Source organism: Mytilus edulis, chromosome 5, assembly GCF_963676685.1.
Source record: "Mytilus edulis chromosome 5, xbMytEdul2.2, whole genome shotgun sequence".
NCBI lineage: Eukaryota > Metazoa > Mollusca > Bivalvia > Mytilida > Mytilidae > Mytilus > Mytilus edulis.
This window is the reverse complement of record NC_092348.1, coordinates 50,694,965-50,836,389: the sequence shown is the minus strand read 5'-3', so window position 1 is coordinate 50,836,389 and position 141,425 is coordinate 50,694,965. Positions and strand designations below refer to the sequence as shown.

General features: G+C 32.3%; 3 protein-coding genes across 4 annotated transcripts in view; 1 reads left to right on the top strand and 2 right to left on the bottom strand.

Annotated features, from left to right (window-relative positions):
- Positions 1-383, bottom strand: part of LOC139525459 (RNA-binding protein 7-like) — a 21,773-nt gene extending 21,390 nt beyond the window's left edge. The window contains exon 1 of the mRNA XM_071320808.1: positions 227-383. Coding sequence (XP_071176909.1) covers positions 227-316 — 90 coding nt within the window. The 5' untranslated portion in view covers positions 317-383. The remainder of the gene's footprint in view (positions 1-226) is intronic.
- Positions 384-21,511: 21,128 nt separating this feature from the next.
- On the bottom strand, positions 21,512-87,869 carry LOC139525456 (tetratricopeptide repeat protein 12-like). The gene is made up of 17 exons (XM_071320805.1): positions 87,579-87,869; positions 75,130-75,276; positions 69,840-69,932; positions 65,217-65,365; positions 62,992-63,102; positions 60,526-60,658; positions 57,977-58,165; positions 57,427-57,496; positions 53,503-53,597; positions 52,898-53,078; positions 49,615-49,707; positions 44,476-44,536; positions 39,591-39,722; positions 36,967-37,248; positions 31,851-31,953; positions 22,793-23,015; positions 21,512-21,721 (listed from the first exon to the last, which is right to left on the bottom strand). Exons 1-17 carry the CDS (start codon positions 87,646-87,648, stop codon positions 21,646-21,648), a joined length of 2,208 nt encoding a protein of 735 aa, XP_071176906.1. The 5' UTR covers positions 87,649-87,869; the 3' UTR covers positions 21,512-21,645.
- Positions 87,870-87,941: 72 nt separating this feature from the next.
- LOC139525457 (intraflagellar transport protein 57 homolog) lies at positions 87,942-117,446 on the top strand. Of its 2 annotated transcripts, none has more exons than XM_071320806.1 (11): positions 87,942-88,211; positions 90,557-90,721; positions 91,365-91,473; positions 99,546-99,599; positions 104,446-104,564; positions 106,524-106,617; positions 107,746-107,823; positions 112,223-112,348; positions 113,095-113,361; positions 114,829-114,895; positions 117,214-117,446. In XM_071320806.1, the coding sequence occupies exons 2-11, from the start codon at positions 90,561-90,563 to the stop codon at positions 117,390-117,392; spliced, it is 1,254 nt and encodes a 417-aa protein (XP_071176907.1). In that variant the 5' UTR covers positions 87,942-88,211; positions 90,557-90,560; the 3' UTR covers positions 117,393-117,446. The 2 variants fall into 2 exon arrangements, with proteins under 2 accessions (XP_071176907.1, XP_071176908.1); XM_071320807.1 differs by having other exon boundaries at positions 87,973-88,141.
- The last annotated feature ends 23,979 nt before the right edge of the window (positions 117,447-141,425 follow it).

Here is a 141,425-nt window from a genome sequence, read left to right as displayed (position 1 = left end):
GTCTAATGTCTATCATAAACTTAGTCTTCTGTGCACGATTTTATCAAGGCGTCACAGAAAAAAAGCCTTGCCAGACGTCATAATTATTTGGACTAGTAAATAGCTAAAAGATTACATTTAAAGTCATTTTCACAATTTTGTAACACTGCTATATTTTGGGGCCAAAAACTGAAAAAGGGGCCTTACTGAATCTACTACTTTTTTTTAAAGCTAGAAATTATGATACCTGTAAAAACAATTCAAATAAGAGCTCTTCTGTAACGGTTTCGGGTAAATTTCCGACCCAAACTGTTCGATCAACTTCTCCGTCTGCCATTTTCCAAGTTCTGAGAAGAACGTGGGAAAGATACGAATGTCACTGGCGGTTTAAAATAGTAGTGTACGTAAGTTCCTCCGTTATTCGAGGCACCCCTTGAGAGCACGATGGAATCCGTGTGCACTTCCTATCAGACATATATTCACCATAAGCTGATACCGACACTAAAACCGAAACCATAAATAGAAGTGAGGTTAATGGTAAATGTTTATATAAATGTTTAATTAACTCAACCCTTCTTCTTCATTATATTCGTTTGAAATGTTTGAAATAAAAATGTTTGAAATTTGAATACAATATTTTGATAGACTAAATGATTATATTTATTCAACAATTTACATGATGATCCATCAAGAAAGCAAAGTTTAATTCAATTCGTATCAAAATACACTAATCATGAAGCAAATTTCGTCGAATGGAAAGAACTGTACATATAATAGTTCTACAGTAGGTGTGCTATATCCTTTCCGACTATATATTCAATTCAATTCAATTCAAAGTTTTATTGCCATATAAACTTTACAGTTTGTGACATATAACAACAACAAAAACAACTAAAGACAATAACTATAAAGTTACTCAATATATATACACAAATTCAGGTAAATATGAAAGGGTCCCCTGTCCTCAGTTCCATTAACTTTTTTTTTATAAAGGATCCTAGTTTATTCACTTGTGTTGGTGTTGATGGGTTAAGTATATATATCTTACAGGCATTTTCTAAATTTAGGCATTTTGTAAAATGCCTGAAAACTTTAGGCATTTTCTAAAATGCCTGTAAGATTCAGTCATTATACATAATGACTAAATTTTCTAGGCATTTTACAAAATGCCTGGAAAAATCGAAAGGCATTTTACAAAATGACTGAAATTATTTTATAGAATAAAATCTTAAGAAAAACAATTAAAAGCTTTGAACACCAGAGCTGTTTTATTTGTGATAATTACTGAATTAAAAAAGAAGATTTTAAATAATCAAGAATACATTTTACTGAATTATTACAATTAACACAAGCACAAAACAATTTTTTTTAATTTCCTAAATACCTTCATTTCAATTGCAAGCTGAAGTCTAAATTTTTGTCCTTTATCCAGGTCAATCCACTGTTGAAATAATCCATACGAATTATAACCAATTGTTTACATCTTACAAAATGCATGACATATTTGCAACTGAAAGCAAAAAAAAAACCAGCAAGACAGAACAATATGTATTTTTGCCATATTGACAAAATAATCATAAATTCACTGTTGGTATCTGAACTACAGAGTGAGTACGTACTTAACGTAGTTTCACTCAATAGAACATATCATAAGGCATAAAAAAAATCGATCTGGTTTTTGGAGAATAAATTAGTTCTACCAAACCTTTCTTTGTAAGATATTGTGTTTTTGTCAACTTTTGTCATATGCATTTAAATGATATCCTCCTTCTACAAATTGCCTGAAACTCAACAGGCAATTTGTGGAATTTTGCATCAAAATTTCAGTCATTTTACAAAATGACTAGGTATTTTTAGTCATTTTGTAAAATGCCTGTCAAGGTAAGGAATTTTCTAAATTGCCTGAAAATTCAGTCATTTTACAAACTGCCTAAATATAGAAAATGCTTGTAACATATATAACTTTGTCATTGTCAGTGAGATTACCAAATGAATTACTTTCTCTGTTAATGCAATTGAAATATGTTAATCTAATATTTGAATTATGAGAACAATTTATTAAGAAATGTTTCTCATCATCTAGTACTTTGCATTTTTTGCAAAGTCTCTCTTCGCGAGGAATTTTAAAATGCCTTCCTTTTTCAATTAATAATGAATGGTCACTGATTCTAAGTTTTGTAATTGATTTTCTAAATTCAAAGTTTGGGTTAGAGAGGTAAGGTTTGATCAATAGATTTGGCTCAAGTCCTTTATAAAAATTTAATTTACTTTTACCATCAATAGATTTCAACTTATCCATCAACAGGTTGTTGTAGTATGAGTTTTTTTGGGGTTTAATATAGCTTTTAATATTTTTTAATTGTTTTAAATTATCATAGGTTTTTAGTCTATCTATATTAATGTTAGATATAGAAAGAATATCTTAAAGCAAAAGGGAACCATGAATAGGAGCCACTAGAATCCAAAGTTTTAGTTAATTGAAAAGATTCATGTAATAAGGTATTCAAAGAGGTGAAAAGCCTTGCTAAATACATAATAGTTTGGGGTTTTATATGACATTCGATAGACAGTCTTCCCAATTCGTTCCTTGTACCAAAATTTGAGGCACTCTTGTTAGTGCCAAGGGTAAACTTGAAATAACCAAGATGCAAGTTTTCTATTGTTCAAAGTCTTGTCAATAAAATTAAATGGGTCCACAATTTTCCAGAAACCAAAGCTCTTTTTTTAGCTTTGAAATATGTTATATATGAGTCCAAATATGTTATTTCAGAATTATAAGTCAATATAGGTCTATATATATATGTCTAGCGGGACGGCTGCAGTGCAGGCGATTTGGTGTCACGATATCACAGTAGCATGGGTTCGAATCCCGGCGAGGGAAGAAACAAAAATTTGCGAAAGCAAATTTACAGATCTAACATTGTTGGGTTGATGTTTAGACGAGTTGTATATACATTATGTACACAGCCATGTATCACCATCATTGATGGCGATCCGATGGATACATCTGTTGTAGGGTTGTCACTGACTCAGACGTACTTATGAATATAATTATTTTCTGTGACTGTATCTTACATTCATTTGTAGGATCCTTTACTATAGATAATTTAGCTGATCTGTAACAATAACATCTTCATGCCTTATATATCATGTACTGCAGTACGCCGCTAGATTAAAACTGACGTGGAAAGGTAACACACGGCCAGCGAAAGCTCTTTTTTTGAGAGCCCAGGTGGTCGTGTGGTCTAGCGGGACGGCTGCAGTGCAGGCGATTTGGTGTCACGATATCACAGTAGCATGGGTTCGAATCCCGGCGAGGTAAGAACCAAAAATTTGCGAAAGCAAATTTACAGATCTAACATTGTTGGGTTGATGTTTAGACGAGTTGTATATACATTATGTACACGGCCATGTATCACCATCATTGATGGCGATCCGATGGATACATCTGTTGTAGGGTTGTCACTGACTCAGACGTACTTATGCATATAATTATTTTCTGTGACTGTATCTTACATTCATTTGTAGGATCCTTTACTATAGATAATTTAGCTGATCTGTAACAATAACATCTTCATGCCTTATATATCATGTACTGCAGTACGCCGCTAGATTAAAACTGACGTGGAAAGGTAACACACGGCCAGCGAAAGCTCTTTTTTTGAGAGCCCAGGTGGTCGTGTGGTCTAGCGGGACGGCTGCAGTGCAGGCGAATTGGTGTCACGATATCACAGTAGCATGGGTTCGAATCCCGGCGAGGGAAGAACCAAAAATTTGCGAAAGCAAATTTACAGATCTAACATTGTTGGGTTGATGTTTAGACGAGTTATATATATATATATATATATATATATAGGTGTCAGACCACCAATTAAAAATCCCTATCTGTTCAACCAAATTTTACAATTTTCACAGCTTTCTAAATAGGCACTGGCAGAGACATATAATTGTTGTATTATATGATCTGGCACTGGCTACGGTTACATGGAAATGTAACAATAATAAAATAGTTATTGTTACATTGGAGATTAATTTGCCGGAATGCAGGGTTGGGTAAGGAACCCATTAATTACGAGTCGGTAACAATGATAAGTGAGTCTAGTACGGTTACATTGCGTTGTTGTTATATTTATGCAAAATAAAACTTGAAAACTTTTATTTGAATTTTGCAATATTGCATACACTTTTTTAATTTTTTTCATTTACAATGTCAGTTTCTACAAATCCTGTATGTTGTTTATGGAAGAATGTTTTAGTCCGACGCATTTTGGTGAATCCACTCTAAGCAGTCATCACAAACGAGCGATGCAGCAATGTGTACGTCTGTATTGCATACTGTACAATTCCATTTTGCACTATCCCTTTTTGAAGTTAAAGAAACTTTCAATGTCTTACGGTCATGATTCATATGAAAAAATATGTTTACTCTTGCGATGTTTATATTATATTTTGAAGGCAATTCAGTGCCGATGTTAACATTTGCCGACATATTAAAACTGCATGATGGAATCAGTGCTTTCATTTACAGAGTCCAGATATTATGTGATCGTAATTTCTTTCTTATTGGCGAAAAAAATTAGCATCAAAGCTACATAAGGTTCAAGTTTAATAAATCTAGCGTACATTGAAGTGCATTAATATGTAACAATAACGCAATGTAACCGTAGACTCGTATATAATTGTTACATTTGTAATTAATCGGATCCTTACCCAACCCTGTATTCCGGCAATTAGTCTCCAATGTAACAATAATTTTATTATTATTGTTACATTTCCATGTAACCGTAGCCTTCTAAATATTTAACCTTCAGTTTAACTTCATAGAAACCAGGCATATACAGGGGCGGATCCAGCCATTTTAAAAAGGGAGGTCCTAACCCAGGACAACTTTGAAAAGGGGGGAAGGGTCCAACTACATGTTCCCATTCAAATGCATTGATCGTAAAAAAAAGGGGGGGTTCCAACCCCCGAACCCCCACCCACCCCCTGGATCCGCCACTGCATATATATTATGTATATATTCATGATATTATGAAACCGGTTTTTTCAAAAGTGATGATTTTCTAAGGGTTGTTAAATATTTCGTGGTGGTGTCTTGCCATAGCATTGTTTGGACTTGTTTGTTTGCTTTTGGCCTTGAATGTTTGTCCCTAATAATTATATTAACTATGTATTTGCATTCAGGTATCGCAGATCAAATTTAGTCGTTCATATTGTGTTAATTTACGTTTTTTGAACGAGTTAAGCCTTTCAATTGATGTTTTATCGTGTGTTTTTGTATGATGTGATGCTAAACTATTGTTTCAGAAAAGGGAGAAGGTTTGGTACCATTAAAACATTTGATCCCGCTGTAAATGTTTGCACCTATTCTAAGTCAGGAATCTGATGTACAGCAGTTGTCGTTTGTTTATTTCTCTTTTCTCGTTTTTTTCATATAGATTAGACCGTTGGTTTTCCCGTTTGAATGGTTTTACACTAGTAATTTTGGGGCCCTTTATAGCTTGTTGTTCGGTGTGACCCAAGGCTCTGTGTACAGTCATCAATTTGTAAGAGTCTTGTAAGATGAAAACAGAACGGAATTTTTCAATGTGTTCGCTTCAACCAATATTTTTTTAATTTCCCTTGACTTTTTCACGAATAAAAGGACACCAGTCTGTCGGTAATTGATTTATCTTTACAATGAAACAACTTTCACGTACCTTGAGAATACCCCTCAAACAGTATAGCACACTTGAGATGAGAATTATTGACCTTTTTCCAAACCATTGAATTTGTAGGTACTTAACTTCCGTTTAACTTAGAAAGTAAATATAACTGTGTTATACCATTGGTCACATTTTTCTGGTTTCTGGTAACTAGTATAAATAAACAGGTAACCAGATAAATTTGACCAATCAGATTGCACTGTTATATTTACTTCCTAAGGTAACCGGAAGTTAAGTACTTACAAATTCAATGGTCTGGAAAAAGGTCAATAATTCTCACTTCAAGTGTGTTATATTGTTTGAGGGGTATTCTCAAGGTACGTGAAAGTTGTTTCATTGTAAAGAAAAATCAATTACCGACAGACTGGTGCCCTTTAATCGTGAAAAAGTCCAGGGAAATTAACAAAAAATTGGTTGAAGCGCATACATTGAAAATTTCCGTTAGCTACCATGTGGTTTTTCGTACGGGTATGGATAGAAAATCCCATATTGACAGAAACAAGTTCCTGTGGAATTCATATAGAAATGTGTCTATACATGTGAACAGTTTCTAAGGTGAAGTGACAGTAATTCAAAGTGTAAGTCAAGGAGTTCAATTGTCAATCGTTTTATATAAAACATATAATAACGTCATACTGGAAGCACTAGAAAGACATTAAAATAGAAAACATAAAATGTTAAAAAAAAAAATGGCCCCAAATTAACATGTGCTGATGACATAGCGGTTTTGGCAGAAAACCATCACGAAGTGCAAGCATTATTGGATATTGTTGAAAACTGTACAAAACGATATCTAGTAACTATAAACCCAGATAAGTCAGATTTGGAACCAATCACTAAGTGTCAAAGTATTTTTCCGTTTACCTTGGAAAGATGAGATAACCCAAAAGAGTGAAACAAAACATCTAGGACTGGTACGAAATAGTAAAAAGAGACACTGAAGACCGACTTTAACTGCTAGAAAAACTGTATATGCTCTTCTTGGTCCTGGACTGCTTGCAAGGAAAGGAACCCAGTGTTCCAGCTAGGTTTTCAAAAGGGCAGGGTGCCAATCCTGAAAAAGGGCATTTAACGCGCGATATGATAATATGAAAAGGGCATATTTTAATAAAAGATGTTAATCAAACATTTGTGTTTATTCGTTGAATCACAGGTTATACAAGAACAACATCTTTAGCCCATATAGAACTCCATCTTTCTACTTTTAAGGCTGAAAAACTTGTCAAGCAGCTTGTCACACAAGTTTTTTTATCATTGCTTGGCACAGTTGAACTTTATATGCAGTATGTTTTGAAAGGAGATCTGTTTCATACTGTTTCTATGGTCTACCACATTTTACCAGTTTCACCTTTCTACCCCTGCTGTGCTTGATGGCAATACAGCACAAAACAGCTGTGCTCAGTAAATTCACAATTTTAGGATATAAAGCAACAGTGAAAAATAGTATCAAAAATAAAGAATACAGAAAAAGATGACCAAGGCACCCTACCAACACTGCTACTAAGACCCTCTTTAACTTTTCCCATAACTCAAAATAAATACCTAAACATATATATTCTTAAGCAAGAAGTATGGAGACACATTTTAGAATATGTAAATGGGTTACTCAATGCTAGGGAAAAAATCAGATTGAGTTATCTTTCTTTATTCGGGTGTGCTCCTTCTTTGGAGGATTATAAACAGTACGTAAATATGATGTAAATATGATCACAATATGGCGGCCGATTTTGTTATTTTCGTATCAAAAATGAAGGCAGTCAATGACAAATACGTCTGAATTTTCTGTTTATTTTACAGAAAACAAGTAAAAAAATGTCTTCAACAAGTTTATAATGGTTTTCCAACTTTCTGTCATTACGTTTCTTCCATGAAACTACGGTAAACATCGCAAATTGTGCCCAAGTTGTTGTATGCACATTTCTTCAAAGATAATTGCCGACTGACCGATTCTATTTGAACAATTAATGTTGATGATCATTAATGACCCATCCGATAAACGGATTACCTATAACAACAGATTATGACACCAGTTGTAACCATTGATTAGCTTGGGGTGGTAAACAAAGTCATAATCTTTTCCCCAGGTAAAATTTAGTAATTAGCGTATCATATCAATACGCAAATTAATATGCAATCGATCTTCAAAAAAGGCAGGGCGCCCTGGAAACTGTAAAAAGGGCACAAGGCGCCACTCGGAAAAGGGCGGGCGCAGCGCCCTCTGAAAACGGCCTAGCTGGAACACTGGAACCAATGTCTCCAAAAGTAGTCTATAAAATGTGGAAAACATATGTTTGGATTATAGCTCTTCATCTTTTATATAAGCTTTGGATTTCAAATATTTTGGTCACGAGCATCACTGAAGAGACATGTATTGTCGAAATGCGCATCTGGTGCAAGAAAATTGGTACCGTTAATTTTATTATATACCACGAGCATTATATGGAATAGAGGTGATCGGTGAATTTCACTGAGTCAGACATCCTTAAATTAGAGCGACTACAGTTGAAAGTATGAAGACAAATTCAAGGATTTCCGGATCGGACGGCAAACATCACCACTTACTCACTTCTAGGAGTGGAACCAGTTGAGGTAGTAGTAGACCGATTAGTACTAACCTTCTTAGGAAATCTTCTCCGCAACAAAGGAACTTTAGAATTAAAATTTTAGAAAGACAAGTAAGTATGGAAAAACACAATGGACATAGTTATATAATTAAAAACCAATTGTTCAGAGAACAATTGAAGGTCTTTCCACCAGTAAATATCTATTTTGATATTAAAATATTAAAAATCAGTCTAAAATGTCAATTCCTATGACTTTATGATGTATAGATATGAATTTTAAGCAAAGGTCATAATCTAGAACGTCAAATTTACATATGACCTTGACCTCAATTTCAAGGTCACAAACTGAGGATTTCAAATCAAAAGACCCTAGGTCTCTAATATGTATGGTAAATAAGTTATATCACTTTACGCATAATTTTAGATATGGTAGGGGCTAAAACTCCCGTTTATTGACTACGCACCCTTTCAACCAAAATTATTAAGTTACGACATGTCGCAACTAACAATTTAGTAAAAATAATTTGTCGATATCTTATAAGGTTAATGAAAATGAGTGAAAATAAGGATCTCAAATCAAAAGACCCTAGGTCTCTAATATGTATGGTAAATAAGTTATATCACTTAACGCATAATTTTAGATATGATAGGGCTAAAACTCCCATTTATTGTCTACGCACCCTTTCAACCAAAATTATTATGTTACAACATGTCGCAACTAACAATTTAGTAAACATAATTTGTCGATATCTTATAAGGTTAATGAAAATGAGTGAAAATAAGACAAATTCAAAAATTAGAATATGACCTTGACCTTTGACCTTGACCTAATTTTCTTTTTTTGGACCAAGGACCTCAAATCAAAAGATCCTAGGTCTCTATCACTCATGGTGTTCCAGTTTAAAATACATTTCAAAATTTCAAATACAAAAAGGGAAATAACTCTCATATGGAGCGTTCATATTGCTTCGGTCGAAATTGGACAAATCATGCGAAGGATATAACGAGCAATTTTATAAAATAAATTTGTCGTAATCTTTTACGGTTGCGAAGGAGTTGTGATCACAAGGAAAACAGTGTTTGGGGAGATAACTCCTACAAAGAAAAGTATTCGGTTACGCAGGGTAAATTTCAAAAGCGCATAAACTGTTCGATATCATATACCAAATATCTAAGCGCCATATTGCGAAACAAATGTTTATCGCAAGAACAAAATTTGGCGGAAGAAAAAAAAAAAATAATCAGAAGAAAAACAATAGGTCTTTCCACAGAAAAGTGGAAAGACCTAATTAAAGTTATTCAGAGATTAGAGAAATATGATATACCAGAAATTGAGACATTACTAGAGAATGAATTAGATACCCTAAAATGGAAAAATACTGAAAAACAGTTAAGAAACATATTACACACTCCTGGGATGATAAGTGGCAAGAAGAGAAACAACAGAAGTCAACCTTAACATTGCTGAATATTTAATCACATGCTATTGGAAAAGTACATCAAGAATGGAAATCTGTACCAAACTGTCACATTGAGGTGATAAAAGCTGAAGTAAAAGTCATATTGTTAACGGGAAAATATACAAGTTAATAAAGCTAAAGGACAAAGTACGATAAGGCAAGTTTTGGGCCCCCTATTTTCTGATTTTTTAAATTCTTTTTTTAAACGCTACCTAATATGTTACAATATTCCTTAATGCTTGAAGTTTGTTAGGATAAACTTCAAAATTACTTATTTTAGCAACTGGGTGAGGTGAGGAGGGTAAACTTTCTGTTATTATTCAAATATTGTCATTATTATTCACTTTTCAGTTGTTTTGTACAACAAAGTTTAGTTTTTAAGTGCCTGCGCCAACGTGACACAGGAATTTTCTATTCCAATGTCACAAGAACTGTTTTTGCTGTCTAAATCGACGTAATTTTCTCCGGGTCAAGTAGGTGGACCTACATGTATTAAATTTTAAGAAACAATGACCAAAAATCGTTATTTTTCTTTCTTTTTGGCGTTTTTGGTGCCCTTAACCACCCTAACCTCACTCATTTTCTGAAATTAATGGTTTTGAAGTTCAACCAAACACAATTCAAACCTAAGGGAACATTTTTACGTGAAAAGTAGTTTTCCAAAACAAAATTTGAAAAATGAGAAAATAGGGGGGCCAATAACGGGTCTTATCGTACCTTGTCCCTTAGCATGAATAACAAAGAAACAGCAAAATGTACAATGTGCTCAAATGATACAGAAGATTTAGAACATTTATTTTTATTAATATGTGGTAAATTAGAAGACGAAAGAAAATCACACTTAAACACTCTAAAGTGTTATATAGAAAACATCAAAAAAGGAACATTTGAAGATAAGAAAGACTACTATTGCAACTTATACTAGACTTTACTTCCAAAGTGTAAGAAGATTTGTTCACTTAAAATGAAACTATATTGACATTAAAAAAATATCAAGGACATTTTGATATGGACTCCATGTGAAGAGAACCTATCTCCTAAAAGATCAAACATAAGAAATAATGGACATTGTGTAATAGACTTAAAATATGCCAAATGATAACCAGTCACGAACAATGCTTTTAGTATACGCAAAAACCAGGGGTGGTGGGATAATTCACTGTACATGTCAAAGTGGGTTGTAAATGTCTATATATATAAATTTGGAAGTGCCCCTAAGAGAAGAGTAAATTACCAATAACAGTAACATCACGTCAAAAATCCTGTCCTGCCTTTTTTCAAATTTCATCCTAAACACTGCAAGTCCATATGAATAATTCGTTTTCTGATAAAATGTTTATAAATTTTGGTGTTCCACAGGGCTCAATACTTTGTCCCATTTTGTATGTTTTGTACATAAATGGTCTTCTATTACACATAAACAACTACCATACAGACTTTCGTTCTTATGTTGTACTGTTATACCACTGTCCCAGGTTAGTGGGAGGGTTGGGATCCCGCTAACATGTTTAACCCCGCCACACTATTTATGTATGTGCCTGTCCCATGTCAGGAGCCTGTAATTCAGTGATTGTCATTTGTTTATATGTTACATATTTGTTTTTCGTTCATTTTTTTTATATAAATAAGGCCGTTAGTTTTCTCGTTTGAATTGTTTTACATTGTCTTATCGGGGCCTTTTATAGCTGACTATGCGGTATGGGCTTTGCTCATTGTTGAAGGCCATACGGTGACCTATACATGCCAAGAAATCCTCGCTAAAAATTCCGGTCGACCCCCTACGGCAGTCATTAGTAGCTAAAGATTTGATTTCATTCAAAAAATTAATGTATGACCTTCATGTACGTGTCGCTTAGAACACGGCCATATACCAAATGGTCAAAATTAATCATCCATGTAATTTGCTCTATGGGGTGTTTGCAGAATTTCAACGGAGGCAATTTCTTGGCATGGGAGAAAGGAAGAAAGACCATTCACAATTTGTCTTATATTTGTTTTTCTCTTTTTTAATAAAATAAAAAAATAATAAACCTTTCGAATGTACAGTTCATAAGATAAAAAATATTCCCTGTGGAACACCTCCCCCCTTTTTTTGTGCTCTCTATGTTTAACCCTCGAATTAAGCTTTCCAATCTAATTAAAATTAAAACCTTGCTTTCTAACCAATCTATTCATGTACCGGACCGGCAACTTTCTTTATCTAATACGAAAATCTACAGTGCCGTTATACACATGCATGTTTGCTTGGAGTCCCTTCCCGAAAAGAAAGAAATAGCCGAACTCCAAGATACTATATTCCTGCATCACGTGATTTTTACCACGTTGGGCTTAGATTTGAATAAATACCGAATATGGAAAGTGAAACTACAATTCAAAACATAAAGTCCGAAGGCACAAATAAGAAAAAGGAAAGGATTTTTTTTTTTGGCAAAGGGTACCGGGGTAATTCTCTCGGTGTTCAAAATATACAAGAAATATTTGCCACTGCCCCTTTTCTGTTCTATGAATTTTGACCCTGAGTTTTCTATCTGTTACATGCCAAGAAATCCTCGCTAAAAATTCCGGTCGACCCCTTACGGCAGTCATTAGTAGCTGAAGATTTGATTTCATTCAAGAAATTAATGTATGACCTTCATGTACGTGTCGCTTAGAACACGGCCATATACCAAATGGTCAAAATTAATCATCCATGTAATTTGCTCTATGGGGTGTTTGCAGAATTTCAAAGGAGGCAATTTCTTGGCATGGTTGTTAATGTCTGTGTTATTTTGGACTTTTGTGGATAGTTGTCTCATTGGCAATCATACCACATCTTTTTTTATATTGTATATTTATAACACAACTATACATACATCAGGAAAGGATATTGCTGATATAATATGTAATTAAAAGTACAAGATGATCTCCAATGTGTTGAAAAATGGTGTCATGAAAATAACATGTTCATTAATTCGGATAAGACGAAATGTATATAGTTATAGGTACAATACAAAGGCTGCGTTTAAATCAAGCAGAACCAGTTATAACTATTATTTTGATGAAACAAGTAGATGGTATATTTTTGCCCATGTAAGAATATTTCTGTTACATGTACAAAAGAAATTGAACAATTATTTGCGTTTACCTACATGACTGTAGGCATGTTCTTGAATTAGCAAGAACAAAAATCACAAACTTCATACCAGATATTCTAAAGATCTCTAAGTCCGAGTTTGTGAATTTGCTTAAATAGTTTCAGGAGAACAATTTTGATAACTTTACAATGAAAATGACAAATGCCAAGTGATGGCAATACCTCACCAAAAATTGAAAGTAAACTCATCATATATACCAGGATTAAAATTTTATGTTTACGCCGGACGTGCGCTTCGTCTACAAAAGACTCATCAGTGACGCTCGAATAAAAAATGGTTAAAAAGGCCAAATAAAGTACGATTTTGATGAGCAATGAGGACCAAAATTTCCTAAAAGTTTTGCCAAATACAGCTAAGGTAATCTATTCCTGAGATAGAAAAGCCTTAGTATTTAAAAAATTCAAAATTGTGTTAACAGTTAATTTATAACTATGAACATAACAATGATAACTCAAGTCAACACATTAGTGCTGACTACTGGGCTGGTGATACCCTCGGGGAAATAAATCTCCACCAGCAGTGGCATCGACCCAGTGGTTGTAAATAAACTCATCATAGATACCAGGATTAAAATTTCATATTTACGCCAGGCGCGCATTTCGTCTACAAAAGACTCATCAAGGATGCTCGAATCAAAAATGGTTAAAGGGCAAAATAAAGTACGAAGTTGAAGAGCATTGAGGACCAAAATTTCCTGAAAGTTTTTCCAAATACAGCTAAGGTAATCTATTCCTGAGGTAGAAAAGCCTTAGTATTACAAAAATTCTAAATTTTGTTAATGTTAACAGTTAAATTATAATTATGAATATATCAATAATAACTCAAGTCAACACAGAAGTACTGACTACTGGGCTGGTAATATCCTCGGGGAAATAAATCTCCACCAGCAGTGGCATCGACCCAGTGGTTGTAAATAAACTCATCATAGATACCAGGATTAAAATTTCATATTTACCCCAGATGGCGTTTCGTCTACAAAAGACTCACCAGTGACGCTCGAATCAATCAAAGTGATGGATATCACTCATGGAAAGATTGGAAGAGTAGTTTGAATAATTTCATATAGGTGGACACAAAAGAACATCAATGAAGCAATATTTTTGACAATTGCATTAAATGTAGGTCTTTATAAGGAAAAGTGCTTTTCCAGTATAAAGATAAAATGAGCTCAATTTAACTCTTAATTTGCACAATTTTATTGAAACTGCAGTTTATATCTCAAGCAAATAATCTTCCCTGTTTTGAACATGTTTCAAAAAAAATAATTGCAAATTAAAAAAAAATCAACTAGTTAATTTTACCAACTACCCTTGTAAGACTTGATTAAAGACCGACAGATAAACTTGAAGCTAAGAAATTTAAAGTGTCAACAAAAATAATCTAAATATTATTAAGTTGTTTTGGGGCATTTCAAGTTGAAAAGAGGGACGAAAGATACCAAAGGGATAGTCAAACACGTAAATCTAAAACAAACTGACAACGCCATGGCTAAAAATGAAAAAAGACAAACAGAAAAACAATAGTAAACATGACACAACATAGAAAACTAAAGAATAAACAACACGAACCCCACCCAAAACTAGGGGTGATCTCATGTGCTCCGGAAGGGTAAGCACCCGTCGTGTTGCTTATGTGATTACAAATCCCGTAAATATTTAGTCTAATTCGGTAGGTCACATTCATGAAAGGGAAGGGGATTGTAGTTACGACGTAAGGAACATATCCGATATCATTTGTGAAACAGTTATTCCATAACGGTCAACCAACTCGTGATGGCGTCCGTAAAATTTACGAAGGGAAACATAGGTTATATGACATTAAAGATTAAAAGTTGGAGAGTGCCTTTTGATCTATTTATAAAGTTTTTTCAGCACAGGGCATGTCAATGTAAACAAATTAAAAAACTTCTTTTTTTTGAAATGTGGATTCTTCCTTGATTGCAAAAATATATATTCACTTCTTATAAATATTCAAATGCCTAAAATTGTGAATAGACATTTGACATAAAAAAATGTTTGATGGGAAATAAACTAAACAAAAAGGTTTGTTATTTCTAAAAAAAATTGTTTTACTAACTGTCTCAAGCCAATTACTGATTAAAAAAAATAAGTTAACCAACCTAAATTGTTGATTTATTACAGATGATTATTGGAAATTTATCATGTAAATTATAGGTCTTACTTGAATACCTTTTAAATATTCATAATTATATTTATATTCTTTTAAAGATCTTTTTAATCCTTAATTAATCATTTATCTTTCAGACATAATTTATAGAATCACTTTATGTAGTGTAGATCAAAAGTAATAAGCAATAGATAAATCATCCTTATATATCAAACATCTAATATACAAATTTGTGTATTCAATTTTGAGGTCAAATACTTGTGTATTAAGAATTAGATGTATATTTGAGGGTCTGTATAATTATGTAAGACTGAGGTTGATAAGTAATGTGGTCAATTTGATTGGCAGTTTAGAAGGTGGGGCATTGTAATTAAAGGTCCACCTTGTCTCTGATTGTTCTGTGATAATGACAGTTGTCAATCATACTAGTATTGTATCAATACTTAGTTACCTAATCAAAATGATTAAAAAAAAAGCCTGCACATCAACACACCTTAATGACATACATTCTTGAATGAACTGCTTTTGTAGCCAACCTGTCGTGTTGTTAGGGAGGCCAGTGCCTAAGGAAAGATTTAGAACAAGTTTTTCCAAATAGTTATCAAAGGTACCAGGATTATAATTTAGTATGCCAGACGCATAAGACTCATCAGTGACGCTCATATCAAAATATTTATAAAGCCAAACAATTACAAAGTTGAAGAGCATTGAGGATCCAAAATTCCAAAACGTTGTGCCAAATACGGCTAAGGTAATCTATGCCTGGGATAAGAAAATCCTTAGTTTTTCGAAAAAATCAAAGTTTTGTAAACAGGAAATTTATAAAAATGACCACATTATTGATAGTCATGTCAACACCGAAATGTTGACTACTGGGCTGGTGATACCCTCAGGGACGAAACGTCCACCAGCAGTGGCATCGACCAACAATTGTTAAAAAGGCCAAGTAAAGTACAAAGTTGAAGAGCATTGAGGTCCAACATTTCCTAAAAGTTTTTACAGCTAAGGTAATCTATTCCTGAGGTAGAAAAGCCTTAGTATTTCAAAAATTCAAAATTTTGTTAACAGTTAATTTATAATTATGAACATATCAATGATAACTCAAGTCAAAGTTTTCCAGTGAGTCTATCTTTTGTTTGATATTTTTTTTACAAATCCCCATAAAAAATGGTCACCAATTTCAGATTTTTATTTTATCAAACTCAAGTGTGGAGACTTCCAACAAAATTTGATAAGGACGAAAAATGAAGGCAACACAAAAGGGTTGACAGACTGACTGATACATAAGCTGACATCTCAAAAACAATAAATCCTCCTAGCTTTGATAAAATGGGGTTTGAATAAAGTAAAATAAAAAAAAAATACTGAACTCTGAGGAAAAATTCAATTAATCGGAAAGTCCATAATCACATGGCAAAATCAAATGACAAAACACATCAAACGAATGGACAACTGTCATATTCCAGACTTGGTTCAGTCATTTTCAAATGTAGAAAATGGTGGATTGAACCTGGTTTTATAGCGCTAAACCTCTCACTCTTACAACTGTCTCATCAAATTCCGTTATATTTACAACAACAGTGAGCAAAACAGACATAATAAATAAAATAGTCAAATTATTTTCTTATGGCAACTTCTTGGTCAAATCTATTTATTCATGCTAATTCTATTATCCAGTGTCTGGCTTCTTTTTTCCAATTGTAAAAAGTGGAGCAATTGAATGAGTTTTTGTTCTCCGAACAAAGATTTTATAACCTAAGAAGAATATATTTTAGCAGAATATTTCTGAACTTATAAAACAAACTTAACTAAATCCTTATTTGTAGTGCAATGGCAAAGGGAGTTTATCAGAGAAGCAAAATCTTGATGGGTTCAACTTAATTGAAATGGTGGGAACCTTGGTTGTAGTAATGCTTTATGTGTTCAAGGAGGTGACAACCATCCAAAGTATCCTACTCACTAATCTTAGAGTCATATGAAACGAGTGACTGGTAAAAAATAATGTTAATCTGATTCTTAAACCAATGCATGTATATATCATAAACTTGGTCCTCTGTGCACAATTTTATCATCTTGTACCCATCCAAAATGTATAATTGTCAAAAAAATATTTCACTCTGTCTGTTTTGATGTGAAAGTATGACAGCTAAATAATTGTTGTGTTTGGAAACCAAAGTTTGCTGATTGTCACCTTAGTAAAAATTAACAAAGAACCATGGAAATTGAGGTAATATATATGTGTATAACAAGTAGAATAAGAAAAGCTTATTTCAATGACAATGACATGTGTATTGTGATCACTGGATTTTAATGAGAAATGTCACGCTGAGAGTACTGCATACCGAAAACATGTCAAGGAAATAAAACCAGGTGCTCCGCAAGGCGCAGCTTTATACGACCGCAGAGGTCGAACCCTGAACAGTTGGGGCAAGTATGGACAAAACATTCAAGCGTGATACAGCTCTGAATTTGGATTGTGATCAAATTTTTGACATTACATGGGTTTTTTTTACACAAAACAAATGTCAAGATTTTACAAATCAATTAAAGATTTCTTCTTCAAACTTTTTAAATCTAAAATTAAATAGTTGACACAGCATAGGTTTCTGACACTGAATGAATGTGGTCTAATGAACTTAAAAGTTTTTTTTTGCCTTTGAGCAATTTACTATGCTGTTGAATATTAATCCTCTCAAAAAAATGTTTGAAGAAATTTTCTTTTTATTTATGAAATCTGAAATGAGAAAAATTTAACCCCCCCCCCCTTTTATTCACATCCCCGTTTCCCTTTTTCCAAAACTGATATCAATTCAAATTTCTAATGGAGTTTGCAACAATAACTACTCTTTTAAATACATCATAAAATATTAAAATGTAAAATAAAGTGCTTGTTATCACTGAATGGTAAAGATTGGTTGGTAGTAAAAGTGAATATACATTGTTTATTGTATAAAACAATGAAAAAAACTTCATAAGCAACATTTTATATTGGCAAATTTCCAATGAAGTTATTTACATAAATTTATTGGCAAATAAAAATAGAAAATGACATCATAGTCGTGTCTGGCAAATTTCCAACATATATTATCAACTACTATTCTATACAAAGAAAGATAACTCCAATTGAAAATTAATTGCTATTGCACAATATTGTGCAATTAGATATTTCTTGCTATTGTGCAATACTGTGCAATTGAAAATTTCTTGCTATTGTACAATACGTGATATGGAATTCTGATTTGGACCAACTTGAAAACTGGGCCCATAATCAAAAATCAAAGTACATATTTAGATAAAGCATATCAAATAAGCCCAAGAATTTAATTTTTGTTAAAATCAAACTTAGTTTAATTTTGGACCCTTTGGACCTTAATGTAGACCAATTTGAAAACTGGACCAAAATTTAAGAATCTACATACACAGTTAGATTTGGCATATCAAAAAACCCCTTTATTCAATTTTTGATGAAATCAAACAAAGTTTAATTTTGGACCCCCATTTGGACCAACTTGAAAACTGGGCCAATAATTAAAAATCTAAGTACATTTTTAAATTCAACATATCAAAGAACCCCAAGGATTCAATTTTTGTTAAAATCAAACTAAGTTTAATTTTGGACCCTTTGGACCTTAATGTAGACCAATTTGAAAACGGGACCAAAAATTAAGAATCTACATACATAGTTAGATTCGGCATATCAAAGAACCCCAATTATTCAATTTTTGATGAAATCACACAAAGTTCAATTTGGGACCCTTTGGGCCCCTTATTCCTAAACTGTTAGGAACAAAACTCCCAAAATCAAACCCAACCTTTCTTTTATGGTCATAAACCTTGTGTTTAAATTTCATAGATTTCTATTTACTTATACTAAAGTTATGGTGCAAAAACCAAAAATAATGCTTATTTGGGCTCCTTTTTGGCCCCTAGTTCATAAACTGTTGTGACTTCAACTCCAAAAATCAATCCCAACCTTCCTTTTGTGGTCATAAACCTTGTGTTAAAATTTCATTGATTTCTATTTACTTATACTAAAGTTATTGTGCGAAAACCAAGAATAATGCTTATTTGGGCCCTTTTTTGGCCCTTAATTCCTAAACTGTTGGAACCAAAATTCCCAAAATCAATCCCAACCTTCCTTTTGTGGTCATAAACCTTGTGTCAAAATTTCATAGATTTCTATTCACTTAAACTAAAGTTATAGTGCAACCAGGTGCTCCGCAGGGCGCAGCTTTATACGACCGCAGAGGTCGAACCCTGAACAGTTGGGGCAAGTATGGACAAAACATTCAAGCATGATACAGCTCTGAATTTGGATTGTGATCAAATTTTTGACATTACATGGGTTTTTTTTACACAAAACAAATGCCAAGATTTTACAAATCAATTAAAGATTTCTTCTTCAAACTTTTTAAATCTAAAATTAAATAGTTGACACAGCATAGGTTTCTGACACAGAATGAATGTGGTCTAATGAACTTAAAAGGTTTTTTTTGCCTTTGAGCAAATCACTATGCTGTTGAATATTAATCCTCTCAAAAAAATGTTTGAAGAAATTTTCTTTTTATTATGAAATCTGAAATGAGAAAAATTTAACCCCCCCCCTTTTTTTTCACATCCCCGTTTCCCTTTTTCAAAACTGATATCAATTCAAATTTCTAATGGAGTTTGCAACAATAACTACTCATTTAACATGTTTAAATACATCATAAAATATTAAGATGTAAAAAAACTGCTTGTTATCACTGAATGGTAAAGATTATTTAAATTTATCAGTTGGTAGTAAAAAGTGTATATACATTGTATATTGTATATAACAAAGATTTAAGTTGATTCTGGACAAAGAAAGATAACTCCAATTAAAAAAAATTCTTGCTATTGCACAAATAGGATATTTCTTGCTTACTATTCTGGACAAAGAAAGATAACTCTAATTAAAAAAAAATTTGCTATTTCACAATATTGTGCAATTAGATATTTCTTGCCATTGCACAATACTTCCCAATCTTTCTTTTGTGGTCATAAACCTTGTGTCAAAATTTCATAGATTTCTATTAACTTAAACTAAAGTTATGGTGCGAAAACCAAGAAAATGCTTATTTGGGCCCTTTTTGGCCCCTTATTCCTAAAATGTTGGGACCAAAACTCCCAAAATCAATACCAACCTTCCTTTTATGGTCATAAACCTTGTGTTAAAATTTCATAGATTTCTATTCACTTTTACTAAAGTTAGAGTGCGAAAACTAAAAGTATTCGGACGCCGGACGACGACGACGACGACGACGACGACGACGCAGACGCCAACGTGATAGCAATATACGACGAAAATTTTTTCAAAATTTGCGGTCGTATAAAAACCAAGAAAATGCTTATTTGGGCCCTTTTTGGCCCCTAATTCCTAAAATGTTGGGACCAAAACTCCAAAAATCAATCCCAACCTTCCTTTTGTGGTCATAAACCTTGTGTTAAAATTTCATTGATTTCTATTCACTTTTACTAAAGTTAGAGTGCGAAAACTAAAAGTAACAGCAGAAAACGCAGACGACGTCGACGACGCCAACGTGATAACAATATACGACCAAAAAATTAAAATTTTTGCGATCGTATAATAAGGAAGGTTCTTCTAAATTTGGACAAATTAAAAATCTTTATTGAGAGAAAAAAATATGTTCTCAAGTTTTATAATGTCTCGCCTACTTTTGCTTTTAGTGGCAGGCTCAATAAAAAAGGCGAAATTTAAAAAATAAAATTCCTCTGGATACTTTCTTCTGTTTGTACGAAGCTTCTGTCTTCGAAGAGCTCACATCAATAAATATAAACAATTCGCCAAAATTTTATGCACATAGGTTAAGTATTTTGAGTTAATGTCCCACATGTTGACAACGAACAGAAGGACAGACACACTGACAGTCAACAGTTTACCATAATACATCCTGTAAATGGGCGTATTAAAACTTTAACCACAGAGTGGACACCATCTGTCAACGCCACTAACTGAATGTAAGATCGCCATGTCTCTCATTGGTGACAAAAGTCTCAGGCTCGACAAAAACATATACAAATCAATTTTTTTTTTAATTTGAAGTTTCATATGACTACAAGTTTGTCTTTAACTTTTGCGCATTGGATTTTGATTGTACCTTTCCTATGTTTTTCTTTTTTGTTTGTTAATAGTACCTGTACAGTCAGACCCTCAGATAGGCAAGGTTTACATCCACTTCATTTACAATAGTTATCTAAGGTACCAGGATTATAATTTAGTACACCAGACGCGCGTTTCGTCTACATAAGACTCATCAGTGACGCTCATATCAAAATATTTATAAAGCCAAACAAGTTCAAAGTTGAAGAGCATTGAGGGTCCAATTTAGAGAATAACTGTCTCATTGGCAATCATACTATACTTCATTATTTTTATAAGGGTAAATAAATAAAGCCCAAGTCAAAACTATGCAATATGTTCACACTTTGGGTACTTACAAACTCTCTAAAAAATAAAAACGGTGAGTCTTGAATATGATAACAGACAAACCACAGGGAAGTTCTTAAAAACAAATTTATTTTCACAGAAATAATATTATAAAACCAATTTTTAAAAGAGAAATATCACTAATGTTAACAATTATATCTTATATACACTTTGAAGATAATGTAATACTTAAAACAAACAAATTTGCTATGATGTCTTGATGTAGTTCATACAACTGTGTAGTATTTCAATTCCATGCAATTCACGTAACTTTTCCAAATGCCTGAAATGAAAATACACTCTTATATAACAGTCAGGGGCATTACTTAAACAAGTAACATTTAAAATTACCTATACAAGTAATTTTGAAAACGAGGCTATTTTAACTATTACTTATATAAGTAACTTTCCTATATCTTATTTTTATAGGTGTCCAACTATACAGATTTTACTAGCTGTAACAAATTTTCGCAGTCATCTGGTTATTTTTCCCATGAAATATGAAATCTAATCTTTCTGAAACACTAATTGCCTTTCTGACACACTTATCTTTCATATCGACGCTTTTGGATCAAAGATTGGTCTCTTGGTACTATTTAAATATCATTTTCCTAAAAAATCTTGAAGGTACACAGATGTAAATAGATAGAAACTTGTGAATTAATTAAGACTTGAAGTTATTTATAATTTGTAACCAAAAACAATTACATATGTTCCTTAAATAAGTGTTATTACTAAATCTTTCAAAGATGTATTAAATAACTTATTCAAGTAATAAGTAACCCTTAATCTCTACACTCCTCTTAAATCTAATAAATTCTTCATTTTATGATATAAAATGCTTTAAAAATTCATAAAAACTACATTTAGTCCATGCTTCTATTGAAATTTAAAATAACTCTATTGAGTTATTTTATAATTTTTTAAAACAAAAATTACCTATATAAGTAACTTAAAAAAATTACTTGTTTAAGTAATGACTGTATAAGTTTATCTATATAAAAATAATGATTTATTTTTTTGTTCATATAAAAATGTCTAATTGATGTGATTTTTTTAAAAACTGATTTGCAGTTGGATCATGTCTCATTATTATCCATGGCTTTCTTAAATTTTCTTTTGTCAAACTAGTACATGATCATACATTTATTAAAATGTTCATGAAAAATGCATGCATTGCAACTTCGTAAACACATTGGACTTGATAAGATTAATTGTCGAAAGTTAATTGTTGATTTTTTAAATAGGATACAAAGCCTTAATTTTCGATGGATGTCTAAGGGTATCAGATAATCAGAGAGAAAAAATTCACATTGTAGGCAAACACAGAATACTACAGAATTTATGCACAAACCTGGTATCGCCCTGAGCAAGTTTTGCTATAAGTATAGCACAGTTCTTCTGTAATTGTGGGCGTTTTCCATCTCTGGCTAATACAAGAAGATCCTTCATAATATCTGTTTTTGTAAGAGCTGCACACACTTTTGGAATTTGTGTGCAGTGACCTAAACAAAGAGCTGCATTGCCAATTACACTTTCATCACAACTCTTAATGGATTTAACCAAAGTACCCAAACCTGAAAATGATTTAAACAAAAAAATAAAACAAAGTTATAGCAGATGAAATAGTCATTCATTTCTTCATCATGTTTGCCACAAAAACTTTGATGGGTCCTGTTATTGATGTTTCTTGGTTACCTTTATGATCAAAGTATTTTGTTGTTTGAATATTATGATAGAATTTGAAGGAAGATATTACAAGATGTATCTGCAATTTTTTTATTTTTCAAGCACATAAATGCAAATGCACTAGGATGAGCTGTTTTAGTGTACTAAAATATACCTTCTTTATCAATAAAAGTTACATTAGTAAATGGGGAGGTAACTAGACTAGAGGCTCATAAAAGCCTGTGTCACTCCCACATCAAACAAAGGAGACTTTCCAACATAATAGATGAGAATAGACTTCATGACAAAAATTTCTATTCTATTGATCTTGTATTACTGATCTTTTAGTCTGTTCAGTTTCTCTCCATCTTCTTTAGTTTTTGCTCAAAACAAAAAAGAAGATAACAAAAAATCCTCATTGAAGGATAGGGTAATCACTCTTATGAAGAGTGACAGTCTACTTACTTTATTGTCAAAATTTCACTTTTTAATAGATCTTGCCTTTGCTGATCATTTTTGTGATTTAAAGTGTCTATTTATCTATTAGGAGTTGTTGCCCATAAATTATAATTTATAATTTATGGGCAATAACTCCTAAAAGAATTGTCTAACAGTTTTGAGGTATATAGACAATTGGTAGAGCTCATTTTTGTAAAAAAATTTGCTCCTTTCAGATTTTCCCTATTTATAACCGTTCAAAAAATGATAGACAAATCTTGCATTTTACCCCTATGTTTTATTTTAAGCAATGTCTCCCAGGTTGGTTAGTAGATGTGGTCATTGAACACATTTTCTAAACTAGACACCCTAATGATGATTGTCACCAGTTTGGTTAAAATTGCTTCAGGCATTTCAGAGAGAAGATTTTTGTAAAAGATTACAAATAAACAGCTGCGCCATGAGCGCATGATACGCCCGACGTCTTGTGTGGAAGTTTTATGCAATAATCATAAACAGTTTCTGAGAAAGTTTTAAGCAATTACCATTTATTGCTTTTGAGACACGGCGGGACATGTGAACCCCCCCCCCCCCCCCCCCCCCCCACCCTATTTTTTTTTTCAAATATCACTAAAATAAAATTTTGAATCAAACTAAAAAGTATACAGATCTTTAGATTAATATAACAAAGAAGTGTGTACAGTTTCAAGCAATAATCTTAAATTGTTTTTGCGATACGGCGCGACATGTAAAAATAAACAGCTGCACCATGAGCGCATGATACGCCCGACGTCTTGTGTGGAAGTTTTATGCAATAATCATAAATAGTTTCTGGGAAAGTTTTAAGCAATTACCATTTATTGCTTTTGAGACATGGCGGGACATGTGAAACCCCCCCCCCCCACCCTATTTTTTTATTTCAAATATCACTAATATAAAATTTTGAATCAAACCAAAAAATATACAGATCTTTAGATTAATATAACAAAGAAGTGTGTACAGTTTCAAGCAATAATCTTAAATTGTTTTTGCGATACGGCGCGACATGTAAAAATAAACAGCTGCACCATGAGCGCATGATACGCCCGACGTCTTGTGTGGAAGTTTTATGCAATAATCATAAATAGTTTCTGGGAAAGTTTTAAGCAATTACCATTTATTGCTTTTGAGACACGGCGGGACATGTGAAACACCCCCCCACCCTATTTTATTTTTTCAAATATCACTAAAATAAAATTTTGAATCAAACTAAAAAGTATACAGATCTTTAGATTAATATAACAAAGAAGTGTGTACAGTTTCAAGCAATAATCTTAAATTGTTTTTGCGATACGGCGCGACATGTAAAAATAAACAGCTGCACCATGAGCGCATGATACGCCCGACGTCTTGTGTGGAAGTTTTATGCAATAATCATAAATAGTTTCTGGGAAAGTTTTAAGCAATTACCATTTATTGCTTTTGAGACACGGCGGGACATGTGAAACCCCCCCCCACCCTATTTTTTTTTTTCAAATATCACTAATATAAAATTTTGAATCAAACCAAAAAATATACAGATCTTTAGATTAATATAACAAAGAAGTGTGTACAGTTTCAAGCAATAATCTTAAATTGTTTTTGCGATACGGCGCGACATGTAAAAATAAACAGCTGCACCATGAGCGCATGATACGCCCGACGTCTTGTGTGGAAGTTTTATGCAATAATCATAAATAGTTTCTGGGAAAGTTTTAAGCAATTACCATTTATTGCTTTTGAGACACGGCGGGACATGTGAAACACCCCCCCACCCTATTTTATTTTTTCAAATATCACTAAAATAAAATTTTGAATCAAACTAAAAAGTATACAGATCTTTAGATTAATATAACAAAGATGTGTGTACAGTTTCAAGCAATAATCTTAAATTGTTTTTGCGATACGGCGCGACATGTAAAAATAAACAGCTGCACCATGAGCGCATGATACGCCCGACGTCTTGTGTGGAAGTTTTATGCAATAATCATAAATAGTTTCTGGGAAAGTTTTAAGCAATTACCATTTATTGCTTTTGAGACACGGCGGGACATGTGAAACCCCCCCCACCCTATTTTTTTTTTTCAAATATCACTAATATAAAATTTTGAATCAAACCAAAAAATATACAGATCTTTAGATTAATATAACAAAGAAGTGTGTACAGTTTCAAGCAATAATCTTAAATTGTTTTTGCGATACGGCGCGACATGTAAAAATAAACAGCTGCACCATGAGCGCATGATACGCCCGACGTCTTGTGTGGAAGTTTTATGCAATAATCATAAATAGTTTCTGAGAAAGTTTGAAGCAATTACCATTTATGGCTTTCAGACACGGCGGGACATGTGAAACCCCCCCCCCCCCCCCCCCCCCCCCACCCTGTTTTTTTTTTTACAAATGTCACTAAAATAAAATTTTGAATCAAACAAAAAAGTATACAGATCTTTAGATTAATATAACAAAGAAGTGTGTACAGTTTCAAGCAATAATCATAAATTGTTTTTGAGATACGGCGCGACATGTAAAAAAAAACCTCCCCTTTTTTACAAAATACTCAATAACTCAAAAATAAAATTTTGAGTCATCACCAAAAAGTATACAGATCTTTAGATTAATATAAAAAAGAAGTGTGTAAAGTTTTAAGCAATAATCATAAATCGTTTTTGAGATACGGCACGACATGTAAAAAAACCCTTCCCCCTTTTTTACAAAATACTCAATAACTCAAAAATGAAATTTTGAATCATCACCAAAAAGTATACAGATCTTTAGATTAATATAACAAAGAAGTGTGTAAAGTTTTAAGCCATAATCATGAATCGTTTTTGAGATACGGCGCGACATGTAAAAAACCCTCCCCCTTTTTTACAAAATACTCAATAACTCAAAAATGAAATTTTGAATCATCACCAAAAAGTATACAGATATTAAGATTAATATAACTTAGAAGTGTGTAAAGTTTTAAGCAATAATCAAGAATCGTTTTTGAGATATGGTGTGACATGTGAAAAAAACCACACCCCTGTTTTAGTTACAAAGTGCTGTAACTCAAAAAGTTTAAATCTTATTTTCACCAAAAAGTATACAGATCATTTGACCTCATAAAGAACAACTATATTAAGTTTCATGAAATTTAGATAAGTCGTTCTCAAGTTACGGTGCGACATGTTTTAGCCGGACAGACAGACGGACGGACGGACGGACAGACAGACGGACAGACAGACGGACACCGGACATTTGTATACCATAATACGTCCAGTCAAAATTTTGACGGGCGTATAAAAATTACAAAGAATTGTTAAAAATTTACTATAACATGTATAAAGGACATTAACTCCTTAAGGGAGACATTAAAATTGAAATATCTTTTTTTAACTCATCAGTGACCTATATTTTTTCTTATTTTTTCAAATAAACTGTTGTAAAATTTAATTGATTTCTGTATTTTAGTTCTTTTTATATTTCGATATTACCTTTTTTTCTCCTATTAGTTCAACAGTACTAGAGGCTCTTAAGAGCCTGTGCCGCTCACCTTGGTCTATGTGCATATCACACAAAAGACACAGATGGATTTATGACAAAATTGTGTTTTGGTGATGGTGATGTGTTTGTAGGTCTTACTTTTACTGAACGTTCTTGCTACTTACAATTTTCTCTATCTATATAGCCTTGGCCCTTTAGTTACAGAGGAAAATATTTTGTAAAAAATTTCAAAAATTTACCAAATTAATGAAAATTGTTAAAAATTGACTATAGACGGCAATAACTCCTTAAGAGGTCAACTGACCATTGTGGTCATGTTGACTTATTATTAGATCTTACTTTGCTGAACATTATTGCTATTTACAGTTTGTCTCTATCTATAATAGTATTCAAGATAATAACCAAAAACCAAAAATTTCTTTAAAAATTACCAATTGGGGGCTGCAACCCAACAACCAGTTGTCCAATTCATCTGAAAATTACAGGGCAGATAGATATTGACTTGATAATCAAATTAACCCCTGTCAGATTTGCTCTTAATGCTTTAGTTTCAGAGTTATAAGCCAAAATCTACATTTTACCCCTATGTTCTATTTTTAGCCATGGCGGCCATCTTGGTTGGTTGGCCGGGTCAATGGACACATTTTTTAAACTAGATACCCCAATGATGATTGTGGCCAAGTTTGGTTAAATTTGGCCCAGTAGTTTCAGAGGAGAATATTTTTGAAAAGTTAACGACAACGCCAGACGCCAAGTGATGAGAAAAGCTCACTTTGCCCTTTGGGCCAGGTGAGCAAAAAACAATAGCGAAATCCTATATTTAAAAAAAAAATTGTAAGGGTTTTGTGGAACCAAGTATCTTGCCTACCTTTGCTGTTAACTGTAGGCTGAACAAAAATGAGGAAAAAAATCAATTAAAATATTCCTATCCATACAATCTTTTGATTGTAAGAATCTTCTGTCCAAGTTTGATAAAAATCCATGAAATTTTATAAATCAAATAAATGTTTTAAAAACTTTAACTGTAGACTGTATGTAAAGTTAACTGGAAGAAAAATCATTTTATAAGTAAAATACAGATAAACAGGTACAAAATTTTAACAAAATTTCCTTCTAGATAATAGCTTTTTATCATAAACAAGCTTCTGTCACAGTTTGGTACAAATCCAGGATAGTATAAGAAAGTTATTAAAATTTAAAAAACTTTCACCTCAGAGTGAATGAATTGTTTCCTGGCAGAAAAACTAAGTCCATTTATATGTAAAATAGGGGAAAATTGGTTTTTTTTTACAAAATTTACTTCTGGATACTATCTAAGGATCATTAACAAGCTTCTGGCCACATTTGATACAAATCCAGAATAGTTCAAAAAGTTATTAAAATTTTAAAAACATTAACCACAGAGTGAATGTAATGTTTCCCCGCAGAAAAACTACGTCCATTTATAAGTAACCAGATGCTCCGCAGGGCACAGCTTTATACGACCGCAGAGGTTAAACCCTGAACGGTTTGGGCAAGTATGGAAACAACATTCAAGCTGGATTCAGCTCTAAATTTGGATTGTGATTAAATAGTTGACACAGCATAGGTTTCTAAAACTGAATGAATGTGGTCTAATGAACTTAAAATATTTTTTTTGCCTTTGAGCAATTCACTATGCTGTTGAATATTAATCCTCTCCAAAAAATGTTTGAAGAAATTTTCTTTTTATTTATGAAATCTGAAATGAGAAAAATTTAACCCCCCCCCCCCCATTTTTGTTCACATCCTCCTTTCCCTTTTTCCAAACTGATCTCAATTCAAATTTCTAATGGAGTTTGCAACAATAACTACTCATTTAAATACATCATAAAATATTAAAATGTAAAATAAAGTGCTTGTTATCACTGAATGGTAAAGATTGTTTTAATTTACCAGTTGGTAGTAAAAGTGAATATACATTGTATATTGTATAAAACAATGATTTAAGTTGATTCAATTACTATTCTGGACAAAGAAAGATAACTCCAATTGAAGATTTCTTGCTATTGCACAATATTGTGCAATTACATATTTCTTGCTATTGAGCAATACTGTGCAATTGAAAATATTTGCTATTGCACAATACTGTGCAATTGAAGATTTCTTGCTATTGCGCAATACTGTGCAATTGAAAATTTCTTGCTATTGCTGGATACCGTGCAATTGAAAATTTCTTGCTATTGCACAATACTTAATATAATAATTTTGGATCCTGATTTGAACCTACTTGAAAACTGGGCCCATAATCAAAAAAGCCCAAGAATTCAATTTTTATCAAACTCAAACTAAGTTTAATTTTGGACCCTTTGGTATTTAATGTAGACCAATTTGAAAATGGGACCTAAAATTAAGAATCTACATACACAGTTAGATTCGGCATATCAGAGAACCCCAATTATTCAATTTTTGGTGAAATCAAACAAAGTTCAATTTTGGACCCTTTGGGCCCCTAATTCCTAAACTGTTGGGACCAAAACTCCCAAAATCAAACCCAACCTTCCCTTTATGGTCATAAACCTTGTGTTTAAATTTCATAGACTTCTATTTACTTATACTAAAGTTATGGTGCGAAAACCAAGAATAATGCTTATTTGGGGCTTTTTTTGGCCCCTAATTCCTAAACTGTTGGAACCAAAACTCCCAAAATCAATCCCATCCTTCCTTTTGTGGTCATAAACCTTGTGTCAAAATTTCATAGTTTTCTATTTACTTAAACTAAAGTTAAAGTGCGAAAACCAAGAAAATGCTTATTTGGCCCCCCTAATTCCTAAAATGTTGGGACCAAAACTCCCAAAATCAATCCAAACCTTCCTTCTGTGGTCATAAACCTTGTGTTAAAATTTCATAGATTTCTTATTCACTTTTACTAAAGTTAGAGTGCGAAAACTAAAAGTATTCGGACGACGACGACCACGCCGACGACGACGCCAACGTGATACCAATATATGACTAAAAAATTTTCAATTTTTGCGGTTGTATAAAAAAATTACAAAATTTACTTCTGGATACTATCTCATGATCATAAACAAGCTTCTGGCCAAGTTTGATAGAAATCCAGTATAGTTTAAGAAAGTTATTAAATTTCCAAAAACTTTAACCACAGAGTGAATATTTGTGGACGCCGCCGTTGCCAACGACAGAATGTAGGATCGCTATATCTTGCTTTTTTGACTTAAGTCGAAGGCTCAACAAAATATTTATACCCACAAGCCCCATTAAGACAACTTCATATTTGTTTTTTAATAAGTTATATTCCCAATAGATTTCAGGAATCCATCTCTTAGGCCAGACACAGTTACTTCGTAGTGCACTTGTTTTAGACAATAAATTCAAAATTAAAAAAATCGCACCTGCTCTTTCTCAAAAAGAGTTTTACAGTTTAGTGTACTACCACGGAGACAAATAATATCAAAATTATAGAAACTTCTACCAACTCTAACTCAAAATATTGACAATTCTGTGTTAAGGAGGTGTAAAATTCAGTTTGACTGCTTCAGAAGTGATAAAATTTGACCTTTTTGAACTGGACCAAATCACTACTTAACATAAAGATTCAGCACCCAAATTTTTTTAACATGTTATTACATCCCCCTTCTTAATATTTCATGCATTTAATATCAAGAAATAAATTGGGAAAGTGTATTAAATAAAACATGCAAGTTATACACTGTTTACACTAGGGACTATATTCGTAGACAACGAAAACCAAAGGACGATAACTGTGTCCTTGGACCAATATCCAGAAGTAAATTTTGTAAAAATAAAATTACATTCACTCTGTGATTAAAGTTTTTAAAATTTTAATAGCTTTCTTAAACTATTCTGGGTTTGTACCAAATTTGGACAGAAGCTTGTTTATAATCATAAGATAGTAGCCAGAAAAAAAAATCCATTTATTTCCATATTTTACTTTTTTAAATGGACTTAGATTTTCTGCCAGGAAACAACTATATTTCACTCTGTGGTTAATTTTTTAAAGATTTTAATAACTTTCTTATACTATTTTTAATTTGTACCAAACTTAGACAGAAGCTTGTTTATGATCAAAAGGCAAAGCTAGTATCTAGAAGGAATATTCGATAATATTTTGTACCTGTGTATCTGTATTTTACTTATAAATGGACTTAGTTTTTCTTCCAGTTAACATTACATACAGTCTGCAGTTAAAAGTTTTTAAAACATTTGTTAGATTCATAAAATATCCTCCTGAATTTTTACCAAACTTGGACAGAAGCTTCTTACAATCAAAAGATAGTATCAAGAGAAATATTTTTATTGATTTGTTTCCTCATTTTTGTTGAGCCTTTGATTTACAGTTAAAGTAGGCGAGACACTGGGTTCCACAGAACCCTTAAGAACTTTTTAAAGTTTATAGATGCAAATACCACTTTTTATTAATTAATCAACTTCTTGCTCAGATAGAATCCAACTTCCTGAATAAATATATATTAATTAATTGTGATAAAATTAAGTCTAAATTTTGATCAATTAAGCCCCATTATAATTTTTTATGAGCAGTACAAATTTATATTACAATAATTGAAATCTAATTATACATCACTGCCAAGCATGTATATTTTATCTTAATTCTATATATCAAGCTCTAAATCAACTAGACTTTGGACAAGTAGAAAATATGTATACATAAACAGAAACTACCAAATATCTACTATTATTGCAACTAAAGATACAAGACAATTAAAATATTGTACAGGCATGGATGAAATGAGAAAATATCCTCCTGAAATCTATGTGGTCCATGTCATGTTGATAGATAATACCTTTATGATCAACTATAAATATTCTAGCCTGGTCATTTATTTGAGTACATCCTGCTAAACCCTTTAGTGCTGATTTCTTATTTTCTTCCAATTCTTCTTCATTCTAAAAACAAATTATAAGAATCTGCTGTATACTAGATGTAGAAATAGTATGGATTACACATTATTTACCAACAATGAGTGCAAATGTAAATTGAGATGTGAAATCATATTAGGTTTCATAAAGAGGATATTGCTTCATATCAACTGGAGTTATTTATAATTTCAATATAAATATTAAGCAAGACTCAGTGAGTCTATTATTACTATTTAAATTTATTAATGAGAGTAACAAGATCAAGCCATCTCCAATTATAATGAGTTGTTAAACCTATATTTCTCTTATGATCAACAGTCTCATTGTGTTAAAATGAATAAACTGTTATCACAGAAATATGTCTCGCCTTTTTGTAATTTTGATTATGCAAATGTTGAAATCAAAATAGCAATACTTTAACATCTTACACAAGTGCAAATATTCAAAGTCAATGATTACAGGGTTGGCAAAACCTGGGTTTTATGAGTATTGCCCAGCCCAGTGGGAAATACTGGGAAAACCTGGGTTTTACTGGGTAATACTGGGCAATACTGGGTAATATAAGATACTGGCCTGAATTTCAAAGAGGATTCAGTAATCAAACACAAATGCAATACATTTAAGATATATATATATATAAACCTATTTTTATTTATAAATAAGTTATTGTTTGAGAGTCTTATGATACACACATGTACAAAAGTACAAGTGTATACATCTGAGAAAGAATTATTCTAACAACTCTGATAAAAAATATTTTTTCAACTATATATAACTAGTATAAAGAATTTAAGGATTACATGTACATGTAATAAAAATTACTTTGAAATAATTTATATATGTACAAATGTACAAAACTAATTAATAATTATTCAGATTAGAACATAGATATGTTTATATAACAATAATCAGTGTTTTCATTTCTATAAGAGTATAAAAGCAAAATTCAGTAAAAATATAGTACTGCCTGACTGTAAGCTATGTAAGGACAATGATGAAACCCTTGAACATTTTCTCCTGGAATGTACTAGGCTAGGTGATGTACGACAAAAATGCATGGCGAAGCTAGTCAACAAGCTAAGAGAGATAGAAGGGGGTGGTACAATCGACGTCAGTAATGATGAAATACTGATGGAAATTATACTGGATTGTTCTAAGACAAATATACTGAATAATCAGCCAATGGACAAGCTACTGGATATAGAAAGGCAAACACAAGATCATTGCTACCAGTTACATATAAAGCGAACAAAACTTTTATGTGACATCAAGTAAAAGAAATGTATGAAGGCTCTAATTATTTTAGATTTTAACTTTTATAAATCTAAAGTATATATTTAAATACTGAAATAGCAAATAAGTCTTACTAAAATGTTCTAGATTTTAACTGTTCAAGTTTTCAAGTAATATAACACCGAAATCGTAAATATATGGTGTGTACTGTCTGCATGGGATGCCAAGCTAACTAGTACACTCTATAATATCTTCAAATCAAGAGCAATATCCAATATAGTCTGTACAGTCTGCATGGGATGCCAAGCTAACTTGTATCAGTCTATCAAGAAGTGCGTGATTTATACTTTTAATGATAGCCTTGGCAGGGCACTTATAGTTTTATTAAATAAGCTGTAAATAACATTTTTATCATAATATAGTGGTGAACGCTATTGCCGCAATAGTTCTGTGTACATTTCTTATCGTGATATTGTATTTGCAACTTGTGCTGTGTACATTTTTATTGTGATACAAGTGGTGAACATTAGCTGCATACATTTTTACCGTGATATCGTGCTGATTCTTATTACCGCAATTGTGATGTGTACATAATATTTTTAACTTATTATCGTCGTAATATTTTAAGACTTTTAAAATATTTCTTTTAGTCGTACATATTTTTAATGTAAATATAAAGATATCTGCAATCTCGGTGTGTAAATTAAATTGCTCATCCGATAAGTGGAGTGCTCCGATTAAACGGAGGTGAATACCTGTACAGAACAGAATAAGAGTTAATGACAAGACCCTGTAGGGTGTTTATTAAGCAATCATGATTGCATATATAGCAATTTAATTTACAATTCACATAAACACTGCAATAAAGTGTAAAGATTATTGAAACAATGCTTGGAAATTTACGAAGAAACCTAAAATGTGCAAATCTTGTATTTTGCCTACATAGAATTTATGTGGAGAAGAGAATGAAATTGAATTTTTAATCTTCTAGAAATGACTCTCAATGGTTATCTGTATAAAATGTATATATTTAGCTATAATACTATGAAACTACAACAAGTCTTTACTATTTTGTGTTGAAATAAGCTTAAAAAATCATATTGCCCAGTATTGCCCAGTATTCCCCGTTTCAGGGAGTATTGGCCAGCCCAGGAAAACTCAGGTTTTCCCGCCTAGTAAAACCGGGGCGGGTAATACTTTGCCAACCCTGTCAATGAACCATGACTGATTTACATGGCTAAACAATCTCCATGTAAATGAGATGTGCCAATGATAATACAACTGCATATCAAACACCATTGACTTATTATAAGTTGTTCCCAAACCTAAATACAAACGTTAACTTGTAAACTATGTAAAAATTTCAAAGTCAATGAACCATGAAGAGGGAGTGGGGCTGTGGGGCTATATAATCTCCATGGAAACGATACTTGAAAATGCCAATAAATTTGCATACCAAATATCATTGACTTAACATTAGCAGTTCATCTTAAACTGATCTAATCACAAACTAATAATAAAATAGGTTTCAAAGTCATTAGACTGTGACAGGGGCGAGACCAAATATTCTCCATGGAAATGAGATGTGTCATTGCTTATACAACTGAATACCAATTAACATTGGCCTTCCACTAATGGTTCCCCTTGAACTGATCTAATCACAAACTAATACATGGTAACTTAAAAAAAAATCAAAGTGACAAAGGGGGCAGAGCCAAATTATCTCCATGAAAATGAGATATGCCAATGCTTATACAACTGCATACCAAATAATTTTGATCGACCTACTACTTGTGGTTTCCCATAAACTGACCTATTCACAAACTAATACATGTAAAATAAGCAAAAGTTTTGAAGTCATTAGACCATGACTGAGGGGGCAGGGCCAAATAATCTCCATGGAAATGAGATGTGCCAATGCTTATACAACTGTATACCAAATATGATTGACCTACCACTTGTGTTGTGGTTCACCATAAACTAGACCTAATCACAAACTAATACATTGTTGACGCCGACGCGGGAAACAGCATACCTATGTCTTGCTTTTTGACTCAAAGGCGAGACAAAAAATCTGTACCAGTATGATGTCATATGTCACTATTAAATATTTCAACTTATAAAAATAAGCAACTGCAAAGGCACGGGATATATTTTATAGTATAAAGAGCAGTTTTAAAAGGATCTTGATCCAATACTAGAAAATTGAAGAAAGATAAAAAGTCATAAGAAAACAATTGTTGATTTTTGATTTCAGTTGATTTAATGATTTATATACGCCAGAAATATAAAAATCACCCTTGGCTGTTGGCCTCGGTGAATAACATATCCCTTTTTATAGATGTTGTATGATTTGGAGTACAGTAATTTGTGGAGGTAAGACAAAAGCACTATTCGTAAAGCAAAAAAGTTAGCATTTAAAATGAAATGTAGGTTTTCGATTTACTTTGGTATCAATACTATTTATTATACTTCACGTTGAAATGCCATATTTTGATTGGCTAATACGAGGGTGTTAATTTACTCTATCACATTGCTAAGAGAGGGTGACAATATTTTTGAATGTCACCCTCTCGTCCAGACCAATCAGAAATTGATAATTTAAAGGACAAAAGAAATTAAATACAATGCTTTTTTAAAAGTTCTACGTTTTGCCTCAGATTTTATTATTTGAATGTTAAAAAAATTAATAAAACATCTTGTTTTTTCTAATACCTGTTACGTTGTTATGTACGTGACGTCCTAGAAACTACTTTTAACATAAAAATAATCTGTAAAAGACAATAATGATAGGACATTCAGTATAATAAATTAAATAACACATAACTGAGAGGGTGATAGAGTAGATTGGTACCCCTCGAAAAAGCATTGTCAACAATGGCTTCACGATGGTTGACAATGTTTTCTCAGGGAAACAATCTGCTCTATCACCCTCACAGCTATCTGTTATTTATATATTGTTGGATTTCAATTTTCCTGGATTTCGTGGTTACCCTGGAACCATGAGTTCTAATGTACAATGAATTACAAATTTTCCACAAGATTTTATGAGACTTTTGCAAATCACGTTATCAAATATCCACGAAAAATAAATGAATCCACAGTATTTTAATCTAATTTAATCTAATTTAATTTTATAATGGAGAAGCTTAATTACTAATTTAGAGGATATGAACAATTTGTTAACCTGTGTTCAGGACAATACAGATCTCTACCAAAACATGTTTAACCTTATATTACAAAAAACCCAAGACATATTTAATGTATACTACTGAATATCAAAATTGACTCAAAGACATTTGACATACTATAAAGGTTGCACTTTGTAAATACAGCTGTTTCTCAAACGATGCCTCTTTTGGGGAGATCTTGAATATTCATAGAAAATTAATTTTGTTTACATACTGGTTCCCAGTTATGCTCTCTGTGTTCCATCTCACAGAGACATAACTTTGGAATGTTACCAGTAAATAAACATGTGCATATTGTTTACATTGAAATCTGTGGTAATCTTTCATTCGAGGTAGGGGTAGTTAAGAAAATTAGTGTTAGTTTAAACTCTGAGAAGTTCAGGGCATATAAACGTTGAAAATATGCCGCACAGCCCTATATTTTGACCTTTAAACAAAATTATAGTGCATATGAACTTTCCATCCTAGGATAAGATTTTTTTCAAAACTAGTAAAAGTGGTACAGTTTTAGCTGTAAAAGGAGTTCCTATGGGAAATTGCATTGTCAATACTTTACAGAAATGCAACCTAAAACCAAACAATACTCCAGAGCTCCAGAAGCCATAATGGAACTTACCTTTATACAATACAGCAAAAGTTCATGCCCTGCATTCTCACAGAACCAATCTACTGTTGGAATGGAATGTGGCAGAATATGGCCAAGAATAGTAAATGCTCTTTGAACTATCAGTTTATAATGCTTGAACTTTGAACATAATTCTAAACAATTTTTACAAATAGGCAAACTAAATTCCTTCATATTTTGAGATGGTTCATATGTTAGATTTGCTAACATTCCAAGACATGCTTCAACTAATTCAATGCTGACTGGTTCTTTCAATTTATCTTTATGGATAACCTGCAAATATTTTTCAAAGTCAATTATCATAAACTATAAACATAGAAATATGACTCAACTTACAATAACCATAAAATGTATGATAGCAATTTATATTTAACATAGTTAGTGTAATACCACAAAACGACTTATTATTTATGACCTTATGATTGATTTATTTATATGAAAATAAAATATTAGGATGACTCATTCAATCCACAAAACAAATGTGGAATGTGTGTCCATAGGACATGATGACCCTGCTTGCATAACGTTATAATGTTATAAAGGAACATAACTCAAGAACTGTAAAAGTTAAGCTACCAAATTTGTACTTGATCTGAGTTTTGTGGTTATAAGAATTATTTATACATGTCATAACATTTGGTTGAGGCAAACTAAAGTTAGAGAATGGAAACGAAAAATTCAGCAATTTTTCCATTTGTAAAGGGGCATAAGCCACCGCATTACACTAGAATGGTAAAAGGGACCCCACCATAATTCAAACTTGATCTGTGTTTTGTGGTAACAAGCATTGTGGATAAGTTTCATAACATTTGGTTGAGGCAAACTAAAGTTAAAGAACAGAAACCAATCTTGGGAAATACAGATGTACAGACAATTTAATAGCTGTTATTGGCTTTGATCTGTCAGTAACTGAGAGTAATCACAGATCTGTGCTTAAGTGTTTTTTTTGTTGTTGTGGGGATGTATAATTACCCTGCTATGTCCACTATGTGTTTTTGTTGGATGTGTTTCTGCTTTGTATCAATCTGATGAGTAAAACCTTCTTTTAACTGATTTTCAGTATGTTCTTATGTTGTACTATTACACCACTGTTCCAAGTTATGGGAGAGTTAATGCACCTACAAACTAGTTTAACCCTACCAGATTCTGTATGTAACTGTCCCAAGTCAGGAGTCTGTCATTCAGTGGTTGTCTTTTGTTGCTGTATATCATATTTGTTTTTTCTGTTTATTGTTTTGTACATAAATCAGGCTGTCAATTTTCTTGTTTGAATTGTTTTACAGTTGTCATTTCAGGGCCTTTTGTAGCTGATTATGGGGAAGGGGTTTTACTCATTGTTGAAGGCTGTACAGTGACTTATAATTGTCTTATTTCTTTGTCATTTGGTCTCTTGTAGAATTTTATCTCATTGGAAATCTTACCACATTTTCTTATTTTTATATTGCAGTAATTTTTGTCACACATACCACCAATAAGGCCATAAATTTGGAAACTAAGGTCAAAGTGAATTAACTCAAACTAACATTACTTCAAGAGACTCTAAAGATCTTCAACAATGCAACTTATTTTGTAAAAATTAAAAACTGTGCACACTGCATGGTTATTTTGACAATTTCAGCTAAGTCCACCTACTTGAAACCAAATTTCAGAAATCATTGTATTGTAGTTCCTGAGAAAAATGTGACAAAAATTTTGAACTTGGCTATCATGTGTAAAATGATACAAGTGTTCGGTAAACAGGAAGTTGTCAAGTGATAAATCTGAAAATGCATTTCATGGTATAACTGACCTTATAAACCCTAAAACCAAATTTCAGAAATGCTTGTAATGTTGTTCCTAAGAAAGATGCAATGCAAAAGATTAACAGGAGGGACAAACTGACGGATAGTTGAACAGACAGAGGTAAAGCAGTATAGCCCAACTTTTTTTAAAGAGGGGGTGGACCGACAGATAAAGGGACAGACAGAGGTAAAACAGTATACCCACTCTTTTTTAAAGCGGGGGTATTACAATTAATTGTAAATTAAACTCTGTTTGGTGAACCAACACCTGTGTGAATCATTTTGATAGAGTCCTTGAAGTGGATTAGTTGTAAAGTACAAAAGTAATGACCTAAAAACAAATTGGATAAGGTAGTACTTTCATAGGGGCAAAAAAGGGGGGTTAAATTGGAACACAATCAAAAGGTCTTTACAATATAGGGGCAAATTTGCAAGTAAACTGACAAAACAAAAGACAAACAAACAGAAATGTTACCCAAACTTTTTCACAGTTCATTTGTACATATGATTTCTACATTGGCAGGGAAGTATTGGAAACTATATATCAGTGCATGTAAATGAAGTGACAACATCATAGTACTTGTCTATAAGGTGATGCTGTAGGATATATTTGGAATATATTCCAATTTTTACAAAAAAGATTGTCTACATTTTAATTTATATCCCAAATCATTGGAAATAATATGTATATAGCAAAGTTTATATTGTGATATTCTAAAAAGAAATATTCCAACTTTGGGGTAAAAGAGAACTACTTTATAATTTGAAACTATTGCGTCACTTAACACTTTTAACTTAAGTGACTTTAGGTTTCTTGATTATTGCAATGCTTACCAATAAGTCTACATTAGCTTTCCACATGTCATTCCTGTTCAAGATCTTAAGACGAATATTAGGGTCATAGCATAGGTTCATCATTGTTGAAATGCAGGAAGGAAGAACATGTAAAACACTTGAATTATCTTTCTACAAAAAAAAGCACAAATGAAACATTAAAATATAGAAATAAATTTGTTCACTGAGCACAGCCTGATATGATCTCAGAGGTTGAACCTTGAACAGTTGGGGAAAATTTGGAAACAAAATAAAAAGGATAGAAATGCAACTTCACACAAAATATCATTAATCTATCATAAGTCTTCCTATCAAACTTTAATACTTAAGCAGAAAACTTAGATTGAAAATGGCAAAATAAACCAATTTGGTCTCTGGACCATGGCCTAAGAGGCAGGGCGTCAAAATTATCGTCAAACTAATATGTACTAATAGTAATGCAACTTCGTACAAAATAAAATAATGCTTAAGCAGTCAGCTTTACATTGAAAATGGCAAAATAAATTCAGTCACTGGACCAGGGCCTTAAAATTGTTGTCAAACTGATATGTACTGATAGTAATGCATCTTTATACAAAATATCAATGATCTATCACAAGTAGTTCTTAAGTAACTTAAACAGAAACCTCAACAATAACTGTTGCTGTCCCCGCAGCCGTCACCAGAAAAACAAACACTATGTCTCGCTTTCAACGACAGGTGAGAACCAGATGCTCCGCAGGGCGCAGCTTTATACGACAGCAGAGGTCGAACCCTGAACAGTTTGGGCAAGTATTGACACAACATTTAAGCTTGATACAGCTCTGAATTTGGATTGTGATTAAATAGTTAACACAGCATAGGTTTCTGACTCAGAATGAATGTGGTCTAAGAACATAAACTTAAAAACTTAAAAATTTTAAATTGGACATTTGGTTCGAGTACACAGTTATTTCGTAGTGCATTTCTTTTAGACAATAAATGAAAATTAAAACAAGAATGTGTCCAAAGTACACAAATGCCCCACTCGCACTATCCTTTTCCATGTTCCATGGACCGTGAAATTGGGTAATAATCTAATTTGGTATTAAAATTAGAAAATTTATACTATAGGGAACATATGTACTAAGTTTCAAGTTGATTGGACTTCAATTTTATCAAAAACTACCTTGACCAAAAACTTTAACCTGAAACTCCCACTTTCATTTTCTATGTTTAGTGGACTGTGAAATTGGGGTCAAAAGTCTAATTTGGCTTCAAAATTAAAAAGATTATGTCATAAGCAACATGTTTACTAAGTTTCAAGTTGATTGGACTTCAGCTTCACCAAAAACTACCTTGACCAAAAACTTTAACCTGAAACTCCCACTTTCATTTTCTATGTTCAGTGGACCGTGAAATTGGGGTCAAAAGTCTAATTTGGCGTTAAAATTAAAAAGATCATATCATAAGCAACAAGTCTACTAAGTTTCAAGTTGATTGGACTTCAGCTTCATCAAAAACTACCTTGACCAAAAACTTTAACCTGAACGGACGGACGCACGGACAGACGCACAGACAGACGCACAGACGAACGGAGCCACAGACCAGAAAACATAATGCCCCTCTACTATCGTAGGTAGGGCATAAAAATCCCACCTGCACTTTCTCAATAATATTTTTACAGTGTGTTGTACTACTTTTGGGACAAATTATATCAAAATCATAGAAAACTTCATCAGCTCTAACTCAAAATATGGACAATTTTAGGTTAAGGGGTTCTTGAAATCTTTTGACAGCTTCTGAAGTGCTAATTTTTTACCTTTTTCAGCTGGACCTAATCACTATTTTACATCAATATTTATGACCCAAATTTTTTTACAGTGTCATTTCTAAATCTAAATACATGGTTAGATACAGCATATCATAGAACCCCGAGAATTCAATTTTTGATGAAATCAAATAATGTTCAATTTTAGACCCTTTAGACCTCAATGTGGACCAATTTGATAACCGGGCCCAAATATTAAAAATCTAAATAAATGGTTAGATTCAGCATATTGAAGAACCCCAAATATCAAATTTTTGTTGAAATCAAACAAAGTTTAATTTTTTACCCTTTGGACCTTAATATAGACCAATTTAAAAACGGGACAATACTGTGCAATTGAAGATTTCTTGCTATTGCACAATACTGTGCAATTGAAGATTTCTTGCTATTGCGCAATACTGTGCAATTGAATTTATTTTTGCTTTTGCACAATACTGTGCAATTGAAGATTTCTTGCTATTGCGCAATACTGTGCAATTGAAAATTTCTTGCTATTGCACAATACTTAATATATTAATTTTGGACCAACTTGAAAACTGGGCCCATAATCAAAAATCTAAGTACATGTTTAGATACAGCATATCAAAGAACCCCAAGAATTCAATTTTTGTTAAAATCAAGCTAAGTTTAATTTTGGACCCTTTGGACCTTAATGTAGACCAATTTGAAAACAGGACCAAAAATTAAGAATCGGAATACACAGTTAGATTTGGCATATCAAAGAACCCCAATAATACATTTTTTGATGAAATCAAACAAAGTTTAATTTTGGACCCTTTTAGCCCATAATTCGTAAGAACCAAAACTCTCAAATTCAATCCAAAGCTTCATTTTGTGGTCATAAAACCTTGTGTTAAAATTTCATAGATTTCTGTTTACTTATACTAAAGTTATTGTGCGAAAACCGAAGAAAATGCTTATTTGGGCCCTTTTTGGCCCCTAATTCCTACACTGTTGGAACCAAAACACCAAAAACAATCCCAACTTTCCTTTTATGGTCATAAACCTTGTGTTTAAATTTCATAGATTTCTATTTACTTTTACTAAAGTTAGAGTGCGAAAACCAAACGACGCCGCCAACGTGATACCAATATACGACCTAAAATTTTAATTTTTGCGGTTGTATAAAAAATTGCATCATCCATAAAAGAGGGCGAAAGATACCAGAGGGACATTCAAACTCATATGTCTAAATAAATCGACAATGCCATGGCTAAAAAAGAAAAAGACAAACAGAATCAGATGCTCTGCAGGGCGCAGCTTTATACGACCGCAGAGGTTGAACCTTGAACAGTTGGGGCAAGTATGGACACAACATTTAAGCTGGATTCAGCTCTAAATTTGGATTGTGATTAAATAGTTGACACAGCATAGGTTTCTGACACAGAATGAATGTGGTCTAATGAACTTAAAATATTTTTTTTGCCTTTAAGCAATACACTATGCTGTTGAATATTAATCCTCTCAAAAAAATGTTTGAAGAAATTTTCTTTTTATTTATGAAATCTGAAATGAGAAAAATTTAATCCCCCCCCCCTTTTTTTTCACATCCCCCTTTCCCTTTTTCCAAAACTGATCTCAATTCAAATTTCTAATGGAGTTTGCAACAATAAATACTCATTTAAATACATCATAAAATATTAAAATGTAAAATAAAGTGCTTGTTATCACTGAATGGTAAAGATTGTTTTAATTTATCAGTTGGTAGTAAAAGTGAATATACATTGTATATTGTATAAAACAATGATTTAATTTGACTCAACTACTATTCTGGACAAAGAAAGATAACTCCAATTGAAAATTTCTTGCTATTGCACAATATTGTGCAATTAGATATTTTTTGCTATTGTGCAATACTATGCAATTGAAAATTTCTTGCTATTGCACAATACTGTGTAATTGAAGATTTCTTGCTATTGCTGAATACTGTGCAATTGAAAATTTCTTATTTTTGCACAATACTTAATATAATAATTTTGGATCCTGATTTGAATCAACTTGAAAACTGGGCCCATAATCAAACATCTAAGTACATGTTTAGATTCAGCATATCAAAGAACCCCAAGAATTCAATTTTTGTTAAAATCAAACTAAGTTTAATTTTGGACCCTTTGGACCTTAATCTAGACCAATTTGAAAACGGGACCAAAAATTAAGAATCTACATACACAGTTAGATTTGGCATATCAAAGAACCCCAATTATTCAATTTTTAATGAAATCAAACAAAGTTTAATTTTGGACCCTGATTTGGACCAACTTGAAAACTGGGCCAATAATCAAATATCTAAGTACATTTTTAGATTCAGCATATCAAAGAACCCCAAGGATTCAATTTTTGTTAAAATCAAACTAAGTTTAATTTTGGACCCTTTGGACCTTAATGTAGACCAATTTGAAAACGGGACCAAAAATTAAGAATCTACATACACAGTTCGATTTGGCATATCAAAGAACCACAATTATTCAATTTTTGATGAAATCAAACAAAGTTCAATGTTCGACCCTTTGGGCCCCTTATTCCTAAACTATTGGGACCAAAACTCCCAAAACCAAACCCAACCTTCCTTTAATGGTCATAAACCTTGTGTTCAAATTTCATTGATTTCTATATACTTATACTAAAGTTATTGTGCAAAAACCAAGAAATTGCTTATTTGGGCCCTTTTTGGCCCCTAATTCCTAAAATGTTGGGACCAATTCTCCCAAAATCAATCCCAACCTTCCTTTTGTGGTCATAAACCTTGTGTTAAAATTTCATAGATTTCTATTCACTTTTACTAAAGTTAGAGTGCGAAAACTAAAAGTATTCGGACGATGATGACGACGACGCCAACATGATACCAATATACGACCAAAAAATTTTCAATTTTTGCAGTCGTATGAAAACAATAGTACACAAAACACAACATAGAAAAGTAAAGACTAAGCAACACGTACCCCAACAAAAACTGAGTTTGATCTCAGCTGCTTCTGAAAGGTGAGCAGATCCTGCTCCACATATGACATCCACTGTGTTGCTCATGTTAGTTACACATATTTTATTTACTCTAAATTCTTTTCATTTATTCAAATAGAATATGCACACCTTACTTACCAGTAGATTTTCAAATGATGGTAAGATATCATCCATTTTGTCTCGAATCTGTTGCTTAAACCTACAAACAAAATACATTTCAAATCTGTCTGATATCAGTTATAGGGAATAAGAACTTGCTCAAATTCTTTAATATCTTACAATCAAAGATGTTCAGAAAGCACAATTTTGCTTCATGGGTAACTCATTTGTTGTTATATGTTATATTTTCTTGAAATCAAGAATTTACTTTACACAGTTCACAAAAAATTATAAAAAAAACTAATAATTCTCAAAGATCCATGAAGATAAATTCATGCCAAATTATGGTCAAATAAACCCTACCTGATGGACATGTTCACCATACAATCATTCTATGTACTCAACATAATTGACCTGCTTCCTATAGTATATGAGAAACTTATATAATAATGAAAACTTAAAAGCGGACCAAAAAAAAACATGAAAATAAGGCAAAGGTCAGGTGAACACAGTCAAACAGACTTGGAATTGAGGAAAAATTGTATTTTCATGATATTTGAACTTGTCAAAGTTTGCATATTTCAGCCCTTAAAGAAGATCTGTACTTTGCTGAACATTTAAATTCCCATTTATCCACTTAATCCAAGAAAATTGGTATCCCTTGAATAACAAACAGCTGTGACATGAGCGCATGATACACCTGTCCCTTTTTCAAAGAATAAAGTTCAATAACTTCTGAATGTCATTAAACTAAGGGAGGTCATCTTAATAGATATAAACCAGTCACCAAAGATTCTTGATAACTGTTCAAAATATTGTTTGACAACTGGAAATTCCCCCCTTTTTTATGAATAAAATCGCATAACTCAAAATTCTAAAATCTATAAAAATCCAAAGGAAGCTTACATCAAAAGATACATGTCTAAACAATTTACCAAAGTTTCATGAAAACTGCTGAAAGCATTTTTGAGTTATTGTCTGTATACCAGAAAATCCCCCTTTTTTTAATAAATAAAACCCTACAACTAGGAAATGTAAACTTTAAGATTTATAAAATTCGACAGAGAGCTCATGTCAATAGATATAAACAATTGAATAATAGTCATTTCGTACCCTGGCAAAAACCACTTCATTCCTTAACCATGAAAAAAAACAAAAAACCTCTGAAACTTTAAATCAAAAATTTATAAAAAATGAAAAGGAGCTCACATCAATAGATATAAACAATTCACTAAAGTTTCATGCAAATTGGTTCAAGTGATTTTGAGTTATTGTCCAACATGTTGACAACAATTGGATGGACAGACGGACAGACAACGGTATACCATAATACGTCCCATAAACAGGCTTATAATACTGAATCCACAGTAGTTGAACCAACCTATTACCTATTTATAAAAGTTACCTTAAATTATTTTTCAAAATATCTAATAATGAATAGTAAGTTTCCAACATTATTTATACAAAATAAATTTCTAAAATTAAAATATGATGCTACTATGAATTTTTCCTTCAATATCTACAGTGAAACCTGGGTAAACCAAACCCTGATAAAACTGAATTTCAGTTTAACCCAAACAATTTTCAAAGTCCCACAAAATTTACCTATCAATTAACGTTAATCTAACCTGAAAAAAAACCCTGTCAACACTGATTTCTGAACCCTTTTAAAGGCTCGTTAGTAAATATGTATCTAAAAATTACCTGTCAAAATCGATCGATAGCAATCAAAACAAAGAAGTATTTTTTATTATTTGCATGATTTAATTAAACAAACAAAGGGTATTTGAGGTTTAATGAACTTGTGAGTTGTTATTACAAACTAATAACAAGAGTGCACACGCTGAAATGTCTCGCCTTCTATACTAATCATTGATATTATGTTGATAGTCCTAAGTATAAAGCTAAGCTTTATTACAACTGTCACATAAACTTAACATTAACCAAGATAACTAAACAAAGACCAATGAACCTTGAAAAAGAGGTCTAGGTCAGATGAACCATGCCAGGCAGACAGGTACAGCTAACAATGCTTCTATACAACATATATAGTTGACACCTTACTTATAGTTTAAGAAAAATAGACCAAAACACAAAAACTTAACACTGTGCAATGAACCGTGAAAATGAGGTCACGGTTAAATAAAACCTGCTCGACTGACATAAAGATCATAAAATATTCCCATACACCAAATATAGTTGACCTATGGCATATAGCATTAGATAAAAAGACCAAATCTCAAAAACTTAACTTTGACCACTGAACCATGAAAATGAGGTCAAGGTCACATGACATCTGCCCGCTAGACATGTACACTTAACAATCATTCCATACAACAAATATAGTAGACCTATTGCATATGGTATGAGAAAAACAGACCAAAACACAAAAATTTAACTATAACCACTGAACCATGAAAATGAGGTCAAGGTCAGATGACACCTGCCAGTTGGACATGTACACCTTACAGTCCTTCAATACACCGAATATACTAGCCCTACTGCTTATAGTATCTGAGATATGGACTTGACCACCAAAACTTAACCTTGTTCACTGATCCATGAAATGAGGTCGAGGTCAATTGAAAACTGTCTGACAGACACGAGGACCTTGCAACGTACGCACATATCAAATATAGTTATCCTATTACTTATAATAAGAGAGAATTCAACATTACAAAAAAATTGAACTTTTTTTTCAAGTGGTCACTAAACCATGAAAATGAGGTCAAGGACATTGGACATGTGACTGACGGAAACTTCGTAACAAGAAGCATCTATATACAAAGTATGAAGCATCCAGGTCTTCCACCTTCTAAAATATAAAGCTTTTAAGAAGTGAGCTAACGCCGCCGCCGCTGGATCACTATCCCTATGTCGAGCTTTCTGCAACAAAAGTTGCAGGCTCGACAAAATTTTTTGTGTCTTTGTATTCAGTGATCAAATGATTTGTTTGTAAAGAAGCGTTAAACTAGTCAGCTGCCCTACCGCCCAACAGGACAAGAATGAAACTTTTCCTTAGATCAATTAAATGCTCCTTACTCAAATATTTACGGTCATAAATTCAAAACTGCCATTTAGTAGCTAACCTGTTTAATTATTTAACATTAGTTTTAAAGCGTTTCACTGGATTAAGAAGTCGTGCAACACAAGGTCAATGACTTTCGAATTATATTTACGGGATGCTGGATTCCCTTTAGAGGCCCTATATATTATTCAGATGCTCCTCCTCTGTTATCTATTTGTCAACGAGAATAAAATGGACCCCTGCGGTTGTTTCGCTCTTATCTTGTGGCAAAGTATGGATCAGCAGGTGACCAGTTTAGTCCGAGAACTCGTGTGTACAGGGTTGTTCAATATTGTAGCGGTTACGTAGTGTTATGTAGATTTTGACTATTGAACATGTAGCTATATACTATTTGTTACAAAGATATATGATAGCAGCTAAGTAGCTGCTACGATATTGAACTCAACCCAGATAATTGAAAATGACGATATCGATTCAACTACAGAATCGTCTTTTGACAGTGACTGAGAATCTGAATTGGTCACTGAATTAACGGATTAGAAAATAATTATAAAAAGCAAAATCGATCCACGGATCTAATTTTAGACATAGCATATGTTTCTGACACATGAATGTTGGTTGAAAAACATTAAGATTTGAAAATGGGGATATACCTTTTAATCTGAGATATGAAGCAGTTAATGCTCTATAAAATAAGAAACATTTACTATATTGGTCTCTGAATACTTAGTTTTGTTAATTTTGGAGCACCCCTTTATTTAGTTGAGACTTTATGAAATTTGAAACTTTTAGCATGCTTTCAGTCATTAGGGTCGTATGGGAGTCTAAATTAAAAATGATAGAATTTGTTCATACTTTGCCAAAACACAGTATATATCGATATATGTTCAAAAATATATTTAAAATGATAGGTCACACATTTCTTCAAGCTACAGGTTGTCACAAAATGACACATTTTGTATGGATTATACAGGAAAAATCAGCATTATAAGATTAGAAGCTAAACTAAATGATAGAAATGTGAAATAAAATATAAGAAGATAGATTTTAGAACATGTTTTGAAAGTATCAAAAGAAGAGATAGGGTCACTGTGCCATTTTTACGGCTAAAATACAAAATAGCAAAATTCCATGTGGATTCCTTCAGGAAATGCACTATATCAGAGTTACCTCCCCTTAAAATGACAATTTTTAAAAACATTAAAAATCAAGCAAAAATAATCTACTCTTGTAAAAAAAATAATACTTATAAGTTACAATCTGATAAAATCTTTCTTTAAAATGCAAATCCAATTAGTTATCTGCATTCCTGCAGCAAATTTTGCTAATATAATTGAAAATCTGGCCCTTAGATTCTCTGTTTTTTACAATCCAAGCTGGCGAAAGACAACCCTACCACCTTAATTATCTAATGTTTCCATTTGTAAATTGTCCAAGCATATGGAAAGTTCTAAATCAAAAAATTTAACCAGGTGCAGCTTTATACGACTGCAGAAGTCGAACCCTGAACAGTTGGGGCAAGTATGGACACAACATTCAAGCTTGATACCCAAGCTTGGCCCCTAACTCCTAGACTGTTTTCCCAATCACCCCTTAAAATAAATCCCAACCTTCTACTTATGGTATTAAACATTGTGGTACAATTTCAGAACAATTGAAATACTAATACATAACTTTTTGTCCTAAAACTAGATAAATGCTGTTTTTGGCCCCTTTGGGCCCCTTATTCCTAAACCTTTGGGACCATAACCCCCAAAATCAATCCCAAGCTTCCTTTTGTGGTTATAAACATTGTGTTAAAATTTTATGGATTTCTTTTTACTTATTGAAAAGTTATTATCCAGAAACAATCCGTCTTCGGACGACACTGCCGACGCCGACGACGACGATGACGATGTGATACCAATAAAGGACCAAAAAATTATTAATTTTTGCGGTCGTATAAAAACTTTTGCAATAATCAAACCAAATTAAATTCTGCTAATTCAGTAATTACAAAGTTAATTTATACATTTTACAACAAATGTTATATCACAATTTTACTCTTTTATAGTTTTGAAGAAGTTTTGGAGAAATTGTGAGTTAAAAGGTGCAAGTATTTTTCATCATAGAGTAAATATACATCAACTATCAATTCCTATAGGTCTTACCTCTTATCTAAAGCCAAGTTGTTTAAGATGTAACCAGCCATGACTGCCAAGCTAGCATTAGTTCGAACCAGGTCATATAATAATGTTAATAGCCTGTAATATATAACATTGCAAACGTATAACCATATGTGCAGTTTTTTGTTACTGGTTCACTCCTCATAAAGGTTAAATTTCTTCATTTTTATCATAAATGTTTCAGGACCTTGTATAGGGGGATATTTGAGTAATTTAACAGTAAAATGCCTAACATGAACATAGTGTAAATAAGACAAAGGACAAATATTTTCTGATTTATAAGAAAATGGTAATGCACAAATGTCTGGTTGCCTATTGACTATTTGTCTCCTGACCTTGGGTTGATATATATGTATTGTAATCATTTCAGTATAAAACTTTATCTTCATTTTGAAACCCTCAACAATGTATCATAATTTGAAAAGCCTTCGTTTAAATGGTTATGATATTGCACTGAAAGAACACAATGAACAATTTTTCATTTTTTTCAAAGACCACAACTTAGTAAAAAGTGAAAATCATCAATATCAAACTTGACCTCAATTTTGTTATCAGTATTAAAAATGTGAAAAGGATTGGTTGAAATTTTTTTAAGTTATTCAACATAAACAACATTAAATAAGTGCACTTTCAAATTTTCAAGGACCATCACTCAAGACTTTTTGGAGAAGACATTGCTAAGCTGAAAAACTTGTGTCTCATCTGTTTTCCTTTTTTAACCATAAAATATGTTTAAACTACAACTCCAGAACAGTACCAGTAAAAATAGTCAATATCAAACTTAACCTCCATTCTGTCATAATAATATCAACAAATTAAAATTTAAAACAAGAACATTACATAATAAACGGATGCCCAACCCCTACTATCATTTCCTAGGTTTAAAGGACCGTGAAATTGGGGTTGAAACTCTAAAATGGCATCATAATTAGAAAGATCACATTATAAGGGACATGTGCACGAAGTTTCAAAAAACTACCTTGACAAAAAAAACTTTAACCAAAACCTTTAAAACTTGATGTGGGAGAGTAAATCTAAAAACAATTGAATATAGGGGTTGACCTGATGAACATTTTCATCCCGGTCAAATTTGCTTTAAATGCTTTAGTTTCAGAGATATTTTTCTAAAAACTTCATTTTAACCCCTCCCTATGTTCTATTTTAAACTAAAAGTATTTTTGCAGTTGTATAAAAAATGAAAATTTCTTTAAAAATTACCAATTGGGGGGCAGAAACCCAACAACCAGTTGTCCAATTCATCAGAGCAGATAGATGTTGACTTGATAAACAAATTAACCCTGTCAGATTTGCTGTAAATGCTTTTGTTTCAGAGTTAAAAGCCAAATCTACATTTTACCCCTATGTTCTATTTTTAGCAATGGTGGCTATCTTGATTGGTTGGCTGGGTCACCGCACACATTTTTTGAACTGGAACCGTAATAATGATTGTGGATGAATTTGGTTAAATTTGACCCCATAGTTTCAGAGGAAAAATTGGTAAAAAATGACTATAAAGGGTAATAACTCCTTAAGGAGTCAACTGACTATATTGTGGTCATGTTGACTTATTATTTGATCTTAACTTGCTGAACATTATTGCTGTTTACAGTTTGTTTCTATTTATAGTAGTATTCAAGATAATAACCAATAAAGGGCTGTGCTTTAGCGCATGATACGCCCGTTGCTCTTTTAACTTGTCTTTTATGCTTTAAATGAATTTATATGATCAACTAGAAATATATATACAAATCAAAAGTGATGTTACATTAATATATTCACCAAAGTTTCATAAAATCCCCTTTTTTTAAGTATAAAAATTCATTACTTAAGAAAACGTAAAATCTAAAATTTATAAAAATGGAAAGGGAGCTTATGTCAATAGATATAAACAATTTATCAAAGTTGCATAAAATTTTGTGAAAGTGTTAGTTATTGTCCCAAAATTGGAAAATCCCCCCTTTTTTAAGCATAAAAATTCATAACACGGAAATGTAAAATCTGAAATTTATAAAAATTGAAAGGGAGCTTACATCAATAGATATAAACAATTCACCAAAGTTTCATGGACATTGGTGAAAGCCTTTTTGAGTTATTGTCCGAAGTGTTGAAAATCCCCCCTTGTTTATGAATAAAGCCCCATAAATCCAAAACTTAAAATCTGAAATTAAAATAAAACGAAAGGGAGCTTACGTCAATAGATATAAACAATTCACTTAAGTTTCATGGAAATTGGTGAAAGTGTTTTTGAGTTATTGTCCGAAGTGTGGACGACGGACGGATGGACGGACAACGGTATACCATAATATGTCCCGTCTAAAAGACGACGGGCGTATAAAAACCGAAGATTTCTTTAAAAATTACCAATTCAGGGGTAGCAACCCAACAACCCGTTGTCCGATTCATCTGAAAATTTCAGGGCAGAAAGATCTTGACCTGATAAACAATTTTACAGATGTGCCCTAAATGCTTTGGTTTCAGAGTTATAAGTCAAAATCTACATTTTACCCCTTTGTTCTATTTTTAGCCATGGTGGCCATCTTTGTCGGTTTTTAAACTAGATACCCCAATGATGATTGTGGCCAAGTTTTGTTAAATTTTGCCCAATAGTTTCAGAGGAGAAGATTTTTGTAAAAGCTAACGACGATGAGGGACAACGATGACAGACGAGGGACGCCAACTGATGAGAAAAGCTCACTTGGCCCTTTGGGCCAGGTGAGCTAAAAATGAATGTGGATGTGTCTCTAGACATCCTGCTTGAAAATAATACAAATTTAGTTATGTTTTAATTTGCTGATGACAAAATCGATATTTGTGCCAATGTAAACTATATTCAAAGATATAATTACAACATTGGTAAGATAACCTTTACTAAGAATTTTGTTTCAAAGTTTAATGAGTTAACATGGATCACACAATGTTTTCTGCTCTTTGAGTACAAAATTGCCGTAAAATTTAGGATGTGAAATACCGTTCTTCAGGTACAGCCAAATTTTCTTATCAAATCTTTGTATCTATGAAAAGAATTTAGTAAAATTTTAAAGTAATTTATGGTAACAAAATCCCTAACCTATTAGTTTATTAGTGATGCATAGATTACATTCGTTAAAATATATGACATCACTACACACGGGCATTACAAACGAGTTATATAGTTGAATTTGTTCATTCAACCTTTTTACGTCATGAGGGCTAACAAATTGGACCTTGTTATTTAGAACTATAGATATATAATCTGCGATTTTGATGTTGTGCAATAATTGTTACCTACCTTGTCATATTAAATGTGAGGATAACAGTCGACCTTCCAAGTTCTGTCAATGCAACTGTATTCAGGAAGTTAATACATGCTGTCTTCATAACTTTTCCATTACTTTTTATTTTTACTTCTAAAAATCTTAAAAATTTATTTGGAAATCCATTGGATGTTACAATCAACTGTTGGTTTGTCTCTGAAAAAACATATTGGTAAATATACATATAAAAATTTATACTATTAGTTATCTACCAAGTTCAGCCTCAACCCCTAAATTAGAAGATGTCTTTTTGGTACCTAAAATATATTTACAAAAATTCACATGAATCTTTTCCAAATGGAGTCTTGTCAAAATATTGGAATTTTATCTAAAGGGTAAAGTTTTTATCTACTGGGTTAAGTTTTTATCTAATGGGTAAAGTTTTTATACTAATAATCATTATGTTATGTTTTACTTATGATTATTGAATTTCTTGTATTATCTTTATGGAGTGTTTATATTATCAGCACATTAATCTGAATGAAAAAATATGACTACAATCAAAATATCGAAATTTACATTAGATAATTGTATGATTTTTAATGATTCTTTCTGATGTGACAACCTTGATTAAACCTACCACAGTCAATGCATGCTTTATTGAACATATCTATACCAGCTGTTAACATGTCCAATTCTTCCTGACATAAGCTCCTTGGAGATGCAGCAAAACACCTAAAAATAAGTTTATGTAACAATACCAGAGTGCACACATTGAAATGTCTCGCCTTCTGTACTAACCATTTATATTATTTTGATAGTCCTAAATATAAAGCTTTACTTCATCTATCACATAAACTTAGCTTGAACCAAGAAAATGAGATCAAGGTCAGATAAGCCCAACTTGAAATACATGTACAACTTACCATCATTCCATACACCAAATATGCTTTAAATATAGACATGTTGCACATCTAAGAAACAAACTTAACCACTTAATCAGGAAAACTTAAAATTGATCATTAAATCATGAAAATCAGGACAAGGTCAGATTGACCCTACCAGACAGATATGTACACCTTACAATCAATCCATACACCAAACATTAAAATGTGACAGACATTTTCAACTAGGCTTCTCATGTGTATAACTATTAAAATATTTCGGTAAAACAGGAGGTTTGTTGAGTGATGAATCTGAAAATGCATCACACAGTAAAGCTCACTCACATAAATCCTGAAACTAAATTTCAGAAATCCATGTAATGTAGTTTCTGTGAGAAAAAAAAAAGAAAAATGTGACAAAAAATTTCAAGTTGGATGTCATGTGTTAAACGATGTCAGAGTTTGGTAAACAGGAAGTTATTGTTGAGTGATGAATCGAAAAAACATAAAACATTTACACATGACATCCAAGTTGAAATTTTTTGTAACATTTTTCACATTAAAGTTTTTCTCAAGGATTTTTGAAATTTGATTTCAGGGTATATGTGAGTGAGCTTTACTCTGTGATGCAATGAAAAACATTCATGTGTATGGATGGACATACAGTGTTCTCCCCAGGCCGTTTTAGCGTCGCGGTACCGCGACGCTATAATTTTTCACCGTGACGCTATAATTATTCCCGCGACGCTATAATTATTTTGAAGATGCTATTTTACTTGCCCTCAATTTTGAACTTTCATCTATTATCGATTATGATCATAAAAATTATATCACCTTTAATTGTAATCCCTTTAAGTCGGACACTAAAGGCAATTAAGAGATTAAATAGCCAGGTGTTAATTGCCCTCAGGGTGATAACTGTTTGGATGCGAATATCCCAAGCTGACACTTGTGACATAACTAATACCACGTGTCTGCAATCACCAATTTCGACATGGAAAAATGCAATCACAAAACAATTCGAAATCTACGTTTTGTATTACGAAATTTCAAAGATTGAAACGATTTTTTTTTTCTAAAAGGTCGTTTATTTGTGTGCAACTCTCCAAAAAATATTTTCTTTCTCTTCCGGTAATACGAGAGGGAGAATTTTGGTTTTGAGCTAAAATAAGTTTTATACTTCTTTAAAAAGTAATCATAATTGGCTTAAGTTTATGTTTAATCCATTTAATGCATTAAAAGCGTCTTATTCATTCTCAATCTCTTGTCAAACAATGTTTATTCTCGGACTCATTTTCGTAATTTTTTCTACGGCCGCCATTGCACATTTTTGTGTTAACTACGGATCGGAACCGGACCAGATATGACAAAAATCCGCATTTTCACGATAATGACAACAGATGGACAGTAGACAGAAAAAATATATCAATAGAGAAAACTACGCATTAACAGACTATTTGTTAGATAACTTTGTTAAAAATACATATCATTTTGATGTAAAGATTAGAAACAATTGGGACTAATTCATTGAGTGCCATGAAACAATGAATTTCATAAACATGATAAAAAAAAGTTTTTAAATTGATTTTTTTTTGCTACTTTTGCTGCTTTATCTTTACTTAATATAATATAAAAATAGTTAATTTTGTGTACAAGATATTTAGTTTTGTATATATACAGGTTGCACTATAATGAACCATTCATTTATTTGACTTATTGTTGGGTAACTGAAACAACATATTTATTTTTATTTGGCACAAGAGGAAAACAATAATTCTGTAACTATAAATGAATAAAGAAAACATAAACTGAACACAACTGTTTTTGTGGTTATAATATAATTGTATTCTCAGTTATGAATTGAACAATATAAACTAAAATATAAAAAGGAAATAGAGCATTAACGCGACGCGACAAATGACATTAAAAAAAAATACAGTTAATTTTTTTTACGCAAAATGTGATGCTATCCAAAATTTCTGGGGAGAACACTGGACATACTAATGGATGGACTGACGGATGGATGGACGGACAGACAGACAGAGGTAAAACAGTATACCCATACTTTTTTTAAAGGAGGGTATAAAAAAATCTTCATACTTAAGTGAAAGTGTAATTTCCAGCCCATAGGCTCTTCTACAAATGTATATGGGTCAGTTCAAAAGTTAAGCTATTATTATCAGAAATCCACCTTACTGCACATCTCAATGTGATAAAATAAAAATGTGGAATGTGTCCACATGACACAGATGATGCCCCCGCTTGCATACATTGTAAGTGGACATAACTCAAGAACTGTAAAAGTGACATTTCCAAAAAGTTTCATAACATTTAAGTGACGCAAACTTAAGTAAGAGAAAGGAAACAAAATATTCATCATATTTTACATTAATGTAAAGGGGCATAACTCTAGAACGTTTAAAGTGACCCCGTAAAAACTGAAAAATGATCTGTGTTAATCACTGTGCATCAGTTTCATAAGATTTTGTTCAAGAAACTAAAGGAAGAGAACATAAATGATTATTTTTTTCTATTTCTAAAGTGGCAAAACTCTTGAACTGTAAAAGTGACGCCATAAAAATTCAAATATGATCTGTTGTAATTAGCAGTGTGTATAAGTTTCATAAGATTTGGTTCAGGCAAACTAAAGTAATAGTGATGCCACCAAAATTCAACCTTGAAATGTGTTATGTAGTCATTAGCATAGCTTATAAGTTTCAAAGAATTTGGTTGAAGTAAACAAACGTATAGAACAGAAACAAAATCTTCAATTTAATCATTCAGCAAGAAGCAAACTCTAGAATGGTAAAAGTGACCCCATCAAAAATGTAGCCTGATGTGTGTTTTGTGATAATTAGCATTGTGTATTAGTTACCAGTACAAAAGATTTGGGTGAGGCAAACTAAAGTTGGAGAACAGAAACGAAAAAGTCAGCAATTTTTCCATTTGTGAAGGGGGTAAAGGTCTAGAAAGGTAGAAGGAAAGCCACCAAAATTCAAACTTGACCTGTGTTTAGTGGTATTAAGCATTGTGTATAAGTTTCATATCATTAAGTTAAGGCAAACTAAAGGTAGAGAAAAGAAACCAATTTTGAGACCTATGGAGGTTACAAATGGACAAGGGTAAAACTTAATGCACCTCTGCTATGGTGAATCTGTAGAGCCTGTGATTTGATATTTGCTTCAAATGTACATGTACTAGGATAGAATAAGCTGATGTACATTTGTCCAAATCCATCAATAGGGTTACCTTAAATATTGTATCAGTTCATATAGCAGCAAATGCCTATTTTCATGGTTTTTGTGGGTACAGGTGAATCACAAATTTTAATTTTCAACGAAGTACAATTTTTAATCAGGTTGTATGCAGACTTTGGCAAAACCATGAAGTTACATATCTACTAAAAGGCAAATTTTCCACAATCCACGAAAATTTGGTACCAATGAAAATAAATGAATCTACAGTATCTTGATCTTTTTAGCAGATCGGCTAGCTATTTATTCAGTACTCAAAATCTACATAGCCCTATGTAGCTGCTACAATATTGAACACAACTCTGGTGAACAAGGATCATGATAAGATCAGAAGAAGTAGACTTGAGATGTTGACACGTTCATTAAACATGTCATGAATCTTGTTTTATCAATTTATAAAATCTCTTTTACAATTAAAAGACTTACTTTTGAAAATATGAGTGTTCTTCAATCAGACGCAAACCTCCTTTTGTTCTGAATAGTGTTCTTTCTTCATCTGTAATATTCAAGCAATAAAAATTGTTGTAGCCTATGATGTTAACTGACAAAAATATTTTATAATGGACATCAATACAATAAATTGGCTACCTTAAAGTGAATAACACCTGATAATAAAAAAAACTTTTTGTAATCCAATGATATTATCTAGATTTCTGACACATATTAAATGTGGTAAAAGATGTTAAGAGTTTGAAATGGGTTGAAGTATTTGTATTAATTTTCAATTGAAGATTTCTTTTTGCCATATACTATCAGTATTTTTTGCTTTTATATATAAATCAGAAAGAATCAATGTAAAAATGAAAATTTTTAAGTGTAAATCTTACTGAATTCATTGAAAAAAAAAAAATGAATTCATTTTTCTAATATTGACAGGAACAAAATCTCATGTAATAATTGAATGCCATAAAAAATCCTAAACTTTTCAGAGTCAGAAATTTAAATAAAAACAAAAGATAGAATCTGTAAAACTTACTATTATTTACAGCAGAGCCAAGAAGTTTGAAACCTCCTGCATAATAAATTGGTAGTTGATCTGGTTTTAAGACTTTCTCCAGTAGATAAGCAATACCACAGCAATTCTTGTCACCACTCTCAAATAACTCTTTAACCTTATTTTCTTCTTTTTCTTGTTCCTCAGCCCTGTCTACTTCTGACATATATTCTAAAACAGAAAATTATCCAGGAATAAACATCAACTGTTTTGTCCATGAGTGTCTTGAAAACATAAAAACTTTTTTCAAATGACAGTCAAAATTTCAAGCCTTTATCATGCTCAACAAAAAGAAACCTTAATATTTTTATTCTGTTTAATCTTTTTTTGTTCTAATATGCATATGAAGAAAGTGAAACGTTACTCTAAGCAAATAGTTATTATCATTCATTTTTTTATACATAAATAAGGTTGTTAGTTTTCTTGATTGAATTGTTTAACATTTGTCATTCAGGGCCTTTTATACTGACTATGCTGTTAGTTTAGTTTAACATATTTATTTATACAGTGAAACCTGTCCAAACTGAACACCCACGGGACTTTGCGTTTTGTTCGGTTTTCACAGGTGTTCGGATTGTAGAGGTAGACGGAAGTCGACACCAAAATAATTTTGGCAGGAATAATAGGTGACACAACAGCCAACAGTTTATATTTGTGTTGATTTAGATGTAAATGTAAAAATAAAAGAAGATAAAAGATAGACTTTTGCTACATTTTTGTTTATAAATCAAACGCCACTCCGTCAATCACGCTCGTCGTTGGGAGATGTCCGACGTGGAGCGATTTTTCTTTTTATAATTATTTTCTCATCCGTTAATTCACTGACCAATTCAGATTCACAGTCACTTTCATATAACGATTCCGTAGTTGAATGGGGAATGTCATTGTACACACGAGTTCTCGGACTAAAATGGTCACCCGCTGATTGATACTTCGGCACACGATAACAGTGAAACAACAGCAGGGGTCCAGTTTATTCTCGGACTTTATCGTTGCTAAATAGCTAACGGAAGTCTTCGGGAGCATTCGAATCAGATATATAGGGCCTCTATTAAATGGGAATCCAGCAATCGAAATCCATTGACCTTGTTGTGTTGCACGACTTCTTCATCCGGTGAAAGGCTTTAAAACTATTATTTAATTAAACAGTTTAGCTACAGAATGGCAGATTTGATTTTGTGGCCGTAATTATTTGAATAAGGTGCATTTAATTGATCTGAGGGAAAGTTCCTTTCTTGTCATTATCGGCATTGGGGGTAGCTGACCAGTTTAACGTTTCTTTACAAAAAATCACTTTATACATACACACAGACATGCTAATTAGTTTGTAATAACAACTCACAAGTTCATTAAACCTCAAATACCTTCGAAGATACTCTGCCATCCTGTGTTTGTTTAATTAAATCATGCAAATAACTAATTATATTTTATTGTTTTGATTGGTATTGATCGATTTTGACAGGTAATTTTTAAATACAAATTTACTAACGAGCCTTCAAAAAGCGTTCGGAATTTGGTGTTGACAGGGTTCGGTTTTTTCAGGTTAGATTAACGTTAATTGATAGGAAAATTTTGTGGGACTTTGAAAATTGTTCGGTTTAAACTGGAATTCGGTTTTATCAGGGTTCGGTTTATCCAGGTTTCACTGTAGTAGATTGGGAAACAAGTTTTGCAACTTATATTAATCCCTTTCCACTTTGCGGCTGCGAGTGCTGTCTTGTAGCGGCATTAGCCTGCTCTTTTTCGAAATCTACAAGGGTGTCTTTAATGTGCAAGAGATATTGCTCTCTCTAAACACATGTCAGCCATTTATCGTCCCTTTCCCACGGACTATCATCGTTTCCTCGAGACCATACTCAGTTCCTGAAATTTTCATCCCAGACGGGAATCGAACCAGGAACCTTTGTGTTAGTAGTTTGATGCACTAACCACTACACCACAGCTCACTGACTATGCTGTATGGGCTTTACTCATGGTTGAAGGCTGTACAATGACCTATGGTTGTTAATTTCCATGTCATTTGGGCTCTTGAGAAGAGTTATCTCATTGGCAATAAAACCATATCTTCTTTTTTTTTTGTATCAGACCATATATATACTATACAAGAATTTTAAAAACTTAACTAAAAATATTAAAGTGATCAGTGTCAGTTTTGGATGTTCCCAACCAATGTGTCCACATGGATCCTTATAGAAATTACTTCTAAAGAGACCAAAGTAATTATGATCCTTCCTCAAATTTCAACTAGAAGCTACGATAAAAGGAATACCATCTTTGACTTTATTTCAAATAATCATACAACATGTACAAAGTGAGATGTAAATGAAATAAATGGGGAATAACAATCAGCACATATATTTCATTTGTGCATTCATAAACTAATGTTTATTTAGTTAATTTAGATCATTTTTTATATTTGAATCTAAAGAGTAATTATTCTGTTACAAAAGTATAAAAAAATTATAAAAAATAATAAATATCAATTATCTATAATTTTATATATATGTATATATATATATATATATATATACCTTTGATTACACTTTCCATTTTTGGTTCAAGTTTTTGAGCCTCTTGGAAACAATCTCTTGCTTTATTATAATCTTTCAGTCCTAGGTGTGCTCTTCCCATGTGAATGTGAGCTTTAATGCAGTTTGGTGATAACTAAGACAAAAGCATATATATTAATAACAAGAATGTGTTCAAAGTACACAGATGCCCCACAAGCACTATCATTTTCTATGTTCAATGGAACGTGAAATAAGGTAAACAAGAATGTGTCCATAGTACATGGATGCCCCACTCGCACTATCATTTTCTATGTTCAGTGGACCGTGAAAATTGGGGTTAAACCTTTAATTTGGAATTAAAATTAGAAAAATCATATCATAGGGAACATGTGTACTAAGTTTCAAGTTGATGTAACTTTAACTTCTTCAAAAACTACCTTGACCAAAAACTTTAACCTGAAGCTAACGGATGCACAGACGGACGGACGAACGAACGAATGGAGGCACAGACCAGAAAACATAATGCCCCTCTACTATCGTAGGTGGGGCATAAAAATGTAATTTGGCATTAAGATTAAAAAGATCATGACATAGGGAACATGTGTACTAAGTTTCAAGTTGACTGGACTTCAATTTCATCAAAAACTACCTTGAACAAAAACTTTAACCTGAAAACATGAACTCCCACTTTCATTTTCTATGTTCAGTGGACAGTAAAAGTGGGTAAAAAGCCTGATTTGGCTTTAAAATTAGAAAGATCATATCAACATATCAACAAGTGTACTAAGTTTCAAGTTGATTGGACTTCAGCTTCATCAAAAACTACCTTGACCAAAAACTTTAACCTGAAATTCGAATTTTCATTTTCTATGTTCAGTGGACCGTGAAATTGAGGTCAAAAGTCTAATTTGGCTTTAAAATTAGAAAGATCATATCAAAAGCAACAAGTGTACTAAGTTTCAAGTTGATTGGACTTCATTTTCATCAAAAACTACCTTGACCAAAAACTTTAACCTGAAGCGGGACAGATGGACGGACGAACGAACGAACAGACGGACGAACGGACGCATAGACCAGAAAACATAATGCCCCTCTACTAGTCTATCGTAGGTGGGGCATAAAAATTAAAGCAATTGAAAAGTTTAGATTATAGATCACATTACATATATTCAGACTGGATCTATTATTCACAATTAAATTTGAACAGTGTACATGCATGTCTTAAAACAGAAATTTACATATGAGATTGATAATTTAGTCTTAGATGCATGATTTCTTTTATTAGTTGTTGGTGGCTTTGAACTAGTTGTCAGTACCTGTGAGAACTCTCAGATCTGTACTTAGTGTCTTTTTGTTGTTGGGATTTACTTGTACAAGTACCCAGCCACCTCCGATCATTGTTTTTGTTAGATGTATTTCTATTTGTATTCATTTGATGAGTTTAGCCTTTTTCCACTGATTTTTATAGTTCGTTTTTATGTTGTACTGTTTTACCACTGTCCCAGGTTAGGAGAGGGTAGGGATCTCGATAACATGTTTAACCACGCCACATTCTGTATGTTTGTGCCTGTCCAAGTCAGGAGCTTGTAATTCAGTGGTTGTCGTTTGTTGATGTGTTACAAAAAATAACATGCTTGTTTTTCATTCATTTTTTTGTACATAAAATTAGGCCCTTATTTTTCTTGTTTGAATTGTCTGACATTTGTCATTTCTGGGCCTTTTATAGCTGACTATGCTGAATGGGCTTTGCTCATTGTTGAAGGCTTTACAGTGACCTATAGTTGTTAATTTCTGTGTCGTATGGTTTCTTCTGGAGAGTTGGTTGAGGCAAACATAAGTTAAGAACAGAAATAAATTGTTAGTTCAGCAATTCTTGTAAAGGGCAAAACTCTAGAATAGTAAAAGTGATGCCAACAAAATTCAAATTTTATGTGTTTTGTGATAATAAGCATTGTGTATAAGTTTCATGTCATTTGGTTGAGGCAAACTAAAGTTGAAGAAAGGAAATGAATATTTCAGCAACTTTTCCATTTATAAAGGGGCATAAGTCTAGAACTGTTAAAGTGACGCCACCAAAATTCAATTTGATCTTTATTTTGTGGTAATAAACAAATTTGTATGAGTTTCATAACATTTGGTTGAGGCAAACTATAAAGTAAGAGAATGGAAAAGAACATTTCAGCATTTTTTTTTATTTGTAAAGGGACATAACTCAAGAACTGTCAAAGTGAAGTCACCAAAATTCATACTTGATCTGTGTTTTGAGACACAAGAAGAGAATCACTTCTGATATTTAACCAAATCACTTGAAAAAGCCTGAAACCATGTTGTTTTTATGTAAGAATTTTAAGAAAAACATTTTCTTTGTTAAATTTTTTTATATACATTACAAAGGTGAGCAGGTTTTTCTAAATGTGTTGATAATTACAAAAAAATATTTGCTAAATTAGTGAGATTGATTCTCACAAATCAGTATAAATTATTTACCCTTAAAGCCCAATCACAGTCTGTTAGTGCCTCTCTGTATTTCTCTATTTTAATCAATGTCTGAGCTCTGTTTGTGTATAACACTGTAATGTCTTTTATCTGGTCCAAAGCCTGAAATCATAGATATACAAACAATGTAACAGAAGTTCAAATAGCATGCATGCATCACTCACTTATAATCACTTGCATTTTATTACTACACAATGTTACGATTATCGGATTCTATAATTTAAATAAATTTAGACTACAGGTTGATTTAATAATTATCAAAATTCACAGTACTAAAATTTAAATATATGTGTCAAGAGAAATACTTAGAACCTCTCTTTCAAAGTATTCAAAGATATATACTAATGACCCTTGAATAAAATATTCTTTTGTAGATCTTATATTAAGAAAAATCTAAACCTATGTCACAGTAAGAAAAGTTGCAAACAGTATGTATAATCTATTAGCTGATTGAAATGTTTCCCTCATTCCATAAATAGACTGGGGAAAAAAAGATCAATTAAAACAAAGCTTAACTCAAATCCTCAGAGCTAGATAGCACAATAATTGTTCCTGGATGGTTATATTAAAGTTTCTGCACATACATACATGTATCGTATATAAAAATCAGGAGATTTGGTACATGTATGATTGCCTTTCAGACAACTATCTAAAATCTGACGGACAAGAATCTAATTAACTACAGGTCAATGTACTGATGAAATGAGATGAACCAATGGATGCACAGCTGCATCAAAATATTATTGACTTATTGTTAGTGATTCCCCTTAATTTGACCTCTAACCAACTTTACAAATTGCACATTAAGTCTCACCTCTCCTACTTTGTCGGGGTGAGACAAAAAAAATTAGACTTCTGAACTTGCAGCTGCCAAAGATGACACACAAATAACATAATACACTCACACAAAAAATGAATAGGACATGTATTCCAAATCTGACTACTACCCAAGAATTTATAATATAATTCCCTTTACCATATCATCAGAATTTTGCATTGGTGACTTATTTATTTTTCAAAGGTCAGATAGTAAAATCAAAATCACTCAATGACTGCTTAAGACATTTCTATCTATAAATCCAGAACAGTTCTTTCTATAGACAAGAGTGCACACACTGAAATGTCTCGCCTTCTATACTAATTATTGATATTATGTTGATAGTCCTAGGTATAAAGCTAAGTTTTATTACAACTGTTACATAAACTTAACATTAACCAAGATAACTAAACAAAGACCAATGAACATTGAAAATGAGGTCAAGGTCAGATGAAATGTGCCAGGCAGACATGTACAGCTAACAATGCTTCTATACAACATACATAGTTGACCCATTACTTATAGTTTAAGAAAAATAGACCAAAACACAAAAACATAACACTGTGCAATGAACTGTGAAAATGAGGTCACGGTCAAATAAAACCTGTGCGACTGACATAAAGATCATAAAATATTTCCATACACCAAATATAGTTGACATATGGCATATGGTATTAGATAAAAGCTCAAAACTCAAAAACTTAACTTTGACCACTGAACCATGAAAATGAGGTCAGAGTCACATGACATCTGCACGCTAGACATGTACACCTTACAATCATTCCATACAACAAATATAGTAGACCCATTGAATATAGTATGAGAAAAACAGACCAAAACACAAAAATTGAACTATAACCACTGAACCATGAAAATGAGGTCAAGGTCAGATGACACCTGCCAGTTGGACATGTACACCTTACAGTCCTTCCATACACCGAATATACTAGCCCTATTGCTTATAGTATCTGAGATATGGACTTGACCACCAAAACTTAACCTTGTTCACTGATCCATGAAATGAGGTCGAGGTCAAGTGAAAACTGTCTGACAGACATGAGGACCTTGCAAGGTACGCACATATCAAATATAGTTATCCTATTACTTATAATAAGAGAGAATTCAACATTACAAAAAATTTGAACTTTTTTTTCAAGTGGTCACTGAACCATGAAAATGAGGTCAAGGACATTGGACATGTGACTGACGGAAACTTTGTAACATGAAGCATCTATATACAAAGTATGAAGCATCCAGGTCTTCCACCTTCTAAAACATAATGCTTTTAAAAAGTGAGCTAACACCGGCGCCGCCGCATCACTATCCCTATGTCGAGCTTTCTGCAACAAAAGTTGCAGGTTCGACAAAAAATCAAAATGCTTCAGTAAAGAGTATAAACCTTTGAATAGCAAGTTAGAGCTAAGTGATAATTTTCTTGTCTAAAGTACTCATTCCCCTGCTCTTTCAAAATGTTGGCTTCTTTTTCTCTGATTTTCCTCTGTTCAGCTCTCTCCTTAGCATCTGCTTCTAATATTGCCATAAAAGCTTCTGAAATTAATAAGATTATCACACGATAAAACCTCAAATTCTGAAGATAAGCGTTATCAAAATGATGAAACATTCAGCTTTTTCTCAGTTACCACTTTTGTTAATAATGACATCGTAATAACAGAATTTAATCATAGGACGAAATATTTTAAAACAAATTACCCATACATAATTTTACAATGAGTTACCAAAGAAATTCTTGTTTTCAAATGAAATTAAAGACAAACAAGAATGTGTCCCCAGTCCACGGATGCCCCACTCGCACTATCATTTTCTATGTTCAGTGGACCATGAAAATGGGATCAGAACTCTAATTTGGCATTAAAATGAGAAATATCATATCATAAAGAACATGTATACTAAGTTTCAGGTTAATTGGACTTCAACTTCATCAAAAACTACCTCGACCAAAAACTTTAACCTGAAGCGGGACAGACAAACGAACAAACGGACGGACAAACGGACAGACAGACGAATAGACACACAGACCATAAAACATAATGTCCCTCTACTATTGAAGGTGGGGCATAAAAATTGTATAATATGTTAGATTTGCCTATATTTGATGTAAATGAGTGAAATTAACTGATTAATTATACATGTGCAATTATAGGTTTTATTTTTACTTAAGTTTGTAATCAAGATAAAATTGAGAATGGAAATGGGGATTGTGCCAAAGAGACAACAACCCGACCATAGAGCAGACAACAGTAGAAGGACATCAACAGGTCTTCAATGCAACTAGAAATTCCCGCATCCTGAGGCGACCTTTAGCTGGCCCCTAAACAAATATATACTAGTTCAGTGATAATGAACGCCATAATAAAATCCAAATTGTACACAAGAAACTAATAGTTAAAATAATACAAGACTAACAAAGGCCAGAGGCTCCTGACTTGGGACAGGCGCAAAAATGCAGCGGGGTCAAACATGTTCGTGAGATCTCCCCCCTCCCCCATACCCCCAGTCAATGCAGAAAGTAAACGCATAACAATACGCACATTAAAATTCAGTTCAAGAGAAGTCCGAGTCCGATGTCAGAAGATGTTACCAAAGAAAATAAACACAAGAGTGCACACGCTGAAATGTCTCGCCTTCTATACTAATCATTGATATTATGTTGATAGTCCTAAGTATAAAGCTTAGTTTTATGAATATCATATGAATATCAGGCACAATCCTCCCCGTGAGGGGTTAAGTATCATACCATTATAACACATATGATAAGAAGATAACCCGTGTCATGCCAACAACTGGTTTTTAAATAAATGTGTTTCGTTCCGATGCAAAGACCCTATAAGTGAATCAATATTAACACCAAAATATGCAATCTTTAATGACCTGACAACAGTATCGTAACTATATCCCTTCTTAAGAAGTCTATTTAAAGGTATTTCTCTGCAACCTATTTAAAGAAAAATACTATTCCACAGGAAATTTTTGAGCCAAATAACACAGATCCATCAACTTTTGTTTTCATGAAATCAGTTGGACCAGACAAATATTTTGAAGATTCGAACTAAAATCAGAAGTTTGACAGACAAAGGGACACAGCTTTCGCTTATCTTAGGAAGGCTTTAATATATCCAGATATATAAAGGTCAGAATCAATATTCTAGTCTTAGATCATAGTATCTGTTTTCAATTGTTGTATATAATTATAAAATAAATGGGGAATGTGTCCATGAGACATAGATGATGCCCGCATTTGCATATCAGATAAAGTTATAAACAGACATGAATGAAGATCAGTAAAAGTGACACTAACCAAATTTGTACTTGATCTGAGTTTTGTGGTAATAAGTATTGTGTATAAGTTTCAAAACATTTAGTTCAGGCAAACTAAAGAAAGAGAAGGAAAACTGAATTTTTCTATTTGTAAAGGGGCATTACTCTAGAACTGTAAAAGTGACACAACCAAAATTCAACTAGATCTGTATTTTGTTGTAATAAGCATTGTGTATAAGTTTCATAACATTTGGTCAAGGCTAATGTAAGTAAGAGAACAGAAACGAAAATTCAGCAATTTTTCCATTGTAAAGGGGCATAACTTTAGAACTGTTTAAGAGACACCACCAATATTCAAACTTGATCTGTATTTTGTGGTTACAATAAGCATTTGTGTAAGTTTCATGACATTTGATTTATAAGGGAAACTTAAAGTAAGAGAATGGAAACAAAAATTTCATTTGTAAAGGGACATAACACTAGAATGGAATACAGTCATGGTTAAAATTAATATTAATAAACAGTAACATTTAAAAATAAATTTACAGCTACACATCTCAAGACAATCATCATTTCTTTATACATAATTTTCAAGCAGTGTAAGGGAGGTAATCAAGTAATCAAACATATATAGAACAGTGTTCTTTAAATTTTAATTGGATTACCTCCCCTTCAAATTTTAAAATTTTTCTAAATTGTCCTTTAACCAGAAAAACCCTTGTTTTCCCCCTTTTTAATCCTAATTGCTTGATGATTTGAACCAAAACCAGCCCCCCCCCCCCTCCCCCAACTAACCATCCCTTTGTAGTATGGAAACTTGTGGTATAATTTCAGAGAGATTTATACACTTAAACACAAGTTATTGACTGAACACTAAAAAAAAAGCTTTTTCTTGGCCCCAAATTCCTACACATTTGGAACCATAACCCCCAAAATCAATCCAAACCTTCTACCTGTGGTTTTAAACATTGTGGTACAATTTCAGAGCTATTGAAATCCTTAAACACAAGTTGATATCCTGAAAGTAGAAAAATGCTTGTTTTGGGCCTCTTTTGGGTCCCTAATTCCAAAAAGGAAGGGACCATCATCCCAAAAATCAATCCCAACCTTCCTATAGATGTATAGAACCTCTTTTTGAATTTTTTTAGAGATCAATTCACTTAAACTAATGTTATTGTCTGGACACCTAATGTGTCTTTGGACGACAATGCAGAGGACGACACAGAAGACATCACACCATTATACGAATGCAAAATTTTTTTGGGCAGTCGTATTAAAAACCAGCAATTTTTCCACTGTAAAGGGGCATAACTCTAGAATGGTTTGATAGACAACACCAATATTACAATTTGATGTGCATTTAGTGGTAAAGGCATTTTGTATAAGTTTCATAACATTTGCAACTATAACTAATGCAAGAGAATTGAAAATTAAGGCAAAAATGGACACAATATTTGCACTTGATTCAGGTCTGAATTTGGATTGTTATTAAATATTTGACACATAATAGGTTTCTGACACATCATAATAGTAGTCAAAGAACAAAGATTAGTTATATGATTTAAATTTATATTCAATTATTTGCTTTTGTGCAATACACTATGCTGTTGCGAATTGACTCCCCCTAAAAAAATATATTTACCCTCTTTTTTTTTTAGTTTGGTGCAATACACTATGCTGTTGCTAATTCACCACCACCTCCCACCCACCCCTTTAAAATTTACCCCTCCCCCCTTTTTTTCTCAAAAAATAAAAATTTGAACAAATTTTCTTTTTATTTTCTGAAATTTCGAGGAGAAAACATTCTCCACTACCATCCCCCTTTTTTTCCACAATATATGGCAAAATGTTTGTGTAGTTGTATAAAAACTACCAGAACAAGAGGGATAACAAGAAGAGGCTCTCAAGAGCCTAAATCGCTCACCTGTAATTTTTTGCTTAAATCTTTCATCAATGATTATTTTTGCTTTTCAATATATATTAATGAATGGCTTAAAACTTCCATAGAAATGTTCTTCGTTTCTGTCATATTTTCTTCGAAATCAATGAAATGCATTTTACCCCCTATGTTCCATTTTAGCCATAGTAGCTATCTTTCTTGACATACAAGAAAATAAAATACAAAATTTATACTACCCTAGATACTCTGAAACTCGTTCAGCCCAAGTTTGGCAGAAATTAATTCAGCTGTTTCAAAGTTTGGTTGGAATTGGTTCTGCAGTTTGAGGAGAAGATGTTTGAAATAGTTTACACCAGACGGACGACGATGGACAACAATGGACGCCAAGTGATGGCAAAAGCTCACATTTCCTTTGGAATGGTGAGCTTAAAATAGATTATTATCTAAACAACGAAAAGAGTTCAATTCATAAGAGAAATTTTTTAATATATAGCATACAGAAAATTAGTTTATACAGAATAACAAACAAACCTACCACAAAATTATTCAAACAATTTACCTAACAATAGGGGGAAAATATCCAAAACGCATTTTTAATCTTTGAACTTTAAATATGATTGGATACATTGAATGACTCATTAGGATTTGTAATACATATTGTATGGCACAAAGTTGTGAACCACAGGGAAATTTTTGAATCATCAGGACAACCAAGTTCCAGACAACTAGAGTTAAATGTTTTTGTAAATTAAGCTTTCTTCTTGTCATCTTGATACTTGGCATCAAATGAAACAATAGGATAGACTTGTAAACCAAACAATAGTTGGCTGATATTTTAATACAAACCTTGGTTTACTGGCGGATCATTTCCATGGTTTTCTCCTGGAGTGATATCTGAGGATACATTTTCATTCTTGTTAATAACAGTCTTGTTGAAGCCTGAAAGTAAATATTTTGTTTGCTATAATGACAAGAGTAACAGCAAACTGAATGTCTGCAGAAGTCGAACCTGAACAGTTTAGCTAGTATGAACACTACATTAAAGCTTAAAACAGTAATTTGGATTGTAATTGAATTTTCGACACAGAATAACTGTAGTCAAAGAACTAAGAATTAGCTATAGGATTAGAATTTATATTCAATTTTTTTTACCCACCCCCTTTTTTATGGTTTGGTGAAATACACTATATATGGTGTTGGGAATGACACACCCTCCCCCCAAAAAACCAAATCCGCCCTTTTTTCCAAAATTATGTGATGAAATTTTCTTTTTAATTTCTGAAATCTCAAATTAGAAAAAATCCCCCCCCCCCTCACAATTTCTTTTACCCACCTCTCAATATATTTTTTCACACCCCCACCCCCTCTTTTTTCCAAAAATGAAATTCTTTCCCTCAAGATATGGTCATAATCTCATTTCAAATTTCAAATGGAGTTTGCAACCATAATTACCCATTTATATACATCTTAAAAGTCTTAAAATAGAAAATGACAAACATAATCATGGCTTAAAAAGTTAAAATAGATATTCCTAAATAACTTGCGTTTTTTTAAATAGTAACTTCTAAAAATAAATTGACAACCAATCACCTCAAGACAATACACATTTCTTCATACATAATTTAAAAGCAGTGTAAGGGGGGTAATCCAAACATATAATTTGTACTTTTTGTAAATTGTCCATTAAGGGCATCCGATACAGTTTCTCGATATAATGCCATTTTTATAATTTTGATAAATGTTGTAGGCCTTGGCGAGTTAAAAAATAAAACCCAAAATAAAACATAGGTCACCGTGCTTGTTTTCGAGAAAATTGAGGCTGAAAATTGGGGATTTGTGCTATTTTGTAAAGAAGTTAGGCATTGTTATAAAATTTTTGGATCAAATATTCTTCGTCGTAAATTATTAAGATCGGGTTCAATCTGAAGCTGTGATAAGTGACAATAAGGAAAAAAATAAATCCCAACACAAATGACTTTACAATTGTTCAAGCCTTGCTCGACATTACGGACCAGATGTTCAAAGTGTTAATTTTTTAAACCTAAAAATAAGGAAATAAACTGTTTCTGAAAATGTCATTTTTGTCATTTTTCTGCATAAACTGCATTTTGTCATGCTTTCTCTAAATCTCAAATAAAAAATATATGTCACCGTGCTGGATTTTATGATAAACACGATTTATTCTAAAAATTGCGTCCCCCCCTTTGTAACCTCAACGTTAGCGCTAAAGTGCACGACGTCGCTGGCAGACAATTTCAACGTTATATCTGCAAATTACCGGCGACATTTTTTAAATGTATAAATATTGCTTGTACAAAGAGCTACCTAGAAATTTGCAATATTGTTTTCGGAAATAAAATCATGTGAATCTTAAATACATCTCTTTGTTTGTGGTCTAAGTGAAAAACATAGATCTCAAGAAAAATATCAATACGGACTGTTGATAATCTTTACGGCTTTTAAAATTAAAGACTCGGCAATTTATAACTTGACATACAGGTACATGTACTGTACACACTTAAATTAATAAATACCAGGGGCGGATCCAGCCATTTTAAAAAGGGGGGTTCCTAACCCAGGACAAAGGTGGGGGGGGGGGGTTCCAATTACATGTCCCCATTCAAATGCATTGATCGTCAAAAAAAATAGGGGGTTCCAACCCCCGGAACCCCCCCTCTGGATCCGCGCCTGAATACCATATGTTGACCACTAAATGTTGATTTTGTTCTGTTTTGGTTGGTGGGCTGCTGTTTCTTTACAACACCCCATTAAAATCCCTTTATTCACGTTTTAATAACTTTCTACAATTTCACATTTATTCATAAAATTAAACTTTTGTTCGGGTCAATGATTACAATTGAATAAAATTGGGAGGCTCCCTAACAGTTTGAAAGTTCGCAGTTTTTAAAGCTGACTATGCAGTATGGGCTTTGCACATTGTTGAAGACCTATAGGCGTTAATTTCTGTGACATGTTTGTCTCTTGTGGAGAGTTTTCTCATTAGCAATTTTACCACATCTTCTTTTTTTTTTTATGTTTTCAGAAAACAAAAACAAAACCTTATAAAGGAGAACCTTCAATTTGCTAAAGGAGGCTTTTGTCAGATACAGACAGACAGGGAAACCATACCATAAATTTAATTTTTTTGATTTGGAAAAAACGATTGAATTTATAGCGAGAGGACTGGACATATTACCTATACCCCCCCCCCCCCCCCACACACACACACACTCACACACACACATACACACAGCTTTAGGTTTGTTTTTGTTCTTCTCCCAACTTTCCACACTATACCATCCCAAATTCCGATTAAAAAGCAAGTCAATTTTATAATATTGTACTATTATATACTTTCTCCTCAGTTTTTAAAGCTGTTTTTTTGATCGGTGGGGAGGGGAGAGGGTTGCAAGTTGCAAAAATCCAAATACTTCTCTCATTGCGTAATTTTGTTGGTAAATAACTATATGATATGTTTTCACCACAGCGAGACGCATTGCGGGGTACATAAAAGATCGCACGTTCATTCCTCTGTCTGTCATTCGGTCCTTCTGGTTAATTAGATTTTTCAAGTGTACAATTCTAGCCTAATTTCTATAAAACTGATATCGTATGGGCACGTTCGAAAATCAGTGCATATCAACTATTCCTTAATTAAAAGAATTATGCTATTTGGAAATATTAATTATATTGGAAATTGCATTGTATTTGCTGTCATTCCGTCATTTCTCTAATATGTTAAAAAAAAAGAACAATATAAACAGCTGCGCTACGAGCGCATGATACGGCCGTCGTCTTATGAAAAACACATAATACATGTTTTTAAAACAACATGGGGTTTGTACAGGTAGTCATGCTAAGTATATTCTGACTCATTCCTAATTCTTGCTCAAAAGGAAGTTTATATATCACAACATGTTTTCTATGATACGAAATTGAGGCTCAATGAAAACTCAAGAGCTCAAAAATTAATTAAAGAATCATCATGAAAAGAGTACAGATCTTAGGAATAATTTAACTAAACAAGTATGTGAAATGTTATGCGCTAATTAAAAACCGTTTCTGAGTTACGGTGCGACATGTGAAAAACCCCTCTTTTTTCATTAACTCAATAACTCTTAAATAAAATTTGAATCATCCTCAAAAAGTATACAGATCTTCAGATTAATATAACTAAGAAGTGTGTAAAGTTTTAAGCAATAATCATAAATAGTTTTTGAGATACAGCGCGAACTGTGAAAAAAACATACCCCCGTTTTAGTTTAAAGTTCTGTAATTCAAAAAGTTCACCAAAAAGTATACAGATATCGATTGTTTGACCATCATGAAAAAACAACCATGTTACGATCAAAGAAAAATAAGGATATCAAAGAACCTTAGTGAGCGCGATCACATACCCACGTACCCACTTTGTCACTGGAGAAATAAAATAACTGTAATAAACAAAATTGTATAAGAAAAAAAATTGAATCATAATTTCCTGTCAATATGCACATCTGCATAGTATGTCCTTATTATCTAAAAAGGTTTTTTGAAATCTGTTGTGTGGTTTCAGAGGAGTTGCAACGTCAAAATGTTGCAGTAGTATATTGAAGCAATCAAGTTCAAAGGGGCGTAACTCCTAGAAAAAAAATGAATTGTAATTTCATGTCGATATGCACATCTACGTATGTCCTTATTATCCAACAAGGTTACATGGAATTCTGATGTGTGGTTTAAGAGGAGTTGTGATGACAGGAAACAGGATTGACCAGACGGACAGACAGACGAACGGGTCAAAACATTATACCCATCGCAACGTGATGTATAAATATGCTGTACCATGTTTACGAATGACAGACGGACGCCGGACATTTGTATACCATAATACGTCCCGTCAATTTTTTACGGGTGTATAAAAATATTGTTTGCTATTGCCTTTTGTTAGATAAAAAACGTACTACGTAGAGGAACTTGATAGGAACTTTGTTCTTTTATTAAAGTTGTATCATTGTTAATATTTGCGGGCATACCATTGTTTACCCAACATAAATAAATTGAATGAATTGTTCAGTTATGAAGTTTACTTCTTCGTGTACCTTAATTTTTGGTATTATTTTATAAATATCATTGGTTTTCTGTGCTGTAATAAAATGACAGAAAATCTGACCCGAACCAAATCATGGATGATAAATGATAATTAAAAAAATGACAATTGACATGCATTATATTAGTAAAACCAAAAGGGTAAGTCGTCTTGAGATTGCTCACTATACGATATTTTGTTGAAAATCTCAAAGAACCAGTAAATGTGTTTTATTTCTTATGATTTTATGATAGTTATCAAAGGTACCAGGATTATAATTTAGTACGCCAGACGCGCGTTTCGTCTACATAAGACTCATCAGTGACGCTCATATCAAACTGTTATGAGACTGTTATCATGTTAGAATCAAATGCACTAATATTAATGGTGTAGAAGTTGGCATGCGCATGCGGGAGAAACAGAAAATGGGACATCGAAAAATCCACATTACGTTTCTTATTACGGAAAATTACACGCATTACGTCCCGCAAAAAGTGACGTTTTGCGGGAATTCAAACGCTTAACGTCGCGCCAAGAGTTACCTCCCTTGAAACTGTATCGGATGCCCTTAACAAGGAAACCTTTGATTTGCCCCCTTTTTTGCTCCTAATTCAAAAACAGTTTGAGCCATAACCCCCAAAAGCCAATCCTAACCATCCCTTTGTGGTATGGAAATGTGTGGTATAATTTCAGAGAGATCCATTCATCATTCCACAAGTTATTGTCTTGAAACTAGATAAATGCTTATTTGGGCCCTCTTTTTGCCCTTTATTCCTATTTAACTGTTGGGATTATATATCTGAGAGTACATGTATAATTATTTCTTGCATTCTATAACATAAGTGAGACAAAAAATGATATTGAACTTGAAGTGGTTCGATATAGGAAGATGTGGTATGAGTGCCAATGAGACAACTCTCCATCCAAGTAACAATTTATAAAAGAAACCCCTAATAGGTCAAGGTATGGTCTTCAACAAGTAGCTTTAAAGGGTCCAAAGGGTTGCAATCTTTTGAAAGGGAGGGGAAATACCATAATAAATAAGATACCAAACATTTCTTTAAGTGTTACCTGTTTTAGTTTGAGGAAGACCATCTTCATCTTTTAGTTCATTGGCAGCCTTCTTTTTACTTATATCATCAATCATTTTATCAGCTTTCTGCATTGCTGTAGACACATCTTGACCCTTTCCATATTTCATAGTTTTCACCAGATTTTCTATAAATATATATAATTTTTAATAATTTTTAAAATTGAGAATGGAAATGGGGAATGTGTCAAAGAGACAACAACCCGCCCAAATAAAAAAACAACAGCAGAGGGTCACCAACAGGTCTTCAATGTAGCGAGAAATTCCCGTACCCGGAGGCGTCCTTCAGCTGGCCCCTAAACAAATATATACTAGTCCAGTGATAATGAACGCCATACTAATTTCCAAATTGTACACAAGAAACTAAAATTAAAATAATACAAGACTAACAAAGGCCAGAGGCTCCTGACTTGGGACAGGCGCAAAAATGGGGCGGGGTTAAACATGTTTGTGAGATCTCAACCCTCCCCCTATACCTCTAACCAATGTAGTAAAGTAAACGCATAACAATACGCACATTAAAATTCAGTTCAAGAGAAATCCGAGTCTGATGTCAGAAGATGTAACCAAAGAAAATAAACAAAATGACAATAATACATAAATAACAACAGACTACTAGCAGTTAACTGACATGCCAGCTCCAGACTTCAACTAAACTGACTGAAAGATTATGATTTCATCATATGAACATCAGGCACAATCCTTCCAGTTAGGGGTTTAGTATCATACCATCATAACATATATGAGAAGAACATAACCCGTGTCATGCCAACAACTGTTTTTAGAATAAATGTGTTTAGTTCCAATGCAAAGACCTTATCAATGACTCAATATTAACGCCAAAATATACAATCTTTAATGACTTGACAACAGTATCGTAATTATATCCCTTCTTAATAAGTCTATTCAAAGGTTTTGTAAGTTTCTGAGGTGAATACTGACACCTTTGTGCTTTATAAAGAATATTACCATAAAAAATTGGATGTGAAATACCTGAACGTATTAAAAGTCTGCATGTTGAGCTATATTTACGAATAATGTCTTTATACCGATGATAAAATTTAGTAAATGTTTTGACTAGTTTGTGATATCGAAAACCCTGGTGTAATAATTTTTCAGTAATACATAAATTTCTCTCGTTAAAATCTAAAACATTGTTACATACACGAGCGAATCGTACAAGTTGAGATATATAAACACCGTAAGATGGTGACAAGGGAACGTCACCTTCTTAAAACGGATAATTAACGATAGGAAATGAAAAATCATCCCTTTTATCATAAATTTTAGTATTCAGCTTTCCATTAGTGATATAGATATCAAGATCGAGAAAAGGGCAGTGGTCATTGTTAGTATTAGCTTTATTTAAAGTAAGTTCAACAGGATAAATTTCATTAATATACATACTGAAGTCGTCATTATTGAGAGCCAAAATATCATCCAAATATCTAAAAGTATTATTAAATTTGTTTATCAGATGTTGTTTCGATGGGTCTATGCTTATTTTTGTCATAAATTGTAACTCATAACAATACAAAAACAGGTCCGCAATAAGTGGTGCACAGTTAGTCCCCATTGGAATTCCGATAATCTGACGATATACGGAATCCCCAAAGCGAACAAAAATGTTATCTAGTAAAAATTCAAGGGCATATATAGTATCAAAGCATGTCCAATTAACATAGTTTTTTTGTTTATTGCTACTAAAAAATGACCTAAAAGAGTTTGAACATATATATTCACATTCTGATTTTTTGAATGCCCATTTAATTAGGTGTGTGAATTTTTTCTTAATGAGAATGTGAGGCAATGTGGTATACAGGGTAGAAAAATCAAAACTTTGAACAGATTCAAAATCACCAATATAAGCATGCAATTTATCAAGTACTTCCAACGAGTTCTTGACACTCCAAAAGTAATTTATTCCACTATTTTCGAAGGCCTTATTTGAACAATTTATTATCAGATTTTAATTGTACCAAGTGTGCTGGTAAGAAGAATAGACAATTTAGTAGTTGAACAATGGCTTGAAGACGAAATAAATCTATATTTGTAAGGAGTTTTGTGTAGCTTAGGAAGCCAATACATAGTTGGGACTTTCATTGTATTTGGCTCTGCTTGTAAAGCGTTGCCTAAAAGTTTATGTTTGTTACAGATTTCGTTTTCTGAAAATGGAGTCAGTTGGAATGTTGGTGAATTGGTGATTTCCTTTTTCAGAACCTCAATGTAAAATTTACGTCAAACAATAATAATATTATTAGCAGCTTTATCTGCCGGGACAAAAACAAATTCCTTGGCTAGTTCTTTTAGTTTATGTTTGATACGAGAAATAGGTTTATTGTTGTAAGGGTTTATAGTAAAATGTTCTTTAAAATGTTGAATACGTATATCAACTATCTTCATTACTGAATTAAAAAAAGAGTCCAAAGATTTTTTGTCGGCTTTTTCCCGTTTTATCCATTTCATACAGTAAGTATGGAGTGAGTCGTGGATGATATTACGACACTCATTCCAATTAATAATTGACGGGGGACGATATTTAGGTCCTTTACTGAGGAATGATTTTAACTCTCGGTCTTGAACGATGTTAAGATCTCCTGTTATAACATGGGAAATGGGGCCATAAATATATTCGGAATTACTGCAATTACATGAAGTAGGTGTATTATCACTGATATTAACATCTTTACACAATTGACTATAATTAAACACAAATTTCCTGGTAGATTTCTTGTAAATATAACAAATAAGAGGTAGCTCAGTATTGTCAAAATATCCAGGAATTTGTTCTTTAACAGAATGGTCGTTAAATATACCAGCAATATTTACAAAATCAAAGCCTTTATTGACATACTTAATTTTAATAAAATGTTTTTTATGATCTTCAGGGCGATCAATTTTGGGAAATAATTTAGAATAACAATATGCCATAATAATTTGAACAATTTCATACTTAGGACTGCTATATGAAATTGTGTTGCAATCCTCCAAAATTTTATTTAACTTATTAACCGGTAACGAACAGAGTTTTGTTAACAGATAATGTCTGCCGTTGTTTTTTTAAAATAGAAATTAGGTCCGAAATATTGGTATGATTGGCCTGAAATCTTCTTTGATTGCGATTTGTTCTACGACCGTGAGAACGTTTTTTACGAACAGTTTTAGAAACTATATCCAAAATGTTAACGGAATTGGTTCTAGATATATTACCAATTCCCATGATATTATCATTTAGACCGAGAGGGTAAACTGTCTGTAATTTTTTAATGCAATTTAATTCAATTATTTTCCGTGATCGTACAAACTTTGAATGCGATTCACCAGGCTGCTTATTTACTACTTCTAAAGGTTGAACTGCTAAATATTTAAAAGGATGGTTGTGCTTCTTAAGGTGTTGGTAAATGATACTTTTGAATTTATTGGGTCTTTTAAAACGATACAGATGTTCTTGAGTGCGTTTAGATAAATATCGTCCAGTTTCTCCTACGTACTGAATACCACACCCCGGTTTGTTTCATGTGAGTAAATAAATAATACTGTTTGTTTTTCAAGTTATATCAGTTTCAAAATTTAAAGAAAATGTGCGACCATTAAACGTGGACCTTACCGTATTGTTGGTTGAAAGACGGGGACATGTAAGTCATTTTTTGGCATGACACTTATCGATAGAAGGGTAACCACGTTTTTTATTGTTAAAAATGTTAGCGATGGTAGTATTTTTAGATAACCGATTTTGAAGATTGAGACGTGTGGATACCCTTTGAACAAGTTTAGTATTTAGTAATTTTCCATTTCTAAGCTTCATAATTGTTTTGTTAGTGAATTATATAATAAAGGAGCAAAGATTGGCGTCCAGAATATGAACCAGCATACAATAATTGAAGTATATAAAATGGATAAATTTGTTCGGCTAAAAATGTCAAACGCTATCAGTATTAAATAGTAGAATGGGGCTGAATATTGAAATACTACTTTTTGATAAATATTCCTAAAGTAATGAATTAGAGCAGTTCTCGCTCGGACACACACTCCATAATCTAGTATATTATAAGAGCATAAACCTGAAGAACGGGGAGGCACTCTACTGCCTCCACACGGCACTAAAGACAAACTCTGTAAAAAATAAAAATTGAGAATGGAAATGGGGAATGTGTCAAAGAGACAACAACCCGCCCAAATAAAAAAACAACAGCAGAGGGTCACCAACAGGTCTTCAATGTAGCGAGAAATTCCCGCACCCCTAGGCGTCCTTCAGCTGGCCCCTAAACAAATATATACTAGTCCAGTGATAATGAACGCCATACTAATTTCCAAATTGTACACAAGAAACTAAAATTAAAATAATACAAGACTAACAAAGGCCAGAGGCTCCTGACTTGGGACAGGCGCAAAAATGCGGCGGGGTTAAACATGTTTGTGAGATCTCAACCCTCCCCCTATACCTCTAACCAATGTAGTAATTTAAAGTAAACGCATAACAATACGCACATTAAAATTCAGTTCAAGAGAAATCCGAGTCTGATGTCAGAAGATGTAACCAAAGAAAATAAACAAAATGACAATAATACATAAATAACAACAGACTACTAGCAGTTAACTGACATGCCAGCTCCAGACTTCAACTAAACTGACTGAAAGATTATGATTTCATCATATGAACATCAGGCACAATCCTTCCCGTTAGGGGTTTAGTATCATACCATCATAACATATATGAGAAGAACATAACCCGTGTCATGCCAACAACTGTTTTTAGAATAAATGTGTTTAGTTCCGATGCAAAGACCTTATCAATGACTCAATATTAACGCCAAAATATGCAATCTTTAATGACTTGACAACAGTATCGTAATTATATCCCTTCTTAATAAGTCTATTCAAAGGTTTTGTAAGTTTCTGAGGTGAATACTGACACCTTTGTGCTTTATAAAGAATATTACCATAAAAAATTGGATGTGAAATACCTGAACGTATTAAAAGTCTGCATGTTGAGCTATATTTACGAATAATGTCTTTATACCGATGATAAAATTTAGTAAATGTTTTGACTAGTTTGTGATATCGAAAACCCTGGTGTAATAATTTTTCAGTAATACATAAATTCCTCTCTTGTATATTTAAATATAATTTTAATATAAATATGTAGGACTCTAAAGTGCGATGGGGATGCTAAAGTACGATGGTCACACTAAAGTGCGATGGTCTACGCTAAAGTGCTTCAACTTTATCAGACTACCTTTACCAAAAACTTCAACCTGAAGCGGGACAGACAGACGGAATAACTAACGGAAGAACAAACCGAGGGATGCACAGACCAGAAAACACAATGCCCATAACTGGGGCATAAAAACAGGGCATTAAAAAATTAAGAAAAGGATGTTATTCCACTGAAACCGGTACAAGGGGCCATCTTAAACTTGCAGTGAGGTGAGAGTTCTTTGTTCTGTATGAAAGTCTCATTTGTGTCATGAATGGATATCCTAGGCCTATATCTATCTTTTATAAAAATCATGGTTATTGCCATTAACACTGAACAACTTTAAATCACAAATATTTTGCTGTGATGCATTCTTTGATAGGCAAAACCTCACATCAAAAATATTCAAATAGATGTTTGAGGGATTGCAATTTTTTTTACTTTATAGTCCAGAGTTCAAATAAAGTGGATGTGAGAAATAATAGACAACCGTACAACTTTCTACAATGATAAAAACTCAGCGACAAAGACTATACAGTGAAATGCAGAGAAGTTTAGCATTTGATAGTTCATTGATAACATTCTGTTGTATCATAAACAAACAACTTGTAACGTCTCATTTCATTGGCCGAAAGATTCAAATACAACAACAATGTAGTCAGTGTGCACATGAATTGACACAGGTGACCGACAATGGAATGTACTATGTTACTACAAACGTAAAAACAAGAATTTTTGTTTAGTTTACAAACCTTTGGTCAAAAGAATTAAATAAATCTTTTGTTAACCTCAAATAGTGGGGTCGAAATATTATACTGATATTTTGTATTAAGTAATATTCTAAGTTCTTTATGCATGCAGCAACTCAATTATCGTGTACCGCATAATGAGAAATATAAGGATAAAATAAAATGCATGTGCCGCTTTTATACGGATGAATATATGAACCACTTTTAATTTCTTTCATACTGACGATAGGTTATAATCCTAACAATGTCGTAGTCACTTATAATAAGTATCTCATAATACTGATCCATTACAATAATTAATGATGAGTTGCACTGACATTTCTTATTTATTATTTTCATGCTATAAAACATACACACAGTAGGTTTATAGCGTACCATAAACGGAGGAAATTGTCCCCCAGAATGAATTCAGTGAAGGCATGTTGTTGTAATAATTTGAAATGTTACATCGACGAAGATTATTTCTTTTGCATGTGTTGAACAAAATAATAAATTAATACTTGCGAGAAATGTCGTAGTTTATAAAGGAACAATTCTCGTTACATTGTCATTTCGAGGCCTTTTATGGCTGACTTTGCGGTATGGGCTTTGCTCATTATTGAAAGCTGTACGGTGATCTATAGTTAAAGGTCTTACTTATAAAAACAATTCTGAAAAACAAATATGACAGCCATGGCCATAAACCATCGGAAACAACTGCACAACAGGCCCATAAAGAATATGTTGGGGTTAAACATGTGTGTGAGCATTTAATCTAGAACAGTGGTGTAACATGTACAGTATAACATAAAAACATGATGCCAAATTTGTTTTTTGGCTTATACGTTCCACTCAGTTGAAAAATGTCTTACTGAGTCCGAATTATAATACATGTACTAACAAATCCATTGGCTCAGGATACTTCTTTGTGGTCTATAATTGTGGAAAACTGAATAATTCTCCTAGTATATATGTCATTTGGTTTACTTTGTCGTTGGGTTGCTTTCTCATTATTAATATGAATAGGAATGACACACTTTTATGAACTTTTTATCGAGATTAACATTTTAATATGCATGTAACTTATTTCGGGTTGAAAAAATCTATATGGAAAGTATGTATAAATGTTTGAAAATTTACCAGTAGTTGTCATAAGAACCTTACAAAACATGTACATGTATAATTGTAAATTAAGTCCAGTAATTTATTATTCATTGATATTGGACATCGATTACACACGACTACAATCAATCAGACATCGTTTTGGCAAAACATGACGTCACATAAGACATTGATTAGAGTATCAAAATATTGGACGTCAATTTGGGAGTGTGAAGTCAGATTTGGACGTTGATTTGTGAAACGGACGTCGATTAGAGGCCGGAAGTTGATCTGAGTCTAACATATATATATACCACATATACTTATGCTTTTGAAATAAAAGTGTTATGTTCCAATGCACACAAAATCATTTTACAATCACATAACATGATTATGACAAATCTGTTGCTGAGTCAGCTGACTATAATATTCTACTTGCTCCTTCTTTTCTGCTCTGCACACTGATGCAATATGATTATACCGTTCCCAGTTATTACATTACCATAGGCTGGACATTTTCTCTCGTCACGATGATAAAATCCTCAATACCTATATAGCTACAACTCAGGGTCATCATATTTCTACTATTTTGTTCTACTCCTTCTTCATTTAGCAGGCTTCTTTTTTTGTCTTATTATGTCTTTGCCTCCATATATGATTAGAGTAATCTTTTAATCAGCAGTTTCAGTCGTTCTAAAATATCTAAATTCCCTCTCTATACTCTTCAGCCATTCTTCTTATTGTTTTCCTGTGTATACTTGTTTGTCAGATGCTAAAAACCGTTGTTAGTGTAAATTCCTGGTCTGTGACTACATGTACATGTATGATTATCATCTGGGAATCTGCTAGGTCCATAATCTCTGTTTAAGCCTTATCTTCCTATAAATTCTCTTTATGTCATCTTCTTTTATTTCTCTGTTCAATAAACTTTCTTATGTCACTATGTGTTAACGCTGCTAATCTCTGCTATTTTTTTTGTTTTTAATCCTTGTTGCCATTGGCATAATTCAAACTAAAAGATCTTAGTATATTATTCACAATAACATTTCCTGTAAATGTACATGGTTTTTTTTAAACTGTCTTTTTGTGAATTTATTCAGCAACAAATTAAACTTTATTTTTTGATAACTTACAAGATACGTTTTTCAAATGGAATGTCATATTTCATAATTCATATTCCTCTCTTATTTTCAAGGGAAATCAACAATTTGTTTTACTCCCCTCCCTTTTCCCCTAATACTTTCCCCTGGTCCAGGAAAAATGAATTGACATTTCCTAATAAATAATCATTAATAAAATGCTATTTGATTTTAGTTTAAATTTACTTTGTAAAAGAAGCAAGGACTTATACCATGTATACATTTCTCTAAAAGCCCAAGCATGCAGTTATATTTGTTTTTATTTTTCTTGTTTCAATTACCATGTACATGTATGAGGCTATGCAAAAGGTCACCATTTATAAGGATATGAAGGTGTTTAACAGATATTAGAATAATGTGCAAAAAAATATAGATAAAAGAACATTGAGGTGATGAAATATAAAGAAAATATTGATTGATTGTTGCATGGTTGTTGAACATCCAGTGGCAAATATTTGATGTATGTTTAGGTCGAATATAATAAAGATCAATTGGCAGGAAAATAAAGAAAAAAGTGAAAAAGTAAAAAAAATAAAACATACATGTACATGTATAGATATATAGAAACAAAATCAATTATTATGCAATTAGCAGTGATCTGGAAGGTTTTTTTCACTATGGGCCAAGGGCCCCTCAAAAATAAATTCAATGGGCCATTTTAAAAAATAATGGGCCATGTTGTCCAATGAGTGGGCCATTTGAATTGACTAGCTACTTCTGTACAAAAATAACCAGATGCTCCGCAGGGCGTAGCTTTATACGACCGCAGAGGTTGAACCCTGAACGGTTGGGGCAAGTATGGACACAACATTCAAGCTGGATTCAGCTCTAAATTTGGATTGTGATTAAACAGTTGACACAGCATAGGTTTCTGACACAGAATGAATGTGTTCTAATGAACTTAAAATTTTTGTTTTCTCTTAGATCAATTCACTATGCTGTTGAATATTAATCCTCTCAAAAAAATGTTTGAAGAAATTTTCTTTATTTATTTATGAAATTTCAAATGAGAAAAATTGAACCCAATTTTTTTAATCACATCCCCCTTTCCCTTATTCCAAAACTAATCTCAATTAAAATTTCTAATGCAGTTTGCAACAATAACTACTCATTTAAATACATCATAAAATATTAAGATGTAAAAAAAAAACTGCTTGTTATCACTGAATGGTAAAGATTATTTTAATTTATCAGTTGGTAGTAAAAAGTGAATATACATTGTATATTGTATATAACAAAGATTTAAGTTGATTCTGGACAAAGAAAGATAACCCCAATTAAAAAAAAATCTTGCTATTGCACAATATTTTGCAATTAGATATTTCTTGCTTACTATTCTGGACAAAGAAAGATAACTCTAATTAAAAATAATTTGCTATTTCACAATATTGTGCAATTAGATATTTCTTGCCATTGCGCAATATTGTGCAATTGAAAAGACTTGCTATTGCACAATACTTAATATAATAATTTTAGATCAGATTTGGACCAACTTGAAAACTGGGCCCATAATAAAAAATCTAAGTACATTTTTGGATTCAGAATATCAAAGAACCCCAAGATTTCAATTTTTGTTAAAATCAGACTAAGTTTAATTTTGGACCCTTTGGACTTTAGTGTAGACCAATTTGAAAACAGGACCAAAAATGAAGAATCTACATACACAGTTAGATTTGGTATATCAAAGAACCCCATTTATTCAATTTTTGATGAAATCAAACAAAGTTTAATTTTGGACCCCGATTTGGACCAACTTGAAAACTGGGCCAATAATCAAGAATCTAAGTACATTTTTAGATTCAGCATATCAAAGAACCTAACTGATTCATTTTTTGTCAAAATCAAACTAAGTTTAATTTTGGACCCTTTGGACCTTAATGTAGACCAATTTGAAAACGGGACCAAAAGTTAAGAATTTACATACACAGTCATGACAGTTAGATTCGGCATATCAAAGAACCCCAATTATTCAATTTTGATGAAATCAAACAAAGTTTAATTTTGGACCCTTTGGGCCCCTTATTCTGTTGGGACCAAAACTCCCAAAATCAATACCAACCTTCCTTTTATGGTCATAAACCTTGTGTCTAAATTTCATAGATTTCTATTTACTTATACTAACGTTATGGTGGGAAAACCAAGAAAAATGCTTATTTGGGTCCCTTTTTGGCCCCTAATTCCTAAACTGTTGGGACCTAAACTCCCAAAATCAATACCAACCTTCCTTTTGTAGTCATTAACATTTTGTTTAAATTTCATTGATTTCTATTTACTTAAACTAAAGTTATTGTGCGAAAACCAAGAATAATGCTTATTTGGGCCCTTTTTTGGCCCTTAATTCCTAAACTGTTGAAACCAAAACTCCCAAAATCAATCCCAACCGTTCTTTTGTGGTCATAAACCTTGTGTCAAAATTTCATAGATTTCTATTAACTTTAACTAAAGTTATAGTGCGAAAACCAAGAAAATGCTTATTTGGGCCCTTTTTGGCCCCTAATTCCTAAAATGTTGGGACCAAAACTCCCAAAATCAATACCAACCTTCCTTTTGTGGTCATAAACCTTGTGTTAAAATTTCATAGATTTCCATTCACTTTTACTAAAGTTAGAGTGCGAAAACTAAAAGTATTCGGACGACGACGACGACGCCAACGTGATAGCAATATACGACGAAAATTTTTTCAAATTTTGCGGTCGTATAAAAAGTATCACTATTTGTTGGCAAAGAGGTGTTGGTACTTACCTATATGATTTTAAATAATATCATGGATATTGTTCCTGTGATTCTGTAATTTCAATGAATATACAATAACTTCTTCCAAAACGGACAATATTAAAGATAACCTGTATTTACAATGTTTAAATGGTACTGTTGCCTTGGCTTATTCATGTTCATGGTTAGTGTTTTTTTAACATTAAATTTGGGTCTTCGTCGATACCATACTTATTCCAGGCGTTCCGTATTAAAGGACATTTCAGGCACTTCCTCTGCACTTCTTGTATTATTATTATTACTTCATCACGATGACAAGATTAACAGTAGAGAGTACTATTAATTGATAGAACAAAACAATAGTTCGCTGAAGTCATGTTAACAAAATGTCAAACGAGCCAAAGACCAAAAAATGACAAGGACAGTTAAGCGCCTTTTATGGAGACAAAAACTATATTCATAAAAAGACTTCGGGGGTTTTCAATCAAAATAATAGCAATTTAAACTAAATTAAAGATTATTATTAGAGTTGAATCTCGTCTGTAATAGCCAAATTTCACAAATTTAAAGTTGTTTATAAAAAATTATATCATGAATGATGGTTAATTACGTTTTTTGGGTCATCAGTTAGACCGCATGGTTCTATTATTACCATAGGAAAACACCCGAGACGTTAAACCGCATGGTTCTATTACCATAGGAAAACACCCGAGACGTCCCAAAAATATATAGGTGCTCCTATGATTGGAGGAACATTATACAGTTGTGTACACACACATGGCGGCACGGAACACGATCGGAAATCCATTTGACGATATCTAAAAGTTTCGAAACGATGTGAAAAATACGTGGGCGCTTACATTTGTCACTCTATGTGCCATTTCTGGTCAATATGCGCTATAGGCGCAGAGCGCACGTCCTTCCCGATCACTGCAATTAGTGGCAAAATTTTTGTCAGTTTACTTGAATGAATTTAGCTCTTTCATCTCTACAGCAACACAAGAAATTTTAACGTTATCTTAATCAACACAGCAGGAGCTACAAAAGGGCGTCTCAAATTATTGCTATCGACTATGGTATTCCTTTCTCTCATAAATTTGTAATTACACAATGTAGTGTAAACATCCTCACCACATCAAAGTAAATAATGTATGATTAGGTGTAAAATTTGATCTATACATTCTATCCAAAATCTGAGACACCCTTTTGTTGATAATGACTCTTGGAAAAAACATATGATAAAATCAATCCTCTAGGGGGATCAATGAACAAGCTAATTTTAATTGAAAGTGGAAATTTCTTGTAGAATTTTGTAGACACATTATAATTGATTAAATAATTGTTGTATAATACTATCAATGCATTAATTCGAGAGAGTAATCTGTTAGCTATCCATAGATAAAACTTTTATAAATTTTCAAGCATTATAAAGAAAGTTGCAGCATTTTAAAACTGGGGAATTGGAGATATATATGAAATCTTTGTATTGTGCTACCTTAATAAATCCTTGAATAAGGTAAGATTTCAAATTAAACCAAAAAGCAATCACTTACCTATTTCATCAACCTTGCTTAAAAAATCATCAATTTCTTTCTGTGTGCCAATACCATCATTCGTCGCCATTTTTGAATTTGTTTATATTAACAACCATAGATTATTGAAAGACGAATGCTTCATTCGCTATTTTCTAATACATGTACATGTCTTCCTTGAAAGTCTAGATTGATCTTTTAGTACAAGTGGTTTAATCTATCAACGCTTGTTTTGTGTTGGGTTTTTTCGGGCTGGCGCAGGACTTCGTAATAAAATGCAAGTGGAATTCGTTTGTTTTTTCGATAATGATCGGTAAAGGCCAAGATACACGAATGAAAATCAGCCGAGGTGGTATAAGTGTTTTAAATATCGTTTTATTAAATGTGATTCAAAGCTTTCGTTGTACGTAGAATAAATAGTTTTGGTAACAACAACACTCGACAGAGAAAAAAATCGGTGAAGAACTTTTGAGCGGTTATTGAAGAAAAGGAAACAAATCACAAAGAAATTAATCTCGCAAGCTCTTTCATTTTTCGATTCTTAGCTTTTAACATAAAGAACAGACGACTTTATACCGGATACAGTACGGTTTCTTGATCAAGTGATACATTTGACACTGACTGGTTGACTGACAGTCATAATTTGTATATCAGGTTTGTCACCTGAAATTATTATAACATTATTCCTTAGGAAACATCTTTTAATTTTGCTTAAAGTATCAAGTGTTGATAAATTGATCCACTCTACAGGGACTTTTTATACTAACGGGACTGGTCACTTATAACGATGTCTATACAAATTATCGAATTATAGTTATCCCGTACCATTGTAAACTCGTACCAACGTCAACTCGTACCACTAAAGAAAAACTTGTACCAATGCAAACTCGTACCACTGCTAACTCGTACCAACTTATTTAAATGCAATTGAATGAATGGTGTTTAATAATGAATATATACTTTACTTTGGGTCTCATTAATTAGCGACAACAAGCGTCAAGAAGCGACAACAAGCGTCAAGAAGTGACAAGCATCAAAAAGCGACAAGAAGCGACAACAAGAATTATTTTAGCGACAACAATCGACAAGAAGACTATTTAGCGACAAGAAAACATTTTTTTTTATTAGATATAAAGAAATTTGTATTTAATGTTTTTTTTTAAATTATACGAGCAGATATGTCTAATTAAAATGTTTTATTATATAGATAGACAAAGAAATGAAACATTTGTGAGGAAGAAAGAGATTGTGAAGTTTATATAAGTGTATTGGTAGATGAAGAAATTTAACATTTGTGAAGAAGAAAGAGATTGAGCTTCTTTTTTTTATTTTTTTGTGTCAATATTTTCAGGACAATGATGCACAAATAATTCATTTTGTGAGCTTAATATATATTGCACGAAAAGAGTTTGAAAAAATAAATTATAAGATAAATAATATGTTCTAAAACACAAGGAAAAGTAATCTCATAATACAATAATTAAACGTAATACTGGCTGTTATTCATAATAGATGATAAAATATTATGTGAATAATGTTTCATTTTTTTCTATCAATTTTAACTTTCTTGTCGCTAAAATTATTTTCTTTTGCATATTCTTTTAATATTTATTGCAATAATTAATTTTAATTAAAAAAAAATGTTTTCTTGTCGCTAAATAGTTTCTTGTCTTTTGTTGTCGCTAAAAAATTTCTTGTTGTCGCTTCTTGTCGCTTGCTGACGCAAATTCTTACTGTCTATAAACATGATAAATAACAATGAACTATAGCTGTTTCCTGTTGAGGGGTTCCCGAATTTTCCTGCCAAAAAAGCACATGGCTTTCAACAATTGTAAACATAGCATTCACTTTGTGATCATGGATTACAGCTTTAACACTTTCACTACTGAATTTATTTTTTTCCCGGGATTCTCTGGCCGAAATTTATTTGCACGAGGCGTTTGCATGACAGTGATTAATTTGACATGTGCTACAGCAAAAAACACCTCGTAGTTTTGGTCATTGAAAACTCAGGAACCGTAGCGATTTAATTTGGATATAGATATTCAACTTAAGGTACAGTTAAAGCAATGTTTTTACTTTTTTTATGGATTAAAACTAGTTTGAAAGCTCAGTTTAAAAAACAAAAAAAAGATTAAAAAAACATTTGCTATTTTTATCTAAGTTTTCATTAAATTCCAGTATAAATTCAAGTAATTCAACTTTATTTTTATTAAGTTTACAAAAAAAAAACATAGAACATTTATATTTTTTTTTAATATATTTTTAATGGTACGAGTTCTGAATGGTAAGACTTCCCAGTGGTACGAGTTAACTTTTTTGGTACAAGTTAACTTTTTTGGTACAAGTTAACTTTTTTGGTACGAGTTAACGTGGAACGAGCTTTCGGTGGTACGAGTTTACCTGCTTCCCAAATTATCAGACTGATCTCACATGACTTTATAGCAAATCATTTCAAATTTACGAAATGTTCTTCATATGTTCATGTTTAACAAAAAATCATTTTTATGAAATTTTATACATTTTGTCATTGCAAAATGCTGTTTTTCAAAAGATTTCTCAGATTGTTTTTTAAATATTGATCTTTGAACTTTGAAGTATTTGTTCGTTGAATTTTCAGTAGCTGCCATCTTGTTTGATATGTAAACCATTTTACGCAACTGGGGTGTTCTTTAGAACAATACGTCTAAGTTTAATAATTCATCATTCTTTTAAAATCTTATATTTTTTTATCATCATGATCATAAATGGCTATTAACAAGATTTTATTTTTGTCTCTGAGATGACGATCTTCAGAAGTACTATACATGTACATGCATGATTATAAATGCTTAGTACATGTAATGTAATTTAAAACTTCATATATGTAGTTATTGCTTTAATTAGCATATATATAGCTTCATTAATCAAACTCCAAATAAAGTTCGGTAGTTTATTTATACGTAGTTATATATGATGTTGTAAATAATAATTATATATTACAGTTTGTTTATTTATAGCTAAATGTCAGCAGAGGAAAAGAGACGTGGAGAAGATGTGGAAGATGGAGGACCAGGCTTAGTTTATATGCCTTTTGTTATAATGGAAGATCTTCTTGATAAATTAAGACTATTGGATTATGAACAAAATTTTTGTAGAGAAAGAAACCTTAAACCAATATCAAGGTAAAATATTCATAATAATGCAATTTGAGTTTATGTTCTAAAAATATATGTAACAAGATTGAATTGCAGAATGAGATCCACTATAATGACCATTACATGTATAAGTTAACCAAATTTTTATCAGTTTTGAAAATTTTAAAACAAAGAGAAATAACAAATGTTCAACAAAAATGATCAGCAAGACAAGATCTACATATTTCAAACATGGTCAAAATTATTAATCAACTCCTCATAGTTATTACTTATATTTGTTTATTTATGCAGTAACCATGGTGACATGTAAATTTAAAACTGAACAACTAGTCTATATTCAAATTGTCACAGATACAATGTAAGTCTTATTATTCCCTAGGTGAGTGATTCAGGCTTCTTGGAGACATTCTATGCAAATCAATTTCTCTGCATCATAGTTCATGTTACATGTATCAGATTTTTTTGAAAACATGATCTATTGAAGTTTGTGTGCCAGTACATAAACACATCATGTAGTAGACCTTCATTGCTAGGGCTTTTAGATGATTGCCTATAGATTCTTTATTCATATGAAGCATTCCAATGAAACAGAAGCTTTTAGATTGTTTCTCAATTTATTATTTGAATGTGGCTTTGTAGATTGTATGTTGTATTATTTATTTGTTTGTAGGCACTATTTTGCTATTCCTACCAACCCTGGTGAGCAGTTCTTCATGTTTACATCACTGAGTGCATGGCTGCTTAGAAAAGCTGGTAAAAATTTTGAGCAGCCTCAAGAGGTATAATTCCTGAATGAAAGATTTAAAAGGATAAGTACATGTATATGATCCAACATCTGTTGTGAATCTGAACAAAAAATAATTAATAAAGCTCTTTTCACATGTAAAGTCTATTTTCATCAAACAAAACTTGAACTAGCTGAACCTTAGGGTCATGAAACATGAAACATATTATTCTAAAGGCCTCACATGAGGCATGATAGTACAACAATATAACAAATAAGATATAATGCATGAATAAATGGGAAGGTAAATATCATTTGTAAATTGACATTACAATTTTACAGAACTTGGCTAAGCCAACAAGAACAAATTTATCTTTGCTGTTCATTAAATTAGAGAAACTCATAGTATTTTAACTTTACAAATATCTGCAGGCAAAAATGTCAGCCTTTCAGCATTAAAGAAAGTACAATCATATATATAATGAAATTCATCTCCTAGCACATTGCTGTTACATAAATCACATATTCTTTCTGATCTATCAATGCTATAAAATCTACAATATTCAATAGGTAACCTATGACTACTGCACCTATATTTACACAAATTAATTCTTAGATCAAAAGGCAATGTAGTTGAATAATCTTCAAAACCAAACTTAGACTTGTACATTCTATAATTTAAACATTTTGAGGTATTAAATATCTGAGCCATCCATTCATTTACAAACAAATTGTGGTAATACTGTTTCACATTTTTAGACAACTGACAATTTGTATCTATATATTGATTATTCCAGGCATTGATAAAACCACATTCAGATATAATATCCTTTACACAATTCAACCACTTAGACAAATGTTAGAGTGGTAAACATTACCAGAATCAAGTTTATATAGCATTTCATACATTGTACGAGAAATTTTCTCTTTTTTGCCAGTTACAATACGTTTCCAAAAACCAACCATTCTTGCTTTAGTATTAACAGACATTGGTACTCTACCTAGTTCACCATATACAATGCAATTAGGTGTACATTTTTTAACTTTCATTATATATTTACAAAATTCTAAGTGCAATGATTCAATAACATAATTTTTCTCATACCCCCAAACTTCTGCACCGTACATTAATATAGAGCCAACCATAGCATCAAAAAGTTGTAAAAATACATCTATAGGTAAATATAATTTTCTTGCCTTACGTAATACATTAAACATTGCTTTTCTGGCTTGTTGAACCAGTCTAGATTTATTAACATGAAAAGTATCTTTTCTAGAAAATACAATACCGGTACCTAAATATTGAAATTCATCAATAACAGATAAACGGTCATTATTATATATAAAATGAACATTATCAGCCTGACTTTTAGAAAATATAACAACATTGTTTTTTTCAGTATTAACTTTGAGATTCCATGTTTCACAATATAAATACATTGCATTCAATGCTGATTGTAGCTCAACTGCAGATTCTGCAAAAATGACTGTGTCATCCGCATATAACAACAGATACAATTTAAAATACACTTCAATATCATCATTGTCAAACAGTAAATGAGACATATTACAAACATCATTCAGACCACTATAAACATGTGACATAAACTCAGGGTGCAATCAACAGTTTTTTTCTACATTTTGAGGGACCATGCATAATAATTATAAATTATGATTAATAAAGATACTTGTATAAAACTAGATATCACTGGAATCAGAATGTTCTCTAGTTTATAATGAAAAAAAAAATAATGTGTACTTTTAATATATTAAAAATATTCCATCCAATCAACATGGGGGGAAAAAAGGTCTAATTTGAACATAAAAAACTTGAAACCAGGTCATGTGCACACCCATGAAGACATGATCCATGCACATAATCAAAACTGTAGGAAATTTGTAGGTTTTTACCTGGCCTTTCAAAAAAATCTTGTTTCAGGGTACGGTTTCCTGCTCCGAAAAGAGCTACAGTGGCTGCAAATAAGTTTTCAATTTTCACTGCCATAAAAATAGGATGTTTACAGTGTTGTCTCCTCTCAGAACATGTAAAGTTAATATAATTTTTAAAATTATTTCAATCATTCAACCTGTTTTAATTGAAAGCTAATTAACTAATTTTTACAATCAAATACAAAAAACATGATACTTTTTCACCAATTGAGTAAATAAACAGGGGTTTCCCTCCATGGTTATTTTTAGTCGGGGAATAACCCCTAGTTTTTTAGACGAAACTGTTTATAGCACCCTCAGTCAAATCATTAAGAAAAATAGAAAATAATAGGGGCGACAGGTTTTCACCCTGCCTCACACCAATATTAGATGCAAAAAAATCTAAACAATTAGATCCATCTCTCACACAAGATTTTGCATTTTTATACAAGTTTTGTAATACAATCAGCAATTTACCATCTATACCATTGCGTAGCAATTTTTGCCATAATAATATTCTGTTAACAGAGTCAAAAGCCTTACGAAAATCAACAAAAGCACAATACAATTTTTTTCTTATAGATAAATACAAATCAATGAGACATGTCAAATTAAAGATATGATCAACAGTGCCATACCCCTTTCTGAAGCCTGCCTGTTCTTCACATAATAATCCTAAACTTTCCAAATATTTCACTATTGAAATACTTCTTACGATGTACAAATTGAGAGTTACATTTTTTTTAAACATTTTTATCATTGATTTTAACAAACATATTGGCTTGTTCTGCCGCATTCCTTATAATATTAACACAATCATTTACAACATTATTGACAGTTACATTATCAGTATTCTTAGGATCAATATCCTTTAATTTATTCAAAAGTTCATCTATACTGGTACCGTCTAGGTTCTCCGTGAAAACTGGTGCTCTGTCTCTGGCCCATATTGGTTTTACAATAGACTCTGATTCACCATGCAAGGTGATTACAATGTTAGAGTCATTTTTATTGTCCATATCATTGTCATTAACATTAGAGTTATTCAAATCTACATCAACAACACAAGTTAAATTTGTACACAAATGTAAACAAATAGGTTTATGAATATCACTAAGAATTGGATCAAATATTAATACATTGAAATCAACAATCATTGAAATAGATTTGTTGATACAATGGCATAATCAATAACAGAATTATTACAAGTTGTAAGCCCAATATCCCTGTCATTACCCACTCTACCATTAACAAAGAACAGTTCTAAACTTCTACATAGTTCTAATAATGTTTTGCCATATTTATCAACCTTATGCTTATATTGAGATTGTCTTACAACAGGGATACCACATTCCTCTAATATATGTAAATTATTAACAAGACTTTGCTCAATATTTGGCACATTACAAAAGTCAAGAATATTATTATCAATGTCAACATATTCATTACAGTTACTACAATGTGCATTGAAATCACCAAGTAAACAAACTGGTAAATCTGATTTCATTAAACATGTCATCACTACTATATAAACTACCATCAGGTGGGATATATAAACAACCCCAAATAAAGTTTTTTGAAACAATAGCTAAACATCAATGGTGAACCATAATACACAATGACTAGAGCAAGTAAATGGGTCCCTAACATTGACGTAATTGCATATATATTCTTTTACATAAACACAAATACCACCTGATTTAGATGTACAATTTTGCCTTATAACAGAGGGTAGTAGCTTAAACCCATTATCCTCAACATCATCACATTGTTCAATTTTAGTTTCAGTAAGACATATTACATAATATAAAGACATGAATTCAATAAAATCTGGATTTTTCAATTTAGAGACAAGACCACACACATTAAGGGTTAAAATTTTGATATTTTTAAATTGCAAGATATTTTCATTTTCAAGCACTTCGTTTTGAATCACAGATTTATCATCACTGACATCAAGCACTGACTCGGTGTCTAGACATTTCCCTTCCTCGCACTCCTACAGCTCATGATCAGTAAGTCCCAACTTTTTATAATCAACGTCCACGATTCCTAGTTTGAATAGGTTGTCGGGGGATGCGATCACCACTCTATCACCACCGTTCTTCATAAAACAATGAATTTTACCATCACACGTGTGTGCGTATTTGACGTCATCATTTTTTCTTTCCAATTGAAAGAGTTTAAAACACAACAGCATCAAATCTTCGCTACCATAATGCATCTTTTAACTCAGTTTGTTTAAATACTTTCCTACTAGCAAGGAATTTAAAACTATCAGTGCGGTTTTCAAACTTTACCATCACCTGCCTGTTTTTCCCTGGGGTTTTCTAAACAGTTCGGTAGGCGTCACCGATCTTTCCAGTCAAAACAACCTACATAGCAAGAGCTAAAGCCATTAGAGCATCTATTACCACTTCAATGCCTTCCACTGCCAGTCACACTGATGTGGTCCCTCCTCGACTGCTGATCTAGCGTGTCATTCGCGTATTCGATGTTACGAACTCCTACCTGCAATTGGTTGATTTTTGTGTCGTGAATCATTAAAGTTTCATCCCTACGGGCCAAGAAAGCATCTAAAACGGGCATCAGCAGTGTCATTACATTTAATGATGTTTTCTCCGTATCCTGAAGTTTATCACTTTCCTTAATGAAGCGTTCATTGAGAGCCTCCATAGTCTCATTACCTGTCATATTATCGTCCTTCATATCGTTACACTTATCCTGTATAACAGTACACATGTCCGAAAACAATTTTCCGCCATTGCCCTGTTTCGTAGTATTCCTCGCTGGCATTGTTGAATTAAACTATATTCACAATGTCTAGTCCAGAAAATATCCTGCCATATGTGTAATCTTTCTTCCAGTAATTAAAAAAACACAATGATAAAGTTCAATAACAATAGTATCCCATCAATTGAAGTGGATTTCATTCAAGAATTTTTGATTAAGACTAAACCCATGCTGGTACTGCACTCACAAGATTTGTGTCATTAGATGACTTCTTATAGAAGTTATTGCCCCTTAGTAATGTTTCTTGACTAATTTTAAAGTTTAAAAAAAGTAGAAACTTTATAATGCAAAAATGTCCAGCAATACAAGAGTTTCAAAAATATCAACTTGCTACAAACCAAATGGATGATTTATGGGAGCTTTGACCCTTCAATAATGATGACCTATTTCTAACATGTTTAATAGGCTATTTGCCAATTCCTGTCAGTTGACCCTGTTATTAGAGATCCCTTTTTGGTTGTCTCCCTTATGAGGGACATTAATTTTTATTTACAATGGGGAGCTAACAGAAAGAGCAAATTTAACCATGCGTAATGTGAGTAATCTTTAAGGTTTTCAAATCTTTTAATTGCATTAATTTGTTGTTAAGCTAAATACTTTTGTCATCAGAATTTGTTTTTCTTGAAAAATTAGTTGAACCACCGATAAACCACTTTCAATTTGCTATGTTTTGCATTGGCAAAAGCCAATTTTGTCCAGTATGGAACCAGTCTACAATTCACAAAGGGAAGTAATTCGTTTAAAAAGAGTGTAATAACAGAATCAAATCGGTAATTGGCAAATGGACCATTGATTTACTAATTTTCAAGTTTTCTCCTGCTAAATTGATAAGTGGATACTGTAAATAGCAAAGCTATCAGCAATACAAGACAAACAAAATTGCCAAATATATATGACACCTTTGTAGAATCCCTATAGGTTATTTATATGAGATGTTGAAATATTGCCATTTTTCTTTAAGGGGGCTCCATGTATAAATCAAATATTTTTTTTAATATAAGAATTCGCTATATTTTTTTATAAATGAACTTTATCATATACTTAATAGAAAAATGAAATTAAAAAATGGGGTCACTGTTCATTTAAGATCACAATCTGCCTCCGAAAGAAGCATACATTTTTGTTTATATCCTTTTTATACGAAATTTTTTGGTCGTATATTTGTAACAAGTTGGCGTAGTCGTCTGAATACTTTTGGTTTTCACACTATAACTTTAGTTTAAGTCAATAGAAATCTATGAAATTTATACACAAGGTTCATGACCATAAAAGGAAGGTTGGGATTGATTTTGGGAGTTTTGGTCCCAACTATTTAGGAATAAGGGGCCAAAAGGGTCCAAAATTAAACTTTGTTTGATTTGATCAAAAATTGAATAATTGGGGTTCTTTGATATGCCGAATCTAACTGTGTATGTAGATTCTGAATTTTTTCAAATTGGTCTACATTAAGGTCCAAAGGGTCCAAAATTAAACTTAGTTTGATTTTAACAAAAATTGAATTCTTGGGGTTCTTTGATATGCTGAATCTAAACATGTACTTAGATTTTTTATTATTGGCCCAGTTTTCATGTTGGTCCAAATCGGGGTCCAATATTAAACTTTGTTTGATTTCATCAAAAATTGAATAATTGGGGTTCTTTGATATACCAAATCTAACTGTATGTAGATTCTTAATTTTTGGTCCGTTTTTCAAATTGGTCTACATTAAAGTCCAAAGGGTCCAAAATTAAACTAAGTTTGATTTTAACAAAAATTGAATACTTGTGGTTCTTTGATATGCTGAATCTAAACATGTACTTAGATTTTTGATTATGGGCCCAGTTTTCAAGTTGGTCCAAATCAGGATCCAAAATTATTATATTTTTAAGTATTGTGCAATAGCAAGAAATCTTCAATTGCACAGTATTGTGCAATAGTAAGAAATTTTCAATTGCACAGTATTGCAAAATAGCAAGAAATCTTCAATTGCACAGTATTGACAATAGCAAGTATTTTTAATTGCGCAATAGCAAGAAATATCTAATTGCACAATATTGCGCAATAGCAAGAAATCTTCAATTGGAGTAATCTTTCTTTGTCCAGAATAGTAGTTGAATCAACTTAAATCATTGTTTTATACAATATACTATGTATATTCACTTTTACTACCAACTAATAAATTAAAACAATCTTTATTATTCAGTGATAACAAGCACTTTTTTACATTTTAATATTTTATGATGTATTTAAGTGAGTAGTTATTGTTGCAAACTCCATTAGTAATTTGAATTGAGATCAGTTTTGGAATAAGGGAAACGGGGGATGTGAAAAAAAAAGGGGGGGGGGGGTTCAATTTTTCTCATTTCAGATTTCATAAATAAAAAGAAAATTTCTTCAAACATTTTTTTGAGAGGATTAATATTCAACAGCATAGTGAATTGCTCAAAGGCAAAACAAATTTTTTTAAGTTCATTAGACCACATTCATTCTCTGTCAGAAACCTATGCTGTGTCAACTATTTAATCACAATCCTAATTTAAAGCTGAATCCAGCTTGAATGTTGTGTCCATACTTGCCCCAACCATTCAGGGTTCAACCTCTGCAGTCATATAAAGCTGCACCCTGCTGAGCATCTGGTTTTCTGCTGCTAATAGGAGAAATAGAGGTTATATCGAATTAAAAAAAATAACCTAATTACATAAATTGCTTAAATTTTACAACTATTTGGTTTATGTACAGCTTATGTGAAAACAATAATAAAAGATTTAGGGCACCAATGTGTTTAAAAAGATATTTCAATTTTAATGCCAAAAAAAACGGCATTTTTGGACTAAAAGGAGATAATTTGGAGCATTTTCAATGATATAAAAAAAGTTAGAGTCATCTGGGGCTGAATTTCGAACCCAATCGATTTTTTGGGTTGATTTTTGTACCATATCATAAAGTAATAACTAATAGTGTAATAAATAAAATTTGTAATGAAAAAACATATGTTTAATTTTTTGCTGAAAATTTTGTACCCGCGAGCCTCCTTAAAACACAATAAGCTAAGTAGAAACTTGAAGAAGCATAAAAAAATATAGGCAATACAAGATAAGATTTTGAAAGGTGAGAAATTTAGGCTTTATAGAGCCTCTTGTTTTTTCCCACTAACAACTATTATAGTTAGATGGAAACTAGACTTTAAAACTTATCAGAAGGATGTCATCTAGAAATAAGTACAGTACAGAAATTATTGCACAACAAGAAGCTTATGTCCTTCGACAATATTTATGCCCCTGCCGTAGGGGGAAGTTGGTTCCGTTCTTTCACTCTAGACCAAATGTTATGAAACTTATGCACAATGCCTATTTCCACAAAATACAGATCAAGTTTGATTTTTTGTGCAGCAAACTTAACATAATTCTGTGCTTATATCTTTTGTAGTATGATGATCCTAATGCTACAATATCGAGTATTTTAGATGAAGTCAGGAAATATGTAAGTAATCACTGTTTATACAAATATTCCTTTATTGTTTGATTTTTTAGTATAGTAAATTTGTGTCTAAATACAAACTATTGTTCATCTGTTTTAACTTAATTTACCCATTTATTTGTCAGAAACAAAATGAAATAATGGTACATCATGGTACATTCACATTTTATTATTGGGAAGATATACATCATTGATTTATGAATTTGTGTTCCTTGAAAAATAACATCTCACATTTGATGTGAATGTTGCCATATCCTATAGAGATTCTCTTGTTTATTGTGAGTTGTAATGTCATGGGTAATAAGGTAATAATAACAGTCTGTGTCTTACAGTCACATTTTCCATCCATCCTAAATACTTTGTGAATGCAACTTCTTTGAGAAAATTTGACAGAACACTCATAAATAGGAGGGTTGTTGATGGTTGATGTGTATTTACTATAAGACAAAGGAGTAAGTTCGGTAAGGCCCATAAATAGTCCCGATTATTAAGTTCAATGCCACAAGATGAAAAATGTTTTAAGTTGATTTTAAGACATGTGTGAAAGTTAAATACAACTATTTTTGTTGAAGTTTTATTCTAAAGCGTTGATTTTTACATCCAAAATAGGTCAAGACAAGAGATTTTGGCAAAAATTTACAAAATTGGCCGAAATTCAACTAAATTTAGGACCAGGAAACATGGAGCGCACGCGTCGACCAGATTTGGGGTCAATTACATTGGAATGTAATTAATTAAATTACACATTACATTGTAAAAATGATCAATTACACTAATTACACATTACACAGTTTGGAAATGTAATTAATTAAATGTTCATGAAACAGTACTTGATTGATTGCAAAAGAAAAAAATAGGGGTCCATGTGCTTGTTTTTTCAATAAAAGCCATATACCTTAATATTTTACGACGTCTGTCAGTATGGCGCTAAATTATGTTATATTACGTTTTAATCGCAAAAACGTCGTATAATCGTTCCTGCTGTACACGACTATACTGTCAAGTATAATTATGCAGGTGTTTTCCAAAACGTTGATACTTATCATAAAAATGCATATGATGGTTCCTTGTAAAATGGCACAACATTTGTGCTAAACATTTACGAAAAGAAATTTGGACAGAAACCTTTTTATAATAAAGAAAAGGATATAACAAAGGTTTCTAGCAGATTACTTTTTAACTTTACGGCAATAAAGAAAACTCTGATATAAGTATAAAGGTGCATATCCGTCCGTCATTAGTTTTAAATTGATTTATGTACTGAAAGAGGATAGAACATTATTTCAAAGGCCTTGATATGGCAAAATGTGAACCGACTATAAATTGAGTGAGGTGATACCATTAAGTGACAACCGTATAACCTTCAACAGTGACAACCGTATAACCTTCTACAATGACAAAACCGATGCCGTATCGTCAGCTTTAAAAGGCCCTGACATACTTCGATTTTTCTTTTTCTTTCTACATTCAAAAGATAATCATCTTACAAACTTTAAATATAAGGAGTACTTCTTGTTTTATAGTTGAAGCTGTTTCATCTCATAATTGCCTCAATCGACCGAAAATGAAGTTGTAGTATATCATTTCATATGGAGTACAGCATCTGGTATTAGAAAATAATATTGAACGATGTCATTATAAATAGATAACTTCCATTACCTTTTATGTGGCGTATAGATATTTTAATGATATTGGCTTACTTGTTTGTCTGGGAGTAGAGCTATATTGCAAACACGTTGTTTGATCTGTTGTCCGATTGTCTAACAATATGTTTGTTACTTTTCTTAAAAAAACAACCTTACTGAACAAATGCTGAATGACTTCATATTTGCTCATCAGCTTGACAGCGATGAGTTTTGACGTGTGTGTACACTTTCTGATCTGTCTTTCTGCAATGAGGGTACATTTGCCGATTTTCAATTTTTATCTCTCAATAAGTACAATAGGGATGTACCTATACAAATAAGAAGACTTGGTATGATTACCAATAAGACAAATCACAACCAGAGACCAAATAACGTAGAAGTTAACGGCTATAGGACATGGGACAGCCTTCAACAATGAGTAAATCCCACACCTCAAAATCAGCTATGAAACGCCCCTACATGACAAATTCAAAACAACTGAAACGGGAAACGTATGGCCTGATTTACCAATCACGGAACGAAATACAAATATGATGTACGGTAACCATTGAATAATAAGCTCTTTTATTAGCATGTGAACGGTTATTTTCTTGTTTTGGTCTATTACATCCAGTTTGATATACAAAAAAAAATACAACCAATTTATAAAACTGACGTGTGACATTTTGCATCATTTGGTACTAATTTGCTTTAAATCAAACCAAAAATGACACCAATATATTTTTTTGAAATCTTTTTAACATACTTTTATTGACAGTTTTTCTGCATGCACTTATATATTTTTAAAAATATAAATTTTAACTCAGCAATTTTTGTATGTTCCAAATTCAAGTCCAGAACAGAATGATACACTCTATTAATTATTTTATTTACGAATAGGGTGCATGTTGTACGACTTTGTCTACTTATAAGTGTTTTTATTCATCTCCAGTATTTCTTTTGATCTACCAGCTCTTCGGCAAATTTCTCCGTCTTGAAAAAACGGCATGGCTGCTTTTTCAGCAGGTACTTTTTTGATTTAGCGCAACCGGATTTATGATGTCAGTGTATATTCCGCGAAATTATGACTTCATTTAAAGCGACGTTGCGAAACAATAACGTTCTTATTAGAAACATCGCGAAATTACAATGTTCTAGTTACCAACGTCGCGAAAACAACACAAAAATTTTTGAAAATGTTATTATCTGCCCCTGCTACTGTATCGTATTCCCTGAAGGGCATACGATACAGTTACAGGGGAGGTAACGACGTTGCTAACGTAAAATGTTATTTTCGCGACGTCAAACTGTGACATATCGGGAAAAGATGCATTTTTCGACTGATTTTTATCATTCAAACTGATTTAATTTGAAAACGAGTGCATGGACCCCAATTTTTAAAATTGACATTTTGTTTCATTTTTCAAGAAAGATTATGTTGACCAAATTTTATAAAACTAAATAGTGCATTTTTTTTATTTTGATAAATATACAGCAAAAAATGACGTTTTTTTCTCAATTCATGACCATTTGATAAATATGTATCATTTCTGAATAAAAAATGCATACATTTTTAAAAATACTTATAAAATACAGAAATAACAAATTATTTAACAAAAAACAATTTGTGTTTATCTTTAAAAACAAAAAAGTTATGGCTTTCTTTCGAAAGAGAAAATACGGCCACATTTAATCCGAATTTTGAGCAAATATACAAAATTTCGACCTCGTTTAACTCAAAAAGTAGCACATGAAAGTATATTTTTTATTACATATTTGATTTAATCAGGTAAAAAATAGTCTTTATGCAAATTTTCATCAACTTGTAAATACAGGTTCAAAACTGTATCGTATTATCATTCGTATGCCCTTAAGGACCTTTCCGAACCTACTCCTTTTCACTAATGTACTGGAACCAGAAATTTATAAATTTTGTAAAAATATGTTTGCATCTGTACTCCTAAGTTTCATACTAAATACTCATCAAAGTTGTAATATTAGTAATAGTGAGACGAGATAACACAAAATAATTAACATTGATTTACAGAATTACATCAAAAATTGTGTGAACAGTTCAAATTAACAAGAAAGTATGATTTTGATAGTAATCACAGTTATTGAAGCTAGTTCAAAGCCAAAATCAATTAATAATAAAAAAAAATCATGCACCAGAGACTAATTAAATTAAAACACATTACGTTGTATTTGGAATTTTGATGTTGGGCCGTGGTTTTATATGTGTCCAAATAAGGATGAAAAATCAAACTTTGATTGATTTCAATATGTTGGATCTTATAATGTACTGGTATTTTAATAGATTTTGGATTTTGATCCGTTTTTCTTATTGGTTCGCATCAGCTCACCGGTTCCCAAAAATAATTTCATATCTTCACTTTTTTGGTAGGAATGAGCAGCTGAGACAGAAAATACCCCACCCTTTTTCATATGTTATATTTATCGAAAATATATGCCTTGTCATATATCAATTAACCAAAATACAAACCCATAGATATGTTTTGATATTTTCCATCTTCTGGTACATTAGTAGACAGATTTTTTTCGGGGGACCTCTCATCACCATGTTTATTTTTTTTGGAAGCAAGGCAATCATAATAATCGCACCTTGCTTTTCCAATAAATTCGTCACATCTTAAATACTTTCTCTATTTGCCCCTTTTATATCTTTCATTATGAAGAAATTAAATTTTCAATAGACAATAAAATATGTTTGGTCAGATAAATGTAGTAATATTACACCCAAAAGAGTTACTCTTTCACTAACTTTTATATTTTAAATGGAAAATTGATAAAAAGTTACATTGCCTTATTCTCAATAAAGACCGCTGACACTATTGAATTTCTTAAATACATGTCTACAAACCATTGAATGTTAATTAGGTGCAAATGTCAAAATGGTCGGATTAATAGCATCTATAACTATCATCAGTGGAAATACCACATCCGAATAAATAGAGATTAATTGGTTTGACAAAATGCTAATGCATTTACGACTGTGGCTTAACTGCTTCAAAAACTAAAACTGACTTCTGATTAGTTTCAGATGCTTATGATATAATCAAGCAAGTGTGAATATCAACCTAACGATATAAATAACTCTTAATTTCCACCCTTTTCATATATATATCATGAAGCATGAAATAGTGATCTATTCCTACCACTCATTACATACAAAAATTTGATATCATTTATGTAATATCCTACAGCAACATTCTATAGACTTCCCACCATCTAAACTAAAGCAGGGTTGTGGAGAGCATTGCATATATGTATTAGACAGGCTTGCAGATGAAGCTCTAAAGAACACACATTTCAGTTGGTCAAGGTAAGTTTTATGAATATAAGCTTGCATCTAAGTTTCTACCATTTCCATAAATCAAGAGTTTCAAAGTTATTTTTTATTGAAAGGAAATGCTGAAAATGATGGTGAATCTGTTAAAAGTATTGCTTGAGATAACTACCAAAGTACACAAAGTACACAGCAAAGTATGCAATTGGTATAATTTTTGTAGCAAGAATTTCTAAGTAAACATTTCTGGAGTACCCATTTATTTTTATTAACCTGAACCTCCTGGATCTGCACCAATGCAACATTGCCATCATAGTTCAAAATTAAACAAAGGATACTAAAATGCAAGTACAATGTAATATAATCACTTCATATTTTGAAAATTTTAAAAAAGACAGAGAAAGAAATCTTACTTGGAAAAAAAATACATTGCCATGTTATAATATCTTACAAATCCCATTACAATAAAATGATAATAATACATTAAGGTAGCACAATGCAAAGATTTTTTCAGTCCCAATCAGATAACTTTAACCTGATGTAATTCATTTCATCCTTCTGCATATTTTATACCGAATTAGACTATTTACCGGATTTGTAATCACATAAGCAACATGACGGGTGCCACATGTGGAGCAGGATCTGCTTACCCTTCCGGAGCACCTGAGATCACCCCTAGTTTTTGGTGGGGTTCGTGTTGTTTATTCTTTAGTTTTCTATGTTGTGTCATGTGTACTATTGTTTTTCTGTTTGTCTTTTTCATTTTTAGCCATGGCGTTGTCAGTTTGTTTTAGATTTATGAGTTTGACTGTCCCTTTGGTATCTTTCGTCCCTCTTTTATAAATGAGGTACCAAAAGAAAGAAGAAAGATTAATCTTTCAAATTGTGATAATTTCATTATGACATAATTATTACATAATCAATTGTTATGTAATTAGTTGCTATATTGTGATGTCCGGACTTGAATGAATTTAGCATCTTTGTTCTTAATAGCAGCCCAAAATATTTTATAGATTCTTGTACAACACAGCTTGACCTCCAAAACTGGGTTTCAGGTTTCTAAAAACATCAATAGAACAAATTGTATACCCAATTGAATTTAGTGATCTCTTATGAATTGATGTTGCAAACTTCATTGAAGATTTAAGAGAGAATGAAATGCAATAGGAAAAAATCTGAGACACAGTTTTGGAGGTCAAACTATGTTGTGCAAGAATCTATAAAATATTTTGGTATGCTATAAATAACAAAGACGCTAAATTCATTCAAGTGTGGACATCACAATATAGCAACTAATTACATAACAATTGATTATGTAATAATTATGTCATAATGAAATTATCACAATTTGAAAGATTAATCATTCTTCTTTCTTTTGGTACCTCAATTATAAAATTTAAAGAAGGATGAGTGGAATTACATCAGTTTAAAGATGTCTGATTTGGGATGAAAAATCTTTGTATTGTGCTACCTTAAGAGAAACTGAATACAGCAAAATTGAAAAACAAAAAAAATATAATTACAAATCAGTACGTACTTAGATCAATTCTTACAGCACACAACATTCCAAATACATTTCTGCAACATTGAATTTGAACTAGCTTAATTAGTAGTCAAAAGATCATGTTTATGTTTAATTCTTTTGTTTGCCATTTTGAGTGAGTTTGGAGGCCATGACTGATGAAAATCATTTGTTAAAGTCTCCACTCTCACACACACTGAACCACCAGATATTAAACCATAAACAGTGGTCTTTCAGTCTGTTATGCTAGTTAAATTTTCCTGTATTAATCTTAGTAGACGGCACCTCATTTTAATTGTCTTGTTAGTCAGACTGAGATTTATGCATTGAATTTAGATAAGAAATTTACTCCTCTTGGAGACTGTCAGCACCTTTGTAGGGATAATTTGTTGAGATTGGAAGCCTGATTACAGTTTATTTAAAAAAAAAAGTTTAAATTGTCTTATCAATAAATTGTTTATGACATAATATAGACCAGAATATCCAGAAGAAGAAATGGACGAAGAAAATATAGTTGAGGATGACGCAGAGTTAACATTAGGAGAAATAGAAAAAACAATGATGCAGGTAGATTATTCTTATTTGTTTTTATTAACTATTTGTTTTCCATTATAAAATCTCCTATTTGAAATATGCAGAGTATTTTTCCTTCACTCTGTTATATGCTTTAATTGCCATCATTATCCTAGAGAGCATTGAGTGCCAGTCCTGTCTCTTTTGACAAACACTCATTTTCTTTAAAATTTGGACTAATTCATTAGAAACTTGTGAGGACTATCAAACAAAAGTCCTGTGTGATTTATTTGGTGTTGTTATTCCTCAGTTTTACCATTTGATTATGAAGAAAATAGATGTTTCAATTATAAAACTATATGAGTTAGTATTAAGGATGTAGTCAGGAGAAATTAAAAAAATCTAGAAGTTAAAATTGATACTGTAAATGAGTAGTCAGTTAATCGTTACTCAACAAAATAAGCTTAAAATATTGACAGGAAATAAAACTCCTTTTCTAGATATCGTTAAAAAAATATATCAGGAAAAGTCTTACTCGACTATGACCTTATATTTACCATTGGGATTATTTGGGTCTCAAATCGTAAGAAAAGAAATAAACATTCTGCTTAAATTTTGGGATTGATGTCTATTTGACTTTTTCTAAATTGGTTACATATTGTTACTCTGACACCAGAGAATCTGTTATTGAGCTAGTTGGGCTGTGAACTTCAATGCTGTTCATATTGAAAACATGAAAATTACCAAACTAGTTCGACTGATCAACTCTTTTGGTATAAAATGGTCTTGACCAGTTCATTTAAAAATTGGGACCATTAAACACTGTTTAAGTTTAAAATATGTTATTGGTACTTGCATGAGTTATATCCCTTGAATAGCATGTGTAGCCATATTTGAGTTTCTTTTCCAGTAATGTGAATATCCATTAAGATTTTAAAACACAGTATTATAACTACTGAAAACAAGGTCAGTTCCATTTTAATGACATTTCTACATAAAATTAGTCTGTATTTCATTCTGTTTGTCAATTTGGTGATCTTATTATACAATAATAATGTATATTTCCATGTTTTGATTTGATAAAAATCATAAAATCCCAAGAAGATACATGTATCCACCCTATTGATCAAACTACTGTTACAGTTATAGCTCTCCAAAATTTCTTATTGCAAATCATTTCAGACATATAATGATGATGAGGAATTTGAAGAAGAGGAACAAATATTAGACTTGGAAGGACTGAAAAAACGATCACAAAAGGTGAGGAGGGAACTAATTTATATTCCATAATTTGAAATTATGTTTTCCATGCATGAATTTGTACAACCATAAATTTCTTTGATCACATTTTAGCATGGTTGTGTTAATGACAGTGTCATCAATCTGTATAAAGAGAGTTTTTTCTCTCAATAATGCTAGATATAGATTTCTTTTGATCAATATTCATATAAAATGAATGATGGCACAAAGGAAGGTAATTCATAATCAATATGTGTTCCAAAACATTTCTCAAAATGTAATCTTCAACATTTATTTCTTTTAGATTTTTATCCAGTTTTTGGTTATAAGTTTTGCGTCGTATTATGGTATGATGTTGTTGCGTTGTTGTCCGAAGACGCATTTAGTTTCCGGACATTTACTTTAGTTTTTGTGAATGGATCTCTATAAATTTTTAACAGAAAGTTTAATACCACTAAAGGAAAGTTGGGATTGAATTTGGGGGTTGTGGTCCAATATTTTAGGAATAAGGGGCAAAAAAAGGGCCCAAATAAGCATTTTTCTTGGTTTTCGCACAATAACTTTCGTATATGTTAATAGAAATCAATGAAATTTTAATACAAGGTTTTTGACCACAAAAGGGAGGTTTGGATTGATTTAAGGAGTTTTATTTAGAACTGTTTAGTAATTAGGGGCTAATAAGGGCCCAACTATGCATTTTTCTTGCTTTTTGCACAATAACTGTATTATAAGTGTATAGAAATCTATGACATTTAAACACAAGGTTATTAACCACAAAAGGAAGGTTGGGATTGATTTTGGGAGTTTTGGTCTAAACAGTTTAGGAATTAGGGACCAAAAGGGTCCAAAATTAAACTTTGCTTGATTTCATCAAAAATTGAAATATTGGGGTTCCTTGATATGCCGAAACTAACCGTGTATTCAGAATCTTAAAATATTTGGTCCCTTTTTCAAATTGGTCTACATTAAGGTCCAAAGGGTCCAAAATTAAATTTAGTTTGATTTTATAAAGATTGAACTCTTGGGGTTCTTTGATATGCTGAATCTACATATGTACTTAGATTTTGATATTTGGGCCCAGTTATCAAATTGGTCAACATTGAGGTCTAAAGGGTTCAAAATTGAACTTTATTAGATTTCTTCAAAAATTGAATTCTTGTGGTTCTTTAATATGCTGAATCTAACCATGTATTTTGATTTTGGTTATTGGACCATAATAGGTAAATGTCCAATTTAAAATTTTTAAGTTTTTAAGTTTAAGTTCTTAGACCACATTCATTCTGTGTCAGAAACCTATGTTGTGTCAACTATTTAATCACAATCCAAATTTAGAGCTGTATCAAGCTTGAATGTTGTATCCCTACTTGCCCCAAAATGTCAGGGTTCGACTTCTGCGGTCCTATAAAGCTGCGCCCTGCGGAGCACCTGGTTTTTGTATACTTTACAAAAATATATATTTTATTATATTTATAATTCCCATGATATAAGGGGCCAATCTTTTTATTCCCACTACATAGTGGAGGGGGCATTAAGTTTTACCCTTGTTCGTATGTCTGTACCTCCCAAAAAATGGTTTCCGTTCTCTAACTTTAGATTGCCTCAACCAAATGTTATAAAAATTATTCATAATGCTTAATATCAAAACAAAATACAGATCAAGTTTGAATTTTGATGGCACCATTTTTTCCATTCTAGAGTTATGCCCCTTTACAAATAAAAAAAATTGCTGAATTTTAGTTTCTGTTCTCTAAGTTAAGATTTTATGAAACTTAATTATGCACAATGCTTATTACCACAAAACACAAATCAAGTTTTAATTTTGGTGGCGTCACTTTTAGTTTTACCATCTAGTTATGCTCCTTTACATTCTATTTTCTAACTTACACAATGCTTATTTCCACAAAACTCAGATCAAGTACAAATTTGGGTAGCATTACATTCATTATTCATGAGTTATTTTCCTTTGAAATGTTATGTGCAAACCCAACATCATATATGTCCCATGGACACATTTATTTATTTTTAACATTTCAAATTCTAGTATTTATATGACTGCAAAAATTGAATTTTTTTTTGTCGTATATTGGTGCAATGTTGGCGTCTTCTTCGTTGTCGTCGTCCGAGGACATTTGGTTTTCGCACTATAACTTTAGTATAAGTAAATAGAAATCTATGAAATTTAAACACAAGGTTTATGACCATAAAGGGAAGGTTGGGATTGATTTTGGGAGTTTTGGTCCCAACAGTTTAGGAATTAGGGGCCAAAAAGGGCCCAAATAAGCATTATTCTTGGTTTTTACACAATAACTTTAGTATAAGTAAACAGAAATCTATGAAATTTTAACATAAGGTTTATGACCCCAAAGGGAAGGCTGGAATTAGGGGCCAAAAAGAGCCCAATAAGCATTTTTCTTGGTTTTCGCACAATAACTTTAGTATAAGGAAACAGAAATCTATGAAATTTAAACACAAGGTTTATGACCACAAAAGGAAGGTTGGGATTGATTTCAGGAGTTTTGGTCCCAACAGGTTAGGAATAAGGGACCAAAAGGGTCCAAAATTAAACTTTGTTTGATTTCATCAAAAAATGATTTATTGGGGTTCTTTGATATGCCAAAGCTAACCGTGTATTTAGATTCTTAATTTTTGGTCCTGTTGGTCTACATTAAAAAGTGCAAGGTTTGGCATGCCACAAAACCAGGTTCAACCCACCATTTTTTCCTTTAAAAATGTCCTGTACCAAGTCAGGAATATGGCCATTGTTATATTATAGTTCGTTTCTGTGCGTGTTACAATTTAACGTTGCGTCGTTTGTTTTCTCTTATTTTTGAGTGTAAATTGACATTGCGATAAGACGTGTCACGGTACTTGTCTATTCCAAATTCATGTATTTGGTTTTGATGTTATATTTGTTATTCTTGTGGGATTTTGTCTGATGCTTGGTCCATTTCTGTGTGTGTTAGTTACATTGTAGTGTTGTGTCGTTGTTCTCCTCTTATATTTATGCGTTTCCGTCAGTTTTAGTTTGTAACCCCGATTTTGTTTTTTGTCCATGGATTTATGAGTTTGAACAGCGGTATACTACTGTTGCCTTTATTTAAGGTCCAAAGGGTCAAAATTAAACTTAGTTTGATTTTAACAAAAATTGAATTCTTGGAGTTTTTTGATATGCTGAATCTAAACATGTACTTAGATTTTTGATTATGTGCCCTGTTTTCAAGTTGGTCCAAATTGGGGTCCAAAATTAAACTTTGTTTGATTTCAACAAAAATTGAATATATAGGGTTCTTCAATATGCTGAATCTAACCATGTATTTACATTTTTAATATTTGGACCCTGTATCAAATTGGTCAACATTGAGGTCTGAAGGGTCCAAAATTGAACATTATTTGATTTCATCAAAAATTGAATTCTTGGGGTTCTATGATATGCTGAAGCTAACCATGTATTTAGATTTTGGATATTGGACCATAATAGGTAAATGTCCAATTTAAAACTTTTAAGTTCTTAGACCACATTCATTCTGTGTCAGAAACCTATGTTGTGTCAACTATTTAATCACAATCCAAATTCAGAGCTGTATCAAGCTTAACTGTTGTGTCCATACTTGCCCCAACTGTTCAGGGTTCGACCTCTGCATTTGTATAAAGCTGCGCCCTGCAGAGCATCTGGTCTTATTTTAATGCAGATCAATTTGAAAATTGCTGCTTTTATATTCCGATCATGTTTCTGATTAAGAATTGAATGCTTCTTTTTGAAAATTCATTGGGGCAGAGCTGCGGAAATGCTTTATTCTAAAAATGTACCCATGGTCAATGCTTTTACAACCCTATGAAATTACTAAAAGCAACATGCAATACTTATATTTACATTTGTTTGCAGTAAACACAATAACTATCAAATTTTCTTTTATTTACCTCTGCACTTTATTGAGGAAAAGTGTGTCATCATGTATGTTACAGTTCATGCCAGGCCCGTAGCCAGGATTTTCCAAAGGGGGGTTCGTTTAACTCACAAACTCGACTTTAACAGTCACAATTCGAACAGAACATCGACTTTAACAGTGCTTATTAGTTTTCAAGGGGGGGGTTCGTCCGAACCCCTCGAACCCCCCTGGCTACGGGTATGCATGCAATTCATTTTGAAATGAAGAATGATGCAAGATTGCTGTTAGCCAATCAAAATAACATTTAATGATGAAACAAGATTAAAGTTGCAAAACATTATGTGTTCATAAGGAACATAAAAATTTAAGGTTTCCTCCAATTAAGATGGGAAATTATTAATTTACTTCCTCTTTCAAGAGCTCTTTCAAATAGATTTAAAGTGTTGAATAGTGCTCATTTATAAGGCAAATGAAGTCACAAGTACTGTGTATAGCACTATTACTGTGTCAACAGTAGGTTTATTGTTTTTTAGCAACAAGACATTGAAGGTTCAAAGCCTGAAGAAATTCTTGAATCAACCACTGATGCAGCAGACTGGAAATTGGAAGTAGAGAGAGTGTTACCTCAACTGAAAGTCACTATAAGAACAGACAACAAGGTAAAGTATAATTTGATTGTTTCAAGACTCTATACTATTAAAGATTGCTAGGGCTAAGTGATAATATGCTTTATATAAAAATAAAAGGAGATATTTGGTATTTATCAATGTGACAGCATCCAGTGTCATCTTTGAGTTTGATTTTCTTTTACACCCATTTACAGTATGTGTTATGGTATATGACTGTCCATTTATCTGTTGGCAACATGTGGGACAATAACTAAAAAAAATGCCTTCACCAATTTGCATGAAACTATGGTGAATTGTTTATATCTATTGACATGAGCTCCCTTTGGATTTTTATAAACTTTAGATTTTACAGTTTTCAACAGGAAGCCTTGGCTCACACTGATCAGGGCCCCAAATATGACTAGTGTAAAACAAATCAAACAGGAAAACCAAGGGTCTAATTGTTATAAAAAAAAGAGAAACACTTATGACTCACATCAACAAGCAAAAACCATGAACATCAAGTTCCTTACTAATGACAGGTGCTTATGTCTATTAAGATAGCCTCTCTTTCGTTTTTTTTTTAAATTTTGATATGACATTGAGAAGTAATTGAACTTAATTTGTTTAAAAAGTGACAGGTGTATCATGTGCTCATGGTGCAGCTCTTTGTTAATTTATGAAGAACTATATTAAAGCTTGAATTTATAATACATGTGACCAAAAAAGAAATTAATATTAAGATGAATTTCCATACATATTATTTATGATAAATAAGGATCCAAGTATTTTTACAGGACTGGCGAGTTCATGTGGAACAAATGCACCAGCATAAAGATGGAATTGAATCATCACTGACAGAAACTAAAACCCACTTAGATAAATTGCAAAATGAAATAACTAGAACTTTAGAAAAGATCAGTAGTCGTGAAAAATATATCAATAACCAACTGGAACACTTGCTGGGGGATTTTAGGGGAGCCCAAGAGCAGCTATCAGAAAGTAAAGAAAGATATAGACAAGCTAGCGGAGGAGTCACTGAAAGGTCAAGGCTACTGGGAGAGGTAAGTTCATTTGAGCCTCCTTTAAAAGATTATATTGTGTGTAATATTCACATCTATCATGTCTGTAAATCTCTAAATAGAAGTTTTAAAGGGTTAGGAACCAGAAGAAAGAAGTTTAGCACTTCTATTATGTTTCATTTGAAAACTATTTGCAAGAAAGCTCATTGGAATTCAAAAGTTTCTGGCAGAATATATATCTCTGGAAATGATTTTATCTATAATGTTTTGGAAAAAAAACTTGAATCATCTTTAATTAATCAACAATTAGGATACAATAAACAGTCAATTTGCTTGAAATGTTGAGCAAAATTGAAAAATTCATCCCTGAGCAAACTGCAATAGAATTTGTTTTTTGTATATTCACCATTGCTTTTTAACAATTCAAGGTAATTGTATATTTATATAACGTAACGGTACCCAAATTGCACCAAGTACCCAAATTGCACCTATTAAGCCAAAATAGTAAAAATAATCTACAAGATTTCCCAGAGACTGTAAACAATTTGTATTCTTATTATTTGATACTATGCACATCTTTCAACATAGGTAAAACTATTTAGATATGCACAAAACGTTCACAGTATTTATCAACAGGTGATGTGTTTACTGAAAAAGCAAAATATACTGAAACGTCGCCATGCGACGTCATCAAAACGTCATCTTTTAAAAATTATTAAATAGAATATGTTACAAGTATCCATTTAAAAAAAAATAAAGAGTAAGCATGGACTAATATCCAATTGTTCAAAATATTTGAAGAAATTAAACAAAAGCTCTGTTATTAGAATTTTGACAGTGCGAATTTAAGCATGGATGCAATTTGGGTACTCTTTATTTCAGAATCATTGATGGTTTGGAGGTCAGTTTAGACCAATTTTTCTATGATTCCATATGGATTTAAAATCAAATTGGTGTACCTATATAATAAAGAAGGATACGGCTACAAAATAAACACAGAATGGAAATTTTTGTCTTTATCATAAAAAAACGTAGGTGAAAAAACTGTCAAAATAGGTGCAATTTGGGTACCGTCACGTTACAGTAACTTTATTTTTGTTCATTTCAATTTATATTGTTTACCTTCTTTTTTGTTGTCAAAAAGTACATTTTCAATGCATCTTTTTTGACAATCATGACAATATGAAGTGAATAAAAAATGAAAAAAATGATATCTGAACTGTAATTTGAATTCATTTTTCCATTTACATGGTATTTACTTCTTCTGTTTTTAAACAAACAATGATAGATAGAGAGCAACAGTATGAAGCAAAATATTTTCAAAAAAATGAGCTCTACAAATAATTATATATAAGTCTTCATGGTTGAAATTGTCATTTGACCTCTAAGAGAGATTATTGGCATTGAAAAATGTTTTTTGCATATTTTAAAGAAACTTAAATAGACAGAAGAAACATTATATAGCAAAAAAAAATAAACAGTACCAAAGGAAAGTTGTGTTTGTTATAGGTAACAGAAGAGTTAGAAAGAATAAAAATGGAGATGGAAGACAGAGGAAGTAGCATGACAGATGGAGGTTAGTATTAATACAGTTATGGTGTACATCGGTTTTTAATATGAGTAACAGAATATGTATTCCTTATTTTGTCTTGCCTTTGTACAATGGAGTAGAATGCAAAACCTTAGGATTTCTATTTGTCTAATACTACGAATTTTGTTGTTGTGATATTCTCACTTTTTGCGAATTATTTGATAACTTTTTCTTATTATGGTCCTTGCATTGTTTACATATCCCTCAGATAGGGTTGACCTAAACTCATGGGTCAGTCAAAAGTTAAAGTTACACAATCAGGTCCATTTCTCAAATACTATTAGCAGAAGGTCAAATACATGTGATGTCTATATAAAGGTAGGTGAGCAACACAGGCTCATAAGGGTCTCTATTTCTGTTACATTTCTCTTAAAGTTCAAAAATGCACAACTATTTAATCCTTTTTACATTTACGATTTTTCTACATTACTATTCTTCAACAAAATCTTACTAAAAACTTAGTGATTAGACTTTTGATGATTTATCTGTTGCAATAATAGCTGGTCTTTTTTTTTTGTCATAAGGGAGTTACCATTTAACTTCAAAGCGGAGATTATGGATTGTTTTTCTGAGTTAGAATTTTTTTTCAGGCAAAGCATGGACAAATTTATTTAGTTTTTTAACATTTTAAATCAAATATTTGATGTTAAATGGTTGTTTCCTAAAAGATAATCAAATATGTTCCTGTACATGCTCTGACATGATTAAGGCTTTAAATTTCTGGCTTGACAATATTTATATTCCTATACAATGTTTATCATTAAATGATTGGAAAAATATTGATGTACACTATTAATTGCCAATAATTTCTTTACTGTTATGAATAACATTAACGGTACCAATTTTCCTGCACCAGATTCGCATTTCAACAATACAATTCATGTCTCTTCAGTGATGCTCGTGTCCAAAATATTTGAAATCCAAAGCTTATATAAAAGATGAAGAGCTTTAATCCAAAAGGTCCAAAAAGTATAGCCAAATCCGCGAAAGGAATCAGAGCTATGCATGATTTTCATTCAAGTTCTTGCATCTTTGAACAGTGTGGTATACTAACTAACTGTTTAAACACTTCTCTGATGATTTTGACTAAATGACTTCTCACACACTTTAGGGGACTTCACAAAACCTGTTACAGATGCCAGCTGAATGTAGAGGACCCATAGTTGTGGCTTTTCTTAGCTAAAATCCTGTAGTAGTTAGCACACTTTGACTGTGTTTTCCAAATGATTGGCTCTTTTTCATTTCCTTATTTAGATAAGTAGTCATCCAGTTGGTAGCTTCACTAAACAGGTTATATGCTCTGCTTATAGGTTGCATTTCTGTAAATATTGACAATGCAATTTCCCATAGGAACTCCTTTTACGGCTAAAATTGTACCACTTTTACTATGAAGTTTTGAAAAAAATCTTATCCTAGAATTGAAAGTTCATATGCACCACAATTTTTTTCAAAGGTCAAAATATAGGGCTGTGCGGCATATTTTCAACGTTTATATGCCCTGAACTTCTCAGAGTTTAAACTTACACTAATTTTCTTAACTACCCCTACCTCGAATGAAAGGTTACCACAGATTTCAATGTAAACAATATGCACGTGTTTATTTACTGGTAACATTCCCAATTTCTGTCTCTGCGATATGGAACACAGAGGGCATAACTGGGAACCAGTATGTAAACAAAATTATTTTTCTATGAATATTCAATTACTCCCCAAAAGAGGCGTGTTTTGAGAAACAGCTGTATTTACAAAGTGCAACCTATAATTACATGTATGTTTATACTTTTATCCAATATCAGGTTTAAGTTTGATGTAGGGTATTAGTTTTGTGGTTAAAGCAACTTGAAACTTGGTACACATGTTCATTTTTCAAGTGAACTGTTTTAAATATATGCAAAATTAGGGTTTCTAAAGCAAATAATGTTTACATAAGAAGGAAATGTGACTGCATGCAGCTTATGATGTCCTTTACCAATTTAATTAGTTATTGTATGTTTTGCTTTTACAACATACAATCTACTAGGCAATGGGACACGTTTGTTTACTGATAATACTTGTTTTAAACCACAGTATATTGTGCATGTACCAATCAGGTTTTATGATAAATATAATAAAATTGAGAATGGAAATGAGGAATATGTCAAATAGACAACTTACCACAGAGCAAATATAAGCTGAAGGTGCAAGTCTGGTTTTTTTTCAAAGTAGCTGGGTATTGTTGATTGTTCTGTTCAGTTGTCCATTAGTGTTTCATATTATACTATTTGTATTTGTGTATAATATATACAACTTTTTTTTCATTTTAGCACCTCTTGTAAAAATTAAGCAAGCTATTCAGCAGTTGAAGAAAGAAAATATGCAGATGGAGATAAGATGTGGTGTTGTGGAGCATATTTTACTGCAAGCTAAACTTAATGATAAAACATCTCAGAACAAGGAAGTCCACAGAAATCAGACTGATAATTTTGACTACAGTGCTTACTGAAAGGACACATCTGTTTTCTTATTAGATTTTATTTATTAAATATATAGATCAGTATCATATGTTCAACAATTACTGGGCCTATTTTTTAGTTGACATTTGAACAATTTAAACTGTTAGAACTCCATGGCAAAAGGATTACAAATCTTTAGTAAAAGTGAATAGAAATCAATGAAATTTTAACACAAGGTTTATGACCACAAAAGGAAGGTTGGGATTTATTTTGGGAGTTTTGGTCCCAACATTTTAGGAATTAGGGGCCAAAAAGGGCCCAAATAAGCATTTTCTTGGTTTTCGCACTATAACTTTAGTTTAAGTAAATAGAAATCTATGAAATTTTGACACAAGGTTTATGACCACAAAAGAAAGGTTGGGATTGATTTTGGGAGTTTTCGTTCCAACAGTTTAGGAATTAAGGGCCAAAAAAGGGCCCAAATAAGCATTATTCTTGGTTTTCGCACAATAATTTTAGTATAAGTAAATAGAAATCAATGAAATTTTAGCACAAGGTTTATGACCACAAAAGGAAGGTTGGGATTGATTTTGGGAGTTTTGGTTCCAACAGTTTAGGAATTAAGGGCCAAAAAAGGGCCCAAATAAGCATTATTCTTGGTTTTTGCACCATAACTTTAGTATAAGTAAATAGAAATCTATGAAATTTAAACACAAGGTTTATGACCATAAAAGGAAGGTTGGGTTTGATTTTGGGAGTTTTGGTCCTAACAGTTTAGGAATAAGGGGCCCAAAGGGTCCAAAATTGAACTTTGTGTGATTTCATCAAAAATTGAATAATTGGGGTTCTTTGATATGCCGAATCTAACTATGTATGTAGATTCGTAATTTTTGGTCCCGTTTTCAAATTGGTCTACATTAAGGTCCAAAGGGTCCAAAATTAAACTTAGTTTGATTTTAACGAAAATTGAATCCTTGGGGTTCTTTGAAATGCTGAATTTAAAAATGTACTTAGATTTTTAATTATTGGCCTAGTTTTCAAGTTGGTCCAAATGGGGGTCCAAAATTAAACTTTGTTTGATTTCATCAAAAATTGAATAAATGGGTTCTTTGATATGCCAAATTTAACTGTGTATGTAGATTCTTAATTTTTGGTCCAGTGTTCAAATTGGTCTACATTAAGGTCCAAAGGGTCCAAAATTAAACTAAGTTTGATTTTAACAAAAATTAAATTCTTGGGCTTATTTGATATGCTTTATCTAAATATGTACTTTGATTTTTTATTATGGGCCCAGTTTTCAAGTTGGTCCAAATCAGGATTCCATATCAAGTATTGTGCAATAGCAAGAAATTTTAAATTGCTCAGTATTGCACAATAGCAAGAAATATCTAATTGCACAATATTGTGCAATAGCAATTAATTTTCAATTGGAGTTATCTTTCTTTGTATAGAATAGTAGTTGATAATATATGTTGGAAATTTGCCAGACATGACTATGATGTCATTTTCTATTTTTATTTGCCAATAACTTTATGTAAATAACTTCATTGGAAATTTGCCAAAATAAAATGTTGCTGATGAAGCTTTTTTTCCTTGTCTTATCTAAAATGTTTTTAGATAATGTATGTTGGACATTTGCCAGACATGACTGTGATGTCATTTTCTATTTTTATTTGCCAATAACTTTATGTAAATAACTTCATTGGAAATTTGCCAATATAAAATGTTGCTGATGAAGTTTTTTTTATTGTTTTATACAATAAACAATGTATATTCACTTTTACTACCAACCAATCTTTACCATTCAGTGATAACAAGCACTTTATATTACATTTTAATATTTTATGATGTATTTAAAAGAGTAGTTATTGTTGCAAACTCCATTAGAAATTTGAATTGATATCAGTTTTGGAAAAAGGGAAACGGGGATGTGAAAAAAAGGGGGGGGTTAAATTTTTCTCATTTCAGATTTCATAAATAAAAAGAAAATTTCTTCAAACATTTTTTTGAGAGAATTAATATTCAACAGCATAGTGAATTGCTCAAATGCAAAAAAAAACTTTTTAGTTCATTAGACCACATTTATTCTGTGTCAGAAACCTATGCTGTGTCAACTATTTAATTTTAGATTTAAAAAGTTTGAAGAAGAAATCTTTAATTGATTTGTAAAATCTTGACATTTGTTTTGTGTAAAAAAGAAACATGTAATGTCAAAAATTTGATCACAATCCAAATTCAGAGCTGTATCACGCTTGAATGTTTTGTCCATACTTGCCCCAACTGTTCAGGGTTCGACCTCTGCGGTTGTATAAAGCTACGCCCTGTGGAGCACCTGGTTAAATTTTCCTCAGAGTTCAGTATTTTTGTGTTTTTACTTTATACATAAACAAAAGGATAATAACGCAATAACATACTACACTGCATGCAAGGAATCAATAACAATTAACCTTTATAAAATGAATATTTGTAGTAAAATTGTGTAATGATATTGTTCTCTTGGCCCTTATTTGTTTTGTGGAATAATCGTAGATACTAATGGAATGATTAGAACTTTCTATTTGACTCTTCCATGCTAATTTGGAATTACTTAATTCTACAACGAGTAGTTTTAAAGGGAAATTCCGCGATTTTTTACTTATCATCTAATTATGTTCATCTTAACATAAAAAACACATTTGCAAAGTTTTAAATTTATATTCCTTCTAATAACGGAGAAAATCAAGTATTTGTAACTTTTTTGGTTGAATTCTCGAGTGGGTCGTGACGTATTAGCCCGATTTATTGAATTCTGGGAAAAAATAAAATCTGTTTAACTCTTATAGCTTATCGACAATATACGTAATTAAAAGCGCACAGCTGACGAATGGTCGAAGTTATGAACCACAATATAAGAATGAACGAAAATGAATATGCATATACCGTTTTGTATTGATTGAATTAAACTCCTATAAAATTATCTCTAGTCAATGTTTTTGAATAAATTTAATTAATTATTGTTGAGATTTTTTTCATAAAATATTTATTGAACATTTTTACTGATATTGAACTGAAAATATTTCAGTTCTATTTACCGTTATTGTTTTGATAATCATTTCAATGCAACTAATGTGTGAGCAGAGTGTGTATATTATTTTGTAAAGGTCACTGTATATTTCTCGGCTTGAGGTCAATTCGTTTACCTTGTAGCTATTTAGCCGCAGGTGTGAGTTCAAGCGTACACAGGTATAAATGTTGTTATTTGGAAAGGATAAACAGAAAGGATTAGAAAGAGTATGCTGTCACGATGTTAATACACTAAGATTTAATACACGATGAGAATAAAGATACAATAATTAAATTGTGTAAATTAATTGAAAATAAAATTCAGATTCGTACTTCCGAAAGTGTATAAAAATAAAAAGAAACAATTTTTGATTACTTTCTTAGCGGCAATTGGCCTAAAGATTCAAATATGAAGCAAAAAATAGTAGTTTTAATCTTTTATAAAAACTAAATGCAATATTACCCAATTCGATATACCATTGTACATCTGTTTGATATCATTGACTTTACCGGAATTTCTTAACTTGTATTCAAATCTGGCTGTGTTTAAATGCTAATAAAACTATTGCAATTTTAAAGTTTTTAATTGACAAAAAAAAAACATACAACATGCATGATTTTTTTTTTAGTTTCTTTTTAACATTTTATTCTTAATTAATTAAATTCATTTGACAATCATTTACACGAACTTTTTGTGAAAAGAATATCATTTATCTAAGCTAAGGCATTATTTCTTTTGAGGATTTTTGAGGATTTTTTTAAAATTCTATGATAATATTTGTGCAATGTTGAACATGATAGCCGTCATTAATCCAAATAAGTAATACAGTAGTTGTAATAAAAGTTATATTTTAGTCATGCATAACCGATATTGACGAATTTATAATAGTTCGTCCATACATCGTTGTTCTTGAAACAATCATTATTAGTATACATGTAAGTTTCCTGACGTATAAGAGCCATTGAGGATGAGCTCCAGAGAAATCAGACTAGTGGCGTTTCGTTCGTTTGTTTGTTGGGAAAGGAGAGGAAATGCAACCGCTTGTACAGATAAACGACAGAATTACCATACAAGCATTTATAGTCAACACAATCAGAAAGAGTTCCCATCGTTAGACGGGGAATATGAAGGCTTCCAAGAATGAACAAGTGACATGTCTATAACTCTGAACAGTTAGAAAACAGACTATCGACATCGACCGCTTGTTCTTAATATTTGAAACTGTATGCATATATACGTATACGTTTATGATATATATAGTGATGAGTTCTTGCGTCTGACAAAAACTAAATTCCTTCATGGTTATATCTTGCCATACGTTTATATTGGTTTGTAAGGTGATTATTCACAATCGTTATTTGAAAATCCTGTTTGTGAGATGTAGATTCATTTCAATACAGAAATTTCGTCTATATATTTCACAAGTGTATAACACGGAGAAGCTCTGAAGGTCCATTACTCCCATTTTGTTTGGGTGTGAACCATCGATGTTTACAGCAATATCACAGAATAAGATGATGATGGTAGAAAGAACTATGGGCGTCATGTGGCAAATATTACATGCATATCGGACAATGAGTTGTCAATCTGTATGAAAAGATTTCCAATACAACCATATTATTGAGAAGGAATGTTTACATGATATACTCTCGCACTAGTATTACAGGGTTCTTGTGGCGTTCACCTTAGACACACATCTTTTTAACGATGTTTAAAAAAAAAGACAGAACCAATTTAATGTCATATTTCCCTATTTTTTAAATATAACTAAAAGTCTTTTATCTGACAAGAATACCCCTATTTAGCGAACAAGTAATTTATTCTTTTTTCTGTTATTGAATACCAAGAAAGAAAATAAATCCCGAAATTAATTTGAAACTTTGATACTCAAAAGTTTCCCAGCAAAATATTCACATTCCTGGGGATAATTAGTGTTCGTCCAGTGGCATATATAACAATTGTGATGACGAATTACTTCCTTTGTTCGAGAACAATCTTATTGAAATATAAATCTGTGATTTTACTAGGTCCACAGCTTCAATGAACCAAAGCAAAAGTTATACATCGACCTGTATTTAAATCAAATTGGTTCTCTTCTTCTTCTGGTATACAATAGTCTATCGACATTCGATGATTACATACTGTTGGCATACGTGGACTAGTCTATTTACAACACTTTTACCCCTATTTATTCAAAATATATGTTTTTTTCTTATGTTCAATGTATACATGTATATATTTTAAATTGCGCTATAGTTCCGTAACTTTCTATCCAGTCGTATAAACGAATCGTCGGCAAGTGCGTACATTTTTTTAAATCAATATTTCTGGTCTGTTCCAATCTGTCCTTCACTATTGAAAATGACTATATATTACATTTTCCCAAATTCACCCTTGGAAAAAATATTTAAATAGATTTTAATTTCATCAAATCTTATTTTTTGGGTATTATTTATATGTTTATGAATTATATTCTTTACACCAAAAATGTTATTTATAAACAAGCGTATGAGTTTAGTAATGACAAGTAAGACAGAGTTGTATATTATTCATCTGATAGTTCAAAATGGAAAGTTATAAGTTATAAGTTATCAGCCGTGTACACTGATCAATACCTGCAGAAGTGAAACGATGCATGAACTTGCAAGCCCGACAGGAAATCGCTTGAATACCTGGACGTGTCACCTCACACCCCTCACAATACCTTTGGAAGTAATACCTTTAGCCATGCTGGTGATCAGATGAGGGAAGATCAAAATATATTTGTTTATTACTTTAAAGAATTATGAACAAATTAGATTTTCGAAAACAATTTTCACGGAACACTTATTTATGATTTCAACTTTGACTTTTCACCTAATTCCAAAAAACAACAGACCATGGTAATTTAAAAAAAGTAAGAATATTTTTCGTATCAAGTTAGTTAGTCGGATAAAACAACCGTACGATTGACAAGATATCGACACGCAATTACGACTACATCGGTTACTGTAGTTTTGTTTCTTTGTGGTTTATAGACATATCGTTTTTATTAATCGGGAAAGAAGACAAAATGGCGGATCGCAGAGAATTGATACTCTAAATTTAAAATCGATGGTGATCGCTTATCTAGCGGAATAAAACTTTAATATCTATGAATTTGAGCATTTTTATACAGAATGAACATAATATCAATTTTTGATTTTTTTGCGAAGTTTCCCTTTAACTTCTAGTTCTACATTATTCTAGAAGTTTCCATTTTATAGTTTTCTATGAGTTTCTCTTCTACACTGTTCTAGAAGTTCATTGAATCTATATATTCACCCCACATGTACCAAATTTTAGAATATTTTTTGTCGAGCCTGTGACTTTAGTTGCAGAAAGCTTGACATAAGGATAGTGATGGGATGGTGTTGGCAGCAGTGGCGTTGACTTACTTCTTAAAAGCTTTATATTTTAGATGGAAGACCTGGATGCTTCATACTTTGTATATAGATGCAAAGTTTCCATTTTATATTTTTTGGAATGTTTATATGATATCTGTCTTATTATGAGAATAGGATAACTATGTTTGTTATGTGGGAACCTTGCAAGGTCCTTATGCCCATCAGACAGTTCACTTAACCTCAACCTCATTTCATGGATCAATAAACACGGTTAATTTTTGGTGGTTAAGTCCATATCCCAGATACTATAAGCAATAGGTCTAAAACATTTGGTGTATGGAATGATTGTAAGGTGAACATGTCCAATTGGTGGGTGTCATCTGACCGTGGCCTCATTTTTATGGTTTAGTGTTCAAAAGTTAAGTTTTTGAGTTTTGGTCTTTTTTTATCTTATACTATATGCAATAGGTCAACTATAATTGGTGTATGGAAATATTTATGAATTGGTGTTGCATACTAAAAATCTAAAAATAGAGTTAAGAGTATCTATGAGAAAAGAAAAAAAAATGGTAATACATGTAGAAAGTTTAGATGAGTCAGAAGGTTCTCTAGAAGAGGCTCTTGAACTCGAGATCAAAAATATTGATGCTATAAAATTAAAACATGAACTTAAATTTAAACTATTAGAAAAGGAAGATGAATTTAAATTAAAACAATTGGAAAATGAAGTTAAATGAAAACAATTGGAAAAAGGAAGTTAAATTAAAACAATTGGAAAATGAAGTTAAATTAAAACAATTGGAAAATGAAGTTTAATTAAAACAATTGGAAAATGAAGTTAAATTAAAACAATTGGAAAATGAAGTTAAATTAAAACAATTGGAAAATGAAGTTAAATTAAAACAATTGGAAAATGAAGTTAAATTAAAACAATTGGAAAATGAAGTTAAATTAAAACAATTGGAAAATGAAGTTAAATTAAAACAATTGGAAAAAGGAAGTTAAATTAAAACGATTGGAAACTGAAGTTAAATTAAAACAATTGGAAAATGAAGTTAAATTAAAACAATTGGAAAATGAAGTTAAATTACAACAATTGAAAAAAAGAAGAAATACAAGCAGATCTTGAAATGAAGGAAAGGTTAGAGATGGAGAAAATAAAATTGAAATGGTCAAGGAAGAAAGCAACTCTATAAACTAGTGTCAAAATCAGAAAATTTTGATGCAGCCAAAATTAAAGGTTGGTTAATTTTGTGAAAGAACAGTTGATAATTTTTTTTGGAAAAAAATTCTCAAAATTTGAAACGGTCAAAGCCTTGGAAAGTTTGGGCTTCTAGGCAGTTTTTATACAACCACAAAAATAAAAAAAATATCACATTAGCGTCGTCAGAAGACATGGTTTCCGGATAATAACTTTAGTATAAGTAAATAGAAATCAATTAAATTTTAACACAATTGTTATAATCACAAAAGGAGGTTGGGATTGATTATTGGGTTTATGGAATTAGGGGCCCAAAGGGGCCCAAAACAAGCATTTATCTAGTTTCAGAACAATAGGTTGTGTATAAGTATTTCAATTGCTCTGAAATTGTACCACAATGTTTAATAACATAAGTAGAAGGTTGGGTTTTATTTTAAGGGTTATGGGGCAAACAGTCTAGGAATTAAGGGCCAAAAACAAGCATTTTTCTAGTTTCAGGACAATAACTTGTGTGTAACTGTATAAATCTCTCTGACATTGTAATAATAAGTTCCATTTAACAAAGGGAATCTGGGATTGAGCTTGGGGTTAATTTCAATGAATATGTAGGAATAAGGGGCCAACAAAGAGGCATTTTTATAGTTTACAGACAATAACTTGTGTTTAAGTGTATGAATCTCTCTGAAATTGTATTACAAGTTTCTTACTACAAAGGCTGGAATTGAGTTCTTGGGTTCTTGCTTCAAGGGGGATTTCAATAAGTTGGGGGCCTATAAAGGGGCCCAAATAAGAATTTTTGTAGTTTCCAGTCAATAACCTGTGTTTCAGTGTATAAATCTCTCTGAAATTATACCACAAGTTTCCATACTTCAAACGGATGGTTATAGGAAAGGGGGGGGGGGGGGGGGTTATTGCTCAAATCATTTAGTAGTTAGGGGCAAAAAAGGGGGGAAAACAAGTTTTTTTTTCTAGTTAAAGGACAACAATGGGGGAGGGGGTAATTTGTGGGGAGGTACAAGTTTTCTCTTATCAGATTTCAGAAATCAAAAAGAAAATTTCAAATATTTTTTTTTGGAGGGAATTATTCTTCAACAGCATAGTGAATTGCTCAAATGCAAAAAAAAAAGTTCATTAGACCACATTTATTCTGTGTCAGAAACCTATGCTGTGTCAACTATTTAATCACAATCCAAATTCAGAGCTGTATCCATCTTGAATGTTGTGTCCATACTTACCCCAACTGTTCAGGTTTCGACCTCCGTAATCGTATAAAGCTGTGCCCTGCGGAGCATCTGGATGTGATTAGGTGGAGGACTATACACCCTTTATCCCTGATTGGTGTGCTTCTTTTGTTGTAATATTACTTCTCAGCTTATTCAGATTTTAAGGGACACTAGAGCTTCTTGGATTTTGGGTTGCCTTTGTCCAGGGACTTTCTATACTAATTAGTATTAGTATTAGTATAGAAAGTCCCTGCTTTGTCCGAGGAGACGTATGTTGGTGCCTCAGTTTTTTACAGGATTTGAAGTAAGGTTATATTAATGCGCACCATTGTATTGCTCTAGAGTCAAATTTAATTACTGGACCAGTTGTAATGGGTGTTCGTCCTATTCTCCCTGTTGAATGTGTTTCATTATTGCTAGGAAATTATATAGTTATGACCAAAGTGGTTGCTGAACCAATTGTTACCTGTGAACCGATTGTGGATGTTAAATCACCTGAACATGATGGTTAACTGTTTCAATCTAAATCTTGTGTTCTTCTAGAGCGATTTTTAGAAAAACAAAAAAAAATGAGGATTTACAAGTAGACCAGTATGACTATATTGACATTTCTGACACTGTCGTTGTCGACATTCAATGTCCTAGTAGCTCATACAAGGATTAAGTGTGATCACCTTGTTCTAACAAGCATGTAATTTAATCATGACCAGACGTGAACTGCCATTCATTAGACAAACGAAAGTTTGTGGAAGAGCAAAATAAAGACCAAGGGCTTCTTCAACTCAGAAAAGAGGACTCATCCACAGGAGGAAGCAGACGAAGTGGCAGAACGCTACAATTATCAAGATGACATTATAATGTAGAAATTGCGGTGCCCTGATGCTATACAAGAGGAGGAATGGAAAGAGACATACTAAGTGGTGTTGCCTAAAGTTTATAGGTAAGATACTATTGGTATTGCCCATAACACCCTGGCTGGACATATAGGTATAGGGAGACTTGCCTAAAGTTCTTGCAATATTTCTAATTGCCCAATATTGCAAATCGTGCCGTGTATGCAATATTGTTGGTAAGTCTAATTGACTGCGTTTGACCTTTACCAATGACCACGACTAGAAATTATAATTTATTGACGACCATGTGTTCATCCACTCGCTTTCCTGGGGCTAATCCATTGAGAAACATTAAGACAACAGCTGTCGTCAAATCTCTTATCAAATTGATTTTTTTCACGTTAGTAGAACTTTTTAAGTCAATGCAGTCCGACCAGAGTTCAGATTTCATGTATGGTTTATTTCAGCAGGTAGTTTACCTGTTTGGGATTGCCTAGTATATGTCAAGTTCTTATCATCCAGAATCTGAAGGTGTCCTAGAACGTTTCATCAAACATTGACGAATATGAATAGTACTTTTTGTCTTCAACTTGACAGGGACATGACTGTGTTAACTTTCTACTTTTTTCGGTCCTAGAGATTTTTCAAGAATCCTTTTGAGTTGTTGTTGGGTCAAACTGTAAGGGGACCTTTGAAATTGATTTTAAGGGAAAATGGCTTACTGAACACACTGACTTGAAACATCTAGACTATGTATCTAGATTTAAAGAAAAATGTATCTTGCTTGATGTCAGGGAGTTTTTGAGCCTGGTGATAAGGTACTGTATTTTTACAGTCCCTGGACATCCTGTACAGGCTAAATAATGAGGTCCTTATACAATAGAGACTAACATTTATTGTATAAACTACAGGTCGCCACAAACAAACTAGAGTGCGTCACATTTATTTGTTAAAACCATATTTTGAACGTTCTAATGAAATTGAAATTAAATAAGTTGCCCTTTAAGGAGGTAGACTTAGGTTAAGGGAAATAACTCTTAAAATCATCAGTACGTTTGTGTCAACCATTTTCATAAATATATTCTAAGCTTCTAGGTTACATAGATTATTTCCAATCTGTTTCAGGTAAATGCTTAAAAAACATTGATGATACTTGACTTTTACAAACGCTTAACTGATTTAAAGAGTTATCTCCCTGAACCAAGGTCTACCCCCTTAAGTCATGGATAATTTTGAGACAGATCTTGACAAACCAGATTTCATTGAACCGCCTTTTTATTGCCTATGGAAGGGTAAATTAGATTAGAATATTCAGAAATTTGGACTGAAAAATAATAGTCCGGCCGATTGGTGCAGATATAGAGCAGAATTGCTCATCACAAGCCCATTAGTCAGCACTTTTTGTGCTGACATGAATTGTCATTAATATGGTTACATTTATAAATTTACTGTTTACAAGTTTTTGAATTTTTTGAAAAACTAAGGCTTTTCGACCTCGGGCATAGATTACCTTAGCTGTATTTGGCAAAACTTTTAGAAATTTTGGTCCTCAATGCTCTTCAACTTCGTACTTTATCTGGCCTTTTAAACTTTTTTGGATTCGAGCGTCACTGATGAGTCTTTTGTAGACGAAACGCGCGTCTGGCGTATACACTAAATTTAGTCCTGGTATCTATGATGAGTTTATTCACTTGATGAGGAAAGCATGAAACTTTGCATAGTAGTTCTTGATTATATACCCTTTGATTTCAGCTATGGACCCACTCTGAAAAATCCAATATGGCTGCCATTTTCAAGATGGCGGAAAAACGGTATAAATATCAAGATTGTCCTATAGGTATTCTATATAATTTCGGAAATTAAAGTAATGATTCTTTAAAAATGGACTTCATGTTTTTAAATTTGTTATCAATTAATTTTAAAATATAAAAAAAATTATTTGGTTATTTCTATAACACAAACATTTGCAAATATGGCTGCATATACAAAAACAAAAAGAGAAATTCAAAATGTTAATCAATATGTTACATGTTATTGTAATTGTTCTTTAAACGCTTTCAGTTTGAATGGTTGGAATGAAATAGGTTTAAACGAGTCGATTGAAAGTTAGTATATGTCGGTTAAATGTGGTGGAATAGTAGGTAACTCATCTGAACTTTGAGGCAGTGCCGAGTGCACCTGTCTCGTGTCTCTTCAATGCCACGTCTTGAGTCAGTTTTCGAGTTTTCATCTGCCGTACCCACTGCATCGTCAATTTATTCTATGTAATCAATAGGTGTACCTTTCTTCAGGGGGATTAGACGATTGCCTTCACTTAAAACGGTTAAGGGGCAACTATTTCCTTTTCCAACTACGTGCGAAACAAATTCGCATCTATTCAGCGAGCATGGTCCTAGAATGCACTCCTGGTCAGCACTTTTATTAGTTTTAATGGTAACAGTCATTTTTTAGTTTAGCGGAACTGTGATGGTTCGTTTTATGCAAACACTACTGGACGAAAAAACAACTGTCCATACCAGTAACAGTCGTTGTACGACTGTCTTAGTCTGTAAAAGACAAGTAATGACTGTCAAATCTGTCATATGTCGTTGCAACAGTTCATTTATGTCTGTCCCAACTTTTCTACGGGTTGTGAAAGTCAAAAAATGCTACCATCAGTCATTTCAGAACTGTTGCAGTGGTTTACGGTGTTGTCACAGTCAAAAATCTATTTATTACAGTCTTTCTAATAGTTGTGGCAGTTGCATAATGTCCGTCCCAACCTTTTAATAGTTGGGACAGTTAAAATTTGTTTGTGTCAACTTTTCAGACGTTGATGCAGTCAAAAAATGTTTGTCACAACGTTTTTAGAGTTGGGACAGTCGTTAAATGTTTGTTACAACTTTCTAAAGGTTGGCACAGTCATTAAATGTTTATTACAACTTATAAAAGGTTGACACAGTCGTTAAATGTTTAAAACAAACACTTCATAGGTTGATACAGTCGGTAAATGTTTTAATACAAATATTTTAGCGTAACGGTAGTCCATTAGTGTAAAAAAAAATCACGTCTCACCCGGCTCTCAAGATTTGATTTTGTTGTGAAATAGTCCATTAATTATACTATTATCGTCTATCGTGCGATTGTAAACTTGTTTTGCTGTTTATTCACTTATTTTGCGATCGTTGTTTGTCTTTTGTCGTTTTCCATTTATTGCCGTAGCATTGTCCGTTCATTTTTGACAGTCATATGTGCGTTTGACTTTAAACAATCCTTTTGATATCCTTACTTTTTATTTTATAATATCTGTTTTATAACATTTTCGTTCATAACTGGTTTTAAAAACCAGAAGCTTTCGTTTAAAATAGAGTTTTAATATTATTGCAGAAGAATGAGAAGATGATAATGGATTCATTCAAATTCATAATTGATAAATTCTGCGCAATAGAAAAATGTACAAGGGTGTACCTGAAATAAATTTAAAGATTATGACTAAGTTACCAATATTGTACAGCATAATAAACCCGTTTTAATTCGAATTACACCAAGAGGGACATTTCCGATGATTAAAAAAATAATTAGTAAAATCTGTCAAGTTTCATTAAAAACGGAAAACAATTCTTCACCGTAAACGATTTATCCACTTTAATTTTTTGTCGGCAAAAAAACAAAAAAACCGGGACCTCAGGTCGGCAAACTATATTTTTACACAGGTAACTACAGATGTTAGACCACATGTTCAATAATCTGAGCTGGAAAATACAATCGGTGAGTAGAAATTATCAATATTTTAAAGCATGTCTATCGAATAATCATGGATTCATAATTTTGAAGGGAAAATGTGCACATTTGTCGGCTTACAGACCTTACAATGTGTTCTCATTGGCGGATCCAAAGGGGGGGGGGGGTTTCCAAGGGTTCGAACCTCCTTTGTTTTGGCCGCTCAATGCATTTAAATGGGGATATATAGTTGGACCCCCCCCCCCCTCTTCCCCCTGTTTCGTTCTAGGTTGGACCCCCCCCTTTTTAGAATGGCTGGATCCGCCACTGATCCTACGGAATCTATATTGAGATACTCCGATAGGCTATATATAGCTATGAATCGACGTTCTATATTAACACACTCGTGCATAGTTGCATGTTCCAGGGAAAATATAAGCTTTGAGCCACCTTTAAGCTTCAATGTTACTTCATAATAAATCATTGAAAGTCATGAAGGACACCGTCCCCCCCCCCCTATTATCATGTATATGTCATTTATTCCCTTAATTATTTTGCATACATCACCCTGAGTGGAATACATAAAAGGTTACTCTATATCTTCCCCTTTTTTGTGGGAATAATTTGGTCGATTATATAGGGAATCACTCAAGCATGACTGGATCCGTGCCCCTAAGGGCAGTCAGGGGCCCTGTCCCTTATGAAAAGTTCTGGATCTGCCACTGACCATGCTGACCTATACATCATGTAGTGTACATATTGTATGTTAATGTATTGCTAACTCGGGTCATAAATTTGCATGAAATACTTGTCACTGGACATTTTATAACCAACAACCAACCGATCTTTACATGTACGTATCCATATAAATGTGTTTCTTATCATGCTTATGCTGGATTACTAGTATTTCCCTAGTTTTGCTTTATCAGCTGATAGTTTTTGTTCTATTTAGAATGCATTGTGACGTCACGATTTCGATAAAAAAAACATGCATAGTACAAACACATATGATTTGATCATAAAATGTTAGGAAAATTATTAACTTTAAGATTAAATAGTGACTTATTTAGCAAGTGTCCATTTTCATTTAGATTTTAAATAATTCTCAAATCATGGACAACAAAACATTAATATATTTGATAATAGCATGCATATGCCAGGCATTGAAATGAATAAATATTTTAAAAATGGTTTAAAATAGCATTAATCATCAAAATAAAACAATATTATTAAATTAATGTTCCTGAAACAAGGCACAGAGTCATAAACAGTTGCCATTTAAACACAGTTGATTAAACAAATTGTGCTAATTCAATTAGTAATTGTTTTATCATGTACTACATTGTTTAAAAAACACATATTAAAAGAGCAAAGCTAGCATCATAATTTTATTCTTTTTAGATTTAACATAGAATTTATATTAAATCACTATAATTTGTTAATACTTTGAACCCAAACTATATATTTTCATGTGAAATTTTTATATAAATTGTGCCCTGTTAGCATTGTTTTTCAAAATTCATTTGTGCCATACATGTTATCTAGCTTACAAGTAGTAACATTCAATGGTCATTATATTTATTCCGCAATGATTAAGGACCTTCTAATCATAAGTCATATATATTTTTCGACACGCATTCAATTGTGTTTTGGTTACTTTATTGTTGCCTATAAAACTGTTGGGTTGATGCATCATTGATATATCCCACATCTCCTTTGATCATGTGCATTCACATACAACTGCAGATTTTTTGCATTTTTTACATAATCATGATAATTATTTTATGTAAACATTCAATATGTCAGGAAAACATAACAAAAAAATCTATCTGTATGCATATTTTTTTATGTTACATGGTATAAACTTTTTTAAAGTATTTTATGACGCTCAAAATATTTTTTATAGATATAGTATTATCCAGTAAGTTCTCATAAAATTTACTGTGTTAACTGCATTGTATGTGTTGTATCTACTAATTTACAATGATTTAGTCTAAAACAAAATTTTTTAATTCAAATTCAAAATTAACAATTAAAATATTTGTATTTACTGAATATGACCATGCAAATGTGACATTACAATAGGTAATAATCAGGATGTTAACACTGGATATGTGATAGGTAATAATCAGAAATTCTTATATACATGATCTAGCTAATATGCAAATTAAGACACAATAGTTTATTGCCCTGGGGGATGATATTTAATCTGACTGTCATTGGTATAATGATACAATTTTATAATAATGTTCACAAATTATCATGATTAAAATTGTCCTCTTTTTTTCAAAACAAATTATACTTTAAGAAAAATATGAAACAGCAGGATATATATTATTTTGGATATTAAAATGCAAATTTTAAAAGTAATCTGAATATTGATTTATTAAAATAAAATTGGGTAAATAACTAAATTAAATAAAAAAGTGAGCTGCAAAGCATTATTTAAAGCAAGCTGTTATAACAAATGAATAAGTAAAAAGTATTCAGGGTAACACAAAAGATGTAAAAATTATTAAACTCAAGGATTTAAAACATTAACTGGGATGGCTAAGTCTTGGAACAATATTTTTACATCACAAAGGTTTATTCATTAAATGCACTGGACAAAGGTAAAGTCAATATCATCTACATGTATATAGTAACAGGGCATTTATTTATTTTATTTTTTCGTTCCTTAAACTTTTCTTTGTCATGTTTGTAGTATCAATATATTTCATATTAAATCATAAACATAATTAAAATAAACAAAAGAAATAACCTGTTGTGTTTTAGAGAGGAATAACTATGTCCATGATGTCTGACTTTAAAGAATTGATGAAAAAAAGTATGGTGTGAGCCTCAATGAGACAGTAACCCTTCAATGAAAGTACACAATCACACTTAACAAATCATTAATGCAGGAAAAAAGACAACACTATATAGAATTTAGACCCCCTTAAAAGATTTATTTTTCTTGTTAATAGGGACTTGAAAATAGAATTGTATTAGTGCTAGAATTTTTTGGTCAATCAAATGAGAAGTTCTAGTTTTATCTAGGTAAATACAGTTATTGTAATTAACTTTCTTATTATTGCACAATGTATATACATGTAGTATTATATATTTATTATTAGTTAAACATTTACTGTACTTGAGTCTAAATGTATATTTTATTTTGTAGAATCATACTGAATATGTATTGGTTTGACCATGATTCCCACTTTAATAGAATATGACACCTGCTAGTACATGTACACTTTGATGCATAGAAAATATAGATGTCACGGAGTCGCTGTATAGCTGCAAATTGTGAAACAATGGATTAATTCATTATTTAATGCTAGTTATCTATTGTTTTTGGAAATTATGAATATGGCGTGCAGCATTATTCCATGACGATAATGTGATGTTCTGATTAAATTGGACAAGAAGAAAATTGTGCCTTGTACAAATAGGAAAATTACAAATTGTATTAAAGGAGGACCACATTACTGGAGGACTAATTACCTTGGATTATCATGATCAATTGTGAATTTGGAATAACAAAATTTCGTAGTTGCAGTGAATATCAATAGCATGAATAGTGCAATCATACATTTACATGTACATTATTTCTGAATTCCATGAATACCCAGGATAACTATTCATTTGAAATAGCAATTTGGAATAATGAAAATGCATAGTTTCAGTGAATACTACTAATAATAGTGCATCATATCTGAATTCATAAAGACTTTTAATTAGTGGATAATCAGTCATTTTAATATCATAACAATATGGATAATGTGAATTTCTAGTTTCAGTGAAATTAACAAAACAGTACATGTATATCACATCTGAAGTTTATGTTGGCATTGCAATTGTTAACTACCGCCAGCATGTCCAGGGTGTGTAAAAAGATCTTAACCAACTATGAGGGTCTCGTGCAGTCCGTGTCAATTGTTTAGAGTCAAATGACTGCTTGCTGTACTTAAATTATTAAAGTCTGAATTAGAATTAAATAAAAATCTTAATAAGCATGATTAGTCATGTTAGCATGGTTAGTGGCCAAGTGTTCATGGCTTTTGAAACAAATAAACCATGCACGTACATTAAAGTATAATTTTATTATCCCTCCTGCAACAAAAGTTGAAGTACATGCATGCAAGCCCAGAAATATGTATTACAATCTGGCAGTGGCTACAGCGTACCGTTTTGTATTTAAGCTTCACCAGATACATTTTAGAAGCTGAAATGCCTGGATACTTCCTTTAAATGTTATGAAGTTTCTGTTATTGATGTGTTCATTGCACTTCATCTAGTTTTCATGGTACACTACATGTACATGTAACTGTTTACAAAAAAATATTACTGTTTGAACAGTCACAGTGAAATACACTTGAAGTCTTAAATGTATAACGTATGTATATTAATTGAGTTACTGGATTAATTGTTATGGTATCTTGAAAGGTGTACATGGTGTACATGTCTCAGTGTCTGTCAGGCAGGGTTGGCCTGATCCTGACTTCATTTCATGGATCAGTGATTAAGGTTACTTCAGTTACATGTAATTTGTCAAGTTTGTTTCTCACACATGTTTAAAAATACTACACATGCTACAAGCAGTAGGAAAAGTAGGTCAACTATATTTGGTTTATGAAATGAGTGTATTAAGGTGAATATGTCTAATTGTAAGACTTACATCAGACTTTGACCCCAATGAAAATTTCATGGTTCATTGAACAATGCTTAGTTTCTGTGGTTTGATCTATTTCCAAATGTTTCTCAGATGCTACAGTAATGACAGTATAAACTACATGTACATGCATGACATGTATAGGATCACTATTTTTGGCATATTATTGGATATTCATAAGTTAGTTTTCATGGTTTGGATGTTAACATGGTTAAGAATGTTAAGTCTATTTCACAGACAGTATAAATCACTAAATTTTGGGTATCATGGGTATGGAATGTCAGTTTGTAGGGTGTACATCATCTAGCTGTCTGGCATGGTTAATTTGACTGCAACTTCATTTTCAAAGGTTAATGAAAATTGAAAGTTTGTGATACTTGTACATGTAGTAAGACCTTCATACATGTAGGCAAAGCAGAGATGACATTTCAGCATTTGCACAGTCACCTTTGTTTACATCTGACACCAGTGATCATGTCTACATCTTGATTATACACATGTACAGTAGCTGCTTTTTGATAACAAAAGTCTGACAACTATTAACAATTGTTATAATTCATTTGATAATACTAGGTATTTTAGTCTTGTATAACATATAAAAAAGAAGATGTGGTATGATTGCCAATGAGACAACTATCCACAAAAGACCAAAATGACACAAACATTAACAATTTAAGGTAACCGTACGGCCTTCAACAATGAGGAAAGCCCATACCACATAGTCAGCTATAAAAGGCCCTGATAAGACAATGTAAAACAATTCAAACGAGAAAACTAACGGCCTTATTTATTTAAAAAAAATGAACGAAAAACAAATATGTAACACATAAACAAACAACAACCACTGAATTACAGGCTACTGACTTGGGACAGGCACATACATAAATAATGTGGCGGGGTTAAACATGTTAGCGAGTTCCCATCCCTCCCACTAACCTGGGACATTGGTATAACATGTATACTGTCATACTGTATGATAACCAGAATAAGGAGATGTGGTATGAATTTCAATAAGACAACCATCAACCGTAAACCAAGACGGGGATCTCCATGGATGAAAATTGAACGATGGAGGAACTTCAAGTGAAGTGATGTAATTGTTAGTAACTGTACATCCTTCAACAATGAGCAAAATCAGTTCCCCATAAGTGTGATAATGAAAAACCTATAACAGGCCTAGCTATATTAGATAATGTAACACCGTGTAAACAAGTTCAGATGAGAAACCCAAGTTGGATTTTTATACCATGTATACAAAAGCAACATTGATACGTCAGTGATGACAAATATAATATTGTGGTTAATCAAAGACTTGTACTATAATAGTTGATCATCTGCCCTTTAATATTCATGTTTTTCTACAAATCAATTCTATCTGCTTTTGAATAAATGCCTTCTTAATATATATCCCAAGATGTTAAGCAACATTTTCCCATTGTTTTCCATAAACACAATAAGCATTACAAAGTCATACATGTATAACGCACTAAACCATTATAGGTCAATGTATAGCCTCAGGGGCGGATCCAGGGGGGGGGGGGGGTGGTTCCGGCGGTTTGAACCCCCCTTTTTTGGACGATCAAGGCATTTGAATGGGTACATGTAATTGGAACCCCCCTTTGTCCTGGGTTAGTAACAACTCCTTTTTAAAATGGCTGGATCCACAAAAAAATATAAAGGGACCCAAAATATTGTCTGTACATAATTATCTATCTATCTATCTAGTAACATTGTTAGTTTTCTTTACTGATTGAATAATATGTCATTGTACAAGCATTTATGGGATTAAATAATTTGAATTTGAACAATTGAAATGGGAAAATATTTTGGATAAACGTTAGTACATCTGATCAACTGAAACCACACAAGAGAATCCGATGTCAGTCTTTAGAATTTAATAAGACCGGAGTCTAAAGAATACACCAAGTTCTAAAAAGTGATGTGAAAAAAATAAAAGAATTAAGATTTGATTTCCCTGTCTTAAACAATGCGAGTTTTCATGTTTTGAACATTTGAACTTTCACTTGCGCTAGTTATTTTGTCGGGTCTTGAACAGTACGTCCATCTACTAGTATTTACATAAATTATGTATGGTAAATTCTTTGCGAAAAATCCGGTGAAAATATGATTTTTTCTCGCGAGTGATAATATTTTTTTTACCTCAATCATGAATGCTGACGTGCTATTTACCTGTATCATGTGTATCAATTACAATTGAACTTCAAATAGACCAGTCCGTACAATGTACAATACAAAGTCGAGTTAATATTGACCTATTCAAAAATAAAAGACGGTAAAATAAAATAAATTAAATTCAGATAGATTTAAGATTTGTTTTCCATAGCTGCAAAAGATGTGTTAAATGTCTGATTTTTTTTTACATGTATAAAAATCAAAATGATTATACGGCAATATTTATAATTTTACAAGAAATGTAGCCCCCCAAAAATTAGTGTGTGAAATAAGCCCTCAAGAAAATATAAAGCAGTTTTATGTGGGGTTTGACAAGTGCGTGTATTAGGAGTTCCCCGCTAGGTTTAGAGTATATCATGTATATTCAGCGTTATTATGAAGTGATGTGATTCGTAAAACTACGGGTATTGAAAACAACCGTGTATGCATGAATGATTTTACACCTAACTAATTTAATAGAAAAATAATTAAATTGTTATTTAGATGATATAAAAATTGTCAACTTTTAATTCAGTTATAAAGATACATTTGGTAACAAATATATTGGGTAACGTTTTTCGATTTTTCTGTTAGTAGATATATCTTTTATCTAGTGAAATTGCAGGTATCTAGTGCTGGTTCCGATTTTATTGGTTCGAAGAGATAAGGGCGAGAAAGTGTTAAAAAATATATATAAATTCAGCACATTCACTAAATATCCGAGGAATACAAAAATGTGTTCAGCGGCAAATATTTCAAAATACTTTTTTTTTTAATCAATATCTGTCTAAAATTAATGTATTACATTGGAGTGATAGTTGTTTCTCTTTGTCACAACCTTATATTTCACACAGTAAAATTTTTTTTACAAATAATTGAACCTATATCCCTGACTGTTAGACATTTTGTATCCGTGACTTTTAAGTGTACATGAAGATCAATGTTTGGAAGTTGCTACGCTTATAAATTAGCTATGCCTATACAATTGTTGTAGCTATCATATTTTAACTGTTACAACTTTTTCTGCGTTTAAACAGTTTATTTATGACTGTTTCAACGTTTTCCGTGTTGGTACAGTAATTAAATGACTGTTACAACTTTCAAATGGTTGCATCAGTTTTATTACGACTGTGACAACCCTTTAGGCGTTTAATCAGTTTATTTATGACTGTTGCAACGTTTTTCGAGTTGGGACAGTTGTAAATCAACTGTTACAACTTTGAAATAGTTGTATCAGTCCTTTAATAACGGTGACAGTTATTTCTTGCGTTGTTACAGTCGATTTATGTTGTAGACAAACACTTTTAAAGTTGGGACAGTTACAAAAAAACTGCAGCAGTGAAATTTAACAACTGTTACAACTTTAACAAACATTATCAGTCTTAGAACGACTGTTACTGGTATGGACAGACGTTTTTTCGTCCAGTAGTGAAACTTGCTGAGTTGAAATCTCGTTTTCATTGTTAACAAATGCCGCATTTATCACTTTATTGTTGATGGTAATTGTGGGAGTACTCAGGTTTATCACTGCGATCAGTGTGTCCAAAATATCTGCCCTAAGTATAACATCGTCTGTTAATGGCTCTTTGCACAGATCCCATTGTATGTGTACTCTATTAATGTCGAGAGTCGTTCTTTATAATCTTCCCAATAACAAGCTGTTAACCAAAACCACGTAGCGCTACGTTCTCCAAATCTCAAATTTTTTGCCGGAATTAATTTCTCATTTACTAATGTTATCATTGCAGCAGTGTCAACAATCATGCTCACATTCTGGTCATGTATAGTACCTCTTACTGCTAAACTCTTTCACATGGTTCGTCTGATGACAATATCTGACGAGGACGTTGGCATCTGATCTATTTTGTGGTGAGGTGATGTTTCATGGCCAATAGACTTTGGAATCGTGCGTTGGTCTACTGGCCCGACCCTTTGCTGTTTTAAAACTCTATTGTTGGGGTTGCTTTTGATTTGCTCCGTATCCTGGTGAAGGTTACCGTTGTCTGAAATAAACGGGATTTCTGGAGTTTGTCCGTGGAGATGCTAACCGTTGTCTTTAGGGGCCATATGATCTCTAGCTTAGTGGGGGTGTTGCTGATCGATAGGCATTAAGGTTGGGTGTATTTCTATCTTGCGATCTACCACTTAACTGGTGATCTTCCATGATTACTGGATCAGAAGAACCGAGGTTATATTAATCGGCCAATCCACGGTTATGCTGATTAGTTGAAAGCATAACATCAGCTAGTTTTGTGACAATTTGTGTGAAGTTATGCACCTCATTATCCAAAGGACTGCTCATATTTCTTTTGTCGATCGGTGATACTGCGCCATCAGCAAAGTAGACTTGTCGATGGTCATAATTGGTCACTTTTTGATCCAAATATCGCCATCTGGTTTGCTATTAAGGTTTTCGGTTGTTTTAACGCCTTGTTTAATGTTTCTGGGTTCCTCTCTATAACATGTGTTATAGAATATTTGTCTTTACATTCTCGATGGATTGCTATAGTTCCAATCTGGTCTGATCTTTCTTGCTGAAGCGCTGCTTCAAATGAATGCTTTTTTTAAGGCCTTGGAATCATCATCTGTGTTTACCTTGCGAGCGTACTCAAAGCCAACATCAGCCTGGCAATCTGGGGCCTACACACATTTTTCCTGTTTTACCATTGTCATCTACCGACAGTTCGTTCAAATTGTTAAATGAACGCCGCCCAAGTCATGGATCCTCTTCAATTGAGTTTTTGCATTTTTGGGAGGTGGGCTTCGGCTCCGGTCCCTTGCACCAAGATTTTCTTGCCATCGGGTATATTCTCTCTTCAATGATGAGTCTGAAGAAGAGGTGTTGCCACACTCTTTTGATTTCCTCTGCCCTTTCCTGGATCGGTCAGTGGAGTCAGCTTGCTTTTATGGGAAGCCTATTAGAGCTCCAGGAGCTGACGAAGTTGTCATAATTGGAGTGATAAATGTGGAATTTGCCGTTTGACTCGACGGGGATGATACCGTAAGTATAGGCACTGCATTCAGCATTGGAAAAGCTTGATAGAATCCACTTGCAGCCAATTGTTTTTGTAATGGTGTGCTGCTCTTAACTAAATATTATTGACTCATAGTAGATGGTAAGTGTGCGTAAGACGACACATAAGCCTTTTTGCTGGTATCCTTGATTAGTACTAGAGGTTTATAGTATTTTCTTAAATAGAGATTGTTGTTGAATAATTTGAACTGTCTTATGCAGGGCCAAGGGCCCTGACATAGGACTTTTGACTTATGGTGAAGACACCTTCAACAGAGTTGGTGCGATTGATGGTTCATGCGAACTACAATAGGGGAAAGACCCAAGGCATGGATTTTGTTGTGTACTTTTTGTAAACTTGCGTTGTACTGGCTAAGGTCACATTTTGGCTTATATGATGTGTCCATTGCAGGAATCTTAACTTCATTATTTCGATTGTCCAATAATTCATTTACAACAGATGCCAGTTGTTGGAAGGTACCCTGCTGTTCAAATGCACTTATAAATTGAACTGTGTCTCCTTCCTCAGTTGTTGTCAGCTTGTCCATTCATCTCACCACAACATTGAATATCGTATTGGTCTTACCATCAATTCCGCCAAGCAATTATTACTAGCCTTGTGGTCTATCATGTCTTCAGACTGCTGAAGTTGCCGAGATATTGATTTCTTCTGTTCGTTATTAATATTCAGTGCCTCTTTCTGTTCAAATTAAAACGTAATGAGACCAACACATATTTTATCAATTCGCGCTTCGCTCTGTTTTATATTGCGTTAAATCTCAACTGTTCTTTAAGCATTAGATTTTCTATCTACTAAACATTCCTCGTACAATAGTTTAATAGTAATTTCTGAGCTGTCCTCTGTTAAAACGTCTTC

Bases quoted from the DNA above. Each gene is read 5' to 3' on its own strand.
- LOC139525457 (XM_071320806.1), top strand. From the start codon at position 90,561: ATGTCAGCAGAGGAAAAGAGACGTGGAGAAGATGTGGAAGATGGAGGA. The intron at 91,474-99,545 runs GTATAATTCCTG...TATCTTTTGTAG, and splicing joins ATTTTGAGCAGCCTCAAGAG to TATGATGATCCTAATGCTAC. The intron at 106,618-107,745 runs GTAGATTATTCT...AAATCATTTCAG, and splicing joins TAGAAAAAACAATGATGCAG to ACATATAATGATGATGAGGA.
- LOC139525456 (XM_071320805.1), bottom strand. From the start codon at position 87,648: ATGGCGACGAATGATGGTATTGGCACACAGAAAGAAATTGATGATTTT. The intron at 65,366-69,839 runs GTTTGTATTAAA...TATTAATTTCAG, and splicing joins TGATCCGCCAGTAAACCAAG to AAGCTTTTATGGCAATATTA. The intron at 39,723-44,475 runs GTAAGTAAGGTG...TTTTTTTTGTAG, and splicing joins CATCATTTGAAAATCTACTG to AAAGATAATTCAAGTGTTTT.